Below are 115,373 nucleotides of genomic sequence, written 5' to 3'. Positions count from 1 at the left end.
ACACACAGGAAACACTGTAGGTGAGACCCCCCACCTAGCCCTGGCCTCTTGCCTCTGGCCAAGATAACCAAAGCTGGATTCTAGTTAGAACAGTAGGAAAGATTTTATTTCATAATAATTATTCCAATAGGCAGGAGAGCCCAGTGGGAACTCTCCTCAGCTTCCCAGAGACAAAAGGCAGGAGATGTTTCAAAGGCTCGAGCGTGCTGGTGGAAGGGGCTAGGCCACCTGCTCATCCAGAGGAAACCAGACCTCCTTATATCTATATGATGGGAGATGGTGGAGCCACTTTGAGCATGGGCCCATCCACCAGGTTCAGGCTCTTGCCTCTCATAGGACGGGACTAGGAGGGAAAGTTAGCTCTTGAGTGCTTGCATTTCCAAGAGACCGTTCTGGATGATAAAAGATTTACATCTCAAAGGGCAAAGAAAGGACTCTAATTGTAAGCTTTCTGAAGTAGCTGCTCTAAAAGGAGGGTTCAGGGGCCTATCTGCCTATCACCAAGTTTTGGCTGGAACAAACAGTAAATTCTCCTGGCAGCATGGAGCCTTCTCGGGCAGAAACTTGAAGGTTTGCAGTTGTCATCCTAGAGATGCGACCCAAGGCTATTAGAAAGTCTGCTAGTGTTTGTTCAAGTCTCTTGGTGTGTGGGGAGGGGAGGGAGGGTGAGGAGACAAAATCATTTGCGCTGACAAACAGTTTTTATAGGCCCAGGTGAAGGCCCCGTTGAGAAGTGGGCTCAGTGGAGCTTGGCTAGAGTTTGATCAAGGAGAGTATGTCAATGCTGCCACCACCTTACCTGTACCTGTGGTTTCCTCCCCTCCCGGGGGTGCTGTCTCCACTGCTGGTCATCTCCTGGGCACTGTTGTTCCCATCAACGTCATCGTTGTGATGCACAGGAGCCCATGGGATCAGGGGAAAGCTCAGAGAGCAGCGGCTCAGGCACATGCATCAGACTGAGCTCCCTGGGACTACAGTGTGGGCCCTGCTGCTGGCTCAGGAATTGAGAAAATAGCATTTTCTCCCTTTACCTGTGGCCCTGCCCATGCCCTCAGCTCCCTGGAGGACATGCACATACCTTTCCATGTCCCCTAAGAAGTCCAAGTGCTCTCAGGCCACCATGCTGTGAGGAAGCACAAGCTAACCACCTAGACAGGCAACGCGGAAGACCACCAAGGCACTAGATAAGTGAAGAGAGCCTGCTTGGGCCTTCCAGCTCAGCCTGGCTGCCAATGCCAGCTGAACACAGTTAAGAAAAGCTAACTCAGTCCATTCTATGTGTTTACTGCATGCAGCTCATAGAATTACAAGAAATAATAGGTCACTTTTGGGGTGGTGGACCATGCAGCAATATGCAACAGAAGCATTCAGGGGCTGTCTGGTAGTGTCTTTGGATCTCCTGGGAAGGTGGAAAAGGTGACCAGTCACCTTCCTGAGAATGCTGTTATCAATGAAGAGGAAGCTACAGCTCTTGGGGCCACACAGTGATCTCGATGTTTTCATCAGAAATAAGCTGTGAGGAAGAGGGATGAATTAGGGGATCAGGAGAATAAGTGGGAGAATGGGCATAGGGTTTCCTGGAAACCATGGAAAGGGAATCTCGAGAAGAGAACCAGAACAATGGGAGTGCGTGCCATGTTGAAGTCAGGAGAGCTCTGGGATCCCCAGGAACCCGGAAGGGTATAAATACTGGGGTCTCAGATCCAGAATGACTCCAGGAAGACTGTCACAGAATGTCCCTGAGCATTGCATGTTCCTTCCTCCTGACCAGGGGCCTCCTGAGCTAGGGTGAGTCTGTGATTCCACAGGGGCTGGAGGTGGGCAGGATGAACATGATTCCTACTGGGGTGAGAGGACAAGGCTTGGTCCAGCTCCAGGATTGGACAGGAAACAGGAAAGGCCCGGGCTACGGTGACAGTAGGGGGAGCCGGGAGCCAGCTGGTTTCATGCCCAGATCTGGAAACACCTAATTGGCAAACAGCTCTATTGCCAGTGAATTTCCAGCCAGAAACAGAATCCACTCCAGTTATTTTAGGCAGAGGGGCCTTAGTGCCAGGCATTGGTGATAAAGGTGCTGGAAAGGCTGGAAGAGGAAATAGGGGGAGAAGGTGCTACTTGGAGATCTGGAGCCATTTCTGTTCTGCACCTATACTGGGAGGCGCCAACTCAGCCCTGAGCAGGAGCCATACAGCACCCCCATCCTTCTGTGCTCATGCTGCTGGGGCCACTGTCAGTGGCCCTGCAGGGTGTATCACCCACTTCCACCATGGAAGCTACAGCCAGCAGTAAAGGAGTCTCTTCTTGTTTCCCACCTGTTACCTCCTTCCAGGGCTTCCCAGGGGCAGGACTGCAAGGGAGTGTAGGAAACATAGTTCTCATGCTCCTAGACCTTTGGACTGCTGAGGAGAGCATGAAGGGCAGACATGGAGAGAGAGCATGAAGAGTGGATATGGAGAGAGAGCTAACACACCACTGCTGGGACATTGGGCACCAATTTAACACAATGGCCCTGGTTTTACCTTGAAATTCTCCACCCAGCAGAATAGGTGATGTGTACGCTTGTATTCTCTGGGCATGGGGACTTCACATGGTCAGAATAGGGCAGGAACGCCTTTGAACTCACCAGTTCCACTGGGTGTTGGGACCTTGGCAGAGATTGTCCTCTCCTTTGATGGTACTGTGAAGTTCCTAAGGTGCATATTAATAGACTCACAGGGCAGGGACTTGAATTTGGTGGAGGTAAGAAGCTTGTTTAATCATCCTCAGGAGACACTAAAACCACTTCAGTCTTGGGAATGGATGTTCAGAAATGCAGCCATGTTTACAAACTACCTCAATGGTTCTTAATTCTTGTGATAGCAGGCTGCTGAGAAAATTGGTTTTACAACCTGGCTAAGGCCAAGGGCCTGCTCAGGATGATGGTTTAGTATAGGGGTAAAAGCTGGCTCCCGGAAGCACACAGTGGGCAGGTGTTCTCTGGGCAGGAATGGTGCTGGCACTCAGCCCATGGGGTTGTGGAAGAAAAGCAGGTAAGGAGGTTCTAGGCAGGGCTGGATGCTTCGCTCTTTGTGGCCACATGGGACCCAGAGTTAGGCATGCTCCTCCTGGCAATGATCTGTTGTAAGGATAGTAAAGTACCTACTGTGTACCTGGCTCAGGCATCTGTTGTGTCAAAAGGTGAGGGAGCCCTCTTTGAAAACCTTTACTTTATCCTTTCCCTGGTTCCCTTTGTCTGTGCCATACGGAGGCCTTCAACTCACAGTAGAGTGAAGGAGTGGAGGGCCACAGCCTGGCGGTCTCTGCTTCCCCAAACCCAGCCCAGCTTCTGGTGGGGAGAGACAAACCCAAGCAAATGGACCTCTTTCCAGATTGTAAAGCTTGGTGAGGAGGCCCAAATGTGGCCCAGCTGGCCTGAGAGCAAGGGACAGGATGGGCTATCATTGCTTTGGGCTACCAGGAAGACCCTGGCTGGCTTGGGTTTCGATCCAAGCTCCAACCTACCAGCCGTATGGCTTTGGTTTCAGAAAGCTCAAGTGAAAATGGAGCTAATTATAATGCCAAACCCAGTTTGGAGGATCACATGGCATATTAGTTGTGGTGGGGACCCCACGAGTTGGGGGCATGGCTTGAGAGGCCTGGGATTCATCCATGATTCCCATCTCTCTGAAGGAGCCCAGTACTAATTGGAGCTCTGAGACTCCTGATTAGGAAAGTATGGGAGCAGTGCGGAGACCGGCCCGCACAGGGGGGATGTGGGGACCAGGAGGGAGGTGATAGTTTGGCAGAGCCAGGCAGGCCCAGATGGTAAGAGACTTTGCTGCCAGGCCAAAGTTTTGGGACTTGGAGATGTAAAGGGCAGCCTTCAGGAAGCCTCTGCAGAAGGCTGGCCTATTACTGGCAATTAAAGAGAAAAAAGTAAACCACTATGCTAGGGAAGGGGGTGGCTTTTAGTAGAGGGCTGGACAGGATCCAGGCTGTAAAGGGCACTGACTTGGGTGTGGCTGGGCCACAGGAGTCCCATGCTTCCTGCCCCAGGGCTTCCTCCCTCCTTGGCTCTGGTAGTTTCCAGGGAAGCCCTCTGTCATGGGTCTGCCCCCATGGGAAAAGGAGCTGGGGAGCTGCGTGCCGCAGGAGGAGCTTCACTTTTGTTCAGGAGGTGAGCATGCAGAGAAGCCGCCATGCTGCTCCTGCCCCAAGGGGAGGAGACTCTTTGGGGTTCAGAACTAGGCTGGATTGATTCTGTTTTAAGCTTCTGCTAGCTAGTCTGGCGTTTTATCTTCTGGGAAGCCATGCAGGTCCTGTATGGGCTCCTGACCTCCAAGCTGCAAGCCTCATCAGATGGTCCCTTTAAGCCCAAGTGCTCTTGGCTATTCTGGAGTGGCCTACCCAGGCCTGCACACTCTGACCATGGCCTCCAACTGGGCTTGGAGGCCCTGCCATCCAATTTCTACTACAGCAGCAGAGAACCTTACCTGTATTACTCTGCTTCCTCCTCATGAAACCCTGCGAAGTACATGTGGTTGTATTCTCACTTTCTAAGCCAGAAAACTTCGATTTACAGAAGTTATACCACCCTCCCAGGGGATGAGGCTAGCCTCCTTGGACCAGGGATTGAGACCTGCCCATCCCACCCCAGACACCATGAGATGGACCAGGCTTCCATCCTGAGCTTCCGTGGGGCTGGAACTGCCTCCTACACCTGGTCAGACCATAATACCTTAGAGAAGAAGAGAACAAGATGGTCCCACACCCTGAAGCCTGTGCTCACAGAAAGGGGAGAGGACTCTCGCTCACCACCATTTGCTGGGCCAGGGCCTATATGGACTTCTCTCCTCTGACGCAAGTCTTATCTCCCTTTTGCATCTCTGGGGTCACATTTCTGTCCTTTGTGCAAGTGCAAGACACTGCAACCACTCCCCTCCCCTAAGAAACCCGCTAATTCTGCCCCCCAGCACTCTCCCCTAGAAACCTGGGGTGTGTGACCCTTTCTCCATCACATTAGGCCTCTTCTTTCCAGAGATACTCAGGCCACAAAGGTCTATCTGCTCTAGTGATCTGGTCTCTGCCTAATACAGCCACTTTGAGCCTCAATGTTCTGTCCAGAACATTGCTGAGAAAACAGGTTTGCATAGCCTCCCACATCTTTTAGACCAATGAACTTTCACTGATGTGTAAAAGGGCAAAAGCTAATATTAAGGAAACATAATTTTATTCACTCTCCTAATCTTGACTCAAAATTTGGAAGATCTCCTTGTAAAGCAGACAATGGAAAGGTATATTAGGTGTACAGCATGGTCCAGGGCCTGGAGCCCTCCATTTGCAAGGCAGCTGGTAAGGTTTGCAGACCGGCCCTCTGTCTGCCCCTGCCTGGTCTCTCCTAGCAGGTCTTACCCATCCAGGCCCTGAGATGGGAGACTAGACCCCTCACAGGCCTGGCAGATGATGAGTGGATACTCTCTGCTCCTCACTGCACCTTACTGAATGGGGCATCAGCCAGATGCCTAACAGGAAGCCAGTGGGCACCCTTGGGAGTACCCAAGAGCCCAAGACTCACACCACTCCCAGGGCTGGCAAGTAAGGTGAGTGGATCACAGCCCCTGCCTCCCTCTGTGCCTCAGGTCAGTGAGGAGCATGTTTAGTAGGCTGCACAGCTGGGGGCCAAGGGGCAAGTGGAGGAGCTGCTACATAGTTGACCTCATCACCCCCGTTTCTCCGAGTCACAAGGCTTGGAGGTTGGGGCTGGCCTATTGATTCAGGGAGGTTGCCACATGCTTGCCCCCACCTCCCGATTTGCTCCCAAAGGAGCAAGGTGGAAGCATTTTTATTATCCTAACATCTGGCTTTGGAGTTGCCCTTTGGAAGGAGTGATGGCTAGATGGACCCCAGGGTGGAAGCAGGGTCCCAAGGGCCTGAGTGAAGACAGAATGTTCTGAGGCAACTGCAGAGCAGGGGAGGGCCAGGGCTGGGGCCTTGGGGATGCACACTACCAGTCTCACAGGAACAGGGAGCTGGGAGGCCTGGGGTGGGGGTTGGGACAGGAGTGCACAGTGCACAGCTAGTACCTCAGGTGCAAGCCCCAGCCTGTCTGTACTATACACTGCGTTGGGGATGTCATGTGAGGGTTTGTGGAGCAGAGGGGCTGCAGTTCACATCCGGACATTTACAGGCAGCAGAGTCAAATCTGGGCTGACAGCAGAGGGGGGCCCATGGAACATGAGCCCCAGGGCTTCGTGAATGCCTCAGGGTCAGTAACAGGCTTCCTGCGATCCCAGGCCATTTCTCCAGCTGTCTGGCGTGGGCTCTGGGTGCCGCTGAGCAGGGTGAGTCCTCCCAGAACCCTGCCCACAGGGCCTGTGCTCTGACATGGGGCTCTGGAGCCTGCAGAGGCTGGGCCCCACTTCCTTTGGGCTCAAAATTGTTACCCTGGCTGCTGAGGCTCCACCCAGGAATCACACTCAACACCCCCCACCCAAGCCTGTCTCCCAAAATTCCTGGGGTCTGTCCAGTTGATCTGCAAAGTGAGTCAATCTCCACCAGGCCTGGGATGGTACATGGACTGCTCCTCTGCCAGACCAGGGTCCCCGCCGCTGCCTACCACGGGTGCTCAGACACTCACAGGCTGACTTGCTCTGGCACCTGTTCTTCTCACCAGAGCCTGGTTCTAGTGGGCAGGCCCCACTGGACCCCTTTATCCTCCTTTGGCCCCAGCACGTCTCTCATCTCTGCGGTCTCCCTCGACCACCTTGGCGTCAGTGACTTTATCCCATTTTTTTTTCAGACCAGCCAAAAACTACCAAATCAATGCCAACAAGCCTGGAGGCCAGGCCATTTGTAGGCAGAATTAACTGTACATGAACTATCTGTTCATGAAATGGCCAGACTACACAAGCTGCTTTGGATACATGTGTATTCTCGCCCAACACGAATGCAAACTGCTTCTGATCCCCCTTTCTGCAAGGATGGAAAAGAGGACGTTCTCTGATGGATGCCTGGCGCCACACCCCAAACACTATTAATCGGCTCTACCCCAGAGGCAGCATTCGACACAGCCCACTGCTTGGTGAGGCTTGTAGAGCCTGCTGCATCGCTCTGCTCAGGCTGCCATGACAGGAGGGCGCTAGCTCGTTGACTTACATGACACACTTATTTTCTCACACTCTGAAGACAGGAGCCCGCCAAATCAAGGTGCTGTCGGAATTGGTTTCTGGTGAGATCTCTTTGGGTTGCACATGACTGTCTTCTCACTGTCCTCATGTGCACACAAGTGGAGACAGAGAAATCTCTGCCGTCTCTTCCTCTTCTGAGAAGGACACCAGTTTTATGGGACCAGAGTCCCACCCTCATGACCTCATTTGACCTCTATCTCTTTCCAAAACGGATGTCCAAATACAGTCAGCTTGAGAGTTAGGGCTTTGACCTCAGAAGTTGGGAGCGGGGAGAGCGGGGATGGAGGACACAATTCCATCCATAAACCCACTATAATCTGTCATCATATTTCATTTTTGTAGGATCCAGACTTGTGAACTAAATAAGGATATGATAGAGACCACCGCTCCTGAATTACTGGGTTTTTTTTACTGTGGCACTAATCTCTGCCATCCCTTTGGCGTGGAACTATTTTAATATAGCTTGGCTGGTTGGGTGGGGGCAATTTCAGAGGATTTCACTTAGCCCTCACCACCCTGGTAGTTCTTACCCCATAGGTTAAGGAACCATGTGGGGGTTCTGCTCACTGCCAAGGAGCCTGCATCCCAATGATCCAATCTGGAAGTGGGGAAATGACCCAGTGGGCCACATGGCACCTGTCCTGAGAACTGGTCCTACCTATTTCTCCCCCACCGCCGTGGTGACTCCCTGGTCATCACTCATCAATAACAATTCAGACCCTGTGTTCAAGAATCCTGAAAAGTCCCGAGTGGCCCCCGTTCTCATACACATGATCGCCCAAGTGAAAGGCTAGGATTCTGCTGGGGGAAGCCAAGAGGAGTAACTACTGCACACACCTGCCATGAAGTTCAGGTCCTTCCGCACAGAACTGGCTTCTCTCTCGGTCTGGATTCTGGATCTGATAACTGACTCAGGGGCAGAAAACAGCCAAGACACCATGATTTGGCTGTTGTCCGCCATCTGATCAATCATCATTAGTATTATTTATTGCACAGATTAAGCAGTGCCTTACCATAGTATTGACCATCCAGCTCACCTCAATAGATGCCATGTCCTAGAACCATCTCCTAGGCTATCTGTACAACAGGGCCCCCAGTTGCTGTTCCATCTTGCCACTTACTAAGAAATGCATCCACCTTGCTTCTAATGGTTAAGCCCTGTTATCTGTCCTCTATTCCTTTGTGACCCTGTTGTCCACATTGCTAACATAGCAACCCCCACTGTCAGCCCTGGCCTGCAGAGGTCACCAGCACTGAGCTTCTCAGCAATGCCTCATGTCCCCTCAACAGCACTCTCTTTGTCATGTTGGTAAATGCAGGTGTGTGTGTGTGGGGGGGGGGGGGGGGGTCCTTCCACCCCTCCTGGGTTTTCTGGCCTTATTCTGAGCCTTTGGTTCCATCCACACGGTTCTGGTATATGTCTGCACACACTGTGAGCCATCACATGTTAGCAGTGGTTCCTAGGATTCTTTTCTTTTTTTTTTTCATTTTTATTTATTTATGATAGTCACAGAGAGAGAGAGAGAGAGAGGCAGAGACATAGGCAGAGGGAGAAGCAGGCACCATGCACCGGGAGCCCGACGTGGGATTCGATCCCGGGTCTCCAGGATTGCGCCCTGGGGCGAAGGCAGGCTCCAGACCGCTGCGCCACCCAGGGATCCCGGTTCCTAGGATTCTTGCCAGGGCGGGAAGTTCCATAATCTAGAAATTGATGGGCTCCCCCTCTTCCCATGTTCTGCCTTCCTTGCTCCTGCACCCTCAGAAACCAGTTCCAGGTACCTTCTATTGGCCTGCCAGGTTCAGCCTGGGCCTGCAGCTCCTTTGGCATAAACCCCCTCCTCTCCCATTCTGATCCCTGCTACAATGTGGGTGAAGCCTGAGGGCATGATGCTCAGTGAAATAAACCAGACACAGAAGGGCAAATACAAATAGCCTGATCTCACTTACATGAGGCATTAGAGTAGTCGAATTTATAGAGTCAGAAAGTAGAATGAGGGTTGCCAGGGGCTGGGAAGAGGGGATAATGGGGAGTTAGCATTTAATGGGTGCAGAGTTTCAGCTTTGCAAGCTGAAGAGTGTTCTGGAGGTGACGGGAGTGGTGGTTGTACAACAATATGAATGTACTTATGCCACTGAACTCTGCACTTAAAAATGGTTAAGATGGTAGCTTTTATGTTTTGTGTGTTTTACCATAATAAAAACAAAACAAAACAAAACTCAATAAAAAAATGCTTCTCCTTCACACCTCCCTAGTTGGGCTGTAGTGGGATTTAACCCTGCCAGTCAGGCTGCCCAGAGGGAGTGTGGAAGTGGATTCTGAAGGAGCAAGCACTGTCTTGTTGGACACCTGCCAAGCTTGGGTCCATTGTGTGATCTCCCAGCAGATGGGAGTGGGGGCAGGGCACTTCTGCAGGCTCACGTGTTCACAGGTATCTGAAGTTGCAAGTTCTCATCTGAACCTAACGCAGACCTCCCCACCCCAGGTCTCAGGATCCTGTGGCCATGACCTTGCAAAGGACACCCATCAAGGTCAAGGTTGAGAATTCCACCACTCCTACAAGAAACTTCTGAGCCTCATCTTCTGCACTGTCCATCCCCTCCTCTATCCCTTTGACAGAAGCTAAAGTCCCCCAGATTGCTCCAGGGAGGCCCTCTGGCTTTCACATTTGGGGTAGAATTGGCCCGTCATTGTCTCTTCTACAACCAGTGGTATTCAGAGCAGCCTGCCCCTCCCAGACCCATATTCCTTTATCTTGTCTTTCTTTCTCTCTTTTTTAAAAAATATTTTCTTTGGGGGCACCTGGGTGGCTCAGCAGTTGAGCATCTGCCTTCGGCTCAGGGCGTGATCCCGCATCGGGCTCCCTGGATGGAGCCTGCTTCTCCCTCCGCCTGTGTCTCTGCCTCTCTCTCTGTGTCTCATGAATAAATAAATAAAATCTTTTAAAATATTTTTTCTTTTGCATAAAATATAAATCCAAATTAGATTTTCAACTTCTTGAAGACATAGACTTGGAGAGAGATATAATGTATATACAAGTATATAATTTTAAATAATACATCAGCAGCAAAAATTGTTGGCAATTACTAAGTGCTTAAATACTCAAGTAATCTTCCATGTATGCATTCTCCCTCATGTTTACTGTCATAGCACAACCTGTTACTCCCGGGGGAAAATATTCATCATTTTTCTATAAAATCACATTTTCAGTACTTTCTCATAGTTTTTCTATGTGTTAGAATAATTATTACTGAAGAAATAATTTATATTTATAGATCTATTGTTTCCATAAAATGATAATGTATTGACAACAGGTAGGTCACTGTTCCAAGATTAGTAAGGAAGGACAATTTTTCATAATGTATAGTTATTAGTTTACCAGAGTAAAGGTTTTTTTTAATTCAAGTATAATTAACATACAGTTATATCAGTTTCAAGTGTACAATATAGTGATTCAACACTTCCATACATCACTCGTTACAACAGGTGCCCTCCTTAATCTCCATCACTTATTTCACCCATCTTCCCGCCCACTCCCCTCTGGTGACCATCAGTGCATTCCCTGTAGTTAAAAGTCTGTTTTTTTGTTTGTCTCTATTTTCTTTCTTCATTTTGTTTCTTAAATTCTACATATAAGTGAAATCAGATGATATTTGTGGTTCTCTGACTTTTTTTAAAAAGATGTTATTTATTTATTCATGAGACACAGAGAGAGAGAGAGGCAGAGACACAGGCAGAGGGAGAAGCAGGATCCATTCAGGGAGTCTGACATGGGGCTCGATCCCGGGTCTCCAGGACCATGCCCTGGGCAGAAGGCAGGCACTAAACTGCTGAGCCACCCAGGGATCCCCTCTCTGACTGACTTATTTCACTTAGTATTATACTTCTAGATTCATCCATGTTGTCACAAATGGCAATATTTCATTCTTTTTTTATGACTGAGTAATATTTCATTGTATATCTATATCACATCTTCTTTATCCATTCATCTATTGATGGACACTGGGTTGCTTCCATATCTTGGTTATTGCAAATAATGCTGCAATAAACATAGAGGTGCAAATATCTTTTCGAATTAGTGTTTTCATTTTCTTGGGGTAAATACCCAGCAGTAGAATTGCTGGATCATATGGGAATTCTATTTTTATTTTTTTTTTTATTTTTTTTTTTTTTTTTTTTTTTTTTGGGAATTCTATTTTTAATTTTTTTTAATATTTATTTATTTACTTATGATAGACAGAGAGAGGGAGAGAGAGAGAGAGAGAGAGAGAGAGAGAGAGAGAGAGGAGGAGGGAGAGGCAGGCTCCATGCCAGGAGCCCGACGTGGGACTCGATCCCGGGGTTCCAGGATCGCGCCCTGGGCCAAAGGCAGGCGCCAAACCGCTGAGCCACCCAGGGATCCCCTATTTTTAATTTTTTGTGGAACTTCCATACTGGTTCCCACAGTGGTTGTACCAGTTTGCATTCCCACCAACAGTGCAAGAGGGTTCCTTTTCTCCACATCCTTGCCAACACCTGTTGTTTCTTGTGTTGTTGATTTTAGCCATTCTGACAGGTGTGATGTGATAGCTCACTGTGGTTCTGATTTGTATTTCCCTGATGATGAATGATGTTGAGCACCTTTTCATGTGTCTATTGACCACCTTTATGTCTTGCTTAGAAAAATGTCTGTTCCTGGCTTCATCCATTTTTTAATTGGATCATTTGGGTTTGTTGGGGGGATTTTTGGTGTTGAAATATATAAGAACTTTATATATTTTGGATTATTAACTCCTGATCAGATATAGCATTTGCAAATATCTTCTCCCATTCAATAGATTGTCTTTTTGTTCTGTTGATTGTTTCCTTTGCTGTGCAAAAGCTTTTTATTTTGGTGTAGTCCCAATAGTTTAATTTTGCATTTGTTTCCCTCCCTCAGGAGACATACCTATAAATATGTTTCTATTGTGATATCAAAGAGATTACTATGTTTTCCTACCCTTAGCTCTCTTACACCAGCTGGCAGGTCCTATTCCTTAAAATGCCTCAGCTCCCCACCCCCATGAAAAGGCAAACCCCCCCTTGGCTACAGCATGCTCTATCTACTACTTGTGATCCTTGGTGCCAGCTGTTGGCAAATGATCCCATTTGGGGTCTTCTTCCTCGGAGATATACCAGGTGAGTGTAAGGAAATGAGGAGAGCCGGATTGGGCAGAGGGGGAGAAGGACCCAGGATGCCATTGAGCCCAAGGCCTCAGCAGATCCTGCAGGAGTCCTGCAGCCTCCAGTGCTGTCCCCAATGGAGGATGGGGATTGACCTCTGTACCAGTGGCACAGGTAGTCATTGGCTCCTGAAGGCATCATCTTAGGTAAAGACAATGCCCATGGAAGGGCTTGGCTGTGAACCGTGAGTGGTCTTGTTCCCCCAGCTGGGAGTGGGCTTTGAAGAAGGGATCCGGTCTTCACAGAGCACCTCATCCTCCATTCTGGTTTTCAGTTCAACACTGCTTTCCTTCTGCCTCTCATTCTGATTCTTGGCACTGGTGTGGCAGCTTCAGGCTAGAGGGGTGAAGGCTTGACCCAGACCGTCCAGTTCTGCAATAGTACCGCAGGCAGAATCCCCAGCACTTTATTGGCCTTAGAAAGGTGGGAGAAAGGCCCTTGCAGGCACAGCCAGTTCCAGGTGCAAGCCACAAGTACACAAGCCTGGTGCTCAGAAAGGGGGAATCATGCTTGAGGTTCAAGGTTCTGTGGTCACCACCCAAAATTCTTTTTTTTTTTTTTTAAGATTTTACTTATTTATTTGAGAAAGAGAGAGAGAGAGCACAAGTGGAGGGAGGGGCAGAGGCAGAAGCAGACACTAAGCAGGGAGTTTGATGCAGAACTTAAACCCAGGACCCCGAGATCATGACCTGAGCCAAAGGCAGGCACTTACCCAACTGAGCCACCCAGGTGCCGCCACCACCTAAAATTCTTAACAGTTTTATTCTTGAATGTGTGTTTTGTAAGTAAAGTCAGTAGGACAGTGGAGCGTGTGTAGGAGTGGGGGGGTTTGCCTCCAGCTGCCTCCCCAGAAAGGGTTCTCAACCTCCCGCTCCCCTGCCCAGTGCTCAGTGACCTGAGCCACATGGTAGAGGACACAGGTCAGGCATATGCAGTGATGTGTAGAACAGAGCCCTGGGATTATGTGCGGGTCTGTATTCCCCACACAAGTATCCTGGAGCCCAAGGGAGCGCAGTATTAAATAGAAAATCTCAGAAATTATGACAAGCTAAGAGACAGACTATGGAAGAAAGGAAAGCACTTTCCCCTGCTTTTTTTTTTTTTTTTTTTTTTTTTTTTTTTTTTTTTTTAATGATAGGCACACAGTGAGAGAGAGAGAGAGAGAGAGGCAGAGACACAGAGAAGCAGGCTCCAAGCAGGGAGCCCGACGTGGGATTCGATCCCGGGTCTCCAGGATCATGCCCTGGGCCAAAGGCAGGCACTAAACCGCTGCGCCACCCAGGGATCCCACTTTCCCCTGCTTTTTGAACAAAGGGCCTGCCTTGCACTTTTATTTAGGGCAGGGCCTGTAAATCCTGCTGCCTGCCCTCAGATCTGCCCTCCCAGTCTGCAGGCTTTTTCTCACTACCATAAACCCGAGCATGGTGGCCAGCATGTTCCCGACACTTGGCTAGCGTATCTCACCTTATTAACTTCCACTAAATTATTTCATCAGGATAAGGTGCCCCAACCTACAAATGACTTCAGGACCTGGTCCTGTTCACTTGGAGAGGGTGCTGGGTTAACCTGAGCTAACCAAGGATGTCTGGGATTTTTCCAAGATACCAAGTATGAGTGATTTGGGAAACCTTGCAGGGAATTCAGCTGCATCTCAACCCCCAGCTCTGTTTCTGCAGTTCCAACCGTGACCAGATTGGCACCAATACCCCCATGCAATCCCCACGGTGGTGGCCTAGACATGCTGTCATGGCCTTGGGTGTCAGCTCAGAAGAGGTCTAATTGTCATCTGTTCCCTGCTCACAGAACTGCGTATTTGCAGTTCATATGGTGTGCTTTTTCTCCCCCTCGGGGTGTGACAAATGAGTCCGAGGCCCTGAGCACCAGAAATCTACACAGGGTTGGGCAGTGTCTCCCTTGTGCCTGGAGCTCAGGGAATCTCTAGGATGTCCCCTACTCCTTTCTCCATATACTCACCCACCACAGCACATGGAAGCCTGAAGGTCCCTGGGGACCACTGGCACTGTTTCTTTGGGTGAGAGCTTTATATTTATAGAGACCTTGCACCAGCTCTCAGCAGAGAGAAGGTGGTGCCAAGTGAGTATCCAGCAACAGCTGGGCACTCTCTCCAGATCATGCATGCCAAGGTGGGGGCAGGGAGGCAGCCCTCCTCCGAATCTTGGGGGAGCTACCTCCCCAATAGTCCCTCCCTCGGCTCCCCTGGGGAGGGGTGGGAGAACACAGGACGATTGTCACAGATCATGTGCTGGAGGTTGGGGGAAAGGGGGCGATGAAAACAGCCCTTTGTCCAGAGCCTCATTTGCTACACACTGGGCTTGTGTTTCTTGCTTTATGACAATTGGGTGAAACATTAGACCGCGGCATCAATTATTCAGATTTCACTGCGAGGTCAGAACACAGCAGCCCGTCCTGCCCCCACTCGGAGAACCCAGAAGGAGAGAGCTGAGGTAGCCAGTTCCAGGAGGGAGGCCATGGAGATTGAGACAGATTCTGGGGCTGGGTGTCAGAGTCCCTGCACCTCCAGAACTCAGCTGCCTGTCTCCCCTCAGGTCTCACCTCTCTCTCCCAGAGCCAGCAAACTGCTGTTCAGGATTCTCTGGGCATTTGGGTAGCAGTGAGCATCAGAAAGCATTATTCCATTTTCAGGCAGAAAGTACAGTCGAGGGAATTGTACTGGCGGTGGAGGAGCTCAGGCCTCCAACCCTGCTCTCCCATCAGGCACTGACTTCCTTCTCTGACTCCCTTTGTTTGCTCAGGACCTGATGCCTGATCCCTTACTATGTCCCACTGCCTCCCTCAAATGTGGCCTCAGCGTGCCTCAAACACAGCTCTTACCTACCTTTCTCCTTCCCCTACAAGCACTTAAAGCTGTATATTTCCCCCTGAACTCTAACTGTATCCTGAGGTTTTTGATAGGGTTATGTTTTCACAGTCATGCCATTCGAAAGTCTCTTTAACTCTCCTCATTATTTTTTCTTTGATCCATGGAATTTCTAGGAGGATTTTGTTTGACTTACAAATACTTGGGAAATATCCAGACATCTTTAATTCCACCATGGTCTGAAGATATTCCTTGTAGTATGTCCAACCCTTTTAAATGTATTGAGATCTGTTTTATGATCTAGCATATGCTCTGCTTTGGTGAATGCCCCATGTAAAACTAATGCGCTGCTTGCAGTTGTGGGATTAAATGTCCATTAGGTCAAGTCGGTTGATAGTGTTGTTCAAGTTCTCCGTATCCTTGCTGACTTCCTAGGTATTGTGTGATGAAATGTCCCACTCTAATAATGGGTTTGTCTACCTCTCTTTCCAGTTCTGTTTTTGCCTTGTTTATTTTGAAGCTTTCTTATTATGCACATGTGCATTTAAGATGGTGTCTTAGTCTGTTCTGGCTGCCCTAACAAATAACCATAGACTGGGTGGATTTAGCAATAGAAATTGATTATGAAGTCTAGAAAGTCCAAGATCAAGGTCCAGCAGGGTTTGGTTTCTGGAGAAGCCTCTCTCCTTGACTTGATGGCTGCCTTCTGACTGTGTTCTCCCATAGTCTTCCTCTGCACACAAGAAGAAAGAGAGTGAGAATGCTGCATGGTCTCTTTTTCTTCTTAGAAGATCCTATTGCATTAGGACCCCACCTTTATGGCCTCATTTAAACTTAATTGCCTTTTGAAGATCCTATCCAGATAGATCACCACTGGGTGGGGCCTAGGAGTTCAACATCTGAATTTTGGGGAGACATAATTGAGTTCACGGCAGTTGATTGTCTTTTTGATGAATGGATGCATTTGTTAATATTTAATGCTACTGTGCTTGCTTTGGCAGCATATATAACATGAAGTGCTTCTTCTTACCTCTAGTAAGATTTCTCTATCTGAAGTCTACTTTAGCTGTTATTGATGAATCAATTCATATTATCTATAATTAGTGTTTACATGATACATATTTTTTCCATCCTTTCACTGTTTATCTTTCTGGGGTTTATATTAAAAGTGTACCTTTTATAAATAACATATTATTTGGATGTTTTTAAAATTCAGTACAATGTTGTCTGCCTTTTCATTTAGTTCCTTACTTTTTTAAGATTATTGATAAGGCTGGCTTAAAATTTGCCATCTTGCTATTTATCTTCTTTTTATCTATTTGTTCCTTTTTTTTCCTTTCCTGCATTTTTTAGGGTTGTATATTTTTAAATATTCCGTTTTTATCTTCTCTTTTAGCTTACAAGCTATTATCTGTTATCTTTACCCTTTTACTACTAGTTGCTTTAGATTCACAAATCCATCATTAACTCAACAAATAATTACTTGCTTACATAAATGTAAACCTTACAACTGCATATTTTTATTTTCTCCTCTATTCCTTGTCATCTTGTTATTTTTCCACTCTATTGTAATGAGATATATGACTTTCACGTAAGTTGCAAATCCGTTTATACACCGATACTGTTGTTGTAAACAGCCAATTTTCTTCTGAGGAAATATTTTGAATGCCTAAATGTGAAAAGCTCCCTTTTTCCAGCACTTTAAGGACACCTTTTAGTTGTCTTCTGCCCTGCATTGTTTCCAACGGTCATTATTATCTTTGTTCTTCATATAGAATATGTCTTTTATTGCTTGCTGATTTTAAGATGTTCTCTTCAACACCAATTTTTAGTGATTTGAATAAAATGATCTTTGCTGTGATTGTCTTTGTGCTGATTCTTCTTAGGTCTCATTAAACTCTTCAGATTTATGTGTTTATGTTTTTCATGATATTTGAAATGCTTTTAGCCTTTCTTCATATATTTTATCTGCCTATGCCCTTTTTGAGGACTTCAGTTAGAGCTAAGTTTCACCCCCGAGATATTGTTCCACAGGTGAGGGAGGGCATGTATTCATTTTCTTCAGTCATTTTCCTCTCTGTGCCTTAGTCTGGATCCTTCGAGTACCTTCTGTTCATGTTAACTGCCTTTACTTCTGCTGTATCTCATCTTCTGTTAAGCCCATCCAGTATTTATTTTTCAGATTTATAGTGTTTTTTAAAATTAACACACACTAAAAAGGCCTTTTCTTTCTTTGGCGTACAGTCCTATGAGTTTTAATACATGTGTAGGTTCACGTAACCACCACCTCAATCAGAATACAGAACAGTGCCATCTTCCCCCTACCCCCGCCAAACTCCCTTATGCTGTTTTTTGTAGCAATACTCTCCCCCCACCTCAGCCCACCCCACCAACACCTAACTCTGGGAAATCCTTGATCTGTTCTCTTTATCCATAGTTTTGTCATTTCTAGAATGCCATACACATAGAATCAAAATATGTAACATGTCACATTGGTTTCTTTTACCTAGCATAATGTCTTTGAGGTTCAATAATGTTGTTGCATGAATCAGTAATTCTACCTTTTTATTGTTGAGAAGTATTCCATTGTACAGATGCCTACCCATTCATGGACATTGGGTTGCTTCCAGTTTTGGGTAACTATAAAACATGCTACATAAATTTGCATACAGGTGTAAATATAAGTGTTTCTTCTTTAGGGAAAATACCTACAAGTGGGATTGCTGGGTCATATGGTAAATGTAAAAGGCTTACATTTATATAAATATACTAGACTGTTTTTCACAGTGGTTGTCCAATTTTACATTCCCACTAGCAATAAATGAGAGCTTCTGTTGCTCTGCATCCTCTCCAATGCTTGGTATTGCCAATTTTTAAAAACTGAGATATTGGTTTCTTAATGTTGAGTTTTGAGTCTTCTTTATATATTCCAGATATATGTCAGATATATCAATTGCAATATCTTCTATCATTAGGTAGCTTGTCTTTTCATTCTTTTAGTAATGCCTTCTAGTATTCCATTGCATGTCTTCTAAGACCTCCAAAGAAACTGGGACAACTCGAGACTTTCTGCACAGGCATAGCCTGGAGGTGGCAATTGGTTGGAAGTGGACACTGGGGAAATTGTCTTGAAGTTGGTTGAGAATATAAGAACTTATTTTTATTTAGGCTGTGTATTTATCTATGGTGGCTTGGGGAAGTCCTCTCAAGCCACTGTTTGGCTCAGCCACCGAGTGGAGTAGAAAAAAATGACACACAAGTTGGAGAACAAATTGTGAGCTTACAATAAAGTTCTAAATTGAATAGATTCAATGATTGAAATTCCTGATGCAGAAAGGACTGAGGATGGTTTAGAAAGGACAATTTTTTAAGTGCTTTATATAAAGTAAAATTTATAAATTTTGGTGAACTCCAATTTCTGTATTTTTTTTAATGTATTATGTTTTAGTGTCAAGTCTAAGAACGTTCTGCTTAAATGACAGGTCATGCAGATATTCTCCTTTGTTTATACCTAAAATGTTTATAGTACTGTAGTTTACATTTAGATTCATGTTAAATATTCAATACATTTTGATTACATATAAGGATTAGGTTCAGGTTTATTTTTTTGTATATGAATGTCTAGTTGTTACATCACCATTTGTTGAAACAACTATCCTTTCTTCATTGAATTGCCTTTGCACACCTGTCAAAAAAATATTTGGAAGAAAATTTGATAAGATCACAAATATATGGAAACAAAACAAAATACTCCTAAGTATCCAAAGTGTCAGACATCAAAAAGAATATTAAAAAATGCCCAGAGATCAATCAAATGAAAGCAAATGATACCTAAACTTATAGATGCAATGAAACCAGAGTTGAAAGGGAAATTTATAGCTATAAATACTTATATTTAAGAAGAAAGATCTCCAGTTAGAAAACCCAAACTTCCACCTTATGAAAGTAGGAAAAGAAGAGAAAACTAAGGGCAGCGCTGGTGGCGCAGCGGTTTAGTGCCTCCTGCAGCCCAGAGCCTGATCCTGGAGACCCGGGATCGAGTCCCACGTCGGGCTCCCTGCATGGAGCCTGCTTCTCCCTCTGCCTGTGTCTCTGCCTCTCTCTCTCTCTCTCTCTCTCTCTCTCTCTCGGTCTCTATGAATAAATAAATAAAAAATCTTAAAAAAAAAAAAAGAAGAGAAAACTAAACACAAGTCAAGCAGAGGAAGGAAATAATGAACCCTCAGTTACTTGAGGGTCCAACTCTTGGTTTCTGCTCAGGTCATGATCTCATGGGTCATGAGATGGAGCCCCACATTGGGCTTTGTGTTCAGTGGGGAGTCTGCTTGAAGATTCTCTCCCTCTCTTCGTCCCCGCCTCTCAAATAAGTAAGTTAAAAAAAAACCCACAGCTAACATCACAGTTAATGATGAAAGACTGGATGCTTACTTCCTAAGATAAGGAAGAAAACAAGGATATGTACTCTGATCCCTTGTCTTCAACATTATAATCTGGGTTCTAGCCAGGGAAATGAAGCAAGAAAAAGAAACAAAAGACAAGGCATCCAGATTAAAAATAAAAAGTTAAACTATCTCTATTTGCATATGATGTTATATAGAGAAAATCATAAGGAATTCACTAAAGAACTATTACAACTAATAATAAGCTCAGCAAGTTTGTAGGAGACAAGATCAATATACAAAATCAATTGCATTCTTGCACACTACCAAAAAGAAAGTTCATAAAACAATTCAACTTATAATCATATAAAAATACTTAGGAATAAGTTTAATGATAAAAGTGCAATATTTCTTCATTGGAAACTAAAAAACTTCATTGAGAGAAATTAAAGGAGATCTAAATAAGTGGGAAGATATCACACATTCATTGGTTGGAAGACTTGACATTACTAAGATGACCATATTCTCCAGATTGACCTGCAGATTCATCAAAACCTTATCAAAATCCCAGCTAGTCTTTCTGCAAAAAATTGATAAGCTGGTCCTAAAATTCATAGGGAAATACAACAAACCCGAAATAAATAAAATAATCTTCATAAAGAAGAACAAAGTTGAGGGAATTTACAGTTTCCAATTTTAAAACTTACTATAAAGCCAGTAACCAACATTATGTAAGTCTGGAACAGTGATAGATACATAGATTAATGTAATAGAATTGATAGTCAAGAAATAAGCCTACACACTTATGAGCAATTTATTTTAAACAAAGATTCCAAGACAACTTAGTGGGGAAATAATATTTTTTTCAATAAATGTACTGAGGCAGTTGAATACTCATATGCACAAGAATGAATTTGTATCCCTATCTCATACCATTTACAAAAATTAACTTAAAACGTATCAAAGATCTAAATGTCATGGCTTAAATTATAAAGCTCTTGGAAGAAAACATAGTTGTATATCTCTATCACCTTGGATTAGACAATGGTTTCTTCTATACAAAACATGTAAAGCACAAGCAATGAAAGAAAATAGATAAATTGGACCTTATCAAAATTGAGAACTTTTGTGTTTCATATGACAATATCACAAAGTGAAAAGATAGCCCACAGAATTGGAGAAAGGTAAAAAAAAAAAAAAAGAATTGAAGAAAAGTTTGTACATCATATATTTGATAGATGTCAACTATCCAGAATATGTATAGCATATACTCTTACAACGCAATGACAAAAAAAAATCCCAATTAATTAAACTATGGGCAAAGGATTTGAGCATTTTCCCAAATATACAAATATATGAAATAAATGCAAATGATCAATAAAAGCAAGGAAAAAATACTCAACATTATTAGTCAGCAGGGACCTGTAAATCAAAACCACAATGAGATACCACTTCAAGACCACTAGGGTGGCAATAATCAAATATCCCAGACAAATAAGAACAAAAGATGGCAAGGATGTTGAGATATTAGAACATTCATACACTGCTACTGGGAGTGATAAATGGCACAGATGCTTTAGAAAACTATTTGGCAGTTCCTCAAACAGTTAAATATATAGTCACCATATAATCCAGCAATTCCACTTATAAATATAGGCCCCCCAAAAATGAAAACATATGTGCACACAAAAACTTGTACACTGGGCAGCCCGGGGGGCTCAGTGGTTTAGCGCCGCCTTCAGTCCAGGGTATGATCCTGGAGACCCAGGATCGAGTCCCATGTCAGGCTCCCTGCGTGGAGCCTGCTTCTCCCTCTGCCTGTGTCTGTGCCTGTGCCTCTCTCTCTCTCTGTGTCTCTCATGAATAAATAAATAAAATCTTAAAACAAAAAAAAAACTCGTACACTAATGTTTATAGCTGAATTATTCAAATAGCCTAAGTAGAAACAACCCAAATGTCCACCAGCTGATGAATGAATACACAAAATGTGGTATATCTATACAATGGATTATTATTTGACCATAAAAAGGAATTAAGTACTGATACATGTGACAACATGAATGAATCTTTAAAAAAATTTAGCTAAGTGAAAGAAACCAGACTAAAAAAAGTCTAGTTTATGTATTATGTATTATGTTTTCATTTATATGAAATGTCCAGCATAGGCAAATCCATAGAGACATAAAGGAAATTTGTGGTTTCCAGGGACTGGTGGATGGAGGAATGAGGAGTCACTGATAAGGGGTACAGGTTTTTTTAGGGATGATGAAAATATTCTGGAACAAAATAGTGATGATGTTTGCACAACCTTGTTAATATATTTTTAAAATTTTTTAAAATGACACTTTAAAATGGTGGGTGGGGATCCCTGGGTGGCGCAGCGGTTTGGCGCCTGCCTTTGGCCCAGGGCGCGATCCTGGAGACCCGGGATCGAATCCCACATCGGGCTTCCGGTGCATGGAGCCTGCTTCTCCCTCTGCCTATGTCTCTGCCTCTCTCTTTCTTTCTCTGTGACTATCATAAATAAATAAAAATTTAAAAAAATAAAAAATTAAAAAAAAATAAAATGGTGGGTGGCTCAGTTGTTTGAGCATCTGACTATTGATTTCAGGTTAGGTCATGATCTCAGGGTTGTGAAATTGAGCCCTGCATCTGGCTCTGCACTCAGCATGAAGTCTGCCTGTCTCTCCCTCTGCATCTCCTCCCTGCTCACTTGCTCTCACTCAAATAAATAAATAAAATCTTCTAAAAAAAAAAATGATAGATTTTATGGTATATGAATTAAATCTCAATTCAATTGGTCAAGTTTATGTAGGTTTATTTCTAGAGTCCCTAATCTATTCCACTGATCTGTCTATCCCTTCACCAGTAACATGCTGTCTTGACTGCTATATCTATACAGGAAGTCTCAAAACCAAGTAGTGTGGATCCTTGAATTTTATTCTTATTTTTCAAAATTCTTTTGGGTATTCTAGCTTCTTTTACTTTCCATATAAATTTTAGAATTGTCTTGTCTACATATACAAAAATAAAGACTTGCTGAGATTTTTATAGGAATAGTATTGAATCTAAAGGTCAATTCTGGGAAAATTGACATAGAGACTATATTATTGAGTCTTGTAATTCATGAGGATGGTATATCCTTATATATCTATATATAGATATGTTTTATTTCTTTCATCAATATTTTATAGTTATCAGCATATAAATATGAATATATGTTGTTATATTTATAGCACATATATCATTTTTGGAGCTACAATATATGGTTTTTTAAAAAATTGCTTGTTAATTGTTCATTACTACTATGTAAAAAATGCAATTGATTTTTACATGTTGGTCTTTTATCCTGAAACCCTGAAAAACTAATTTATTAATAATTTACTAAATCTAGGATCTTTTCTTGCATATTCCTTAGAATTATGTCTGTAGATAAACATGCTGCCTGTGAAAAGGACAGTTTTATATCTTCTTATGAAATCTGTAAGACTTCATTTCTTTTTCTTGCCTCATTGCACTGGCTACTACTTCCAATACAATGTTGAATAGGAGTGGTAAGAGCAGATATCTTGGTCCTGTTCCTGACGGTAGGAGGATACATTCAGTCTTTTATAATTAAATATGATGTTAACTGTAGTTTTTTTTTTTTAATAAGTGCCCTTTATCAAATTAGGGAAGTTCCTCCTAGTGCTACTTTGTGGAAAAATTTTTAATCATAAATGGCTGTTAGAAATTTTAAAATATTTTCTGCATCAATTGATATGGTCATATAGTGTTTCTTTTTTAATATGTTAGTATGGTAAATTATACGGATTGATTTTCGAGTATTGAACCAGCCTTGTACTCCTGGGACAAACACCTCTTAGGAATGATGTAATTTAAAAAATATACCTCTGAATTCTATTTGTCAATATTTTCTTGAGATTATTTGCATCTATTTTTGTGAGGCATTGCAGTCTGTAGTTTGCTTTTCCTGTATTATTGTTTGGTTTTAGTATCAAGGTAATACTGGCCTTATAAATTGGGTTGAGAAATTTCTCCTCCTATTTTATTCTTTTAGTATAAAGAATTAAAGTATAAAGGGATTGTGTAACACTTGTTGTTATTTCTTCTCTAAATGGTTAGTAGAAGCTATCAATGAAACCTTTTGGATCTGAAGATTACTTTTCCAAAAAAAAATTTTTTTTTAACTGCAAATTAAATTTCTCCAAAAGACTTAGAACTATTCAGGTTGTCTGTTTCTCCTTGGGTGTATTTGATAGTTTATAGCTTTCAAAGAGTTGGTTCATTTTGTATAAACTATCATATTTATTTGCATAGAGCTATTCATAGAATTCCCTCATAATGTCTGTGGGGAGTGTAGTGATACTGCCTTTTTAAGAACTGATATAAGTTATTTGTTCTTTCTCACTCTTTGTGTGTGTGTGTGTGTGTGTGTGTGTGTGTATGAGAAAGAAAGAGAAAGTTTGGCTATAAGCTAATGAATTTTATTGACCTTTTAAAAGGATCATCTTTCTGTTCATTGATTTTCTCTATTACTTTTCTGTTTTCAGTTTCACTGATTTCTTCTCTTTCTTTGCTTCTGCTTGCTTTTCATGTGTTTTCCTCTACTTTGTCATTTTACTAAGGTAGAAACTTAGATTTTTGATGTGAATGTTTTTCTTTTCTAATAAAAGCATTAAGTGCTATAAGATTTCCTCTAACCAGTGCTTTAAGTGTATCTTCCAAATTTGAACATATTGTATTTTCAATTTCTTTAAAAAATATTTTTCTAATTTCCCTTGAGACATTCTCTTGTCACCTGGATTATTTAGAAGTGTTAATTTATAAGTGTTTGTTGATTTTCCAGTTATATTTTTGTTACTGATTTCCATTTTAATTCCATTTTTGTCAGAGAATATGATTTGAATTATTTAAATTCTTTTAAATTTGTTAAGGTTATCTTATGACACAGGACATGCTCTATTTTGGTGAATGTTCCAAGTGCACAGAAAAATAAGAATTTGTGTTCTGGGGATCCCTGGGTGGCGCAGCGGTTTGGCGCCTGCCTTTGGCCCAGGGCGCGATCCTGGAGACCCGGGATCGAATCCCACGTCGGGCTCCCGGTGCATGGAGCCTGCTTCTCCCTCTGCCTGTGTCTCTGTGCCTCTCTCTCTCTCTGTGACTATCATAAATAAATAAAAATTAAAAAAAAAAAAAAAAGAATTTGTGTTCTGATATTGCTGGAGTATTCTATAAATATCATTTAGATATCTTTGCTAAATAGTGGTGTTTAATTCTTCTAAATGCTTACTGATTTTCTGTTCTTCTTGTTCTATTGATTATTGAGAAAGGAGTGTTGAAATCTCAAATTATAATTATGTATGGCCATTTCTTCAGTTTTATCAATTTTCACTTCATTTATTCAAAGTTCTCTTGTTAGATGCATACATAGTTAAGACTCATATTTTCTTGCTGTAATGACCTTTTATCATTGCTATGATGTCTACTTTCCTGATATTTGTATATCCACTCCAATTTTATTATTAGCATTTGCATGGTAGATCATTTTGCATCCATTTACTTTTATCTTACTATAGTATCATATTTAAAAATATAAAAAATAAAATTAAAAATTTATCACATTAAATACATGTAATATGTATTACAATGCGCATTCTTAACTTTTCAACATATACATAGAATTAATATTTTATCAATTGAGTGGAATTTTAAAATCTTACCATCATGTAGGTTCTTTACCTTTCTCCTTAATGCTATAGTTACCATATGTATTACATCTACCTACTTAAAAATCTCATAAGACAGTGTTACATCCTATATGCTCAGTGGTTATGCATGTTTTAAAGAATTTAAAGACATCAAACTAGTTTTTTATATTTACTCAGATATTTGCTGCTTCTGTGTTTTTCCTTAATTCCCGATCCTTCAAGTGTTCCCCAGCATCATTTCTGTCCCATTTAAAATTTTTCCTTCATAATTTTTTCTTTTTTAAAGGCAGGTCTATTGGTAACAAATTATCTTAGTCTTCCTTTACTTTGCAATGTTTTTATTTCACTTTTGTTCTTGAAGGATATTTTCCTTAGATATAGATTCTGGGTGAACAGTTTTTTTTTTTTTTTTTCAGTACTGTACCACATCCTTCTATTCTCTGTGGTTTCTTTTTTTTTTTTTTAAGATTTTATTTATTTATTCATGAGAGAAAGAGAGAGGCAGAGACATAGGCAGAGGGAGAAACAGGCTCCACGCAGAGAGCCTGTAAGAGCTTTTTTAAAATTATTGACTGCTGGGAAGCCTGGATGGCTCAGTCAGTTAAGTATCTGCCTTCAGCTCAGGTCATGATCCCAGGGTCCTGAGATCAAGCCCCACATCGGGCTCCCTGCTCAGTGGAAAGCCTTTTTCTCCCTCTCCCTCTGCTGCTCACCCTAGTTATGCACTTGTGCACTCTCTCTCCGTGTCAAATAAATAAATAAAATCTTTAAAAAAACCTCTGACTGCTAATTCTATCATCTCTGTTATTTCTTAGTCTGTTGCTATTGAATCATTTTTCTTTTGGTTACGGGTTATATTTCCCCACCTTTTTGCATGTCTAATAAATTTTATTTAATGGTAGACTTGAGATTATTATATTGTTTAATGTCTGGATTTTGTTGTCTTCCTTTATAGAGCGTTGCATTTTGTTTTGATAAGCATTTAGTTCCTTTGTATACCAACTTGAATCTTTTAAGACTTGTTTTTAAACTTTGCTAAGCCTTTACCCAGGGTTATTTCTGCTGTATTCTTAAGATGTGGCCTTTCTGGGGTTTCTATTGAATAATTTGGTGTTCAGTTAAAGACTCCCCACTCTTAACTGGACAGAACTGAAGTGCCTCCCAACTCTGTGTGAGCTCTGGCAACTGTACCTGTACTTCTTCTCTGTTAGTCCTATTCACCTTTGCAGGTCATACTGGTGTTCATCCAAAAACTTTCCTGCTTGGATCCCTCCTACCAAGTTTTCTACCCCCACAAAGTCTAGCTTCCTCAGCCTCCAAAACCACAATTTTGTTTCCTCAGCTCAATGAGACTGCTATTCTCTGCTGGGGTTCCCTCTCTGCACTAGGGTCCAGTAAATGTCTGCAGGCAGGAAGCCAGGTAGATTACAGGGCTCATGTTATTTATTTAGCTTCTCTGTGAGATCACATTGCTACATTGCCTGTTGTCCAATATCTGCAAATAGTCATTTCATTTTTTTCCCCTGGTTTTCAACATGCTTACAGCAGGAAGTCTCGGCTACTGCCTGTTGCTCTGTCATATCAGGAAGTGCAAGCCTGCTTATTTCCATTGGGATTATTGAATTATCTGACTGCTTTGACATCATGTAAACAAAGCTTTAGCCAGTTTTTAAAAATGGGACCCGATAAAGGAGACAGTCTCAGAAACTTGACTATAGTAATTTTTGTGTAGTTGGATTGCATTTTAAGATAGATTTCTGGCATATCCATGTGAAAGTGTTTTATGAAGGTACAGCGAAACTTTTGATTAGGAAAAAGCTACCATACGCTAAGAAACTGCTCTATGATAGTATTTGCAAAGGGGATTAAAAGTAAACTTGTATTTCTATTGTTATTACAAAAGTAATACTCATCATGAAAATTTAGAATATAATGACAAGTAAAAAAAAGTCATCCATAATCCTCATCATTTAGCAATTGTCTTCATTATTATTGTAGTAAATAAGCACATGTATTTTATTATGTATATATTTGTACAAATAATTTTATATGAAAATTGACTCCTAATGTATGACTTGTGCAAACATTATTTTTGAGTTTCCCTAGGAGGATGAATCTGATGGGAGTATTCAGGAGAAGCTTGTCAACAATGCAAATCTACAATGAGCTATCTGCTGCACTGATCTGAGGGGGCTGTCCTTGCATCTGGATGGTGGCTGGATGTATGTCAAGAGTGAATGGATTGACTGAGAAGCCACCAAGGATGGAGGTCATCGGGGATGGCAGGGAGGTGTCTGTTGTCTGCCCTGGGCATGTGGTGAGGCATAGAGAGAATCCATAATCATGTCAGCCCCATCCCCATCCATATCCCCTCAGAGGCAGGAAGGCAGACAGGGACATTAGGGACCATCTGTCCCATTAGTCCGCAGAATCCTCTGGATTCACTCATTTGCAATAAATTTATATTCATTTCACCTTAAAAATAATAATGTGAAGCCAGCTAAAATAAAAGACGCAAATTCAAGAAAGCTATATTGCTCAGATAATTTTTTAAGACAAGTTATAAAAGGACAGAATAACTATACTAAGAAATTTTAGACAAAAACTAGTTGCTGTAAATAAGTTTAATTATTTCAATTTGACTTTCTTGGCAGCCAGGGCAAAAAAGGAAAATAAGGTATATTGCAAAGCTCTTGCTTTCTAACACAGTCCCATGATTCCTTATCAGAAGGCCTGAGGGGAGGATGTTTTCCTGAATTCAGAATATTTGAATTTTAGGCCATTAGTAATGTGTATATACTATATATTAAGTAATATTCTAACAGGATCGGCAGCAGCAAACCATTACCAACCATATTCATTTTTTCTGTGGTGAAATATATAAATATTCACTCTGAGATTTTAATTATTCTTATATCTGCCTGGGTCAGGTTTTACCACCAAATGACTTTGTCACTAACTTACAGAAAAAGACTTGGTTTTCAGAAATATTTAGATTTCTGGAATCGTGCATAAGAGACTGTAAGCCTGTAATAGAAGCTGTTAATTAATCTCAAGAGGGAGAGAAATGTTTTCCTAGTTCAGAAATCTAATACCTCATGGACCTTAAGGATATTGCACAACAAAACAGGCAGGTTCACCCATGGATGTTTTATAAGAAATGCATTGTTTCAGCCAACTCTGTTGAACACTCTGGATATATCTGGTCTGCAGCCAGCACATGGGGGCAGGGGGGCAGGGGGAGCATGACACTGGGTAAGAGATAACCCTCACCCTCCAGAGATACATGGTGGGGTGCTGAGTGTAACATGGTGGACTGACCCTGGTAGGGCCTGGGGGGACTCTGCAGGGGGTGAGAGGTACACTTGGCTGTGAGTGGCAAAGACCCAAGGCTCAAGCAGCACGGAGCAGCTGGAACAGAGCAGCTCATGACAGAAAGTGCAGGGAGAAGCAAGGGTCACAGCAAGTGCCATATGCCCTGCACAGCCCTCCCCAGGTTGTGGCTTCACCCTCACCTGGTAAAAGATGTGACATCCTGACATGGCAAAGTTCAGCAAGAGCTGGTGCTAGAGCATTTCTTTCTGTGGGTCTATTTTATCAGGGAGGAAGTCTTACCCAGGGACTCCCAGCAGATTTTTGTTTACCTTTCATTAGCAAGACAGGTCACCAGGCCCTGGCAAGGGAGGTGAGGGTAGAATGGCTGGACTGATCCCTGAGTCCTTGGTGAGAGGAGGAGGAGGACCTAAATCAAAATAGACCTCAAACAGCAAGGAAAGAGCAAATGTCAAGGGGTGAGCAACCTATTCTGCTCTCCAGAGGTGGAGAGAAGGGAGAGGTGGGGACAAAGAGAGGAGGTCCCTTCTCAAACCTGGAGGAAGTGGGAGAGTGTAAGGGCACAAGGTGAGGACCACCAAGAGAAATTGATGTGCCTTGCAAATAAGGGGAACAACACAAGGAGGGTTCAGGAGATGGGAGCCAGTTCCTGAGGTACCTCACTGGAGCTGATCTGTCAGCAGGCACACAGAACCTCAGACAAGCAGCAGGGCTTGACCTCCACGTTAGCACAAGTAGAAGGAGGCAGGGAGACTCATGGCCCCCAGCTCAGGCAGTAATGCCAGTGGAGGGGACAGATCTGAAATCTATGGGGCTAGAGTACCCTTCAGGCCTGCGGGGTGGAACATCAGGAAGCATCTACCCCTCTGCATCCTCATGGGGGAAAGTGATGAGTCAAGCTGGACACTTTGCTGATGAAACACTTCTATCTATTCACTGTGACTCCCTCGCATCTTCAGTCACCCTGGACCCAGGCTCAGATGGAGCACCCTACACTCCCCTGTAAGCCCAAGGAAGTAACCCTGACCCAGGACCCGCCTGCTCCCTTCGCTCCCACTCCCCACCACAGAGAAGAGGCCCAGGAAGGCCCAGGAAGCAGGTGGGGGCATTTGGCAGGGAACTGCCGCATACCTAGTGCCACAAGGCCTAAAAGGGGCAGAGGCTCTGAATGAGTGTGTGAGTGTGTCCCCTGGGCCTACAGACCGCTAGCCTGTGGGGAGGGCCACAGGAGTTTGGGAAGGAGAGGAACACAATGACGGGCATACACACCAGGTCTGGGGCAGAGCCTCTGCTTTCTTGTTTGAATATTTTTTGTTGCTTTGTTTTTTAGTTTGTGAGGGTCTTCTAGCAGGTCTGTGGGCTCCATGTGGACATGGGCAGAGCCTTCTTGCTCTTTTCTGTTTTGTGTAAAAGCCGCACGCTTGATGCTCACCTGTGGGTGGTTAAACTCGGGAGTTCAGGGGCTCCCCTTCCTCCCTGCAGCCAGGCAGGCCCAGACTGGAAGCCTGATGTCAGAACCTTCTTGTGGACTGGGAAGGAAAGGGGAGTGTGTGGGGGCAGGCCCTGGTCGTGGCTCTGCCCCAGTGGGCACCTTAGCTACAGAGAGACAAAGCTCCTCTCTGTGCCTTCAGGCCAAGGCTCTGTGAATGCTGGGCTCAGAGGCCCTCTCGGGGAGAAGAGGCCAGTGACAGGGATAAAAGTTGGGGCCTAGGTGCCAGGCAGACCCCAGAAGGAGCCCAGTTCGAGCATGCTGGGTAGACAAGAGACCTTCGCTTGTTTTACAACTCTGTTTTCTTCTGTTTCCATGATCCCCCAAACCCTGGCTGGCCAGGCTCCAGCTGCATGGAGCCCGATGTGAGGATGCAGAGTCCCGATCAGAAGGAAGGCGTCGGGGCACACCCTCCGCTGTCACGTGCTTGTCTGCCCGGCAGAGGTCCACAAGGCAGCTCTGTGCGGTAGCTGGCTCGGCACACCCGCGTGCATCTGGGGCAGGCCTGGCCAGCCAGCCATGCTGGCCATGGAGGCCAGAGATGCCTGAGACGGACGATGCACCCTGAACAGCCCCCAGAGCCCCGGGGCCAGGGGCTCTCCAAGAGACACCTAGGCTGGCCCGGCTGCTTCTGATGAAACCTGGGACTGGGAACAAGAGACTGGCAGCCAGACCCCCCTCACTAGCAGGGCCTGCAGGGTGCCCTGGCATCACTAGGCCTCTCTGCCGCCTGACCAACCCAGCCTGCCTCTGGGGCCCCTCACAGAGCCCCGATGTCCATAAAATAAGAAGCCAAGGGCAGCCTAGTCAATTTTTATGAAGCTGAATGTATCCGTTTTTTTTAATATAAGGCTTTTTTTCAGACATAAAAACATCCTTTTTTTTTGTTTTTTAAATGAAATGATGATAGTAGATAGAGGTTGTTTGGGGGCAACACCCTCAATTGACAAAATGAAATATGGATGACCCTATTCTCATCCCTTTTCAAAATAAAGTTTGGTTTGTGGAGCCCCAGATCCTGACATTACGGCACTGGCTGGGGCTGGCGGGGGCCTCGCCAAAGAGCAGGTGGTCAGCAGTCAGGCCTTGTCATGTGAGATGCTCCAGAGTTTCCAGAAGCTGGCACTGGAGAAGGGGTTTGCCTTCACCCAGGGCCATCTTCCTTCTGGGCCAGGGAAGCATTGCCCGTGGCGGCTCCTCGCTATGACCGAATCACTGAGCAAGGTACAGATGAAATGTGTGCCCAGAAGGGAAGATGCATGTCCTACCTCTCACCCTTACCCCTGGCAGCCTCCAGAACACAGGCCTTCTGCACAGCCTGCTCCCCTTCAGTCCCTGTGAGGCAGAACATGGGGGTTGGGCCAGAGTTGGGAGCCAGGATTTGTTGCAACCCTGAGCAGGGCGACCCTCCTCAGTTCTTCCCTTGGAGGATGAGGTGCTGGGGGACACCTGTGATCACAGTTGCCTGAGCATCCTCTTCAAGTAGAGCACTGGGGGCGAAGGGAGATGCTTCTCCTCTGAGTAACTTGGCCTGATCAGCGAGAAGCAGAGGCCCCTCAGCCCAAAGGAACCGACCATCCCCTGCCTGGTGGGGGTCGCCACACTGCGTGGACAGGAGGGGACAGCCCATCTGCTGCCACCGCCTAGCTGTACAATTCTTCTGGGACCTTGCAGCCGGAGACCCTGCACTCACATGGTCCGTAGGGACTTGACTGACCTCCAGACCCACCAGGAGATGCTATCAGGCCTTCAGCTGGTCCCTACCAGATGAGGCCATTTGGAGGGAACATCCAGAGCCTGGGGTTATCCATGACAAGGCCTAGTAGGAGCATTGCTTTCATTCACTCAAGTATTCAAGAAACAAATCCTGAGGGATGTCTGTTTTGCTTCTTCTTTTCGATTGACACAGCAATTTAATTAATTAATTTAGGGAAAAATACCCTCAGATAAGTTTGTTTTCTTTTTGAGTTGGATTTACATTAAACTGTTAAAAAAAAAAATGGCAAAGGGCCTTTTTAACCGGGCCTGATCCTCCCAAGACTTTTTTTTTTTTAAGATTTTACTTATTTATTCATGATAGACACACAGAGAGAGGCAGAGACATAGGCAGAGGGAGAAGCAGGCTCCCTGTGGGGAGCCCGATGTGGGACTCAAACCCAGGACCTTGGGATCATGACCTCAGCCAAAGGCAGCCGCTCAATCACTGAGCCACCCAGGTGCCCCCGAATCTCCCAAGATTTTAACCTGTTTCAGTTCTGTGGATAAGTGGGTGGGAATCATGGCTGAGGTGGACTTGCCTAGAGTGCTGCAGAAAGGCCTCCACCCAACTCTGAGGGCTCCTGACACTCAGCCTCTTATCAGGCTCCACAGGAACTCTCAGGGCTACCTCCCTATTCTCAGGGAAAGGTAAGTGAGGAACAGCTTCTGGGCTTGGAAATCATCTCCCCACCCCTACCTCCTCCCCACTGCCCGGTCTGGGTCTTTCTGTGGGCTTGATGGGAGGGTGGGGGGCACCGTGGGGCAGAGGCAGTGGGCAGACCCTCACCAGATGCTGTGAGCTCTCTGCTGGGTCTCTTGTGCCCAGTGTGGCTCCCAAGAAGTCCATAGCCTTAATAGGAAGCTGGTTGGGCAAATGAATAAAAACAGCTCTGTAGGACTGCACAGGTTGCTGGGAGACCAGGAAGGCCAAGCAAGCACCCAGGAAAGAAAAATGATGTCCAGGGAGTGTGTCATGGGCCCAGGCCAGGGAACAGGGTGTGTGAAGGCTGGGAGAAGTGGTACATCATGCCAAGTGTAACATGCAGTCTCACTGGAGGGTCGCTCAATGATCCTGAACCCAGCCTTGAGTCCAGCTCACCAGGAATGAGTTCTGCAGAGCAGGACACCGGGACTCTTTCCCAGAGAAGGGAAGTTATGGTATCAGGTGAGGTCACTTGAGTACCTGGAGGACGGAGGAAAGGTTGGAGTCAACAGCAGGGAAGTGGCCAGGGGAGCCACCTGTCACCTTTCTGGGCCACTGTTCTTTCTCATCTGTCCAGCAGAGGCTGCTGGGGGAGAAAAGCAGGGTCATGCACAAAGCACTCAAGGTGCAGAGCTCCCTATGCCAGTGGAGTCACTGGCTCTTCTCTAGGAGTGTGAGGCAGCCTGGCCACCCACCAGGCGGAGGTGGGTGGTGTCCTGGACACTGAGTGGGCAGGGGAGCAGTGGCAGGACAGGCTCTTGACCAGCCTCGAAGTGGCCGGGCCATGCGTGCCAGGGTGGCCATAGCCTCCACAGCCCAGTTCAGAGTTGGTATTCCGCCTGGTCCCTGGCGCAGAGGTGAGATGGAGCACACTCATTTCTGGGCCCTGTTGCTGTGGGGTCCCAGGGATTTCTCTGTCAGATGCGAGTAGAGAAGCTTCTGGCACCTTGTTCCCTCTACAATGCCCACTGTCAAGGCAAAATCAGAAGGCCTAGAGCATCATTAGCCCTAGGACCCAGGTGAGCGACAGAACCTGGGGGTGGAGGAAAGACATCAAGAAATGGAGGAAATTCTCCAAGGCTAGTTGGGCATATGGAGCTGGAAGCATCTAGCTGAGCAGGGGTCTCAGCCTGTTCCCTTGGATCTCACACAAGGCCACCAAAACCTGGTTGCACATTTGTCCCAGAAGCTTCAAAGTGCCCGCAGGAGAACAGTGAGAGTGGACACTGAGGATGAAAGAAACATAATCCTTAAACAGGTTCAACCTAAAAATAGAATTGATATCTAAATGACAGAGGCTTAATTTCTCACAATATTTCTGTCATTAGGCCAGGCCAGATATTCTTGGTTTGCTCAAGACCACAGGGGATATATTTGGTTATTTACTATACAGCATAGAGAGGCCATACCCCTAACATGACTGTGGGCAGCCCCTAAGTCAGGTCCACAGGAATCACTGTGCCAAGGGCTGGCTTATGCCAGGGCCCCAGGGCCCCGCACCTTGCCCAGACCCATCTGGCTGGAAGAGGGGCTTTAGAGAATAAGTAGGGGACCTCAGGCTCCTTCAGAGCCTCCCCACTCAAAACCACTCTGCCCAACCCTGAAATCCCTTGGCAGAAGACAAAAGTATGTCTGAGGTGACTGGGGATCATGTGCTAGCACAGGTGTTTGTGCTTGGGGATGCCAATTCACACTATGGGGGGGATCTCAGACTTTTCCCCAAACCCACCACCCTCCAAATACCTGAGAACAAATAAGATCCAAGAGGGCATCCTGCCAACCCACCTGCATAAGGTTCATTTACGTAGAATGTCACATGGGTTTTCTATGCTATTCATCATCCTCTTGTACTTAACCATTTTTTAAAGGTGATTTAAAGTAGTGACTGCTGCATTCTGAGTGCAGCTCACCCTCCCTGCCCTCCTGCTCCCAGTCTGAGAACTAAGCTGCTGACCACCGGAGCCGGCTTGTCCTAACTGCAGCCCCTAGCACTTGCAGGAGCGCAGCAAGGCGGAGAGAGTGGGGTCTTGAGGGGAAGTGGGGACAGGCCTGATGAGTAAGTTGAGGGGTATTGGTGAGATTGTGGTAAGGAAGAGGGTGTCGGGGACCACCACCTGGAGTCAGCCTGGCCTGCACCCTGCCAGGCAGCAAATGAGGAGGAAGCATAGACAGAGGCCCTTCTGGGCTCCTCCCCTCCACAAAGCTCACCACCATCCCTGCTTGCTCTTGCTCCCTGTATCCATCTGTAGGCCAGTCTCAACAGGGAAAAAGGAGCCTTGTGCATCCTAGACAGGGGACATGGAGGGGGGACGGGGCGGGGGAGGCCCGCTGGGCTGGGATTGCCACACATAGATGTCAGGGATCACTTGCTGCCCCTCCTGGCATGGTCAAGTCTGGATGGTGCTGAGCCCACCCAGCGTAGCCACAGATGGCCCTTGGGAGCTTGGTTTCACACCCTGAGGCAAGGCCAGTGGTCTGGGCGGTCCCTTCCTGGGGGAGACAGGGGTGGTAGGATGAGTGCAGTTTCTGGAAGGGCTGGGGGAGGGGAGCAGGGGCAAGAAGCTTGGAAAGCAGGGGACTCGCACCTGTGTTCTTTTTTTTTTTTTTTTTATGATAGTCACAGAGAGAGAGAGAGAGGCAGAGACACAGGCAGAGGGAGAAGCAGGCTCCATGCACCGGGAGCCCGACGTGGGATTCGATCCCGGGTCTCCAGGATCGTGCCCCGGGCCAAAGGCAGGCGCCAAACCGCTGCGCCACCCAGGGATCCCTCGCACCTGTGTTCTTAAAGAGGACCCCCTGGGCCGCTTTCCTGCCCAAAGGAAACACAATCTGCCTTCTTCCTCTTCTGTAGTCATTATTTATTTATCTGGAAGATACTTTGGTGGTAGAAATTCAGAGCTGCACACAGCCGACTCTAAGGAGGGCAATGGTGAACAGAGAGGGGACAGAGCTGTCTCTCTGGGCCTGCCGTGGGAGGCTAACAGCCTTTGCATCAGTAGAGCCCTGGGCCCACACTAGAGCGTGCTGTGCTCCTACCCAGCCTTTTACTCTTTCTCTCCTCCCAGGCATAGAGGTGCATGTGTGTCTTCATTTTACAGATGGGGAGACTGAGGCCCAGGACTCAAGGGATGGGGCCAAGGGCACTCCCAGGGCTACAGAGTCCTGGCCCCAAGGCAGCCCTGCAGGGGGCCTGTAGTTTTTCCCTGGTGTGCTAGGTGCAGCCGCCTTCTGCAAATTACAACTGCTGCTTGTTGCTATGGTGACTGGTTGTGTTACTCCAGCACTGCTGAGCTGTGTAAACCACCTCCCTCTAAGCTGGGTTCGTTTTTTTTTTTTTGTTTTTTTTTTTTTGCAAGAGTGAATGTCTGCCTCCAGGTGTGTGTGTATGTGTGCATAACTGCCACCACCTGGGGCCTGCACACCACTCTTCCTGGCACACTTGCCTCTTCCCTGGGCCCAGTGCAGCTGGGGCTCCTGCTCCACTCAACCCCACTCCTTTCCTAGGGTGCTGCTGTGCAGGGTGCCTGGTCCACCCCTCCCAGGCCCTGTGCAGTCCCCAGGGTCGGTACATGGGAGCACCCACATTCGTGTTTAAGCTGAAGAGGACTCTGTTATATGCATGGACCATACAACCAACCCTTGCAAATGGACAGTTGGGCTGTTTCTAACCTCTGGCTGCTACAAACAAATCTTTGAAGAATAAGCTTGAACATATGTCATTTTGCACATGGGAGAATATTTGTAGAATAAATCCCTAGAAATAGCATTATTGGGAAATGAGTGTGTGAGTTTATAAGCTTGGTAAATGTTGCCAAACTGCTGTCCATCATCATTACCCATTGCATGCCTATAATGTGCCGGCCCTGACCTGACATCGTGTCTGGATTATCTTGTTTGTCTCTCCACAACCCTGTGCAGGAGGTTATTACTCTCTTCCTTCTGATGAAGTTTTGGAATAAAGGTGAGGTTTGGTGGCGTGAGGTCCGGAGCCGAGCCGACGACCAAGAAAGAATTCTTGAGACGCATTTGATGCAAAATCATGGTTTTATTAAAGCCCCGGGACAGGACCCATGGGTAGGAAAAGCTGCTGCTCTGGACCTGTGAGGGGTGGCTGATTATATACCTGGGAGTTAGGAGGGGTTTGGGGATAGCTTACTCTCTAAATAATTTTGGAAGCAAGGTTTCCAGGACCTTGAGGGAGCTAGCTATTGTTGGGAAAAGGTCACTTATTACCGGCTAATAAAACCTGAGTCATGAGACCCTTCAGATGTATATTGGTGGGCCATGTGCTTGGGGGATGATTGCCAACATGGATCTTGGTGGGTAGAGATAAAGGAAATTTCTAAAGGAATTTTTATACGTTTAAGTAGGCTTACAGGATCCTGGGGGTGGGGCTAAGACTGCCTTTTGCCCTCAGCAAAGTATTAACATCCAGGCAGTTGAGTCCATAGAGTAATGTCACTGCCTGTTTCAAGGACTTGTCAATGTGCTTTGTCCTCACTAGTCCTCTGTTCCCCCTTCACTTCTATGCACAAGGAAACTGAGGCTTGGAGAAATTTGGAAATCTGCCAAATCACTGTAGCATCTGTCTTTTGGGCAGGCAGGTGCAGCCCCGGAACCCCCTTCAAGCTCTGAGTGCCCGTGAACTCAGGGATGGGCCCTCCTCACACCAGCCAGCCTGCCCCTGGAACCAGGGGACCCACAGTCCCTCTGCCACCAAGTCTGTCAAGTCCAGACACTGTCCCCAGCTTGGCCAGCTCAGCCTGAGTGGCGCCTGCTCAGAGGGGCCTCTCCCAGCTGCCTGGTCTCATTCTTCCCGGCTGGTTGCACAAATTGAGGTAATGTCCTTCTGCCTCTGCTTCTTTTCTTTGGTCCTGTCACCTCCTGGCTGGACTGAGAGTCCCCATGAGAGCTGGGTCCAGGCCCACACAGCCCAGGCAGGCTCACCCGGCCTCACTGGGGAGGTTGGTGGGGAGGAGCAGGACGAGTTCTGGGAGGGCGGGTGGGGGCCTGGAGACCTTACTTCATCTGCATCACAGTTAGCAGTCGAGGGGGGGGCGGGGGAGATTGCTGGGAACCTCCTCCTTTGTTTGCATAACAAAAGCAATTGCCCCGAGCCTCTCTGCAGCAGCTACCGGCTGCTTTGTTGAGCACTCTCAGCCGCGCTCGGCGAGTCCCAGGAATTGTCCCTAGCACCGATCCTTCCCGGGCTCCACTGCCACCCGGGCTGACAAAAGCCACATTGTGGGGCGAGCAGCAGCTGCCGGCATCTGCTCCCCGTGCCGCCGCCCAGGGGCCTTGAGGCTGCTCGGTGCAAATGCTGCCCTTGCTGGGGCCACAGCCAGAGTCACGGTCAGACTCGGATTCCCTGGGGTCTCAAGCGGAGGGAGAGGGCTGACCTTACCTGATGAAAGAGGTCTCCAGGTCACCTGGTGACTAACGGTGACCCCAGATTTGAAGGAGGGAAGATAACTGCCGTGGTATGCGCACCTGCCGCGTGGCAGACGCCATACCCACATGGAAATAGCACATTATCTGATGCTCCGCTCACAGCAGGTGTTTTTGCGCTGTTTAGATGGGGAAGCAGCCTCAGAGAGGTTCATGAGATTCCTAGCATCACACAGCAGAGCCTGGGCTTGAAGGATCCATCCCCTCAAGGTGTGTTTCTCTAGGCCATCCCTGAGGTTCCTCCCACTCCTCACTCCTTTTCCCCTTGCCCTTTCTGAGCATCTCAACCTTCTTTCTCCCTCCTGTGCCCCCTCTGCACCAGGGTCAGCACATCTAGCTGCCTGGGTCAGCACACCGACTCCCCTGGGAGCCTTCCACTCAGGCTCTTGCCTTTGCACCTGTGGCCAGTGTAACAAGACTGTCTGCCCTTGCCCCACTTGGGGCCCATGCCATCAGCAAGCATCAGGTGAGTCCTAGAGCACCGTCCTCCACCTGGGAGCATACCTTGCTGATCTTGGGCTGTCTCTCCTATCACACCTGAATTCCCTCTGTCCCCAAGGGGACCCACAAACTCCCACTAACCCTACAAACTCAGCCTTGCACACACCTCAGCTTCCCTGAATGCCCCTTCATGCTCTTCCAAATTTTGCTGTCTTCTGTCTGCACAGGGTTTGGCATTCCAGCCAGGAGTTCCTTCTGCATTTTGGCCCCCTGGGTACTTAGCCCAGAAGCACAATCAACCAACCTCCATGCCTACAATCAACCAACACTCCTGGACCTAAATTAACTTTATGACTGTACTGCACATGAGAACACTGCAGCTTCTCTGGCTTTCAGGAGAGATGTTCAACTCTGTATGTGTCTCCAGCTAACCTGAAGGGATCTGAGTTACACTGGTCACAAAGGCAAGGGTGCCCACATGCCCACAGGGAGTGGCTGGTGAGGCCTTGATGTGATATGAGCAGCGTAGGGAAACCACAAGGTAAACCAACAGGACAGTAAGAGCACGTGAGGAGCCGGGTGTGCGGGGCTGTGCCTTGAACCAGGAAACAACTATGTACAAAGAACTTCCCTCCAAGTGAATGGTCTGCTTTAGGGTGATCCTATGCAGGACCATTCATCTTAGTGGGATAAGCTAGAAGCATAGGGCATAGCTGGAGGGAGGACCAGAGGGTGTTCTCCCTTTAGATCCAGGGGATCCCTTGTCTGCCTTTATAAGAAGGCTCTGTGGGGTTACAGCTGCCTCATCCAAGCTCATGGTAAACTTGACAATCCCGGGTCCCCAACAGCTCTCTGACGAACAAGCCAGCAACCCTCATCAAGAAAACCCTGGAAATAAGGGAGAAGAAATGGGTAGGAAATATCAGAAAGGGAGACAGAACATGAAGACTCCTAACTCTGGGAAACAAACTAGGAGTGGTGGAAGGGGAGGAGGGCGGGGGGTTGGGTGAATGGGTGTCGGGCACTGAGGAGGGCACTTGATGGGATGAGCACTGGGTGTTATTCTGTATGTGGGCAAATTGAACATCAATAAAAAATAAATTTATTATTAAAAAAAAAAGAAAACCCTGGAAATCTGGAGGAGGGCAGAGGTGGGGATTTGGGAACATTTCATTCTCTACCCCTTCCCACTAGGAAAATAAGCACCCACATATCAGAGCATGCTCATTTGTTAGGTATCCAATTAAACCTCGCAGAGGATGGCAAATTTGAATGAGCTCCCCCGACTGTCCCAAGTTGGCAAACACTCTGAATCAGAAAACAGGATCTGTAACAAGAGGCTGGGGGGGGCTGACGCTGGGCATCCTGGGCCCCTGTCCCAGGCTGCCTCCTGCCACAAGAACAGGGAAGTCAGAGACTTGCTTCCTCAGTCTCCCTTATTGTTGACACGGCTGAGTAAAGTGAAGCAGAAGTCTTCTGGGAAAGTTGCTACACAGAGAAAACGAGTCATGTGCTCCCAACACCCTCCCCCGGCTTCTAGCCCTAACTGGGGACCTGAAGCTGTAGCCATTGTCTCTACAGCAGAACACCAACGTTAAAGGAGGGCAGACGGTCAGGGAGAAGGAGCTGGGCCCTTGTCAGCACCCTTGAGTGGCTTCTCCCAGCCCTGGGAAAGCCAACCTCCTGGCATCTTGTTGTAGGAGACCTCTATTCTATGTGACTGTTGGCTGGGTTTTGTTACTTGCAGCCTAAGGCATTTCTAACTTTATAAACTGGTCTTGGAATCTGAACAGGGCTCTAACCTAGGCCCTGGATGTGGCCTTCGTGTGGCCCACTGTACCTCTCAGAGATGCCTTCCCCCTGTGCGATGGGATAATGATTCCAGCATCACAGGGAATCTCAGGCAGCTCTGACTGCTATAACCAAATACCATCAACTGGGTGGTTCAAACAACAGACATTTATTTCTCACTGTTCTGGAAGCTGGAAGTCCGAGATCTAGGTGTTGGCGTCTCATGAGAATTCTCTTCCTGGCTTATAGATGGCCACCTTCTTGCTGTGGTAGTCAGAGTCAAAAAGAACTCTCTCCGATTTCTTTCTCTTCTTCTAAGGGCACTAATCCAACTATAGTCCTTCCCCAGGACTTGCCCCCCACCCCCACCCAGGCCTCCCAAGGGCTCTGCTTCCTTGCAGACAGGCCGTGCCTGGTCCAGGAATCACACTGGAGTGAGTCTGTGTGTCCCAGAAAACTCAACTCAGACTGCTTCAGGAAGAGAAGAGCTCCATTTCCTCTCATAAAAGCAGCTCAGAAGTAAGTAGATATGGGGGCTCTTCAAGCTTTTGGCAGATTCTAAAGAAGGTGACAAGGGTTCACCTGTCCCTGTGTGGGGTTTCTTGACCATGGTAGTTCTCTCCATGGGTCCTAAGATCCCATTGGTCCCAATGGAGTCATGAGGCATGCCCAGCACCAGGGGAGGCTGGGAAAGTCAGAGATTTTAGGATTCTTCCCCCCTACCTCTGCATCAGAGGCCCTTGGGGGACATTTCCAGGGGGAGCAAGGCTCTGAGTCGGGGTCACTTTCAGCACCTCCCTCGGGAAGGGCCATGCAATCTTAGGAGCTAATTCTTCAACCACAGTAATCCCTCCCCTGATGGGCCCAGTTCCACACAGCCCATGTTCTGTAGGGGAAGCATATCTCACCTTGGCACTTGTAAAATTACAGCTTATCTTGAAAAAGAACAAAAATATCCCTTTTTCAAAAAGAACTTTGGTTTCCTGAAAGGAAGGAAGGGGATTGAGCCATGGCATTCAGGCCTCTCCCATGTCCTGTGAACTGTGTTAGAAGGAGATACCTTCCAATTTTAGCAGTGAAGGGCCTCAGGCACACATACTCTCTGTGGTGGGTTGTACTTCCTAAAGAATGCCATGGTAATGTCTCCCATTCCATGTGTTCTTCTAGAACCTTTCTACTTCCCCATCAATAAGTGGAGTCCATGTCTCCTCCTCTTGAATCTGAGTAGGCCTTCTGATTGCCCCAATCCATGGACTCTGGTTGGGAAGTATTGCTGTCTGACTCCGGATGTCAGGTCATAAAAATGAAGGTGACTTGGCTTGTTGAATGAAGTGAGGGTCCTGTGGGGGCGGACCTGGACCTCTGACATGGTGGCAGATTCAGAGCTCCCCTGGTGCAGCCTCTCTCTCCCACAATGGAGCACAGCCACTTCCCATTCCCCAAAGCCCTCCTCCCTAGGCAGAAATCAGCACATTGTTACCTATTCCCAGAGGCCACAGGTGAGTAGATCAGGAGAGGGCCCAGACTTCAAACTTCTCCATCCTTAGGTGACCTATGGCTTAGTCTGACATGAGAGGCTGTGCCTAAATGGATTATTTTGATTATCTGAATCAATCAGTTCCTTCAGCAACTTAACTTACAGATACCAAGAAGGCCACCCAATTTGCAGAAGAACATGTAAGAGGAGGGTCCAGAAATACAATGATGAGTCCTATGCAAGCCAGGCTTGAAGAAAGAACAATAATGAATTTATTGGTTATGGTCTGTGTTCATCTATTAGTAAACCTGGCATAAATATCAAGAACTGCTAGTTCCCCTCCCTATAAAATAAGTTCAGCATTAGACAATTTGAGTAAATTATGGGAGGTTCCATGATTGTCACTAGGGACTCAAGTTCCATTTAGTTTTCTCTTTGATTTGTAGCATATGCCTTCCAGCATTGGGGTTGGCTCATATTCATAAAATGGCTGCTAGAGCACAAACCATCACATTTACATCCCCAGCAGTCAGCAGGAGGAAGAGGCATAGGGCAAATGCCATCTGTTTCTTCCCATTCTTACAAAACTTCTGGCAAGTCTCACCCAACAACTTCTGCTTCCATATAACTAATCTCCATTCGCTTCAGGGGAGGGTCAGAAATGCCCTCTTTTAGCCAGTTATCTTGCTGCTTAGCATAAAATTGCAGGATGTCCTCAAATTTTTGGACATTTCTCCCTTCAAAAGATAGAGCTTAATCTCCACCACCCCTACCCCTCTCCCTTTGACTCTGGGCCCAACATAGCAAGTCGCAGAAGAGCCAATGATCTGGAGGTGGCAGAAGGGACTTCAGACAAAGGCTAGCTGTCACTTGGCTCTCGCTCTAGACCCCATGCTCCAGGTTGGGGAAGCTGGCTGCCATGTTGTCAGGACACTCTGGAAAGGACCAAGTGGGAAGGAACAGACAACTGTTACCGACGTGCCAGCCATGTGGGCGAACCACTATGAGGCAGATTCTCCAGCCCCAGTCAGGTCTTCAGATGACCGCAGTCCCAACGTTGTGACTACAGTCTCATGAGAGAGACCCCCCGCCAGAACCTCCCAGCTTAGCCACTCCCAAATCCACAGAAACCATGAGTCATAGCAAATGTTCATTGTTATACTGAGCCACCAAGTTTGGGGCTACCTTGTTTCACAGCAAGAGCTGATCAATACAGTAAATAATTAGCAACAGCTGTCACAACAAGTAAATAGAGAAAACCTGTCTGTAGAGGCAAGCATTGGCAGAAGAGCAAAGAAATGGTTCTTTTCCTGGAGAGAATATCAATAATCAGCTTTTTGGTGTTTTTCAAATCAAATAATGTTATGAGAGAGAAGCTGTGGAAGCATGGAATTTTGGAGAATGTGTCAGAGAGGCCAGGCCTAGGAAGGTCATACTCATTCAGTCATTCAGGAGGAGGCTGGACTTCAAGGATCCTAAATGACTCAAGTTCCAGATCAAAGGGTGGCATGGAAACAAGCATCCAGAACAATGGCCTGCACCCATTTTGTCAGGGGAGGCTCTGAGGAGGCAAAGAACTCACCACTTGGTGTCCCTGAATGCACCCACTAGGCAGCTGTGAGCACCAGGCAAGTCTCAAGTGAGCCCCTCAAACATGGAGTAAGTCCCCTTTTACCATGGAAAACCCTTTACACTTTACCCTTACCCATAGTCCAGACCTCAGAGCTAAGGCTACCATCATTGGTTTCCTCTTTCCCAGGATTGAAAGAGATCATTTTTCTTTGGGCACTAGGTGAGTCATTTCTTAGGTTAAAGAAACCATGCTTGTTCCAGTTACTATTGCTGTGTGACAAACAACCCCCAACATAATGCTCTAAAGCAACAACCATTGCTTTTGTGGGTAAGAATTTTGATGGGTCCTGGAAGGGATGGTTTCTTTCTGCTTCACCAATGTTTGGGGTCTTGGCTGGAAGGTCTGGAAGGTTAGAGGACCTGGGGGCCAGCTGCCAAGATGCTTCTTCATTGACATGCCTGGCACTGTGGTGGGAATCACCCACAGGTCAGGGCAGATGGATTTCTTCTATGGAAGCTGAGGGCTCTAAGAGGGAGCATAGGAAAGTCTTCTTCAAGAGAGCCAAGGTAGAAGCTGACTGGCTTTTTTTTTTTTTTTTTTTTTTCTGACTGGCTTTTATATCTGGCATCAGAAGACACAAAGCTTCCCTTCCACCCTATTCTATGCATTAAAGTAGTCAAGAGCTGGCCAGATCCAATGAGAGGGGTGTCAAAAACTTTGAGGCCATTAAAAAAAAAAAAACCACAACTACACTCTTGTTGCAACAATATTTAAACAGCTTTGCAATACTGCAACAATTTCTGCTTTCAAGTGTCAGCTGCCTTTAGCTTGGCTCTGTCCTGGAGGCTCAGGGCATCCCTGGTCCCTCCTGGCTGGCACTGTAGGCCTCTGCAAGAGCAGAGGCAGCTCCTGCACCACGTGGACCTTTGCGTCACCAGCATGCAGTACAGGTGCTGTGGGTAGAAGTGTGTGTGCATCTCTGGAATGTGTCTGCAAATGGGCTGCCTCTCCCACTTGGCCAGCCTGGGAGTATGGACTGCAGCGCTAGAGCCCAGATTTCTCAGTCCCACAGTTACTGCCTCCCAATGGCATTGAGGCAGATAAAGGTCATTAAGGGGGGACTTCAAGGCAACAACTAGAATGTGGATGAGGAACCCCTCCATCCCCTGGGCACCTGTTTCCTGAAGGGCTGTACACCTGAGTACTGGGCATAGAGAGGAAGTAAAGTAGACTACTGTTCAAGGCCATCTTCCTCTGCTTGGAAGGGAGCCTTCAAGGGGCCTACCTCATGGTCACCCACCAAACCCAAGGCACACTCCTCAAAAGGGCTTAGGCAGCAGATCCCAGTGGAAACTATTTCTGGATTTCCAGGAAGTGATTTCTGGTCAGAGATGGCAGCCTCTTGGCTGCTCTCAAGTTACCTTAATGAGATTAAAACAAATTCATCTTCAACTTCTCCTTTCCTTTTCTGCGGGGCGAGGGGGCGCTGGGGTAAGAGCGGGGAGAAACATTTCTTTCTTCCTGAAAGAGCAATAGCCCAAGTTGCACAGCTAGCTGTTTTACCTGAAAGAAGTTACATACCAAATACCAAATTAGGAAGCTCAAAGAGGCTCACACAGAAAGAACCAACTCATGCTACAGTTGGAAGACATTTAAAATCAACTAATTTAACTCTAAAACCAGGTATAAAAGCTACCGACCTTCTTGATATACTATCCTACCTAGGAAACCCAAAGCCTAGAAAAAAACCAGTAGAACATATGGCAGGTGTGGATGATGGATGGATATTCCCTGTCCCCTCAGAAGGGGACCCATGTGTCCCAAAAGCTCACCTGTGAATCAGGTGGGCATGACTCAGCAGATTGTCTCCAGCCCCCTTTTCTGTGATTTTATGATGCCTAAGCAATATCATCTAGAGTACTAGCATAAAAGAATACTGCTTCATTTTGTATACTGTCAGCTAAACCTTACCACCCTTCTGTTCTTCACTAAGTCCTACATGCAGACAGCCAAGAATTAAAGAAAGCCTTATCCTATATTGTCTATTGCAAATCCTCCCAATCCCATTAACGAGAATACTCATTAGACAGGATTTCCATGAGAGCCTAGAATGGACCAGCCCTGCTCTAATTTAATTGATTTGATAAATCCCCACATTAATTAGCTAGCTTCCCATAGGCTGGGAGCACCAACTTGTGCTGACACTCTAGGCTGTGCATCTTGCTACACATGTCCTGGAGGATGTCTCTCAAGCTGACAGAGGCTCAGTTTTCTCCCCTGTGAAATAGGAAGGAATGACACCTTCCTTGTAGCATTTCCATGTGTGTCAACGTGTCAGGGGAGTTCTGAAGTGTTCCCAAAGTTTGGGGCTTCTTGTTACTGGCCGGGGCTTGGAAGAAACATCAGACTCATGTCCAAAGGATGAAATGAAGCATTTGACCCTGAACACCCACCCAGGGAGAGGATCACAGATTATGAACAGTAGACGACCAAGGGGCAAGACTGGGAGGTGACATACAGAATAGGCAATTATCATGGCAACAGAGATCCTCCCAGATTATCAGGAAGGAAAGTGGAATCCCATGTCGGTTGCCACGTTTACGAGTGGGAGCCATCTGTTCCAGCAAGCCTGGAAGGGACCATCCATCATTTTAACATGCTTTCCTCCTACATTTGTTGCAGACACTAAATATCTCTTCGGTCTTTCGATGGCTGGTCTCAGAAGCATTTCTGGTTTTAATCTTCTGCTGTGTAAGCATGCACCAGATGTGAAGCCAGCTTTCATCATTTAGGACCTGATGAATTATTTTGTACTCAAGGACCACTGGGAGATGGGACATGAAAACAGCTTTCTACCCCACCCCCATGTCATACAACAGAGAATGGCTTGTTCTCCTTTTCATGAAACAAGCCATCAACGACTATGATGAGGTTTGGGTCAGAAGTTTCTCATCCATCCAACCATCCGATTCTGAAATGGTCAAACTTGAGTACTGCAATGGCTCAGGGTGAAAGTCTCTCTGGAGCAAGAATTCTTTATGATACTGTGGCTAAGTCAGGCGATAGGAGCAGGTGGGAGTCTACGAGTGACCCCTGGGCTGCATGAAGAGGATACTGCTTGCTTTCTATGGGTGGAGGGCCTTAGCATCAGGAAATCACGAGGGGATCCTGGATAAATCCCAGCCACCCTCAGCCCAACTCTGGGCCATGGCTTGTGAGTAGATGCAGGACTTAGAGGCAGTGGCTGCCCTGGGAAGAAGTAGGGAAGATGATGGATGCCCAGACTTGGCAACCCACAGCCTGGCTACCACCAAGAAACCAATCCTAGAGAATAACACTGCAGAACAAAGCACAGCCCTCGCTTTGCCTGGCATCAAACCCCTTCTTCCTATACCTTGTTTTCTTGTTTTTGTTTCACTTCCCTCCTCTCACTTCCACTTTTATATTAGTTAGGGCAAGCTCAGCCCCAGTAATAGGTAGGCCCCAAACTGTGGCTCAAATTCAGTCACCATTCAGGAGAGCACTGCTGGTCAGGTTTCTAGGTCCCAATCTCTTCTCTTTGGTGGCTCCATCATCCCCAAGGGCTTTGTTGTCATAATCACCCAGTTGGCAGAAGGGGAAAGAGAACATGCAGGACAGAACCCATCCTCTTAAAGGCCCCAGTGCAGAAGCAGCTCACTGCCCCTCCACTTCTATTCCCTCACTCAGAACTTGGTCACGGGGTCACATGTAACTGTGCAGGAGTGTGAGGACTGTGGTCAGTCACTGCTGTAGAAATTGGGGATAGATTTTATGGGTGTTTTAGTCCATCTGGGCTGCTGTAACAGAATACCATAGACTCGGTGGTTTATAACAACAGACATTTATTTCTCAAAGTTTTGGAGGCTGGAAGTCCCAGATCAAAGTGCCAAGGATTTTGTGTCTTGTGATAACCCACTTCCTGGTTCATAGATACGAAGCTCACATAGCACTGGGTCTTCACAACACAGAAGGGGCAAAGGAGCTCTCTGGGGTCTCTTCTATGAGGGTACTAGGCCCATTTATGGGGAGGGGGCCTCCACCCTCATAACCCAATCACCTCCCCAAAGCCCCAACCCTTAATACCTTCACCTGAGGGGTTAGGTTTCAACCTATGAATTTGGTGCGGAGAGACACAAGCATTCAGTCTACAGCAACTGGTAGCTGAGTGCTCGTAGTCTAACACATCTTTTAATTGGGATTATTCCTTAAAGTTATATATGCAGATACCTTATAGGCTCAAGGTTTGTTATGAAACAGTAACCCCTCAACTTCCCTTTCTTCCCCTTCCCCAGAAATAATCCCTCTTGCCTCTTTCCCCAATTTCTGTAACTCAAACAGGGCATGCATAAATTTTCTATTGTGTAGCAGATTACCACAGGTTTAGCAGCTTGAATCATCCATTTATGATCTGGCAGTTCTGTAGGTCAGAAGTCCAGGAATGGGGCAGCTGGGTTTTCCGCTCAGCTTCTAATGAGGCCAAAATCAAAGTACCACCCAGGTCATGTTCTGTACTAGAGCCCAGGGCCCTCTTCCAACCCAATGACTGTGGTTGAAGTTTGTTCTCTGCAGTCATAAGGCTGAGGTCCCAGTTTCAATTGGCCGTCATCTGGAGGCCATTCTGAGACACCCATGTTTCCGGCCATGTAGTCTCTCCTCCATCTTCAAAGCCAGCAATGTAAAACTTCTCCCACCTCAAATCCCAATTTGAATCCCGTGCTTCCAATCTCTTTGATCTCCCATCTCTGACCCCTAGACCCAGATAAATCGGCTCATGTAATTGGGTCAGGCCTACTAGATAACCTCCCCGTCTTGAGGTCAACTGATTTGGGCTTTAATCGTATCTGTAAAATGCCTTTACAGAAATACCTGCATTAGCATTTGATTATGGGGAGAAGTATATGTAGACTGGGGACTAGAATGTTGGGGCCATCTTAGAACTTTGTCTGTCACAGCATGATCATATTGCTACCTCTTGGGCTTTCAGTTTGGGGTGCTGTCAGTTATCGCCCCATATGTAGTTGTGGACTTAGTTTCCTTTCCTCTTGCCTCCTCTGCCCGTGTGTACTCCTCAAAAATCTCCATTAGAGGGACACCCGGGTGGCTCAGTGGCTGAGTGTCTGCCTTTGGCTCAGGGAGTGATCCGGGATCAAGTCCCGCACTGGGCTGCTTGCTTCTCCCTCTGTCTATTGTCTCTGCCTCTGTGTGTAAAAAAAAAAAAAAAAAAAAAAAAAAAAAAAAAAAAGGGCCATTAAAGTGACATAGAACAGTTCATTAGAGCAATGCTCCATGTTTTTAAATCTCATGAAAATACCCTCTGTAACTGAGCCAAGTGGTCAACTACAATGGACTCCTTTTGTTTTCTTTGGAGCTCTTGATTGCTTTCTTTTTTGTTTCTATGTACTTACCATTAATTCAACCCCCAAACTCTTTGCCAGTTTTCTTAGTATCCTCAGAAGTCACATTTTGTGGAAGTCACAGGTTTGTGGCAACTGTTAATGCTTCACTGAATAGCTCTCAGCTCCTTGTCTTCTGGGGACATCTTGGGTCTGCACCTGGCTCCCTGTGGGCCAGCAGTCCTTGTGACCATTATTAACACAAACTGTCAGTATTCCAGGGCATGGTTGTCCCATTGATCTGGATGCTGGGGTGAGACTGATCATAACCCAGAGCAGTCCCCCAGATAACTCTTGATGTGCTGAGAATTAAACGTTTGTTATTTGAAGCCACAGAGTTTTTGGAATCATTTGTTACTATACCATAACTTAGCTGCTCTGGACTGAGAGAATAGTAACCACGTGTGGGGTGTTGCTGCAAAGAAAATAAGATTTGTGGCATTCGCTTAAGTTTTAATGAGTAGGCAGTGAGAAACCTGACAGTGGAGGCTAGAAGGATGGCCATCATGTGTCCAGGGGTAGAATGTTTGGGAAATCATCACCTGGGAGGACCTGGGAGAACTTGGAAGAATCAGAGAAAAGAGACTTAAGGATATTACTATACCATCAAAGATCAAGAGGCTCAAAGAACTTGCAATTAAGTTTAGAGAGAATAGCATTTACCAAAATGCACCAGAAAGTGGCTATTGACAATGTAGCTGACCAGAATCAAACAGATTAGGTAAGAAGTCAATTATATTTTAATTTAATCAGTTAGTAATATTTAAAATGAGAATACTTTATCTTAAAAAAAAAATCAATGAGTTTCAGCCTTTTGATGTGGGTCAGAACGGTATACCATCAGTGGCAAAGCCCTAGCAGTCAGGCCACTAAATGTATCCAAGTGTTGACCCAGGGTGTCTAAATAGCAGAGGAAAGCTACCAAAAGGATTGTCCAGAAGAGTCATGAGATACACCACAGATAAGGAGGACACAGAAGGAAGAAATACAAATTAAAATATGCACAAGTTAGTGAACTGACATTTGCAGACCTGTGACTTTGTGAGTTGATATTGTCCCTCTGTATGTTTGGTGTTCTCAAGTTTGAAGGCATTAAAAACCCTTTAAGTATATATCTAATGCTGTATAAATACACTATAGCTACTGTTTTACTGTCATTGCAGAATATTTTATAATTCTTCCTTGGTTATGATATTTTCACCAAAGGGTCATGTAGCAGTGAACATCGAAATGTGCATTTCATTGTGTTCTTATATGGTTGGAAATGGTTGAAACTTACTGTTTGCTCTAGAGCCTATGTATCTTAAGGAATCTTATTTATTTATTTATTTATTTATTTATTTTTATTTATTATTTATTTTTTATTTTATTTTTTTTTAGGAATCACATTTAAAATGCCTCTCATATCTGTCCTGGTTTTAAATGAGAGGCATGGACTGTATTTATTGTCTTGCCTGTGTTTATATCAATGTTCTTTTTTTTTTAAGATTTTATTTATTCATGAGAGACACATAAAGAGAGGCAGATATAGGCAGAGGGAGAAGCAGGCTCCCCATGGAGAGCCTGATGTGGGACTTGACCTGGAACCCCAGGATCACACCTTGAGCCCAAGGCAGATGCTCAACCACTGAGCCACCCAGGTGCCCCTGTGTGTGTGTGTTTTAAGATTTTATTTGAGAGAAAGAGAGAGAGAGAGAGCACAAATGAGGAGGAGAAGGAGACAGGGAAGATGAAGGTGAAGAACCCCTTAGGGTGAAGTGAGAGTCCAAAGAAAAATGCACTGGCCAGGCCTTCCTCGATTGCATGGACTCAAATGACTCCAGGAATATCCTCACTTCTGGGTGGGGGAAAATACCTGTCTGGCACAATTTTAGGTTTGCTATAGACACTGTTTACAGGGACTCTTCCACTCCTCCACTTTCTGAATCAGAGTGTTTGTTGTGTTTTTCTGTCCCTTTCTACCCCCTGTGCATTTGGATTGTGTATTGGGGCTAGGAGTGCTACGCGGGAGTGCGGAACAGACAATTTATCTTTAGGTCATAGGTTTCTAGACTAAAAAGAACTGTATGAGCCAGCCACACATGAACCACACACATGCAAGGACCACTGAGCCTCCTCCAGAGGTCCTGGACCTGAAACTGGACACTGCAGAATCCCCCTCACCTCAAATCCCTGCCACCCTTCAGGCTCAGATTTCCATGTCCCTGGCCTCTAGGTCCAGATTTAAAAGGCTCCTGAAAGTGGGTCAGGCCCACTTGGCGAGGGGGAAGGTAGATTTTATGTGAGTGACACCTCTGGGTCAGTGCTCTCACTGTCCCTCTGCCATGATGACCAGCATGTTCTAGACAGTGGCTGCCCCATCAACCTCCCTGTCCCTGGGTGCCTCACTATGGACTCGTAGCATGGCCAGAAATAAACCTCTGAGATTTGCAAGTTGTTTGTACTGCAGCATGCCCCAGCCTCTCCTGAGTGATACAGGGATTCTACCTTTTCACCTGGTGGAGAGGTGTCCCCAGGGCGTCTGACTTACCCCAGCTTGGTCTGTTCGCCCTCTGTGCTTCTCTCCTTCCTGTGTGGAAGACTTCCTGGACCACATGCCTCCCTCTTTGTTGACTGAATTCTTCATTTTGGAAGCATTATCTCTGGTAGCTTCCTACTACGAGAAAGGATGTATGGAAGGCATTTTTTATTTATTTATTTATTTATTTTGGAAGGCAAATTTTGTGAGACCTCCTGCATCTAAAAATATTTGGTTTGTACTGTCTGGGTAAACACGGGAAAGTAATTTTACTTTAGATTTCCCAAGGCTTTGCCCCTTGCCTGGTCTACTTGTTGCTGTGGAGAAGCCCACAACCATTCTGACTCCTGACAATCTCTATGTGACCTGCTTCTATTGTCAGGACGCTTCTTGTCTCCATTATTTTGAACTTCAACAGCAATCTCCTTGAGGATAGGACTATTTTTTTCCAATGAGCTGGGCTCCCTGAGGGCCCTTTCAACACACATTCTTCAGTAGTGGAGACTTTTCTTGGATTAATTCATTGATGACTCCACCCACCCCCTGTGTTTTCTCTGATCATTCATTCCGGGTTCCTGTTATTTCATCAATGGACTTCCTGGATGCTCCTCTAATTTTTTCTCTATTTCCCATTTCTGGCATTCTTTTTTGTTCTACTTTCTTTGTTTTTTGTTTTTTGTTTTTTTTTTTTTTTTTTTTTTTTTGAGATTTTATCTATTTTAGAGAGAGAAAAAGAATACCAACAGGGGACGGGTAGAGAGAAAGGGACAAAAAGACTCCGTCCTGAGCATGGACCAAGATCACGACCTCAGCTGAAATCAGGAGCCAGGTGCTCAACTGACTGAGCCACTCAGGCACCCCTTGTTCTACTTTCATAGGGATTTCCTCAACTTTATCTTGTTCCCCCTTCCTGAATCCTTTCTGCTATCTTATGTTAAATTTTGTTTGTTCTCTGAATGTTTCTTTATAGGTGTCCTGCCTTCATGGGTGGCAGTATCTTAATTTCTCTGATGACATTATTAGTAGTTTATGTTGACATATACTTCTCTCTATATAGTCTCTGTTTCTTCCAAGTTGCTTTTTAAAAAGCCATTGGGGCTCTAGATTTCATGCCCCCGCCCCCCCTGGTTTCCTGAGATGCTAGGTCAGCTGTGGCTTCCTGTGAAAGACTGATTAGAAGCTCTGTACACATGTGTGGGGCTCATTATCAGTGGCCTCTCCTTGGGGTGATCCGACTTAGCTGGGTAACCACAGATGCCAGAAAGTTGAGGTATTTTCCTTGGCCCGGTCTGATGCTCCAGAAAACACCCTTTGTCTCCTGGCCCCTGCGATCTGAAATGCCAAGAGGGGTGCAGGGGCTGGTCTCAGTATCCAATATCTTTAAGTTCATTTAATCCCCCTGTTCCTGTTATGGCAATAACAGGAATTATTATGGTCATTTATTATGACCACAATTATGGTCAATTGTGCCTGGTATCTCCCAACCCAAGATGCTTCCTTTTACTTTCTTTAGGCTCCAGAAGTTTCAGGAGGCTCCAGAAGTTCACCACCTTTACCAGAAACCCTAGCTACCTTTTCAGTCTTGAACCTCTTACTACCCAGACACATCTCCATCTACTTGTTCTCATCTGATCTTCCCTACTCTGTTTTTGTATATTCTGTTCCTTCCATCTGACACTTGATCCCCACCCACCCTCGTTTATACATAAGCTACCTCTGCCAGAATACCACATAAAAAGAAAAACGCGGACTACTCACAGCTCTGGGGAGGAGAAATGCATCTCTGGATACTGGAACATACTTCTACGTGGTAAAGGCTGCAGGGTCTGAGGCTTTCAGTGAACGATCATCAAACGCTTGAGAAACCAACCAGGGAACTGAGTTTTGCATCCAGAATGCCACAGGGCACAGCTGAAACCCTTAGGGAGACTGCACTCAGCACCCCCAGAGAGGCCTAAGGACAGCTTTGGGCTGTGGATGGGGTGGGGTGCGTGGCAGTGCAGAGGACCTCGACCCAGGCCAGCCTGCCCTCACCCAGGGCAGGTGTCTTGCCCATGGCTGTGGCCCAGTGCCTAGAATAGTGCATGCTTGTGGGAGGACGGCCAGTGTGCGTGTGCAGGCTGGGGTACTGCAGCAGGAGAGGAACAGGCAGGGGATGGATGCCGGTAAGTCCGGGAAGGGCCAGCTCCAACTTTAACCAAGTGACTGTGGCATGTGGCAGGACTACGGGAACACTCTGAATCATTATTTGGTCAGGACACAAACCTCTTAAACGTCATCAACACAATCTGCCGGGCAGAACGACTCCTTCCTGTCAGGAGACCCTCCTGGAGGGATCTGACCCAGATGGCCCTTACGGAGCCCACCCCAGGGAAGCACTCCTGCGGACTTCCCAGAGGGCACCGGCTTGATCAGGGAGAGGTAAGCGTAGGGTGTCAGTTACCAACACCGAGGGCGCTCGCTCTTCACCGTGACACGCCACAGAGAACACCTCTCTCAGTTCCTTCTTCGTTACCTGGAAAAACGTTTTTTTTTCTCACCAGGCCTCAAATTAATTCGGTGGGAAATGGCGGCTCCTAATTTTGCGCGCAGGATAACGCTGCCTACCCTCCACCCCACCCAGGTCCACGCGGTTCCAGCGTCTCGAGCGTCTCGGCTGCTGCCACCCAGCAGGTTCCCCGCGCGGTCCGTCGGCTGACACGTGCGATCCGTCCACGAAGGCAAACCGCCCAGGGGCTGCAGTCCCAGGCGCTGCCTTCCAGTCCTGGGGCTGCCGGCGAGGGTCCGGAAAGGAGCTTGCTGCGCCCATCCCGAGGCAGTGGGAAGCTGTACACTGGTTCCTCCCACGAGGGCTAGGCCTGTAGAAGGATGGTGGGGCCGAGGGGGTGAAGGCGGGGGCGCCGGTGGCGGTCGGGGCCAGTGGAAGGGCCAGGGCCATGAGGACGCGGACTGGACGGCCCGGGGTATTCGCTCCGCGAGGCCCAGACGGCGGGTGGGTGGGGCGCGGTGGGCGGGGGCCTCGCAGCTGGTGGCGTTTGAAGCCTTCCCACCGCGGCGGGAGGAGGCAGCCGAGAGGAATTGGCAGCAGGCCTGGGGCGAGAAGGAAGGGGCCCCGCGTTCCCTGAACAGCGGCGCCGGCTGCACCGGCACGTAGTTCACTCCTGCAAGCACGAGAGGCGGTGGGCACGTCACCCACGTTGCCAGGTTATCCACCAGCCCGGGGCCGGTCGTCAGGCTCCGCCGGAGCCCGGCTCCCCACCAGCGCGATCCCCTCCGGGTCCCCGGCCGCCCGGGACCAGACGGGGACGCTGTCAGTCCTTCCTGCGGGAGCGGCCCCGCCCCAGCCGTGACCTCGCTCCCAGCCGGGCCGCCCCGAGGCCGGGAGCTCAGCAGAGGAAGAGCAAGGAGAGGGCGAGCGCCCGCGTCTCGAGGCGCGGCCACCTAGAAACCCTGCGGCGGCGGGGGGGGACACGAGGCGTGGTTCCGCCCCCGGGCCAGGCCGGCAGCCCCGCGCCCAGCGGAGCGGACACGCCTCCTCGCCGCGCCCACGTCGCGGTGGTAGGAAAGAGAGAAGGGGAGGCGAGCCCCGCCGAGGCGCGCCCGTCCCTGGCGCCCCTCACAGGCGGGGATGGAGGGACAAAGGGGCGCCCTCCCGAGCGCTCGCTTCCACTCCCGGGCTCGAGGATGTCACCGTATGGCAGCCCGGCAGGAAAACGTCCCGCGGTCTCCCCGCCGTTGGGAGGAGGGGTGGGCGGCAGGGTGAGAGCGGTCCCTGCGCAGCCACGCCCCGGCCCGCCGCCCTCGGACGTCCTGCGTCCGCGTGCCCGGCTCCCGGCTCAAATTTCCGCTCCTCCTCCCGCGGGCCACGAGGGCACGCCCATTGGCGCGCGCAGGCCCCGGGGCGGGTCGGCCCCTCTCGCCGCTCGGGTTGGTCCGGCCGCCCACCGACGAGCCAATGGCGTCCGCCCGTGCTGCCCTAGGCCACGCCCCCTCCCCGGGCGTGGGCGCGCGGCCGCTCGCTCCCGACGACGCGCGCTCTGGGGTTCCCGCCCCCTCCGCGCGCGCGCGCGGGCCCCGCGGCCGCCGCCGCCTGTAACCTGCGCCGCCAGGATGTGGCTGGGGGCTGACGTCGGGTCCAGATGTGGCCCCGGCCCCGCCCACCCCCGGGGCCGGGCCGCCCACACCGAGCCGCGGCGCGCACGGCGGCTGTCCCGCCTGCCACAATGCGCGGCGAGGCTGCGGCCGCGGCTCGGCGAGGGAGTCCCTAACGTCGCCGCTCGGCATCCTTAGGACAGGCCGCCCCTGACGCCGCGCGGGGATCCCACTGGCCCGCGCCCCCCATGCGCTCACTCCTCGGTGCCCGGCCGGGCCGGCGCCTCGCGGACGCGGAGCCGCGCGGGTGACGGCAGAGGCGGCTGCGCGCCCAGCCCAGCCCGCGGAGAGGGCGCGCCGCGCCCCCGCCCCCCGCCCCCCGCCCGCTCTCCCGAGGCCGTGGGTGCGGATGCGCCGCTGACGACTCGCCGCGACCAGCAGTGCCGCCGGGCCGCCGGCCGGATCCCGCAGCATGGCAGCCGCCGCCTATGTGGACCACTTCGCCGCCGAGTGCCTCGTGTCCATGTCGAGCCGCGCGGTCGTGCACGGGCCGCGGGAGGGGCCGCAGTCCGGACCCGAGGGCGCGGCCGCCGCTGTCGCCGCCACGCTGCCCCGCGTCGAGGAGCGCCGCGACGGCAAGGACAGCGCCTCGCTCTTCGTGGTGGCGCGGATCCTGGCGGACCTCAACCAGCAGGCGCCGGCGCCCTCCCCGGCGGAGCGCAGAGAGGGCGCCGCGGCCCGGAAGGCGAGGACCCCCTGCCGCCTGCCGCCGGCGCCGCCGCCCGCCCCCGAGCCCGCCTCCCCCGGCGGCGGCGGTGCGGCGGCCGCGCCCCTCAGCCCCGCGTGGAGCGAGCCCGAGGCCGAGCTCGAGGCGGGGCTGGAGCCCGAGCGGGAGCCGGGGCCCGCGGGGAGCGGCGAGCCCGGCCTCAGACAAAGAGGCCGGCGGGGCCGAAGTCGCGCCGACCTCGAGTCCCCGCAGAGAAAGCACAAGTGCCACTACGCGGGCTGCGAGAAAGTTTACGGCAAGTCCTCGCACCTCAAGGCGCACCTGAGAACTCACACAGGTCAGTAGGGCCGCCCGGGCGCCCCGAGCGCGCGGACGGGGACGGCGCCGGCCTCCGGGCCACCGCGCCACCGGGCCACCGCGCCACCGGGCCACCGCGCCACGCCCCCGGGCCGCCGGCGGGGCTCGAGGGACGGTCGGGCCCGGGGTGGCCGCGGCCTCGCCCCTTCTCCCGCCACGGGGTCCTGCCGGCTGCCCCGCGCGCCGGGCGAGGCGGCTCCGGGAGCTGGGAGCCGGGAGCCGGGAGCCGGGAGCCGGGAGCCGGCGCCCGCCGGGCGACCGCGCCCCCGCCGGGCACGCCCCCTCCCCGGGCGCTCTCGGGCGGGGCCGCGGGGGCGGATGTCGTCATCCGGGCTGCGGGCGTGGACCCCGCGGGGGCTGGGGGACGGCGCGGGCAGGTGTGGGCGCGCCGAGTGGGGGCCGCACGTGCTGCTCTGGGGAGGCGGGCGGCGGGGGCGCCTGGGGGCCGCGCGGGCGGGGGTGCCCTGGCCCCGGCCCCTCCCCCGCGGGCGGCGGGCGCGCGCGCGCTCGGGAGGGGAGGGGAGGGGAGGGGAGGGGAGGGGAGGGGAGGGGAGGGGAGGGGAGGGGAGGGGCCCGCCCGCCCGGCCCGGCCCGGCTCGGCCCGGGCGAGCGGCGGGCGAAGTTCACGCGGGGACAGGGCTCCCTCCAGCCACTCGGCACATTCTTCGCTCTCCTCTTCCTGTAATTTTTCCAGCGCTCTGAGGTTTAACTTGTCGAAGCCAGAGCCAGCGGGGGCCGGTCCGGGTTCTCCGCCCGAGGCTCTTTGTGGGAGCCCCGCCCATCCGGCCGGCGGGGGCGCGCCCAACCAAGGGGGCTCCTCGGCCTCGGGGCGCTGGCCCCCTCGCCTGCCCGGTCCTGCGCACCGCCCTCTTCTCCGCCCTGCTCTCACCCACCGGCGTCGGGGGCGCGCGGGCGGCACCTGCGCGGGAGCGGCGGCCTCAGCGCACCGTCGCCGGCCTGCGACCCCGGGGCAGACCTCCCCTTCGCACGGGCCCGGAACCTCGTTTTTGGTGGTTTTTCGTATATATATATATATATATATATATATATATATATATTTTTTTTTTTTAAGCACAAACGTGGGAGCTGTGTTTTAATGGATGGCACACCTTTCTCTCCTAGTTTGGTTTGAAAGAAATGTGTCTTTCCTCAGGGCTCGCGCTAACTCTTGTTACACTTAATTTTTCCACCTTTGGACCAGGTTAAAAACCCGAATACAGTTACTTTGTTACCAATGACTTAGATTTTACATTTATAAAACAGTAAAGAAGCTGACTAAAAGACTGACTCAAAAACCGCAGTCCTAAGACCCTGGAGCTGAAAGACCCCCTTCTTTTGGCGAATTTGGAACGGAGCTGTCCCGAGGTCTGCAAGTGTCAAGGCCGGCGGATTTCAGACCAACCTTGACCTCGGAGGCTGCCCCCGCGGTTCTGGTCCTTGCCGTGGCCGCCCCGAATCGCGTGGCTGGTGGGGGTGGGGGCGTCGAGGGTGAATGGCGGGGCCTTTTCTGCTCTTTGTGAGTACGAATTAAGGGTGTGTGGACCGAGATAGGGGGTGGGGTGAGTGTAGGCATATTGGTTCTGCTTGGGAACTGTAGTGCAAGGGTGGGTGTGGCGGTGAAGGAGGGGCCAAGCTAGGCAAGGATCCTGGAGCTGCCAGATTACGGAGGCGGGGGCAGTGCGTGGGGCGTGGCTTGAGGGCCGCCCTGGGGGCCGAGGCCAGTATTGGACGGGTAATTGAATGATTGGACGCCCCTCCAGCCTGTTTCCCAGTGGATCCTCCGCCCCGCTGCGGTGTTGGAGAACCGCGGAGGGGCTGGCCGAGGGCGGGGCTCGCTGTCGAGGGCGGGGCAGGCTTGGATGGGGCCTGAGCTGGAGGGTAGCCTCTGGCTTGGCTCGCCCCCTGGTTCAGGCTCTAGTGTTCCTGAGCAGGTCTAGGCCAGAGGATTGGGCAGAGGCAATGGGAACCCGGGCCTCCCCCAGTGGGGTGGAACCCAGTCTCTCTGGGGTGCTTTGAAACCTGAAGCAACAGGAGAGGATGGAAACCAACACCGACTGCAGTGTGCTGTGTCTAAGAGCAAGGAGCCGGCCTCACCCTCCGGGTGTGCAGAAACTCGAGGCCCTACCTCCAGAGCAGATGTAGACCTCCGAGTCAGGAGCGTACAGGTTTCTTTGGGAGCCCTTGCAGATGTAGATTTCCAGTTCCAGATACTGACCATCCGCCCAACATACAGTTTAAATGGTGCCCCAGGTAAATCTGATTATGAACCACGAACCTGCCTCTGGGGGGTGTCTGGTTCAGCTTCTGCTGGAGGGCTCTTCTAGGGAGCCTGTGCCAGGTGTGCAGAACATAATTAGCTGGTGGTCATAGAGGATACAAGGGTAGCCCACAGGCCACAGTGGGGGACTGAGAGGCCAGGCTACCCTGGGAGAACCTGAGCAGCAGACTTTGGTTCTGAGGTAGCCCTGGTTTGGTTTGTGGGCTCCCAGCAGCTTTTTTTTGGGGGGGAGGGTCTCATGCGAGGCCTTCTACTCCACTGGGAACCGCCACCACCACCATCCCACCCACCCATACTGATCTCATGGCAGGGGGGTGAATATCAAAACCACTTTAGTCAAAAAGGCAATTCACAGCCTGCTCTGTCTAGCACTGTGGCCAAGGACGGGTCCCCAGACCTCCCTGCAGCTTGGTGATGTCTCCCCTGGCCACTTGGAAGATCTGTGGGAAATGAGGCTGTGAGTTTGAGAACGCTTTGGGAAGTACAAAACTCAACCTTGACTCTGGGGGAGACTTGGCCTTCCCTGACTCTGCTGCAATCTCCCACACCCACTCCCTGAATGCAAAAGAGTGCCAGTGACTTGGGGACTGATTGCCCTGTCACATTTAGGTAATTGTTGATGTTATAGAAAACTCGATGAAACAAAGACTTAACATTTTTGCATTTCAACCCACTATTTTTTTATTTTTTTAAGCCACTTATTATTTGGCTAATCAGAACTTCCCAACCCAGATCTGGAAATTTGCTAAGTCTTGCCTTGGGGAGTCATAAGACCAGGAACCTATTTCCTTGGTGGCTGAAGGGCTTTGATGTGAACATTCAGAACTTTCAGAAAGAAAGGCGTAGGGCCTTCTGAGGGCAGATCATTCACGTAGAGATTCCTGCTTGTTGTCTGGTGTGGTGGCGCTTGGCGGGCCTCCAGCAGAATGGCCCACTCAGTCTTTCTTGGCAGAGATGCCTTGAATACATTCCTACCTATTTGTTCCCACAAAGAATTGTTTTCAGAATGCCTCTGTGCTCTATTTTCCCTGTAGCCCCTCAAGCTAAAACATCCAATTGTGTGCTTCCTGGGCTGGGCCCATTTTAGCAGCTCTGGGGGGCCTGACTGGATAGAGAGCCACTGTGCTGTCTGTGCACGGCCCCTCCTTCCTGCAGGCCTCGAAAGAGACATATCCCTGGTCACCTAGCCCTCTTTGGGGTTGGGGTGGAAGTCGAGTAACATTGCATTCAGCCATTTCCTGTAATAATTCGGGTGGGGTTAGTGAAGTTTATCTTGAGCCACAGAACAAGGGATTTGATCATCAGTGAGATATTGGGGCCCGGTATTTAGGCTTCCTCCCCCAACACAGACTCTGACTGTAGAGCCTGGTTTCAACCACACTGCTTGCCACCTGGACCCTTCCCAGGTGCTCCCCAGTGCAGCTGCCTTGGACCAGCAGCCTGTCGAGTGAAGAGTGAGCTGAGCGACTGGGATCTCCTTTACCCAGGGCAAAGCCAGGTTGGCAGGGAGCCAGCACTTTGTTCAGGATACATTCAGCCCTGCTCCCTGCCCCTTCACAGCCCCAGGCTGCCAGTAGGGCCTAGTGAAACTCTTCAAGTAGTGCACAAATATGTAGACAGAATGTGCCAGCCTTCCCTTCCTCTGGCGAACCACTGTCACCTCAAGTTGGCACGTCTCTTCCCAGACCCTCTTAATGGACTTGCATGTATGCTTGCATGTGCATCTTCACAGACATGTGAAAAATACAAATGTAGGATCATAGCAAATACATTCTACCACAGGCTTTTGTTCCAGGCAGGGGTTTAATTGAGGCACCTTCATTCTTTCTCCTGGCTGTGTGGTACTCTAAGGTGTGGCTGTGTGGCTGTAGCATACACAACTTGTTGAGCCTCTGATCTGTCTGTGATGAGAGCTACGTTGCCTTCCCCCCCCCCCTTTTTTTATTATTTAATGCCTGCAGCAGTGCACTCTGGTGTGTGTCTTGGTGCAGAGCAGCTGGCATTTCCATAAGCTCAAGACCTGGCAGTGTTACTGATGGTCCTGTAGACAGCGTTTAAATGCCCTGGGAAGTTACTGTATTGACTTAAAAGGCATGTTACGTTTTTTTGTTTGTTTGTTTTTATTATGGCATGTTACGTTTTTAAAGGAAATAGGTGGAGGCCTTGGTCTCCCCAGTACTGAGGTTCCTGCTGTGTTGCTGTTTTTTTTTTTTTTTAAACTTCTCCCAGTTCTCCTTTTATACATGTGGGATCATCATATTGGGAACATTTAAAACAACACTAAGAAAATCACAAGTACTCTCACACGTCATGCCTGGCTCTCCTGCTAGCCTTCCATGGCTTACCCTCTACCCTAGCCTGGGTGAGGGCTCAGCCCCTGCAGCAGTTAGGTGTGCCCACCCTGCCTGCTACCCCTGTGCCTCATGGCTGTTGGCCCTGGGAGGGAAGCTGGTATGATGCCATTTGAAACCCTCCCTCCCCTGGCTAAAAGAGGGCTGGAGACCCCTCTGTGTGGATAGGCTGATAAGGACCACACTTCTCAGCCAGAGGTTCTGTATGTAGGGGTTCAAATCTGAAACTCAGAGGAGGTGCTGTGAGAGTCCTCTCACTGAAACCAGCTCACGACAGCCCAGACACTGTGAGGGCCTGTCTGCCCTGACCTCACTCTGAATCAAGTTGGTCGTTGGGTTCCTAGATGTAGCAAATCGAAAGGGGAAGGGAGAGATGTGTTGATAGTGGCTTACAGGCAAGGAAGGAAAGAAACCAACAAGTTATTAATACTGTATGCATGTGTATATGCCTGTGTATTTAAATATATAACTCAAGAAACCCAACAAAACCAAACAGCACTGAAACAAATGTGGGACTGTTTGTGGATGGGTGTGTCGTTCCCCCCCCCCCCCCCCCCCCCCCCGCCCGCAATAGTCCTTGAGGCCTGCATTCTGTAACTGCCCTTTATACCAGCGATCTTGAGGTATCACGGCACTGTTAAAGTATGTCTGGTTTATGCTTTAAGAAAGCACTTAAACTGCTTTTCAAAGTGAAAACTTCTAGAATGATACACTCAGCTCTCATTGTTGTATCTAATACTTGCAGACTGCTAGGGACAGGCATTGTTCTGTTTGCATTAATTTCCAGTAAGCTGTTTAATCTTCACAGGACCCGATGAGATAGGCACTATTATTATTACTAGTCTTTAAAAAAGGATGCCAGGATTCAGATGGGTTAAGAAATATGCCTAAGGTCACACCGCACATGAGAGGGAAGCTGAAGTTTAGTGCCTGGGCAGCCCCACTTCTGAGTTCAGGTATACCCACTGCTGCTGGTCTGACTGCTACTCCTGTCTGGACCTGTGTTCTAGGGCATGACAGGTGAGCAGTGCCTCATGGTATTAGAAATATGTGTGTCCCAGCACACAAATTCTTATTAGCTCTTCCCCCCCCCCCCCCAAACACAGAGATTCTTATTCTGAAATACAGTGAATGCTCATACATTCTCCTAGACTCATCAGTTAAATATTCTGTCAGTTTTTTTTATCCTTTTTTCCCTTCCTCCTTTTTTTTTAAGTACCGTATTTTCTCCCTTCCCTTTCTCTCCTCCTTTAAATAGCATGTATTATGTATGTGTACAGTCCATAATCAGTTTCCCTAATGATCCACAAAAGGTCCCTTATAGGATGCAGGGCCCAGTTAATGACACATTGCAGTGGGTTGGCCTGTCCCTTTAGTTTCCTTTAGTCTGGAATATCTTGTGGCCTTTTGTTGCATTAGCATTTTAGAGATCCAGACCAGTTGTCTTGTAGAGCATCACACAATCTGGGATTTGTCTGGTTGCTTCCCCCTGATTAGGTCCAACTGAAACATTTTGGTGACACAGGGAATGTTGGTCATTTCCATACACGATAGTGGGAGCACCTGATGTCAGGTTGTCTGGTTGCTGGATCACGTATGTGGTTAAGGCGATGTCTGCCAGGTTTCTTCACTATAAAGATAGGACATTCTCCTCTTGATAATAAGTAACCAATAGGGTGACACTTTGAGGCTGGGTTTTTGGAGGGCTAGGGTGCTGCTGGTCCTGTATGTATAGCCAGGTGCCTGGCTGGTGCAGGTGTGGTGTCTGTTCACCTTTATTCAACCCCCTTTGATCTGGTCCACCTGATATGTTTCCGTTTCATCTTCCATTGACTGGACAAGCACTGGGATTTCTGGATCCTGCTTTAAAGTCCTTTTAAAGTCCAAGGATAGCTCAGCCAAGTCTTAGGTGCGCCTTTCCCAAACAAACGACATACCCTAATTTTACTTTGAATGAAAATGTTTCCAGATGGTATTTATAGCCTGGTTTTGTTTGTTTTAGTTAGCCCACTGGCCTCCACCCTGGGTGTATGGCCCCAGATGACCCATCCTCCAGACTTGGGTGGGGCCTGCAGCCAGTGATACCCTCAAGGACCTGGTGCGTCTCTGCTTGCTTTCCAGAAAAAAACCAATACTGATCCAAGCCCACACACCTGAGCCTGTTTTACTTCCCTTTCATAGCCCCAAGTGGGATTATTTTCTTGATAAGTCGGCTTCCCATTAAAATGGAAAGAAACTTTGGAATGCTGTCTCCAGCCTTAGCAATTTTGAAGAAGCTGCTGTGGTGGGTCTGGGATGGGAGGGTGTTGGGAGTTTGGCTGCCAAGGCCTGCAGGGTGGGACCCTGAGCTCAGGAGGCCCTCTCCCCTGCTCTAAGTCAATCTAACGGAGACCCAGATGCTAACTTTCTACTCTTTTGGCAGTGATTTGGTGCTAGGCACAGGATGTAACACAGAAATCCTCACGCAACCAGAAGCTCTGCCAATTGGCTGCACATAAACACATGCATACATGCAAACGTGCTCTCCTGTTTGTTTTGTGTCTAAATCTGGAACATGTTTATGTGAGACCTGTGATTCTGGTTCATTTATTCAGTTTGATCTTAGAGTCCACCCTCTACCCCATCTTCCAGCATTTGTGGATCAGCTGGGTGCAAGTCAGGCTTCTTGGAGACATGGAGTCCCTCAGCTGTAGCTAGGCCACGGCAAAGAGACTGGTCATCTCCCTTGCCACCTGCCTTGCCCCTGTTAATGCCCTAGCACACGTGCGCCTTCTACCCAGTTCCCGTTCCCCTCCTGACCCATGACCTGGGTGTTGGCACTGTTTGCTGTTGGGCGTTGTGTGCATGGTGGGAGCAAGCAGCCTTGACCAGTCCATGGTTTTGACTAACATTCTACACAAACAGAATGTTTGGTTTTTTGGGGGGTTGTGGGGGAGGCTATGTTGGGGGGTTATCTGTTTATTGTTCTTCTTTTTTGAAGTTCATCACACAAAAACACTTGCTAACCAGGAACTTGGCCACACTCCATGGCGATTGGCCAGTCTGTCCCAAGGTGACCTGTTTGGAAGAGTGCTGAGGCCTGATGCCTCAGATTAAATGTCCCTGTGCTGCTGCCACAGGGGTGTGGCTTTCCCTGAATGGGTGAGTGACCCATGGTCTCTGAGCACAGGGTACAAGCTCGTCTCCTTGGAACTAGAGCCCAGGGTACATCATGAAAGAGCTTTGCAGGGAATGGGGGGGGGGGGGTGGCAAATTAAAAATCATTCACCAGGGAGCACGTGGCTCAGTGTCTGCCTTGGGCTCCTATCCCAGGAGCTTCTGAGAGTGGAGTTCTGGCACATGCCTGTCTCCTGCAAACATGGGCCAATTGGAAGGAAGCTTGGGAATGGGGAGAGGAGGGAGTGGGCTCAGAGGAGCTCAGGAGGCTTCTTGCCCCCCACCCAGGACCACCGTAGAGGCATCATCAGCAAGGCGATGGCCAGGCATCTTGGCTGGTGGTCAAGGACCCCTTTGTGGCCTCCTGACGCTTTTGCATTAAGTCAACCTGAGGTCATTATCCTCAAGTATGTGTAGCCTATATTTGTGATATAGCCAGGAATTTCCACCCCTGTAAACTCCTGAGCTTTTACTGTCTTTTATGGTATAAATACCCACACACAAAGGATAAAGGGAACTTGGTTTGAGGCTAGAGATAGAAGTTAGTAAATGGCAGATCAAGAATAGAGGTTTCTGCAAGGAAGTGTTGGGAAAGAGAGGAAACAGAAGAGGCGTAAGTGAGCTTGGAGCTCCGCTCTTAGGGGAAAGGAGCAGGGCCCAGGTACCCCGGAGTATCCTTAGCACCCCATGATATTCTGCTTGGGCCATCGCCTGGGCTGCTTGTTCAAAACCGTGTCTGGGATCAGGGGAAGGCTCTGGAAACAAGGCATTGGCACCATGGGTGCACCTTGAATATCTTATCAGTATCAAACTCCAGCATGTTCTCCTTGGAAGAGAAATAATACATGTGAGCTAATTACATAGTTGCCATTGTAACAAGTGATGGGAAGTCCTGCTACTTCGCAGTCACTCTGTTGTCTTGGTTTACACTCTGCACTGCCTGTTGTCCTCGTTCCCCGGACCGACCCGCCACCTTTGGTCTGTCTGCTGGTCATTGGTTACCCCATGTCTCCATCTGTGGTCATCTCTGGCAGGTGTGCCAACTGGCCTTGGTAGGGTAGGGCCCCTCGACCTATCACAGAGATCTTGCCTGGTTCTCCTGAGGACCTCACTCCCTGGTGCTTGTTCGTCAGTTGCCATCTGAATGGTGTGGTGTGGTGGGGGGAGACGGCCCCTCACAGCAGTGCAGGGACCCACCAGGGACTTCTGGCTCCTTGCAGCCCTGTGTGCTAAGTAAGGGCAGTTTCCTAAGGCTTCCTTGTCTTTTCCAGAGTGCTCCTTTTTGGCTGCTTGCATGGCGTGTCCTGCTTTCTAAGATTACCTTGCTGCTTGGCCTTATGCATCAGGGGATTATCAGGAAGGTTCGAGGGGCTTTGCAGGATGCTGTCTTTTATCATGATATGTATTCTTAGTATTTTATGCCATGCCTTCCTTGTGGGCGGTCAGTGGTCCAACTGACCAGCATCTACTGTCACAGCTATTCTGTTGCCCTGTTGGTGAGCACAAAAGTGGTTGTGCTGAGTTACTGTCAGGCCTTTGGGTCTTGCAAGAAATTCAGCTTCCTCGGCTTCTTCTAGGTTCTGATTTGAAGCTGTCCTTCCCTATTGATTAGTGGGTGTTACGTGTTAGCATTTTGCTTTGGACAGGTTGTCTCATTTTAAAGTATGCTAACTTTAAACTTTGAAAAACTTCCACTTTCATTTTCCTTTCCCTGATCTCACTTGTCTCCCTGAATCTGAGCTGAGCATTTAAACTCCTTCCCATACTCAAGCCCTCCCGTCCTACATTCAGCACTGCATGTGGCCTCGGAAGACAGATACTTGTGTGTGTGTGTATGTGTGTGTGTGTGTGTGTGTACACGCACGCATGAGCGTGTGCATTGTCAGCCATCTGCCAAAGCTCAAGAGATTGTTCGTTTGGAAGTAAGCCAGTCACAAGGCATCTGGCCAGGTGGCACAAAAGCCATCCCAGGTGTAGCAGGGATGGATTTTTCTCCATGACCCACAGTGGGGCTGTTTCACATTGAGGCCAGTGTCTTGCAAGAGCATAGAAGAAAGGAGCAGTGTGTGCCGGGCAGGTCTGTCTTTTAGGTAGAGTGGGGACTCTGGTGCCAGGCTGGAGGGTGTGCATTCCTGGTGGAGTCTTCCTTCTCAAGCCATTGTGCCCTTGACCTTTTCCACGGGGGCAGATAGCCTGGGATGGCCGCCTGGCTAAAGCCAGGGGAATGGAAGCCATTTAGCTAGCCAGCGAAGTGTGCAGCCTGGTGTGCCCTCACTTCTCATACTCTCCTCCTCCTCCCCTCTTCCTCCTCCCCCGCCCTCCCTGCTCCTCCTCCTTTCCCTCTCCTTCTTTCCCTTTCTCCCCTCCTTTCCTCCCCATTCTCTTGCCCCTCCCCCTTCCCTAGTCTTCCTCTCCCCATCCCCCTTCTGCTCTTTTCCCCTTCCTTTTCTCCCTTCCCTTCTCCTCCTCCGCCTGTCCCTCCTTCCCCTTCTCCTGTCCTCCTCCCCCTCCCTTTCCCCTTCTCCTTTTCCCTACTTCTCTCCTTTCCCCTCTCCTCCTGTCCCTCCTCCCCTTCTCTTGTCCTCCTCCCCACTCCCTTTCCCCTACTTCTCTCCTTTCCTCTCTGCTCCTCTCCTTCCTCCCCTTCCCCCTCCTCTGTCTCTCCTTTCTTTCCCCTTCTACTTCCTTTCCCCTCCCTCCCCTCCCCCTCCTCTTCTCCCTGTTCCCCCTTTTCCTCTCCCTTCTGGATCCTAGGATCTAAGCATATCTTTCACCTGTCCTCAGGGGTTTCTAGCCCCCAGGACTAAGGCAAGAGGTGTGCTGGGGGTAGGGCCGCAGGGGCTAGAGAGCCGGTGAAGATACCTCTCCCTGGTGTTCTAGCCCTGGCTCAGCCCTGGAGAGCCCGTGGGGTGGCCTTGGCTTCCTCCTCACACCCCTGGGGATGCCCTGGCAGCCTTTCACAGCAAGATTGCCTGCTGGGCTGTTCTGCTCAGTCAGCCGCCTCCTACAGGATGGGAGGTAAACACTGGGTCACCTTGGCAACTGGCAGAGCTGGGGCAGTGCTTGTGGCAAGAAAAGTTCTCAAGGTCTCAAGTTTCTGGGATGCTGTTCTGTTTTGATTTTTTTTCTTTAATTAGCTGGAGTGACTAAGATACCAAAATGCCTGACCCGGTTCCTATAATTTCTTAATAAACATTTATATTCCATTTACAGGAGGAATGTTTCTTCCAGTGTGATTCATTGACTTTTTCTTTTAAGCTGCAGAGAGGCAGGGCGGGGGTGGCACAGAGGGCCCCCACCGCAGACAGCTGGTCTGCCCTGGGGGACAGGGAGGGGAGCACTGGCACTGGTCCAGGAAGGGGAGCTCTTATGTAAATGCCACATGGGGATATCCTGTTGGCTTTGAAGTTGATTGAATTGTATGGAAAATTTGGGGGAGATGCTTGTCTTATCTCCGGGTGTTCAGATCCCCATAACTGGATCTCTGGAAGTTATCTGACAGTCCTGTAAGTCTTTCTGAGCCCAAGCACGGCTCTCTCTGCCCAGTGCCAGATTCTCCTGGGAGGCCAAGGTGTGAACTAGTTTTATGCCTTGGTACAAGGTAACACTTTGGTGTTTGCTGTTAAACAGTAACTGCCATGTAGGTTGGGCTGGATGTGCTAGGTCAGGGCCTCCTGCCACCCTGCTGGCTGTCTCCACGAATGCTGGCCAGGCAGGCCCCTGGGGGGTGGTATGTCCTTTAAGCCGCCCCACAGTTAGCACCCAGTCCTGTATCCAGGGTCCCTTTTTCATTGTGAGTGCATAGGGCCACTTGGTTCCCCTCTCTCTACATAGGCTGAATTCTTGCTGGGTTGGGCAAGGCTGCCCTGCAGCCCCTCCCTCCTCTGGCTTCCATGTCAACACCTGTTGCTATCACCACGGGGCGGGGCGGGGTGGGGGGGAGTCCCCCAACCCCAAACTGAAGGGAATATCTTTATTTGTTGCACTTATTTTGTGGTGAGCTTCTGGTGTTACTTGTTCATGCACTGTGCCTTTCAGCTTTTCCAGATTCTCAGTGAGGTGCTGGAGAGCCTTCCTCCCTGGGCACCAAGAAGCCTTCTTGTCATCCTTTCTTCCTTTGTAAGGAACCATTTTCAAGGATGCAGAATTTGATTTTTGTGTGTGTGAAGAATTTACTTTTTTTTATAATGTTGGAGAAAAGACACAAATTAAAGGTATTAAAATGCATCAAAATGCATCAAATGCAATGTTGGAAGTCCAGAGCCCTAATCTGTTTGGGAGTTCTGTCAAAAACCCAGTGCCTCTGTGCCCTCTGTAAGCTGTAACTAACAATTTGGGCTTTGGCCCCGGAGCCCCACCCCATGGTCCTTCTCTCCTCCCAGGCCTGTTGAAGTTTATGCTGTGTTCCAAGCAGCTCCTTCTGGGGCCTCTCAGTGTTTTTAGCAGACAAAGTCCTTTTTGCCTGATACGCTTTGTGTGTCATTCAGACAGAGAGACAAAATGGAATGTTGTTGAGGAGTGAGGGCTTTGGAGTGAGAACAGATTGAGCCAGTCACTGTTCTGCCTAGAGCAGGTTGGGGCGTGCTTGACCTTGGAGGAGAGGAGGCAAGTGAGTGCATGGGGTGGGGTAGGAGGTGCGGGAGTGGTGTGGTCTGTGCAGCGTGTGAATGTGTCCTGTGCTGTATACATCTGGGTTGTATGGGGGTGGGCTTTGTACGCGTATGCGCGCGTGCGTGTGTGTATGTATGTGTGTGTGTGTGTGTGTGTGGTGTGTGTCTGCGTGTTGAACCTACCAGAGCAAAGCTTCACCCACTGCGGTGATGCTCACGGGGACCTGAATGAACATTTTTGTTGCCTTCTCTTTTGGGGAAGAAAAAAAAAACCAACAACAGATCGTTTAGAGCTACTTTTTTTTTTTTAAGATTTTATTTATTTATTCATGAGAGACACAGAGAGGCAGAGATACAGGCAGAGGGAGAAGCAGGCTCCCTGCAGGGAGCCCAATGTGGGACTCATCCCAGGACTCCGGGATTACACCCTGAGCCAAAGGCAGACTCTCAACTGCTGAGCTACCCAGGCATCCCTAGAACTACTTTTTTGAAGCAGGTGCCAGCTCATGCTCCCATGCTCTGGCACCACATGTGGGGTGAGCCTCCCCAACAGCATGGCCCCAGCCGTGCCCCAGCCTCCACTCCCCTGTCCCTAAACTGTCCGTGTTGGGTTGTGGGAGGAAGAAGTGGAGCTGCAGAACTGGTCGCTGCAGAAGGTGAGGTTCCTGGAGCATCTTGTTGCTATGGAGATCTGTAGCTTGGGATAGCTGTGCTCAGCCTGGGGAGTGGTGGCCCCATTGCAGGTGAGCCTCCTCTGTTACCAGGTAACGGAGCCTTCCCGGGTCCCAGCCAGCTGTACCTGGCCTAATGGTTTTTTTTAAAGTGCAGAAGCAGCTGAACTAGAACCTTGAGGTGAAAGACCTTATCCCTGGGCACCAGAGCAGGTCTGGATGGCACAGGGCTAGCAGCTTCTCCCCTCCACAGTGTCAGACAGTATCACGGTGACCAGGGCTATGCCAGTTCTGCCGCGTGACTCCACCTCAAGGGAAGGACTTTCTGAGTGCAGGTGTGTGCTCTCGGTGAGACTTCCAGAAGCCTGAAGTCTTTGGGGAGGCCCTAGTGCCATGACGTGAGGAGTTGGGTAGCTGACAGCCTGGGTGTACAGCCCGAAGACAGCAGAAATCCTGCTTGCAAGGAGACTATCTTCACCCCATGTTCCTGGCAGCTCCTTTGAGTAGAGGGTGCTGGGCTCTGGTGTCACAGTGGCTTAGGCGCACACAGCCTGGGAATCCCACTCAGGACTCATATTTGCTATTTTTGTAACTTTCCTGGGCTTCTCTGGTTTCAGCATTCTGCTTCTTGTTTGCAGGAGTAATTGCTTTCATGAGCTTTGGGCAATCTGTGGATTTTTCCCCCCTTTCTTTCTTTTTTTCTGGGGGGGAGGCAGCAATCCTATGTTTGCAGATATTAGAATTGTTTCCTAGAGGAAAGCATGAAAGCATTCTTGAGGCTGGCTTTTCAGCTGTTGGACCACAGTTTCATACCCCTTTCCTGCTTGCTTTTCATCTTGTGTGAGTGTGTTTGGCATCAAGATGCTTCCTGTGTGGTCTGAGGTGAATATTTTGAATGAATATAAGGGCCGAGGGCATCTATTCTGAGATAACACTTGGACACCAGCATGGCCTGCCTTACTCTCTTCTGGCATCTCCTTGTTCTAGAGGGTATTTGTGAATGGTGTGGGGGGCGGGGAGGCTCCTGGGTCTCCCATGGACCAGGGCCTCTGCTCAGACAGGAGAGGCCACTGGGGGCTCTTCCTGTGCTGTTTCTGTGCTCTGCTCATGTGGTAGGCTGTGGTGAGACCCCTCGCAGGACCTGCTGGCTCAGGTGTATCAGGTGTAGCTGCTATAGGTGTCCACTCGATGTCACCCTGCGAAACCGTGCCAGGTCTGTGGTGGCCACGTTCAGATGTCCTTCAAAGTGCAGAGACAGGCTGGCGCCCTGCCCTTCTCACAGGGGTGGAGGGGAAAAAGCCAGGGCTGTCTGTGCAGAAAGTCTGGACAGGCTCTGCCTCTAGAAGAGATTCCTGCAGACCTGGTGTTGGTAACCTGTGCTATCCCAAACAGCATCCTGAATGGGAGGGTGGGGGGTGCCTGTAGGCTGCTCCCTGGTGTGGAAAGGCATCCAGCCTTCTTTGGGGTCCAGAATGGGGAGGCACTTGGGCCACTGGGTGACCTGAGCACCCATGAGCTCTCGCAGGGCTGCTTGCCCACCTGTGCTAGCTGCATCCTGGACCACAGTAGGATGAACGAGGTTTCATGGGTTAAGGAAATTTCCAACCACGAGGAAATGACCTGGGTAACTTTCCTGCTTACACTGCCCCTGATGGAGACTGGCCAGCCTTGGGTGCCGAGTGTGCCCTCTGGGTTTTAGATGTTCTGACTCTTGACTGCAGTGACTCCATGGAAGACAGAGCCTTGCAAAGGACTGACAAAAAACCCAAGGGCACCTTGGGCTCCCAAGCACAGAATTGGTGTCTTCTGGTTCCTGAATCAGCTTGGGAAGGGCCTTAGGATCTGCCTTCTCAGTTTTTCTGGATGGCAGAGTCGCCCCTGGGGGCCCTGGGCCCTCCGGGGTGCTCCGGGCAGTTATCCTGCTTTAATGTCTCTTCGTTGGGGAGATACCTTGCACTATACTCTCTGCACCTCCTTTTCTTCTGGCTGCATTTTTGTGTAATAATGTCTCCCTCCTCTTAGTGAAACAGGTCACACTAGGCAGACCAATTGGCTCATTCCTGGTTCAGTAACTTGTGGCACAAATGACTGGCTCTCAGGGATGACATTGACCGTTGGAGATTCTCCCTGCTATTGTTTGAATGTTTGTGTCTCCCAGGATTCTCAGGTTGAAACTCTGATGCCCTATGTGTTGATATTTGGAGGTGGGTCTTTGGGGAGGTGATTAGGTCATGAGCCCTCATGACTTTATAAGTGCCCTTATAAAAGAGGCTCTGGAGAGCTCCCTTGTCCCTTACTCCTTGTAAGGACACAGTGAGAAGGCACTAGCTAGGAACCAAGGAGAGGGCCTTCCCAGAACCTGACCATGCTGGAGCCTTGATCTTGGACTTCCTGTCCTAGAACTGTGAGAAATACATTTCTGCTCTTTGTAAGATACCCTGCTGGTGTTATTTGGTGACAGAATGAACAAAGACGCTCCCCAAGCCTTTTGGGCAAATACCCAGCTATACTTCCTGACTACCTCAGGTTACCACTTGGGGCCCTTGCGGTCCAGAGCCCTCCCTTTGGCTCCAAGGCAGGACTTACCCTCCAGCCCTGCTCATGCAGATGGGAGCACCTCCAAATTGGTCCTGCTGGCAGCCTATACCTGGCGGCCAGCTGGCACCTGGTCTCACCCCTCAGTTAAGGGCTGGGGTGTCAGCGGAATGGTCTCCTGAGTGTCTTTATCATTGCCTTCACCTGAATTCTCAGGCCATTGCCACCTGAGATGGGCCATGACTCAGAATTTTCCATGCATCCAGTCCATGGAGGGGGTTGGGGATGTTGGGAACAAGCAGGCCAGGAACTAGCAGCAGCCCAGGTACTCACCAGACATGGTTCCTTAGTGCCCTAGCTGGTGACCTTTGCCTCTTAGGGTAGGATGCTGTCGCCCCACCATCATGAGCTGGATCCATGGTAGGGTGATGAGGTTGCCCCCTTCTCAGGAGCCTGGTCTGAGGGGTCTGTTGCCACTAGTAAGAAGGGAAAGTCTTGGAGGACTGGGCTTTCATTCCACATTCTTCCCCAGGGCCAAACTTGGTGGTCACAGGATTTGTCCTAAGAATGTGGGGAATGAGTCCTGGTCCTTGAGTTTACAGGGTTTTTTTTTTTTTTTTGGTTTGTTTTTTGTTTTTTCCCTGAAAGCAGTAGAATCTTTCCTTCATCCTAATCCCATGGATTCCAGTGCAGAACAGAGCTGGGGAGGATTGCTGGTAGGGGTTGGAGGGGTTTGGGCTATGGCACCTTTTATCACTGAGCCCTCCTGGGTACAGTCCACACACCCTGAAGACAGCCCCCAGTGAGATTGGCTGTGTTGTCCCCATCCCCTCACAGGCTGGCATAGGTCCTGCCTCTGTACTTCAGTGACTTGGAGGGGGAAGGAAGCATCATGAATGGGGTTAAGCCCCCAAGGCAGAGGCTGGGGGCAGGTTAACCCTTGGGGCTGGGCCAGGGAGTTGGGGCCTCTGGGGTCTGTAGTCAGAGTCCTTTTGCCTTTCAGAGGGGTGCCACCCTACCTGCCCAGGCTTTAATCGAGGGTGATTGGGTGAGGGCTCCATGAGTCCAGCAAGCAGAGGTAGTAATGAGACCCTGGCCAGAGCAAGGGGCAGAGTGGGGGGGCAGATAAGAGGCACATAAGGTCACAAGACAGTGGGCAGCAGGGTCTTAACCCACCCTTCAGACTGGCTGAGAAGCACTGGGCTATCAAGAGGGGAGAGAGAAGGTGGCCAGGGGTCAAAGCAATGGGTTGGCAGGTATGGGAGTCGGGTTGGCCCAGCCAGTGGCACACACTGGACTGGTGTGTAAAGCTGTATTTGTGGGGTGTCAGAGGATAGTGTTGGGGTGGAGGATGTGGGGCGTGGGGTTTTGTCACTCATTCCCTGAGTGCCACATGAGTCCTGCTCTGGCTGGTCCTTCTGCCCCTTGAAGGGAAAACTTGGGAATCTGTAAGGCCAGTGCCACGTGGCCCCATCCATATGCTTCTCTTGGCCTGGGTTGGGGAGATCTGCTTTCCTCACTCCAACCTCCTCTTCACCCTTGGTCCACCCACCCCACTCGACCAGGTCTTTCCCTCCTTCAGACACCTTCTCAGAAAGTACTGGGGGTGGGGGCAGATCCAGGCCCAGGTGACCACTGTGTGCCTAGCAATGTGTGACGAGGGGGCACACAGGAAGTGAAAGGAAACACTTTAGTGAGTGTGAGGAGAGTCAGAGAGGTGAGCTGCTTCTGTGGCTGCCTTTCACCAGTGACTGGCTGTACCCCGATGTCCCCAGATGGGCAGCACCCCATTTGGCTGGTGTGTTGGGCCACCCACAGCCCGAGGCAGCTGTGCTCAGATGTGCCAGCACCCTATCTCTGTGACTGGGGGTGGGTGGGAATGTCTCTGTCACAGGACTGACCACAGCAGTACTGGACCAGAGCCCAGTTCCACCCCAGGATGTCTGCTCAGCCAACCTGGTGGAAGGTCTTCAAATGTTTTTAGCCACATGAAATTCTACTCACACCACCCATTTATAATGGGCCAGCCTCCTTGGGGTCTCCAGCTCTCCCCACCCTGCTCCCACCAGCTCATCACTTGGGCTGCCCTATGGGTAAAGTTTTCCTCCGCTGACAGTACTAACACTCTGATAAACATGCTCTGATCCCAGTTCTAAAGGGAATAACAGAGGGCAGACATTTCTCATGACATCCCCAGAGCTCAGATGGAGCTTGTGTGCAGAGAGGATATGACACCAGAGTGCCCGTGTGCGCCCAGCATGAGCCCCAACCCTGACCCATGTCCCCACTGCCCAGTGCCCCTCATGGGTCTCCAGTCTGTCCCCATGGGAATCCAGACCTGTTCTGCACAGAACAGCGAGTCGATGATCTTGACTGTTGTTTCTGGGAAGATCACCCATCTGTGGTTCTGGTAAGCTCCCTGTTCCTTTTTCTGACACTTGGAACTTTCCCTCCCCACCCCAAGTTAAGAGCCGAGCTGTCCTCCCTCCCTTAGTGGGCCTGGCCTATCTCTCGAGGCTGTGGGAGACCTGCACACCTGGCCCTGCTCTGGCCTTCCCCAAGTCACAGTGTGGCTCTGTGTGGTGTCCCCCAGGCTGTGCTGGGTGTTCCCATACCTCTGTCCTGCTGCTGCTGTTGCCACAGCTACCTTTCCTTTCTCTTCTTTTTCCTCATGTCCTACCTGGTTCCCTGGCCTCTCAGGGTCTTGGCGGCTTCCAGGATGGGGGCTCAAAGCCTCCCATGGCCTCCCCCACAACCACAGCCTCTGCTCTGGGATAGGCCTCCCATGAGGCAGTGGCCTGCTCTGTCACAGTGGTTTACTTCCATACCTCCTTTTCTCTTTCAAAGACATCATCTTCAACTGGAAGAAGAAATGAAAACACCACCTGCGCCTCAAAACCATTCAGTTTCTAGACAGGGACATGCCAAGCATTCGGTAGTTGGGCTGGCTCACCTTTGCCCCCTGCTCTGCACCCCGGCCCCATGCAGTCAGAGTTGGGAGTCAGCAGCCAGGTCAGGGAGGTGCAGATTGGATTGGTGGTCTGGGTGGGTGACCTGGGGTGGGGGGCAGGCACAGGAGGAGGGGCTCTGGGTAGGAATCTCATGTCCCCTGCCATTGGCCTTTAGCTGGGGCTGTGGTGGGGTCAGGTCTGTGTCAGGTTGCCAGGCTCAGTAGGTAGGAGTATTTGTGGGCGTAAGAAACTAGGTTAGTTAGGCAAGGAGGTGGGGCTTGAACACCCTTCTGGGTATCAGCAGGTGTCCCTGGGGGGCAGAGCTATGCTGTGCTGGCAGCACAAAGGCTTCCAAGGAGAAGGCTTTGCAGCTGAGTCTGGGAACCACCTGGGAGTCCAGGGCCACCAGGGAACTGGTTTCTATGATACCAGGCTAGACTGACTGGTGGTCTGGGAAGTGTCCCTGCTGCTTATGGGTTGGGGGGGGGGGGTTGTTTCAAGGCTCTGAGCAAGGCTTGTGTAGTGGAGGGGCTAGTGTGGAGGGGGACCATGGGTGGTGTGGGAGCAGGGAAGATCTGCCCCATCATTAGGGTAGGGGTGGGGAGCAAAGGTGGAGTCTGAGGGAGGGCTGGGGGCCTTGTCACAGGGAAGGGGAGTGGCCTTGGCAAGGAGAGCCTTGGAATCTGAATTAGGGTGGGGAGCACCAGAAAAGGAGAGGGAGGGAGAGGGGGAGGCCATGTGATTGGGAAATGAAGGGGAGAAGAAAAATTGGTGTCATGGTGGCTGGCACCTTCTGCTCTCTATGTCCCCTAGCCTCTGGGGTGCTGTGGTTGCTGCATGTCCCCTCACAGGTGGCTTTGGCGGAACATGCAGGCATTTAGTTGGCTTCTCCCAGATGGTACATTCCTGGGGCCGGCACCTGCCTGCCTTCTCTGAGGGTGATGCTGGTCCTCATGCGTTTCCACGTATGGTGCCTCCTGCTTGGTTATTCCCACCCCTGGAGGATCTGGCTCGACTTTGGCAGCTTCTTCTCATCCTGGGCTCCTGTCGTCTATTGAGGAAAGCAGGACCCAGCCCAGGTTTTCCTGCTTGTGGAAGAAAGTGGAAGATGCACAGGACTGGCATGTGGGACATGTGGCTTAGCTCTTGTTGAGATGACCACAGAAGCGGTCAAGTGTAAGAAGAGAAAGCCCGCAGCAGAAGCAAACGTGACAGGCAGCCCCTCCTACTACCTTTAACTTGCTCTTGTGTTGAAATAACAGTGGGACTCAAGGGTCTGGATGTGTCAGCCTAACCTGAGTGCTTTCTGGGAAGAAAAATGTCACATGTGGCACATGCACGCACATTTTTACTGAAAGTGATACGTTAACTGCAAACAATTCAGAAAATATAGAGAAACTCAAGGAAAGATTAAGTGGTATTCGTGGTTTTTACCTCCAAGAGAGCACTGTTGCTGTGGCCCTGTTCTCACCTCCAGTGAACCACTGACACTCAGCCCCAGGAAGCCCCTCCTGGCGTCCATGATATGGCAGACCATGAAGGCAGCACATGGCCTGCTGCCCCGGGGCCCTGACAGCTTTGTTCTTGGGAGCTGGAGACTGAAGCCACATGCCAGGTTCTGTGCCTGGGGCTCTGGGGTGCAGCCTAAGCTACTGATGTCAGTGCTAGCATCATCCAGGGCTGTTTGTGGAGGGCTAATGCTGTCTTGGGAAGCGGTGAGTGCAGATGTGGGTGGGGTGGGATGCTGTATTCCCTGTGGGCCCACTGTCCCTGCTTGCTGGGGCTTTCTGATGCCTGAGTTTGGAGAGTCATGGTCCGTGACTGTAATTCTTTCTGGGGGATGCCTGGGACCCACGGAGATGCTGCCCAATGCTTTCCTTACTTGGGCAGGTCCTGTCTTTGACACTGTTTTCCCAGAGCTGGGATGGGCTGACAGCAGCTGGGCTGCCCACTGGCGTGGCCCATGTGGAAAGCATGTGCCTTGCTGGGCTGTAGTGGGAGTAGCGGCTCTCTTGTGGGTTGACTGGTAAATGGTCGGGGAGCCAGGGATCAAAAGTACACTTGATTCATCCCGGGCCTGAGTCTCCAGGCCCCTGACCTGGTGCCAGCAGTGCCCAGCCTCTGCTCAGCTGCATCATATCTGATACTTCCACAGGTTTCTTGCTATGTGAGTGTACAAGGGGTGCCTACTTTGTGGGGCCTAGCAAGTGGTGAGGAGGAACTGGGTGCTTGCCAGGCCCCTGAGGGGTGGGGGTGGGCTGGGCCTGTACAACTGTCTCTGAACCAGGAGGATGAGAGTCAGGAGCAGGGGTGCTTGAGGTAGCCTCAGATCTCTCTCTCCTGGGGTGCTGGAGGACTCCAGGGGCGGCGGGCGGGGAGTGGTGTCACAGCTTCCAGCACCCCTCCTTCCAGTGCAAAGTTGGGGTGAATTAACAAAAAGCAGGTGAGTTCAGATGTCCCTGGAATTCCACATGAAGCTAGACAGTAGAACAAGTGATCCACCATGTGTCCTTGGCTGAACCAGAAGCACTTGGAGGGTTGCTGAAACTGCCAAATTCTCTGCGGACCTCTTGCAGAACTTGTGAACATTTCTGTGGATGATGTGGCTCTTTTCCACCAAGCAAAGCCCCTACAGAGAATTCCCCTGACCTCCTAGAACTTGGAGGGTGGTGTGGTATGTGGTCTTTGTTTTTAAGCCATTATGCAAATTATAAGCTAGGAAGGGAAAGAGTCTGCCCAAGTCACAGTGGGGAAGTAGGCATACCAGTTTGGAGATCCTGACTCCGGGGATCCTGGCTCAGGGAGGGGAGAGCAGGGCTAGAACCAGGTCCCTGGACAGGCCCCCGCCCCCCATCTCATCCCACAAGTCACATGGGCCCACTGTTCAGAACCTGTCCTGGGCGCCTCCATCTGGGTCACAGGGAACTGACCCTGAGAACTTCATCTCATTAAAGATCCCTGTGTGAAGTGTGTGAGATTCTGGGTACGGATGCTCCTCTTAGGTTCTGTTTTTGTCAGATGCTTAAACTTGAGGTGTCGGGAACTGTGTCCCCCAGGAAGTGGGGTAAAAGAAATGAGGCCTAGGGCTTGGTGCTTTGCACCTGTTTCACCCACACAGTGTTTAGAGAATGCGGTTTGGTGTGTCAGCCACCCCCCCCCCCCAGGTCTGACATCAAAGGATCCACAGAGTGACTTTGGTCTGGGCACAGCCCCCTCAACAGGCTTCAGAGGAGGCCCTGTGGCCAGGCCAGAACCCTGGCTGACACCCAGGGCCCAGGGTACTTTGGGGCTATAGCAGTTTGGAATAGATGAGGAGCCTAGCTTTTTCTGGCCTTTCTGTGAGAACATGGTAGTGACGGTGAGAATCAGGATGCTGACCAGAGACATTGGTGGCCATCCAAGTGGAGAATCCCACAGCATCTCCAGGGATGACTTGGCTTTCCAGATGACCCAATCTGCCATCCCTGGACTGGTGGCAGCTTCTGAGTTGGGCCTAGTCAACAGTCAGAAAATGTGTACTCCACCAGTAGTGTGGCCTGGGTTCAGGTGCTTGGGGACGGGTAGATGTGTGTTTCTGTTTCTCACCAGAAGTTGGCTTGCCCAAGGACTGATTTGGGTGTACCACATTCATTTTCATTTCTGATTATAAAAGCTGAGCATGTTCATAAAGAGGATTTGGGAAACAAGTATTAAGAGAAAGAGTAAAAAGAAGGAATAGCATTAACTTTCATCTCACCCACCCACAAATACCACGGTTATCATTTTTGTCTCTGTGTTTTAGTATAAAACTCAGGATTGCCTCATGGAAGTCATTTTATGTCCTTTATTTTTCCCACTGTAACATTCTGTCACAATCATATCCGTGAGTTGCTGACTGGCTTTTTGACCTGGCCTTTCCCGGTGGTCTCTGGTGTCCTAAATAGGCCCTGGGGTTGGTGGCTGTCCTAGCTCCAGTGACTTGCTCTTCTGGAATATCCCAGGACTGGTGGCCATCTGCAGTGGACTCATCTTTATTACTATCATAGCATGAACTCCTGGGAGCAAGTAGGGGCACGTGCAGTTAAGGTCACATTGCCTTCTAGAAAGGGAGAATGAACCCAACATCCACAGCCACTCCTGAGCGCAGCGAGTCTGGCACCCTGGCAGGGACAGGGTTAGGAGATCCCCAAAAGGGTTTCATCCTGAACCGAGGTAGCTGGTTGTATAGAGTAGACATAACCCAAGCACCAGACCCGCTCATTACCCCGGGACCTTCAAACGGTTTTTTTTTTTTTTTTTTTAAACCCTCAGACTGTCCTGAGCCTCCGGGCTCTCAGGGCTATAGGGTGTGTGATGTGGCCTTAGACAGCAAGGGTCTTGAGATCTTCAGGTCAGGGAAAGGTGAGTTTTTCTGTAGCAGCACCTGGCCTGGAAAGGCAGCTGTGGGAGCTCTTCTCATCTTTAGGGCTCCAGCTGGGCCCAGGGGTTCCCATCCCTCTTGTCAGCCCCAGAGTCCACCTGGGGCCCTCCACCTGCCCTAAGGGCCAAGGACAAGAAAAGACAGCCCTGGACTTCACAGTGCTGCCCCCTAAATTCCTATGCTTCCCAGCATCCTCAGTCCCGCTCAGTGCATAGACCTGATGGCCAGGGTGGTGGCCAGCTGGGCTCTGGCCTGAGCTCGCTGGAGATAAAAATGCAGCCAAGGCCAGTCCCCACAGTAGAGTGTCATTCTGAACCTGACAATGAGGAGAGCCTGGTCAGGCTCATGCTGTGCGAATCCTGCTTGGCCTAGGTGTGGCTTGGGGACAGGTCTTGTAGCAGCTTTGGTGACTGTTGAGATTAGCGCATATGTGCAGGTTGGTGTCACTTACTGTGGCTCCAGTCCCTGGTCCGGCCAGCCCCGTGGAAAAGCCTCTGGGTACCTGCTGTGTCCGGAGACAGGAGTCCCATCCTTAGGGCTTGGGCTCTGGCTCCCCAGGCTCTCTGGGCTCCTGTGTGCTTGAGTAAAAGGTTGTATTAAGTCCTGTGTATCACAAGGCCAAGCTGAACACCCTTAGGAATAGAGGGAGGACGTTGTTTCCAGGTCCCAGGCTATGAGCATCAAGACAGAATCCCAAGACCACTGGGCAGTGGGACCTCCTGAGTGGCTGCTTGGAGTTCTTGGGGGCAGGTGGCCCCCAGACCATGGAGTGGTGTTGTGGCAGGGCCATCCTCCCCTGCCCTATCTGCAGCTGGCCCACCTCGGGGCAGGAAGGAGTCACAACTGTTGTCTCGTCTGACCTGGGGCCCAGGGCCCTACCTTCGTAGCCACGCCCTGCTGTCGTGTAGTGTCTCCTGGGGAGTGTGTAGATGGGCCTTCCAGAGGAGGAAGGATTGTAGATGGAGGGACTAGATTGGCTGGCTTGTCTTGTCACTTGGGGGGTTTTCCTGGGTTATGTTAAAAGGCAAGAGCCTGCAGAACCAGAGCAGAGTCTTGTAGCCCTGGTTATATGGCACAGTTTCTGGGTTTTCATGACTGCTAATGCTGGCCCTCCCAGGAGTGGAATTCAAAACCAGACTAGTGCCTGGGGAACCCTTTGGAGCCTTCTGTAGCTCGCAGTTGTAGATGTCCTCCTGGCTGGGGAAGGTGAGCTCAAAGGCCAACAGCCGGAAGTCCTGTGGGGGGAGGGGAGCCCTGGAAGGGTCTCTCGGCTGAGCAAAGTCCCTGCCATCTGGCCTGGTCTACCCCCGCTGACCCAGTGTCTGCCTTGGTCCCAGCAGGGGTTGGGCTGCTTCCAGATTTGTTTTCATTTTCAATTCCCTTTATTGCTCAAACAACCTCAGGGCCACAAAAAAACAAACCGTTATCCTCAGCTGACCTCAGATTCCTGGCCTCAATTGTTTGCCATTTGCTAATTTTAGCTTCTGATCATTTCCACCCTTATCCTCCCCCCAAAGGGAGACACAGACCAAGAATAGCTGCCAGGAAGGGGGGCTGCGGTGTTTGTGGCCAGAGTTCCCACAGTGATCTGGCAGGAGGTGTGGGGCAGCTCAAGTCCTGCCCCGCCCCAGGTGGGGGACCTAGGAGGGCCCTTGGCCAGCAGCAGACCCCCTCTCCCCCTCCCCTTTCTTGCCAAAGGCCCAGCACCCACAGGGTGCTAACATGCAGCAGAGAAGAAGGACTCTTCTCTGAAGCTCTTTCTCCTTTCAAACAGAAACCAGGCTGCTGCTTAGAAACACCCTAGCAGCCTTGCCTAGTTCACAGCCCCCTGGGAGCCAGGAACTCCCCAGAGCTCCCGGACTTCAGGATCAAGTGGACATGCACAGTCTGGGATCAGACGTGGTGCTTGGCCACAGGGAGGCCCAGGAGACAGAGTCAGACTGGAAGGCCCTGGCCAGGCCCGATCCCTGCCCTGTGCACTCTGCTCCCCAAGCTGTGGGAGCGAGCACAGGGCCCGTGTAGACAAGTTACAGTGGGGAGTCTAGGGCCCTGGCCAGGCCTGCAGGGTGTCAGCCTGCCCATGAGAGGGCAGGCAGAGAGTAGCCTGTGGTATGTTGAGCTGGCTTTGGGAGAGCCAAAAGAGGGATGAGATCCAGTGAGCAGAGGAGCCCTCAGGCTGGGCTACAGCATATGGTGGCACCCCACATCTGTACAGTCAGAAGAGCGTTGGGCTGACACCCCACTTGAGCAGAGCATGTAATAGATGCCCACATCTCCAACATCCCCTGCATCCCCCTCAATGTTTTCAAGGAAATCCCAGACATCATAACATTTTATCCATTAATATTTCAGTGCCACACATTTTAAAATGAAAGTCCAGTGTATCTAATGGCAGAATAACACTAATTAAATACGGAATAAAGAAAGCCAGCCTCAAGTCACCCCAGAGGACTAGTTAGACTTGGGAAGTGGTGTGGGCCACCCCCCACTCCCAGCCCCCGTGGCAGTACTTCATTGAGGTGAAAGAAGGTACCCAGTGCCTGACTATTCTGGACACAAGTTCTTATCAGAATCAAAAGCAGCAGTAACAAAGACAGTCCCAACTGGTACTGGGGCAACAGGAGGCAAGGGAGGAGGCCCAGCTGCCCAGTAAAGGCTTTCCTCTGGTCCACGGGACCAGGGAGGAGCAAAGCGGGTGCTACACCCATACCCCTTGGATGCTGGCAGGGCCCACACCCTCACACAGCTCTAAAGGGGCGGTGGGCATAGCAAAGTGGTTCTGCATGGAAGGGCTTGGCTACCACAAATGTCTGTCCCATTTTGCAGATTGTTTTTGAAAATGTAGTAGAGTAATGCACCACATAGCACATGTAGCCTAAGGACCAAGCCTCATGCACATTTTGTGATAAACAGGTGCCTGGCTGTGCCCTTCCGTCCCGTGCCCTCTGCCAGAGGCAGGTGCTGTTGGCTTTACCCACCTCTTTTGGGATTTACCATCCTAGCTCTCAACTGCATGCTCCTGGGGGCTCTGCTTGCATTTCAGCTTTGAACATCCTGTGTTGACTTCCCATGGTGGCAGATGAGAAGTGAGCTCCCTGTCACCCCCGCCACACTAGGATGGTGGGGTATTTTGCATTAGGTCAGCGTTCAATGTTGACAGATGGCCAGGACTAACTGGATGCTAGTTGGTGGTGACCCTGGTGTCCCATTTTTAATTTCCGTTGAATTAATAGTTGTTCCTTTTGCCTGGTTTTCTTAGTGCTGTTGTCCTTCACTTGTCACCATGTGGCTCTCACTGGTGTGGAGGACTGTGCTCCAGACCCCTGGTAGCTTCCTCGACTGCCCATTCCTACTGTCCTGAGACCCCCCCCCCTCCCCCCAACCTTCAGGCCCTGTGTCCTGGAATGCATGCCTCTGCTTTCTGGTGAAGGTGTGGAGGCCGTATCTTGGAGACATAGGTGTCTGGAAGTGTCTTGCTTCTCATCTGATTAGTTGGGGTGGAAGTGCTGGACCCAAGGCTCTGTTTCCTGCAGTGTGCCCTTTGGTGTGGCCACTGGTACCCTTGGCTTCTGGGACTCATTCTTGCACATCCTCTGGTTCATGGCCCACTTTCTGTGTTCTGGGTGCTCTCTGGGTTCCTTTTATTTATTTATTTAATTTTTATTTATTCATGAGAGACGTGTGGGGGGGGTGTGGAGTGGGCAGAGACACAGGCAGAGGGAGAAGCAGGCTCCATGCAGGGAGCCTGACATGGGACTCGATCCAGGGTCTCCAGGATCATACCCTGGGCCAAAGGCAGGGCGCTAAACCGCTGAGCCACCCAGGGATTCCCCCCCCCCCCCCCCCGGTTCCTTTTATATGGACTTGGAATTCTTGGCTGATCCTTCCATTATCTTACCTTCTCCTTCCCATCATCCACTTACTTGTCTTTTGCTCAGTTTTCTGTGAGACTTTCTCCATTTTCTCTTACACTCCCGAAATGGAGATTTTAACCTCTGCCATATCCCCCACTGTGTCTTTACTTTCAGACTCAGGTTTCTGAATTGCTGTTTTTTTTTTTTTTTTTTTTTTTTTTAAGGTATTATGTATTTGAGAGAGAGAAAGTGGGAAAGATAATCTGAAGCAAACCCCACGCTGAGCACAGAGCCTGATGTGGGCCTCAGTCCCACTACCACAGGATCGTGATCTGAGCTGAAACGAAGGGTCAGACTCTTAACCAACTGAGCCTCTCAGGAGCCCCCGAATTGCGGTTTTTCAAGGAGCAGTCTTTGGTTCGTGGGTGCCATGTCTTACCTCTGGGGATGACAGATAGCTCTGGAAGTTTTCTTCTCCTGACATCGGATGGCCTCTGCAACCTCTGGATCGCCTTTTTCTGCTTGCTGGTTTGGATCTCTCACCCCACAGCCCTGGTCAGAGGCTGTCCTCTGTCTGATTGTCCCTGGTTTCTGGGGATACCGCCCAAAGGCCAGGACTGGTGCACAGACAGGCTCTGTGACTTTCGGTCCCTGCCTGTGGGGTGTAGTTTTGGCTGCAGCACTCGGATGGCCGGGTGGAGAGAGGTGGGGAGAGGGCTGGGAGTGGCAGCATGGAGCGGGCAAGCTGGTCCTTGGGCCGCCATCTGAGAGGCTGCCCTGCCTGCCATGAGCCATATCTGGGGTCTCCAGCCCAGAGCCTCCACCGCTCTGACCCACCCAATAGTAAGTTATTCTTTGGCAGGTATGGAAAAGGCAGGCAGCTGTCTGTGCAGTATACAGAAGGCTGTGGTATGTCTGTTGCTTCTTTAGTTTGGGTGCTCCCTCTCCTGGCCCCACTGGACCCTCATGAGCCTTTTGGGAGGTCACATCCTCCATAGTAACATGCTTCTTTGTTTTCTCAGCCATCCCTTTAATTTCCAGCTTCCAAATTACTATTGTTCTCTCTTTTCCCTTTCACTTAGTCCTTTAAAATCCCTTTCCTTTCATTTTAGAGGGATCTGGGGATGGGAAGGTAGTGATCTGCTGTTTATCCAGAGTTCCTGTTTGGCATGTGGGCCAGTGCAGGGAGGTTCAGGGAGAGACGAGAGGGTAAGATGAGTACGTCCCTCCTCAGCAGGAGATTCCCTTCCCATGTAGGCTCCTACCTCTGCACGGACTCAATTGTCCAGCCCCCAGGCTTCCAGCAGCCTCCTTTGGTTTTTGTCCAATGATGTAACCCAGGAATTGGCACTGTAGCCAGTGTTACAGTGAGGAATAATCTGGAAGCAACTGAAACCGTGGGAAGGAAGAAGGTCTAAACCTAAGGTTGGTAGGTTTAGGTTTCTTACTCTGGTCACGGGTCCCAAAGTAGATATCCAGGGCTGGTGTAGCAGCTCCAGGATGCCACCAGAAAGGCTCATCATCTCTTTCTCTTTAGTTATTGTAGACATGTGAATTAGACTGTGCTTTCCACCCAGGATCACATGACAGCTGCTGCTCCTACAACCTGGGAGCACTCTCCAGGCAGGAAGAAGGGCACCAGGCACATGGTCCTCTTTATCATAACAAGGTTTATCCCTTGACATATCCAGAACTCATTGGACATAGTCAGTTCACAAAGCCAATCCTAGCTGCAAGGGAGTCGGAAAGGAACCGTCTTTACCTGGTGCATTGCCACTGCAAACTTAAGTCATGTTGTCTGGGGAAAGAGGACATGAAGAATGATTGCTGGACCAGTTGACACTCTGTTGTCACTGTCACGGTTGCTGAGTGACTCCTGTGCAATTGTCCTGTGCATTGATCAGAGAAGGGTCCAGCTGGCAGAGGTGACCACCACATGAGCCAGTGCTCCCAAAGCATTTGAGGAACCTCAGAAATCATGTGCTTTCTCCATCATTTACTTTTTTCCCTAACAAGTGAGGCTGTATCAGCCATTTGTACTAGCTAAGCAGTAACTGACTTACTACTTAGAAATGAGCTGCATGATCCCAGCTGTACTGATCACAAAATGTGAATGAAATGGGTTTTCTGTAATTTTATTACCTGAACTATAGTTGTCATGTCTTCTCAGGCTCCTGTGGTTATGACAGTTTCTTAATATTTCCATGACCTTGATGGTTTTGAAGCGTAGTGGCTAGATATTTTGTAGACTGTCCCTTAGTTTGCATTTCTCTGATGTTTTTCGCATGATGACACTGGGTTTATGGTTTTTGGGGAGAAATAGCACAGAGGTGAAATGCCCTTCTCATGTCATATCAGTGGGAGAACGTTATCCACGTGATTGCCAGTGATACTTCATTTTGCTGCTCAGTTGTTCTAGCACTGGCCAGGAATCCTGGCAGGTTGGCTCCCATGTGCCTTTGACACATCTCAGTCAGATTGGTTTTTTGTGCACTTCCTTGCTTTGTGACATTAAGAAATCAGGTTTATCTTGTATTTTTTCCTGCTCTGGCCCTAGCATCATCCATTTCTCTAAGGAACCCTGATTTCCTTTTGCTTGAGAATGATATCTAGAAACCATGATCTGGGTGCTGGGTGTTCTCCCTGCTCTTGGGATGTCGCTACTTCTGGCCCCTCACGGTGGATGGACCCAGGAGACCTGTGTCCCAGCCCATTTACACACATAACTTTAATACTTTCTCTCTTGGGCCCTCTGTGTGGAGCTATACATGCATTCATTCATTAAGCAAAGCATGCATTCACACAGATGTCTCAGGTTCTGGAGCAGCCCCTGAAGAAGGACTCGTTTCCGCTCCCCACTGATCTATAACCTCCCCTCTCCAGCAGTGAGATGCTGGCTCCCACCATCCACAACGTGGCCACCTGTTCGTTCAGTCCCAGCAAACACGTGAAGCAGTTTCATAGCTATTTATATCTCATGAGAAACTAGAGCAGTGTTTAAGTACAGTTACTTATGTCTGTAGTCTTCCAGTTTCCAATCAAAACATTTTCCCAAGTTACTTAGGTCAGCTGCTTTTGCCCACCCCCTTCCCAGAGGCCACATCATACATTTGTGATGTGGTCAGAGTGTGTGGTCACGGTCTGCATTCCATGCTGGGATCCCCCAACCTCCTTCACATGCTCAAAGTTTGCATACTGTATAGTGCAGTCTGTGATGTATAGTTCTATGGGTTTTGACCAATGCAAAGTCTTGTATTCACCAACCCAGTACCAGGCAGACAGTTCCATAGCCCTAAAAGTTCTCTTTTGAGGTCAGCCACTTCTGTCCTTACAGTTTTTTTTGCCTTTGACAGAATGTCACATGAGTGGAGTCACACAATATATAGACTTTTGGATCTAGCTTCTTTCTTTTTGCAAAATGCACTTAAGATTCAACCATTTTGGTGTCTGTGAATTAGTGGCTCCTTCTTCATCATCATTGAATAGTATTCCATTGTATGGGTATACTGCAATTTGTTTATCCATTTACCTGTAGAAAGAGCTTACTTCTAATTTTCTCTGAGTATGAATAAATCTGCTATAAACATTTGTGGATGGCTCTTCCATTTGGTAGATGCCTAGGGCTGGGGTTGCTGGGTTGTGTTTTTAACTTTGTAAGAAACTGCTGAACTGTCTTACCAAATGACTGCGCCACGTTCTCAGCAGCAGCGAACAAGAGTTCCAGTGGCTCCACCGGCTTTTAGTACTGTTGGTTTTTTGGGAATTTACCTATTCTCCTAAATGTATGGTGCCACCTCATTGCTTTATTTTGCATTTCCTTAATGATGATATTGAGCACCTTTTCATGTAGTTGTTTGCCCTCTGTATATCTTGTTTGGTTGAGTGCAGATCTTTTGCTTGTTTTTAAAAATCAGATGCTTGCTTACTCTTGAGATTTAAGAGTTCTTTATATATTCTGAATATGAGCTTCCTTTACTTGTGATCAGTCTCAAATGAAGAACATTTTTATCGAGTAAATAAACCTGAATCCTTAATTGTAGGTTCCAAACTCATGTCCTTGTCCTTGTTTGAGGAAACTTCAGAAAAAAAACAACTGAAATGTCATTCTTTGGTTGTCTGCAGTTGTCACGGCTGTGTGTGCAGTAGATCACATACTCCCAGAACAGAGCAGGTGACAGCATTCTGGCTCCCAAAGCAGGGGAATGCTCCCTTTGAGATGGCAAAGGAAAGGGAGGGCGGGGATCAGGGAGCTTGACAGGAGTCACTCACTGTTCAGTCCATGGAAAGTGTTCCTGGGTCCCCTTTGGAGACAGTGGTGTGACCATCAGAATAGATGAGAAACCTTTGAGGCACCTCACTTGAGTCCACTCATCACATTTGGTCACCTGGGACTGTTGAGGTACAGGATCTGGAAGTGGGAGTGGGAGCTCATATACCTCTATCCATGTCCCTTCGGGGTGTGTGTGTGTGTGTGTGTGTGTGTGTGAAGGGGGTGGGGGACCTCTAGAGCCTTTGTGTGGGGTGGCTTCTGGCTGCCTGCTGGCAGAAATTACTAGTATTTTATTATTGCTGTTTTAAATGGGACCTTGGGAACGGAAATTTTCAAATGTGTTTTGTAACCCTAAGCAAAAGGGGGGAAAACACCTTTGTGAAATTTCTGGCATGTGCTCTTTTGACCTTTCTAGGCACATGCACTCATGCATGTCAGTTAGTGCTACTCCCTCACCAGAGGCCAGAGGTGCTGAGTCCTATGGAAGCATGTCCAGTTCCTGAGCTGGACCGTGGGTGAGCTGTTACTATTTTGTGACAAAGGTTTATAATATGTCTACTTAAATACACCTGTATAGAGAGACATGTATACATCCCATTTCATGAGATAACATGAAATGCAGCTCAGTTGGAAAGTACAGGAATGCAGAAAGGACTATCACACATGAATCCCATCTTCTCATGATAATAGATGTGTTTCCTTCCTGCCGTTCTGGCTATGTAGCATGTGCATTTCCTGCAGGCATTGGGAACAGTGGGGCTCAGTGGCTCGGCAGTTTGTTTTCTTGATTGGTCTGTGCTAATAGGACTACTTATATGTGGACCCTTGTCTGTGGCTTCTGAGACTTCAGAAAGGGACAGCTAGGCAGCCTCCATGCTAACCCATTCTTTGTCTCCTTACCTTTTGACACCTGAAGCCTGGTTCCGGTGACCTTAGGGGTGACAGCAAGGAGCACCAAGCCACTGACATCCCACCTCAGGATCTCCCTAGCCTGGGCAGCTTGTTCCAGCTTTTGCTGGCCCTCCCTTGGCATCAGGCTAACCCAGGGTAGCCCTGGGTCATAGAGTCCCCTGCAGAGCTGTCACTTGAAGAAGAGGACACTCTGGGAGCCAGTAGGGATTAGAGTACAGAGTGGCATCTGCTTCCCTTCCTGGACGGTACACTCCGGGTCAGCTCCCTTAGTGACCTGTTCAAGGTTAGGCAGAGGAACGGGGTTGAGCATGAGACAGGACGGGTGGGGGAAGGGATCGGCTCAGAGAAGCAATGGGCAGGCCCTGGGATGGGGAAGGGGCTGGACTCTGCCCTGAACCTGAAACAGCCCTGGGAATGTTCTTCTTTCTACACAACAGTGTAGGTTTCTGCAGGTGGGGAGAGGGCTGGCTGGTGAGGATGGCAAGTGGTCACCTCCTTTCTGGCAACATTACTCAGATTTACTGAGGAGCAAGGCCTCTCTTGCTTACTGTGTAGTATCCTGTTCTCTGCAGGTGGTTTTTTGAACAAAACAGTTTTCCTAGAACATACCAGGTATAAATCACTCCAAGTGGCTGAAGCTGTAGTGGATCTAGTGACCTGGGCTACTGATGGAGAGGCCCCAGGAGCTTTCTGGGCTCTTCCCTGAGTGTCTGAAGCAGTTACTTGGCATTTTCAGCTGTTCTAGAAAAGGTAGGTCAGTGACTGGCTTTTTTTGCCTTTTTTTTTTTTTTTTTTTTTTTTGCCTCAGCTCCCTCAAAAGCCAAAAGCATTTTAGGACTAGAGAAAAATGGCTTGTTTTTATTCTGATTTATTTGCTTTATGAAACCAGCTCTGACAAATACCTTGTTTTGCTATGTTCTCTTTGAAACCTTGTGACTTACTTTTTTTCTTTTCCCCCTGAGGGAAACTGGCTGCTGCTTTGGGTACCAGGAGCAGGCCAAGTGTAGGTGCTGGTTTAGGGGAAGAGCCTCTGCTCCCCAGGGCCACTTCTTAGCTCCATTATTTTGAGTCTGCTGCCTCACAGTGCTCAGTCCTTCTCAGGCAGGTAGGCAGGCAAGCAGGGCCTCTTGTAGAAGAGCTACCCGGTTCATCCACATGTTAGGTATGGCCACATGCCACAGAAGGCTGGTGACTACCTGTCAAGGCCCCCAGCAGGTAGAGTGGCCCAGTGCTACTTGACTGGGTGAGGGATGATGCTGGGGAACTCCCTTCCCTGGGAAGCTGGGAGCCTCAGGGTACCGAGGGTGGCACTTCATTCACACCATTGTGTGCTGGGCATCAGGGCCTTCATCTGTGAGATAGGCCCTTGGCCAAGATGCTCCCTCTTCTGCTCCTCCCCACCCCCACCAAGGACCCAAGGACGCTAATTGCTGGGGTCAACCTGAGCAGCTTGCCATAGCAGTTCCTGCTCCACAGCAGGGAGAGGCTGTGGTAATGTCTTCCTTCTAAGTGAAATTTAGACACAGAGGGCCCAGCCATTCTGGGTGTGTGGCCTTGGTGAAGTTATTTTGACATTCCACCCTTAGCCCCCATCTCAGAGACAGGTTTCATCTTGACGCCCTTCTGTCCTTCAGGATAGAGTTACATGAGCTTCCGTCTGTCCAAAGTCAAAACTGCGTACCTGTGAAGCTCTGTGCTTGCAGATGCCTGTGCTGTGCATTTTCCTCGCCTCTGGGGCAGCTGTGGCCAGGCTGGGTCCCTGTGGGCCAGGCCCACCCAGGAGGCAGCGGGGAGAGGCAGAGGGTGAGGAAATGAAGGCTGGGGCAAGGGTGGTGGGGAGACACAGGAAGAGGAAGTGGAACAGAATGGTTGCCCAAGGCTCTCCAGAGAAGGGCCCCTCCCTTGGTTGCCTAGAGAGTCCTGGGTGTGGGCATGGGGCCTTGGGGTGGTGAGTAGGGCAGCAGTTCTCTCTGCCCCGCACCCTCCCCTGGGGCCCTGGCTGACCTTGATGAGTTTCGTTTCTTTGGGGAGGGGGTGGTGTGCGTGGCCTCAGGTTGGATTGTCTGTATCTAGGAGCACCTTGGCTTCTCCACAAGTCCCTGCAGACCTCCCTGGTGCCACCCCAGATGTCACAGCTCCACACAGCCTGCCTGAGGCTTTTTTGCCCCGGCCCCCCACACACACCCAACCCCCCCCCTTCCTTCCTCCCTCCCTCCCTCCCTCCCTTCCGTCCCTTCCGTCCCTTCCGTCCCTTCCCTCCCTTCCCTCCCTTCCTCCCTTCCCTCCTCCTCCTTCCTCCCTTCCTCCCTCCCTCCCTCCCTCCCTCCCTTCCTCCCTCCCTCCCTTCCTTCCTCCTTCCTTCCTTCCTTCCTTCCTTCCTTCCTTCCTTCCTTCTTCTTTCAGTCCAAGAGCAAACCCTTTCCTAGAAGCCCACACCGTCCCCTAGTTCCCACCTCCTTACCAGCCCCTGGCAGAGGGGACCAGGGCACTGGTTCTCCTGCCTTGAATGTATGGCCTGCATCCTGACAGTGGCTAACTCACCTGGCGCACCTGGCACATCCTTGGAGGCCGGTTCTCTGCCCTCCAGTCGTAGGAGGGTGGCCCCGGCACGTGGTATCTAGGAGGCTGGAGGGGCCTCTCACACCTACAGTTACAGATCTGAGTCTGCTGCTGCTCACCTTCTTCCCCCTTGCCTTCTAAGTCACACCAGGTCTGTGAAACTATCAGGGAGCACCCTCCAACAAAACAACTAGCAGTAAAACCCATGGACTTGAGCCCTGGAAGTCCTGCCCCAGAAACCCCTGCCAGCAAGGTAGATTGGGCCTCCTCACCAGTTTTGAGTTTCCCCTCTTCCAGGGAGCTCCCTTGCCCCCTCCCCCATTCCCAGGAGGATCTATTTTAAGGGGAGCTTTCAGGATTGCATTTGGAATATGCTGAGGGATATGCCAGGCCCCATGTGATGTGAGTGTGCCTGGCCAGGAAGGCATAGAATATTGTTCCTTCAACTCCTGTTTGAAATTTTGCATTATTTGTGTCTAGTGTTTCCTAATTTGCTGTGGATTCTTGTTTTTGATTTTTTGAATAGGTAATAAATATGTTAGCGTGTTTTGAAATCCAAGAAATTGAAGCCGTTTTCAAGATTTCCCTCCAGCCTCCCAGCCCTCCGTCACCAGGTCATCTCCGTTCTGACTTTCTTATGTATGTTTCTGCACAAATGCGCAGATACATAGGTGTACACACACCGTTTATTCTATTTTACACATTCTGCTCCAAACCTCACTTTCTTCCCTCAACAGTACCACTTTAGAGATCTCCCCCTGTCAGTTCAGAAGGAATCCATTCCACTTGTTCAGAGTATTCCATTATATGGGCGTTCCAGAATTGACTTATTATTAACAGGCCCCATGGAAGGATGTGAGTTGTTTTGAGGCTTTTGCTGCCTTGAATAATTAGGCACATATTCCATTTTGTAGCTGTGCAGGGATGTGTATAGAATAGGTTCCCAAAAGTTGTTTTGTGGCATCAAAGGTGGTACACATTTGTAACTATGAGTAGTATCGCCAAGTTGTTCCTCCGTAGAAGTTGGGGCAATGTGTACTTCCATTGGTGAGTGTGAGAGTAGTTCGTGTTCCTGCAGCTTCGCTGCCTAATAGGTAAAAAAATAGGGTTTCAGTGGAGTTTAGTTTGCATTGGCATTCTGATGGGTGAGGCTGAGCATCTCTGCAGATGCTGGGAGTCCTTTGTGTTCTTTTTACCAACTACCTTACAGCCTTTGCCCATATTTCTGTTAGGTGTTGGTTTTTCCTCTTCTGCACCCTCTTTATGTATCAGAAAGTAGGGCTTCCTGGTGTGAGCTGCAAATATTTTTTCCTTGGATTGTCATTTATCTTCTACCTTTGCTTCTGGTGGCTTTGTCCTTGGAGAAGTATTTTATACTTTTGTAGTCAAATTTATCAGTCTCTTCATTTATGGCTACTGGAGTTTGATTCATAGAAAGAACTTCTACCTAGCATGGTCCTTACTTTCTTTCCAGATGCTACTTAGCTGTCCTTAAACATTTTTTTAGACCCTCTCCCCTCCACCCATATGAGATGTTCATTTACACTAAATGTTTCCCACTGTTTTAGGGTTTAGTTCTGGCATTTCTCCTGTCCATTGGTCAATTATCACCTTATGTGGCAGTATGTTGAATATCTGATGGTCCACATCATTCTTTATTAGTTTTCCTCACTATTTCTATTTGTTTGTTTCTCTGTAGGAATTTTAGGATCAAATTACCCTACTCCAAAACAAAGCAAGGCAACACCAAAAACACCTACTTTAAAAATACACTTGTATCGATTGTAGAAAGGTAGATTTTGTTTTAACTATGTCCCCAAGGCTATATGTCATAGTCTTCAACCTCTCTTTATATCCTGCCACCTCTGGCTCCTGCAAGAATGAGTGTAAGGCAGCATGTGATTAGCAACACTCCTATACCCCATAACAGCAGCAGGAGACCAGGGTGCCCTGGGGCAGGGGCAAGGCGGGGGGGGGGGGGGGGGGGGGGGGGTTGGTGGTGGTGGTGGTGGTGGCAGTTCCAGCAAAGATGAATACTCACTGGTGTGGGGCTTCAGTGTGTAACCAGTGGTTCCCACCATGGTCATTTGCCAGTGGCTTGCTCATGAGAGCCCCTCTCAGGGGGCTCAGGGGCCCAGGAGCAACCCCCCCCCCTTCCAACCAGTGATAACAGTGTCTCTCATATGGGCAAGTATGTGCCCATTTAAACCTTAGGTAACTGTAAGAAGGAACAGACAGGATGACAGCCCCTGAAGCCATCAATAAATGAGCAGGGATGTGGGGTAGGGCAGGGGCTGACCACTTTAGCGGTGGCTTCCATTCAGAAAGCACCTCTCCTGCTACAGGCAGAGTCCCAGGGAAAGAGGGGTCCCCACTGAGTGGCACCTCTCCCTCCTGCTGGGCCTCACCTCTCTCCTGCTATACCACCGTGGGTAAGGGCTTCCAGCTGGGGCTTCCTAGGAGGTAAAGCATCTTCACGACAGCTCCATGGGGGTCTGTAAACCACGGACATTTTCAGTAATGAGTGGAGTAACCAGTGACCTCTGGATGAAAGGAAAATCTGCTTTCTGCCACAGGGGACAAGCCTTTCTGCTGACCTGGAGTCTGCCTGTGGACCTGGGTTTCCTTGGAGGCTGGCAGCTGATTGGCTCCAGTGGCTGGCCGCCTGCCAAGCTGCCCCAGAGTGGGAGGGTGAGCAGGAGGGATTCCCTGAAGTGAGAAACATGGCAGTGTTGAAGTGGGGAGCTGGAGGTGGCCACATGCCAGTGGCCGCAGATCAGAGCTATCTGTTGATGAATGACAGCTCATTTGCTGGCAGTGAATAGCCAGGACCTGGGTGCTGGGGCCTGGGAGCCTGGGAAAAGCTGTATCTCTGTGGAAACCTCTCTTTGTGCTTCCCTCTGAATCTCTGACCAGCCCTGCCCTTCAGAACCATCAACTCCCCACACACATACCCATGTGGATTCCTTGTGCTCACTGAGGTCCGTTCATGTGATTTCAGTCGATGGATCCATCTGCCCTTCTCTCTGGGGGCCTTCTGTTCAGAGCTGCATCCCCTCCCTTCTTTCTCCCACAGAGGGGAGCTCAGCAAGCCTTCCTAGAGCCCTGGCTGGTATAGCCAGCCTGAGCTGAGAAGAGCCAGCAGGAGGCTGGGGGGCCAACAGGGCAAGGCACTTAACTGCCCACAGGCAGAAAAGGCTTTAGTCTACAGACTTTATTCTGGTCCTGGCTCGATGTGAAGCACTGGGAGGCAATACAAAAGGACCCCCCAGACTGCCCACAAGAGGCCCCCAGATAGAAAAGAACTGCCATGTGCAGGTGCTGTTGGAGCCAAGAGGGACCCACTCACCTGTAGGAGTTGGCAGTTTGGCCAGAACTGGTTGGAGCAATTGAGATAATTGGGAGCATGCCCTTTGGACAGGAGTCAGAGCTGGATGGAGTCTCCCTGTGGCAGGAGCCTGAGCTCAGGGCATGAGCTAAAACATGCACACTTCCCAAGCAGTACCTGCAGGGTGCTGGAAGGGGGCGGGGGCAGGGCCCAGGGCTGGGTGCCCAGTCAGGGGCTCAGGCGGTAGGAAAGCCCCTGTGCTCCCAGTCTGGCCTCTTGTAGCTTCTGGGAGGAACAAGCTGTCCCAGCCCAGGCCTGTGGCTTGGGCAAGAGGAGCATGTGGGACGCAGTGTTCCCTGATAAGATGAGGCAATCACTCTCACAGCCTCACTGCAGCGCCAGAGAACATTTATGTAACCCCTGCCCTGCGCCTATGAGCCCTTGGCCTTGGCGCCCCTGCTGCCCAGCTGCCCCTCCCTTACTATGCACTAACAGCACCATGCCCTGTATAGGTGCCCAGTTATCCCGAGGCCCAGAGTCCTGGCCCTCACAGCCTGGCACCTGCAGGCCCCTCCCCCAGCTCCCCCCCCCTTGACCCCGACCTTCCCCTAGCTTCTCTCCTTCCCTACCTCCCTGTGTACCTAGTACCCTTCATCTCACTCCGCCTTCCCCTCCCAAGGCCCTCTCACCGTTCAGCCCCACAGCCCTAATCCTGGTCCCGTGCAGCCCTCCCTTCATTGTAAAGAGAGGGCCAGGGGATTGGAGAGGGCCCATGCCAGGCTTAGGCTTCAGGCAGGAGGCTGCAGGGGGCTGAGCTCTTATCAGGGTTCTGGAATCCTCCATCAGGTCACTTCTGAGCTAGACTGAGCACTCCCCTTATGATGACCCTGTGGTACTATTGCTGCCTATCTATCACATGCCCAAGAGGAAGCAGATGCAGAATTTAAGCCCAGCAGAAGGGATGCTAGGGTTCATTGAGTCTGGGCCAACTTCTCGTAGGGCCTGGACCTGCTCCAGTCTGGGTGTGCTCCCTGTATACTAACTCAGCCCAGTCACACCAAACTTGAGGTCGGTCCTTAGAAGAGTGAGGCCCAGGGACACCTGTAGGTACCTGAGACCCCTCTAGGAAGCCATAAGGTCAAAACTATTTTCAAAATAATAACATTATTCTTTTTTCTCTAAAAGAATACAGTGGAATATTCCAAAAGCTACATGATGTGTGATGACATCATCCCTCTGACAGCTACTGGAATAGCTGTAGTTTTTAGTTTAAATTGTTTTGTTTAATTTCTAGTATGATAAATATCAATGGATATAGTCCACATAAATAGTCTTTGGATCCCTCTCTACAAATACGAGAAACACCGTCATGGATGACTGTTTGCCTGTCTGGCTTGCTTTCCCCCACCTGTTCTCAATTCTCCTGGCTGTTCCTCATTAGCCTCCTGGGTGCTGCTTGCATGTCACCATGTAGAGGCCAGCCCAGCCAGACCCTGGTGCTGCTCCTTGCCAGCATGAATCATAAGTGTTTTCTCCATCTGTTTGTAGACCAGTTTATTGCCATCTGCCCTCCTGGAATGGGCTGACAGAGGTATAAAGGATGAAACAGGGAGGACCCTGTCTGCATAATGACCCAGTCCCCAAGGCCAGTCATTGGATCCATGTTCAGTAAAAGTGCCAAGCTGCTGATGCCCAGACGGACCAAGAGCCGTGAGTGGCCTAGGGGTGATCCCGAGCTTTCCCTACCTTCTGCTGCTCTAGGCTCCTTGGTACCAGCATCCCATCCTACTGGATGCTGTAGTTCTCTACGGCCCTGACATCATTGTAACTAATCTATAATTACACCCTATAATGCCTCCCAGAGCTGCAAGCATAAGGACCCTAAAAAGGATAAGCCCCCCTGTGAGGGCCCAGAGCTTATTAGAAAGCAAAGGTGACTTTGAATTTGGGTTCATCCTCCCCTACTCCCACCTCAGGCCTAAATTTAAGAAGACACAGATGACAAAAAGAATGGATAAGAGCAAACATAATAACTTAAACATTTCAAGGGTAAGCATTTGGCATATGCCAGGCACAGTGCCACGATCTGGTTGCATGTGACCCCATGGTACAATCACCATGTGTACCCCACTATGGGGATGGGGTAGTATATTCATTTCCTATGGCTGCCATAACATATTACCATAAACTAGGTGACTTTAAACAACAGAAATGCACTTTCTCACTGTTTTAGAGGGCAGAAGTCTAAGATCAAGGTGTTGGCAGCTCACTCCTCTGCTGACCTCTGTTCCTTCTGACAGCTCTCCTGGTGGGGGGGGGGGGCGGGGGGAATCCATTTCATGTCTCTCTCCTAGTTTCTGGAGCTGTCTACAATGCTTGGTGTTCCTTGGCTTTTGATGTATCACTCCAATCTCTTCTGTCATTGCTTGGCCTTCTCTTCTATGTCCTTTCCCCTTCTTTTCTAAGGACAATTGTGATCTCATTAAAGATCCTTACCTTAATTATATCTACAAAGACCCCTTTTCCAAATAAGAAAAAGGATTTGAGGATTCCTTGGTTCAAAGAATTAGGACTTGGATGTCTTTTTAGGGGGGCACTCTTTACCCCACCACAGAGGACAGAGGTACTTACCTGAGGCTGGATCATTAATACACTGTGAAGATAGGTCTACACCTCATCCGTCAGACTTGGCACACCAAACTCTTCAACTCAGCACACAGTCACATAGAAATGAAACCACTGTATTTAATGCTGGACTTTTCAAACATTTAGTGACCATTGTGTATTGTGAAATTCCTAGAGTGGACTTAGCATGCATCATTTCTCAAAACTTTATTGTTGACAAGATTTTTTCCTCTGAGAACCGATTAACAATGTATTTAATTCTAAAAAGACACATAACATAGAAGAGCTTTTAAAACAACAAAAATCCTGTTCCCAGTGCAGCCTCACTCCACAGCACTGCTCTGATTTTAGTTGTCTTGGTGATTACTGACATAAATAACCTATACGATTTTTTTTACTGTTTCTTGATGTATCACATTTAGATTTGATCTGTTATCTCCCTGCCATGAAATTTAAGGATTTAACTCATTCCTACCCCTCCCCTCCTCTCCTCCCGAATTGATGGATATATTATTCAAATTTTTTATTATCCTTATAACTTTAACCTCATTTAGACATTTCCTTTGTTCATATGTGTGTTCCTACCATTTTCTTAAATCTACATTCTCTACTGAGGCCATGAGTCAGTTGTATGGGTTTTGTCTTTAACAGTGATTCTAAACACTGACAACTAACTAGTGTGCTAGGGTTCACATGACCATGACTGTGAAAGGATTGCTTCCATATGCCAGGGCCTGTGCAGGGATTTCATTCCCTCCTGCTGCCTCATGGGGTTGTTGTGAAAGATAAATAACATAACATACAAAAAGCCCCTTAATCAGTGTTTGGCTCAGAGCTCTTCCCTGATTGCTCATAGTCTTGTAGCATTTTAGTTTGCTTCAAATTTAGACCCCAGTTTTTTGCATGTCTTCTATTTTTCCTGGAGTTTCTAATTGCCTCTCTTTTTCCTTTTAACCAAAGAATTGTATGTGCCTTTACTGTGTCCTGAAGTTTATTCAGCCTCTTAATCATACCTCTGATGCATGGAACTCACTTTCTTCTTAGAACTATCCCCCTGTGAATCCTGCCTCGGTGGTCCCCAGGTCTCTGCTTCACTCTCCTGAACGCTCTTCATTTTTCACTCACTTCTTTGACTTCTTGTTTTTGTTTTTTTTTTTTTTTCTCATTTTTGCTGCAGTTTGAGAGCTAAACTTAGAAGACTCTATTTCTTTGTCATCTAGAATCCTGTGTGATTTATGAGAAGTCTAGTGTGTGTCCCAGCCTTATTCCCTTACAGGTAACTTGGTGTTTGTTTCTCACCTCTTTAAGAAGTTTTGTGGTCTCTTTTTACCCAGTGTTCTGACATTGCAGAATTTCTCACAGCAGGAGCCTTTACTCACTACCCTGCCCACCTCTGTGCTAGCCCATTCCATGTTAGTCTCCTGTGTTTTTTTATTCTGACATATACCATTTTGTTTCTTTGGTAATTTGTTCTCTTCCCTCTTTTTCTGTTGTTTTGTTTTTTAAACGAACTGAAATTAGTTAAATATTGTATCGCCGGGATTGGTTCCCTGTAACTCTGAACTATCATTTGTAACTTTTAGATAGGTTTGGGAAATGATGGTTTCCTCTCCTACTTGATTTTGAATCTCCCCCTCCAACAAACACCCTTTCTTCCTCCCCAAAAAAACAGAAACCTGTAAAATGAATGACAACATATACAATCACACATATAGCTCTTAGTTTCAGCATTACTAGGAGACAGAGAACACAGCAACATTCATGTTTTAGAGCTTTTTTGATGTTGTTCCATTTTTCTGGGATATTTACTTGAGTATATTTCTAGCTTTTCTGTGGAATTTTTGTTTGGGTAACAATACTCTCCATTTCTAAATACTATTTTTTGTTCTCTGCACTTCCTTTTGATGGTGTCATGTTTGCTTTATGCATGAATTTTGTCTGAAATTTCTCAGAATACTAATTAGAATTTTTAGGTTGACATCCTCTTCTGTCTCCTGACTTCACTCTTTCCTCTGGAGTAAGCTTGTTTTGTTGCTCATGGACTTTTCCCTTTCATGCTGTTGGTTTTCATTGGCCATCTGGCCATCCTTGGGTGTTTATTTATATTTAAGGTTGATGTGCTCATTTAGGGTGGGTGGTATGGATTTCCTCTTCCAGGTAAAGGTGGGCCAGCTTCAAGGACTGGCTGTCGGCTTTAGGGCCAGAGTTGGGGAGGGAGTGGAAGGTAAAGAGTTGAAAGGGTGTCTGTGTGGCCACCCTCAGTGCCATAAGGGCTGTATTCTGGGATGCCAGGAGCCTCTGCTGGTTCTCTCTGATTAGCTGATGTTTTTTTGGAGGGGTGTGTGTGTGTGTGTGTGTGTGTGTGTGTGGTTTAGAGTTTGCCAAGGTAAATGCTGGCCCTGTTCCTTGCTCTGAGCAAGGGATGGGAGGGAGGTAGGGAGGTCCTGATTGCAGCCTACTTTTGTTACCTCCCTCTCATGGAGTGTTCTAAGTAGCCATCCTTGTCTGTCTCCAAGCTTGGGTCTGCAAGAGCCTGTTGTAGTCTCCTGCTCTGCTGTTGCCTGTTGGCTGCATTGGAACTTCTGTAAGAGAAGGAAATTACCTGGTCTTGGCGCGTCCTGTTACAGATGAGGAAACTGAGGAGGAGTGAGAATGGTGGCAGACCATTTGGGTTTGGGAATTGTCTCTTGGCCGTCGAGGGTGTGGGGCTCTGGAGTGTGGTTCCTGTAGGGCTAGTGTGGGTCCTCTCCCTCCCTTCAACCGTTTAGTCCTGGTTCCCACTCTTTGATTCTGAAGATGGGCCTGAGCTCCCTACAGGCCAGAGCCAGGGGATCTGCACAGGCTGTTGGGTGGCATGCTCCCTGGCTGGCACCATCACCACCAGAGGCCTTGGGCCCCGCCACCACATTACCTGAGATGCTGCCATTTCATCCGCTGCCTTCCTTGGGTGCTGGCTGGAGGGCACTGGCAGGGCATTCCTTTGCCCCATGGGTTTGTCGCAGAGGGAGGGGAGGCAACTGGGGTGGGCATGGGGGAGCGGGCTTGCAGGAGGGCAGGGCCAGGCGGGTACTGACGCTCCGCCCCTGTCGCCCGCAGGTGAGAGGCCCTTCGCCTGCAGCTGGCAGGACTGCAACAAGAAGTTCGCGCGCTCCGACGAGCTGGCCCGGCACTACCGCACACACACCGGCGAGAAGAAGTTCAGCTGTCCCATCTGCGAGAAGCGCTTCATGCGCAGCGACCACCTGACGAAGCACGCGCGCCGCCACGCCAACTTCCACCCGGGCATGCTGCAGCGGCGCAGCGGGAGCTCGAGGACCGGCTCCCTCAGCGACTACAGCCGCTCGGACGCCAGCAGCCCCACCATCAGCCCGGCCAGCTCTCCGTGAGCCCGGCCGCGCCCCGCCCCGGCAGCAGCACAGCCCCGCCCAGGGCCCCGCCCCCTCCCTGGGGCTGCCCGAGGACCCTCCACCCCCACTACAGCCATGAGCAGACGCTCGCCCTTCTGTTCCTGATGCCGTGTCTTTCCCTTTTGTAAGAAGAAAGAAGAGAGAACTTTATGAAGTCAATAACAATAACACAACAATTTCTTCACCTCAGGTGTCAAAGTAAATTTGTAAAAAAAAAACTAAAAATTTTCAAAAAACACCATTCATAAATTGCACAATAGACATACCCACAAAGGTGAGATTCAGTGGTGTTGAACCCCCCCCCTTTCTCAGGGATGGACATGTTCCACAAGGTCAGTGAGGACACCCCCTTCCTGCCGCCTTATTCTGTACATAGATTTGCACTCTGGAGTTTTCTGTTAGGTTCAGGGACACACTGGGGACAGAGACAAGCAGTGCAGGTGCAGCTCAGCATCCAGCCTGTGGGTGAATTGGTCGGTCCGTCCTGCATGGATGTGGTCACTGACACTTGCTTTCAGGCCATGTTCCTAAGCTGAGGGCCTCCCCACCAGCCTCTGCCCCAGCAGCCTGGCTGGGCTCAGGACATAGATGTTCAGAGGGATGCCTTAAGCTGTACCGGGCAGAAGAAGCACTCCACCTGGGGAGCCCATTTCCCTCTCCCTGCCTCCAGGAGCCGCCTTCTGGGCCTCTCAGAGTCCTGGAAGCAGAGATGCAAGCCCTGATTCATCAGCCTGCTGCACCACCTAAAGTCCGTCGTGAGGGGACCTTGGGGCCACGTTCGCCCTGCCCTTGGCCTGCTTGAGGTATGTGCTCCACGGAGGGACACCTCCTATCCTGTGTCCTGCAGAAGACACATGGGGACCTCTCACTATTTCACATTCTCTGACTGGAAAGTAGAGCCTGGGAATCCCAGTCTTCTTCAGAGATGTCTGCAAGTGTCTCCAGTCCCTGTGTTCTCCTGGACTGGCCCTGCTACCAAGATACCTTTGTTTGGAATAGCAGGGAAGGTTGTTGGGCCCCCTGGCCAGAGGCCCAGTGTGTGTGGCCGTGCATGTGGCAGTGCTTGGTGCTTCACAGAGACTGTTCTGTAGCAAGAGACCGGAACATTGTGACTTGGAACTTTTCGGGAGTGGTAAAGCAGATGTAGTGGGAAATGCTGTCGGAGAATGTGCATTGTTTCCTCCCCGGGGAACACCAGACAGAAAGTTGTGGGAAATACTTTGCTCACACCCACCATGTTCCCAGCTCAGAATTAGCAAACCTCCAGCTTCTCCATGAGCTTTGCACCCCCTGGACTTCTCCTGTTCCCTCCCATCATTCTCCTGCCTGGGCGGACCCAGCCCATACCTGTCTGTGGCGCCTCAGGGCTGTGGGTGCTCCAACCAGGTTCTGCCGGGGAAAGGAGGAGCAGAGAGCTAAGCACTTTGTCTTGGAGCCCCAGCCTGAGCCCAGCTGGGGTCTGAGCCCTGGCAGAGCAATCAGGCTGGGCTCCAGCGTGCTGCTCCTCTGCAGACATTTGGAGGTTCCTCCTCAGTGCTGCTGTCCAGGCACTGCCCTTCCCTTCCTCCTCAGAGTTCGGGCCTGTAAATACAAGCCTCCAGGACAGTGTGTGTGTGTGTGTGTGTGTGTGTGTGCGCGTGGGGGGGAGGGGGGTTTGGGGTGGACTCGGGGTATTTTGCAGAGACCTCTGCTCTTTTTGGTGAGGAGGAATGACCCTTGGGACCTCAGAGGGCTGTAGATGGGCTTCCTGGGCCCAGAGTGCCTTGGTTGTGGCCATCCTGCTTGCACCCTGACCTACAGGGCATGGGGTGCAGCACAGAGAAGCCCAAGGGACCCCGGCCTGGCTGGTGCTAATCGCCCTTGGCTGCAGCTTTAGGCCAGCACCCTCTGTCCATAGTGACCACAAGGATGGCAATCTGCTGTCTGTAACACTTGGATGCCCCTTTCTAACTCTACTGTGTGTCACCTAAGATTAGCCAGTGGCATGGTGGTGGCTTCTGAGTAGCATGTTAGGTACCAAGTTGGGCAGTAGCATTGTTATTGCTGTGGGTGGAAGCCCACAGGGATGGGGGTCAGATGCAGGGCTGACTGCCCTGGCTGCTGTGCCCCATTTGGGCTGCATGACAGTCCTGCTTGCGTTTGGTCTGGGAGAGAGGGTAGAATATCCTATAGAGACCTGGACAGAAGAGCACCCTGAGTGCTTGGGGTGAAAGATCTTCATGCCCAGTTCCAAAGTGAGGCCTGGAAGGCCCTCGGAGGCCCCTCCCAAAGTTGTTTCTGTGTGAGGCATAGAAAGCCACACTGAATACATTTCACGTCTCAGGAACTCACATTCCAGGTTCAGGAATTTTATTCCAAAGTCCTTTGGTGTGCTCACCGTCCATGGGTCCCCGAAGGCAGGGAGAGGGAGCTGTGTGTCTCTGGGAGGCCACACAGTGCTATCCCCTGTAGGAGCCAGGTTTCTCCTTGTGATCTGCCCACTGGCATCTCAGAAGGAGGGTTTCTAACCCCACATCTGTCTACACATAGGAAGGGGAGTAAGGACTCTAAACCCAGTCATCTTGGAATAAAAGAAGAGCTGGTTTGTTTTAGCGGCGGGGTGGGGGGTGGGGGAGGGAACACGGGTGTTTGCTGTTTCCAAAGAGAGCACTTAATTTAATTTTTCCTCTGAATGACCCAGGGCTGTTCCGTCTGCTAGATGGAAAGGTAACATTGCCTTAAAACAGAAATATGCAGGCATTGGCTATTTTTGGCAAATGAGTGTGTCTTCATTCCCAAAGTGGTTCTGATCTAATAGCAGGGTGCAGTCTTTCCACTCTGGGCCTGGCTTGGGAGGTGGGGCACCTGGAGGGAATTCCCTTCTGGCATCCCTGGGCACTTGGCTTGGAGCTTCCATCAGACCATCCTGACTCATCTGGGGCTGATATTCATCTCACTTGAAGGGTGGGAAAAATCCATGAGCCTCCGGCGAAGTTTACATGGGCTCTCACTGGCATCTGATCATCATGAAATGAGTGCTCGTGGAGGGGGGCGGTGGGCCGCGGAAAGCCACCTCCCTTGGGCCCTCACTGAAAGCAGTTATGTGGGGCAGACCTTCCTGAAACAGCCTGCATTTTCTTCTAAGATGTAGAATGTTTTCCCAGCCTGGGTCTATTTCAGGGTCTTTCATTTTTCTGGTTAATGGCCATGCTTGCTGGCTTCAATGTGATTGAAGAACCCATAGGACTCCTAGACATAATAGAGAAAACTCAAACCTTTATTTTGTAGCAGACTTGTTCTCACAGGCCAAGGGGGCAGAAATCTCAAAATGAAGGTTGCCTGAACAAAGGGAGAGTTTTCTCCAAAAAGTCCTAAAACCATCCCTGGACTCAAGCATCAGGGGCTGCTGTTTAACTCACGTCCCAAAAAAGAAAGCCCCTTTTTGTGTCAGCCACATTTGGGGACCAGTTGTCGGCTCCCCCATAGGCCCACTGAATCCTACAGCCATCCAGAAAGAAACATGAACACAGATGTTTCCATGAAGGACCCCGGGGTCCTCTTCTGTAGGGTGCTATGTAGGACCAGGCAGTGATGCCCTTGATGGGAATGTAGTCCTGGAGGTACCCTACCTGCATCCCACCACACCCCCACAAATGGCACTGGAGGTGCAGGACACCACCCACCCTTTATTCTGAGGCCATGCAACCTGGTAGGTGCAGCCACCAGGTGCAAACGTCAGTGGGACTGGGTCCCCAGATCTCACCTACGCCCTGGGTCACATCTTAGACCAGTGGAAAGTGACTTGGTGGTAGGGACAGGCAGGCCACAGGTGGCCCCCAGCCCATTTGTTGGGACATGAAGAGAGGGTTGGTGGCTTTCTGTGGTCCCAAGTGAAGTGTGGCAGAACTGGGGTCTCCAGTCAAGCTTTCTGCCGTCCAGCCCAGAGTCTACAGAAGACCCAGCCTCCTTTCTTGCCAGAAGCAGGTGCTAAGATGGACTGCACAGGGTCATAGCACACTCCCTAGGGACTTCATCCATAGTCTCAGTGAGCAGGAGGGCCACCTAACAAGAAAGTGTGATCTGAGCAATAGCCTCCCCTTGTTATTTTGACTCCTGGTTTGGGCTGTTTACAAGGATCCTTGATTATTTTGACTTCTGGCAGGTATCACTGATTTTTTTGTTGTTTTTAAACCCTTTTGCAAAAACTCAGTCAAAAATAGTGCTGGACGATATAAAGGGTCTGATGTAGCGGTCACATTGAAAACAGAGATGCTTCGTTGGTCACCCACATCTTCTGCTACCCAAAGATTCCATATGTGAGTCTAGTGACCATATTTTCCAAACCTAAAATCAAGGATGTGGGTTGATGCTTTCTGAATGCAGGATTGCTCTGGGAGGAGCCAGCTCCTCCAGCTGACATTCCCAGTTCTGAGGCTCGGTTTCAAAGGTTTGTCCTAGACACATTCCAGAGAATTTTGTACCAGAATTTGGATGCACAATCCAGCTTACTACTACTGATAAATGCCTGAACGTCATTTAGGGCAATGCCCTTTCCCCACACACTGTCATGTCCCTTGTTGGTTTGAAGATTGGATTTGGTGGGAACTGTGAGCCCCGAATCCGTGAGGGCAGAGGAGTGTACCTGTATGGCCTGCACTGACCCCCTGGAGCAATGTTGGCCTTGTGGTGTGGCCAGCTGGCCCTGCCAACCTCTCCACTTCTTATGCAGCTTTAAAACCTTACTACTTTTATTTAAAGATGAACAAGAGGAGAGTGGACCACATGTACAGCTTGCTCCAGGGGTGCGAGGGCATTTTCCTAGTGACGTTGACAGGATGCTGTACATGCTCATTTAGAAACCCAAGGATGTGAGCTGAATGCCTGCAGGACAACCACAGGTCTGGCAGGAGATCATCCCTCCCACTCAGAGCACAAGGCCTGGGTGTACTAGCTGGATCTGTCCCCAGCCCGCCCTGTGTGGGAGGTGATGGGGCCACTTCCCAGTGTGGGGAGCGGTGTGGCAGCTGTACCCACTCAGGGTGCCGGTGTGCAGGCAGGCGGCTTCACTCCCTAGCCTCACCCTGGAGAGTCCTTGTGCCTGGTGCTGAGGATCTCAAGGGCTCAATGGTATCAGTGTGAGCTATGCATTGTGGGGTGTGGGGCTTGCTGTGTTTCCACATGATGGGGAATAGCTTGTGGGGGTGTGCCAGGTGCATGAGTCAGATACTCTCAAACCCACACAAATGACCCCTTCCTCATCCAAAGTCACTGATGGAGCTTCTCTGGAATCGTTTGCCAAAATCCCAAGGCAGACTCCAAGGGTCCAAGACCATTTCCATGGAGCATACGTTTTCCTTTTCTGTAGGAACTTTTTTTTTTCTTTTTAACCAGCACCACACCATGCTTCCAAAGGCCACGTTTCATCTTTCCTGGATCACTACAGTGAAGTATTACAGTTGTACAGTTCCCAATCTGGCCTTGGCTTGCTCGGATAAAACTTTGTATGTATTTTGTATGGCATAGATTCTATATTGTAATGATGTCCTATGCAAAAAAAAAAAAAACTAAAAACTAAATTGTAAATTTTATTGTTTTAACGTGTATGCATGTTTAGTGACGTTTACATTTTGAAATAAAATTTATGATTCATTATTTTATTTGCCAGAGTTGGTTCCTTAGAGAGGCCCAGGGTGGGGGAGGGGAGTGACCAAAATGGACCACATCAAGCACCTATATATGTATTTGGCTGAGGGGGCAGAAACCAGCCTGGAACTCTGCAGGTCTTCTACAGAAGAGGCTTTGCAGAGAGTGGCTATCCCCTCCCACTTACTCGGCCTATTTCGGCTTGTCACAGTCCCATTCCTCAACTCTACTCCCTCCCCCCACCCTAAGAAAGCTCAACCTGACAGTTGCATCCCCAAGAGCATCAAGGAGAAAGGTAGACCCTCAGGGAGGCAGTGATGGTGAGTTTCTGAGCAGGGCATAGTGACTGTCCTTGGAAGTCCCAATAAACACCTGAGCTTCTCTCCCCGAGCAGTAGCCCCATTTGTCAACCCCAGTCACCCTAGGAAGTTCTGAAAGTCTGTCAGGTGCCTACCAGAGGTTGGCCTGCTCCCCTTACCCCTCTGCACAAAGTCCAAAGAATGGCCTGTATGCAGCCATTGCAGTCCCTGAGGGTGGCTCTGGGAACTGACCCCAAAGCACGCTGCCACAAGTGCCAGCCCAGAGCTGTGGGGACAGGTCTGGGGGCCCCGGGGACTGGCATGGTGTGTGTTGGTGCCAGAGCTTGTTTACATCTCCTGTGATCATTAACCATCCCTGGCTGCTCCCCCCAAAGGGCATTTCTGCAGCAGGCAGTGTAAAGCCTGCAGCTAGTGGGAAGAGATGGGAGATGGGGTCCGAGCATGGAGAGAAGGTACAGGTGCTGCCTGGCCCTCGCAGCCCCAGCCAGGTGCAGATGAGGGCTCCATCTGGGGATAGTGCAGATTCTTACATTGTCACCTGTCGTTTAGAGAGCACATGAAAACACGGAGAAATGTAAAATAGTAGTAAGAGACTGGCATTGGAGTTGATCAAAGGTGATTTTTCCTAAAGCTACATCTACCCTGGCAGGCATTTCCTGATAAAATCTCTTCTGTATCATAGACTAGGAGGAGGGGATGCAAAGTGAATGCACTGAAGCACAGTGGAACTGTCAGGAAACTGTCAGGAAAACAAGAACACGTTTTCAAACAAGAGTCTTTTGGTGCTTAAACATTCAGAGCCCAGTCTCGGTTGGAGCAATTTTCCCAGGACAGCTGTCATTCCGCCTTCTCAGAGACCATTTCTTTCTGCTCAGGACCTCCCTGATCGCACGCAGCAAGCCGGATGGATCCACTTCCATAAATAGTTGTGTGTTGAGAGGAACCCAAATGCTTTAGAAATCCTGTTGGGACGGGGGAAATGCAGCCATCACTTGTGACATCGCTACTGAGGTTTGCGAGAAGTTTTGGGTTCCTGCTGGGGTTCCTTTCCAGAAGATGGGGGCCTGGTATTCAAGGAGCCTCCATCTCAGGGCCCAGGAGCCTCCTGAGACCTTGAGAGGCCCTCAGTAGTGTAGAAAGAAGAAAATGGTCAAGCAGTAGGTTTTCCTGTGTTTAAAAAAACATGTATTAGTTTGTGTGGCATAAACATAGCACATCAGCAGTGGGGCGGGGGAGGGTCTGTGCTAATAGGATCTCAGAATTGAGCAGGGACTGGGTGTTGCAGAGTGGGCAGCCAGTCCCCAGACACTCCTTGCCGAACACTCTGCATTTTTATCAGAACCTCGCCTTACAGAGTCAGACTTGGGGCAGTTGTGTGAAGTATGCAGTGTGGGGAGGGTTTGCACAGTGACAGGAATGTAGCAGTTAATGTACTGGAGAACAAAGGATTCAACATGGCATCAAAGGCCAGTAGGATGACAGCAAGCCCCTGACCATAGCCAACGAGATGAAGTTTGCCTGCCCCAGATGAGACGGGCCCATCTTACCACCAATCTGGAAGACACCCAGCCTCTGGCTGGCTGGTGCTGACCTGCAGCAGGTCCCGGAGGGCTCAGGGCCTGGGAGCACCCAGGGAGTGCTGTCTTTGAGCAGGTGGCAGGAGGGGTGGCACCTGGTTGAGAGAGTGTCCAAGGGCAGAGGCTGGCCAAAGCTAACAAACTACAGCAAACTTACCATCGTTTGGCACCAGCCCTGTAAGCAGTGACCACCACACTGCTGGAGGTATTCAAGCAGAGGCTGAAATGCTACCTGTCACACATGCCACCAATCGATTTTGGATGGGAGCCCAGATAGTATGCAGAACTGAGGCCACAGCATCTTCTGGGGGGACCCAATGGGGCATAATCCTCTAAAGCTATCTCTTTGTGGCCTTGTCAGCCATCTTGGGGGTGTGGCTGGTGTGTGGTGGGTTGGGCTGTAGAGGGCCTTGAATGATGGGTTAGGCTGTGTAATTCATTCTGAGGACTTGGTTGGCTCAGTTCCCCCTAATCAAACCTCATGCAGCCCATGATAAAATTCCTGCCATTAGCACCACTCCCAAGGCCTGAGTGCAAAGTGGGTTGGCCCAGTGATAGCACCTGGCTTCTACTGGCAGCACTGCCACCTCCACGCTGACCTCCCACCATCATGGATCAGAGATGCCACAGCAGCGTCCACAGGAGAGGCTGGTTTGGATGGAGCTGATGTTGGGAGCATAGGGCCCATAGTAGTTTCTGATTCCTGCTGTAACAAACCACTGCCAACAGAGCAGCTTAAGGCAGGACATATTTATTCTTCAATAGCTCTGGATGCCAGAAATCTGAAATGAGTCTGATAGGGCTAAATCCAAGCTGTCAGCAGGACTGGTTCCCTCTGAAGCATCTGTTTTTTGCCCTTTCCAGCCTGTAGAGATCACCTACATTCCTTGACTCCTAGCCCCTTCCTCTATCTTCAGAGCAACTTCCCTTTGACTGCCCACCTGCCTCTTGCAAGGAAGGGCCTTTGTGATTCCATTTAGGCCCACCTGGCAAGTCCAAGATCACCTCTCCACCTACCCCAGCCCTGGTGGCCTTCCTGTACCCATTCTGAGCCCTGGGAGAGCATGGTGGCAGCACAGGTGACAGTGGAGAGACGCAGGACTTGACCGACCCCTATGTGGTAGGAGCACCCTGCAGTCACACGGGAAATCAAATCGCACGGAGCTCCTGTCACCTGCATGACCTGGTAGTCCTTCACAGAACTTTCCTTCAGTGGTCAGCTCTGAAACCTAGAAATGACAACCATGCAAATGTTAGTCACCGCACTGTGGTTCTTTTTAAAGAAGTGATGGGTCCTCTAAGAACTGCAGCCCAGCTGACCTGTGGCGCCTGGGGGGGCCTCAGAGGCATCTCTGAGCCTCCACCCCAGGGAGGTCCCTCCCTGAGCCCTGCCTGCCTTGGGGAAACAGGCTTGGCTGGGTTCCAGTCACACTCGTGAAGTTTGCATGGAGTCACCAGATGTCAGGCGCCAATTCAGTGGGAATTGTGTCTGTGCCCAGACACCCGGCTCCCTCGGTCTGGCCTCCGCTCCCACTCGCAGCCTCCAAGGTGACCCGGTTGGTCGCAAAGCAGTGAGGAGGCTCAGTCCTCCTGCAGATCCCTTTTCCGACCGCCCACTCCACACCCTGGATGCAGCTGGCAGAGCAACATTACCCTCATTCGCCAGCAAAGCAGCACTCATGGACTCAGTGTGCAGCTCTACCCCTGTCCCCGTCACAGTGTCTTGCACTCCCAGCCTCACAACAGGGCAGTTAGTCATTTGTTAACTCCCCCGGAGCACTGGGTGAGTATCAACAATAAATAGCAGTATGATTTGCATAATCAATAGGCTTCCTCCTCCGGGGAGTCAGCAGCACCCAGAGCCCCCCAACGAGGTATGCTTATGGATCCATTATTGCTTTTGGGAAAGGGTTACTGACAGCTGGCTCTGATGCACACCAGCTGCACCCTGTCTTCTGTCTGTCTCCCGGCCTTCCTAGCAACAAGCACAGTCTGGAGGTTTCATGGACACCGATCCAGATCCTAGGCTGGTCAGGGCAGGGCGCCCAGAGCAGGCATGGTGGCTCCATCCAGGCCTCTGCAGCTCTTTCCCGGCCCTGGTCCAGGGAATTTCTTACATGAACATTTCACCTTGGGAGGGAAGGTCAGCTGCTAGAGCTTGAGCCTTGACTGTAAGGGAAGCACAAACCCCACATCGAGGAGAGTGGGTGTCTCTAGTGCAGAGGTCCCAGGCTGGGTGAGGCCCACAAGGCCAATGAAAGCAGTGATCAGCTCTGCCTGGGTGGGGGTGGGGAGATCAGAACTCACCATTCCAGGGGCACCTGGGTGGCCTGGTCAGTTGAGCATCCAACTCTTGATTTTGACTCCAGATGTGATCTCCAGGTTGTAGGATCGAGCCCCATAAAGGGCTCCTCACTGGGCATGGAGCTTGCTTAGGATTCTCTCTCTCTGCTCCTCCCTCCTCTGTGCTCTCTCTCCATCTCTTAAAAACAAACAAACAAAAAACACCTCACCCCTCCATTACATATATTCTTGTGAATGCAGAGAATATTAAGTAATGAAACACTTAGGAGTAAAGTGGGTAAAGCGTCTGCCTTTGGCTTAGGGTCATGATCCCAGGGTCCTGGGATCGAACCCCACCTGAGGCTCCCTGCTTAGTGAAGATCCTGCTTCTCCTTCTCCCTCTGCTCCTTCCCACCACCCCCACCCAGCTTGTGGTTTCTCTCTAAAAGAAATTAAAAAAAAAAAAATACTTAAAAGAAAATAATTTGTTGAAAACACCAAAATGTTTAACATGGTGTAAACAGGGATAGGGGATTGGCTAAGTGAACTATGTAACATTAACTATTTCTAGTACCCAATATATTATTAAGTAAAAAAGGTCAGGTAATAAAACAGTTTGCAAAGTATGATCACATGGTATTTAAATTTTTTTTCTCTATAGTTATATAATTGTGTGTATGTATATATGCACAGAAACATTCCTGGTAAAAGACAAGACTCGAGCAGTTTTATCTTTAAGCAGTAGAAATTACAATATATTTTTACTTACTTCTCTTGTATATTTTTAAGTTTTCTTTTTTTAAAATTTTTATTTATTTATTCATGAAAGACAAACAGAGAGAGAGAAAGAGAGGCAGAGACATAGGCAGAGGGAGAAGCAGGCTCCATGCACGGAACCCGAGGTGGGTCTCGATCCCGGGACTCCAGGATCACACCCTAGGCCAAAAGCAGGCGCTAAACCACTGAGCCACCCAGGGATCCCATATTTTTTAAGTTTTCAAAACTACTCAAGTATAACTTTTGTAATTAAAAACCACAATAGCACTTTTGTGAGGCGAGGGTCCATGACTGCCCGAGGGAGAGCAAAACCCAGACACACCTCCAAAGGCTTCTAAACACCCAACCACTGAGGAGGGGCATGCCCAATAGCTTCTTGCCCATCCATGCAAAGGTGCAATGCAGAAATGAGTGCATCAACTTTAGTCCTGAAACAGTGCTGCATAAAGAAGGCGAGCTGCAAACAGGAAGCACTGCCATAGAGCAATGTGCTTGCGAATGCTGGAAAACACAGGGCAATGCCATGTGTTCCTGGCGCATGCATCCCCATAGGCCAAGTGCACAGAACCATGTAAGGGAAGTCAGGGCAGGTAGCTCTGAGGTCTTCACCTGTACCTGCTAGGTGGTGGAAGCTCTGGGTTGTTTTTTCTTTCTCCATATTTGCTCTAGGTGTGAAATGTTCCATAATTTTACGTGGCCCAAGGATTCAGTTCTTGCATCCGGGCTCATCCTGGCAGGCCTGCAACGATCCTCAGACTGCACAGCCTAAAGTGTGCTGTGATGGCTTCGGGCTGCCCTCCACTCTAGGCAAAGCGTGGCACCAGGAGCCTGGCTGCTGGCTGGGACATAAGCAATGCTTCACAAGAAATAAAAATAAAACTGCTCCAGTCGGAGGGAAGTGCCTGGGGGCGGGGCGGGGGTGGAGCAGGCGAGCTCCTTGCTGGGGAGCCTCGGAAAGGAGAGGAGTGTCCATTGATCTGAGAGGATGGAGGCCAGGAGGGGTCCCAGTTACCTGCTCTGGTACCTGGAGATGCCATCTGGGGGTGGAGGTGGGGGACTCATTTTTCCTCACCCCAGCTGGCACTGTACCCTTAGGTAAATGTTTGAATTTTTTTTTTCTTCTTGTATGCAGATACAGCAAGGAAAGCATGCTCTGTATACATTTGGTGATGGTTGTAAAACTAATTGAGAAGGTGCCAGTGAAATGCTTTACAGAGTAAAGCAGCAAAATATGTTGACTTTGCTTTATGGAGTGTTGAGTCATGGTGTTCAAGGACTTTGGGAGTAATCCGATCATTGGTTTCATTTTTAACATTTGCAAATTTTAATCAAAGTAATACATGTGAACAAGGTTAAAAAAAACAAATAGCAGAAAACCTAGTGATAAAATAATCTCTTTCCTCCTGCTCCCCACCCCGACCAAAGTTCCACCACTCCTGGGATAACACTTTTGTTTTTCTCATTTCTCTTTTTAAATATCTTGTTAGTTATTCCCTTAAGCCTCAGTGAAATGCTTGTCTGCCCTCCTGTTTTGCGACTTATAAGCATTTGACAAAATATACTGGCTTCCTGATGTGAAACAGGATTGAGTAATTCCACCTATCCGCCCTGTAGTTACACGACGAGGAATGCTTGAACTTTACAGGAGGAATGCTTGAACTCTGTAGGTTCCCTCTGAAGCTTTACGAACTGCTGTTCCTCTCACATGGATGCAACCTCACCTTTGGCCCGTGTCTTTATTTCCCTTTCTGGAAAGTAAGGATCCCACGGCCCTCGCCATCCACCCTTCTGCCCCCTGCCACCACCACCACGGCCCCTCAGTCATGTACTCTTGCAAATTCTGTACAGTAAAGGTGGATTCAGGTGGTACAGTAGCAAGGGTCTCTGTCTGCTGGGGCTATGAGCATTTTGGTGACATACCTGTTACTCACTGCACAGCCAGGCCCTAGGCTGGGGGACATTTCCTTCTCTGTGAGCCTACAGAAAGATATTCTTAGCATCCAGGGCAAACTGGGTGAACACATTTATTCCACCAGTAGCTTAAAGTCATATCTCATTTTAGTTTGCTTTATATTTGGAACTTAATTTTGTTATATACATTTTTTTCCTCCGTAGCTTTGAATCACCTTTCTTCCTTCTTATTAATAAACCAATAAGGTTCCTCTGCCATAGTCTCAATTTTACTACTGTTTTATTCCCAAGACTTCCTCCTCAACACTGTTCCTGCTCCTGCCCCTCTCTGGCTGCTTGCTCCTTGGCTCTTGCACAGCTGTTACCCTGGGAGGGTCACTCCTTAGCTCCAAAGCCATGTCTTTCTATCTCTTAGTTTTCTTTCTCACTTTGCTGCATATATCCTGTCCCAGAAAGGATATGTGTGAAGTGTATATGTATTTTGGCATCCCTGAAGGTGTGAAGATATCTTTATTCTGTCTCATACTTTGAGTGATAATTTGACCAAGTATAGAAAACTAGGTTCAAAATTACCTCCCAAGTGTCTTATGTCCATTGCTACGAATGGGAAGTCTGAGCCACTGTGATTCTCACTTTGTTGCAGCAAACATTTTACTTTCACCATTTTTGAAATCTTTCCAGCATTTCTTACTCCGTTGTTTCCAGACTTTTAAGCGGGTATTTCTAAGGGCAGGTCATTTTTCCTTCCTCCCCCATCCCATGGATCTCTTGAGAACTGGAAATGTTTTCTTTGATGTTTCATTGCTAATTTTTCTCCCTTCATGGTCTCTCCTTTTTTGTTTCCCAGTAGCGGAAGTTAGACTTACAGAGTCAGCCTTCTGTATCTCTTATCTCTACTTTCACTTTTTCAGTCCTGGATTATCCTCCTATTTACTTTCCTTCTTATCTCCTGGCCAGCTCTTTGAGCTGGATGGAACAGGCTTCTTGACTCAAATCTTATACATCCTCTAAGACCCAGGCCACACCCCTGTCCTTTCCAGCCGGCCCTGGCATCCTTGTCCCCAGGCAGTGCCCATGCCCCCTCAGCTGGAAGCATCCCGTCCTGACCTTACTGGCTGCCCAAGCAGGAGAGATGTCAGAGTCTTGACTTGACTGCATGAGCCTTCTCTGCCAGCTGGAGAGTTGTGGGGGGCTTGGCGGGGGGACTGTGGGCTGGGTCTGTAGGAGGAGCTGTGGGGGACTGTGGACTGGGTCTGTAGGGGCAATTGTGAGGGGCTGTGGGGTGGGGCTATGGATGGGCCTCTGTGGGGGCTGTGGACTAGGTCTGTAGGGGGAGTTGTGGGACTGTGGGGTGGGGTTATAGATAGAGCTGTGGGGGCCAGTGGGATGGGTCCTAGGGGGACCGTGAGATGGGGCTCTGGGTGGGACTGTGACGGACCGCAGGGTGGTGTTATAGGTGGAGCTGTGGGTGGGGCTGTGCACGGGGCTGTGGGTGAGGCCCTGGGGTGACGCTATGGGACACTGCACCGTCCAGACCTTCGGAGGCTCCTAGAAACAGTCAGGGAGAGGGAATAAGAGGAGTAGGAAGGAGGGAGAGAAGGCGGGGCCAGACTGGGAAGCCCTCCTTGCTTCCCAAGGCTCCAGTAAACTCCTGAAATTCAAGAACTGCTTCCAGTGAGAGGGTCTTCTACACAGTGGGACGGCTCGGCTCCCGCGGGGGCGGACAGGTGTGAGCCAGCACGTGGCGCAGCGGGGCTGGAGGCAGGGGGGCTCCTCACCAAGGAGGCGGGGGGCTCAAACCCAGCCTCTGCCTCCGCACCACGTCCCAGGGCTCTGCGCCCGTCCCGCTCCCCTCGGCTCCGCGGGAGCCGCCCTGGCTTCGGCCCCAGGCCCTCCCTCCCACGCCACGCGCCGGTGCGGGCACCCCCAGCGTCTACACCGGGCCGGGTCCTCGGCCGCAGCCGTGTCCTGGGGCGGGGCGGGGCGGGGGGGGGGGGGCAGCCCGCAGCCCTCTGCGCCCCAGGAGGCCCAAGGACACGGAGGCGCTGCCCTGCCTGGGCCCGCCGCAGCCTGTACCCCCGGCCCCGAGGCGGTCGGGCCTCCCTGCGTCGGCCGCGCCGGACCCGCTGGCACACACACTGCTTATGTGACAGGAGAGCGACGCCTAGGCTCAAGGAATAATGACGATAATCATTACTTGCCTTCTTTGCAATTTGTAATTTTAGGGTCCTTCTTACTTTCATAAGCTCATTTAATGCTGCTGCTGATCCCCAGAGAGAGAGAGAGCGAGAGAGAGGAGACTCCATCCTTCTCTACCGAAGGCCCAGGGCTCTGCAGGCCGCACCGGCTCCGGCCACAGCGAGCGAGGGGCTGAGCTGCGCCCTCTCCGGGGCTTGCCATGCTGTATCTGTGAGGCCCGAGGCTCCAGCCTTTTCCCCTGCCCCCCATTCTGTAACCAGAATCCCTAGGTTTCTCTGATCCACAACCACATGTCCTTTGTCCTCTACTACTGGAGAGGTTCCTAGGGGTGTCTCAGCGGCTCTGCCTCTTCAGCCCCCTCT

General features: G+C 49.6%; 2 protein-coding genes and 3 long non-coding RNA genes across 6 annotated transcripts; 2 read left to right on the top strand and 3 right to left on the bottom strand.

Annotated features, from left to right (window-relative positions):
• Positions 1-37,741: 37,741 nt before the first annotated feature.
• LOC125754786 (uncharacterized) lies at positions 37,742-39,437 on the top strand. Its single transcript, XR_007409606.1, has 3 exons — positions 37,742-38,236; positions 38,349-38,492; positions 38,695-39,437. It is a non-coding gene; the product is annotated as an uncharacterized LOC125754786 (long non-coding RNA).
• Positions 39,438-47,154: 7,717 nt separating this feature from the next.
• LOC118354167 (collagen alpha-1(I) chain-like) lies at positions 47,155-55,806 on the bottom strand. Its single transcript, XM_049107631.1, has 4 exons — positions 55,048-55,806; positions 53,848-54,681; positions 48,735-53,755; positions 47,155-48,527 (listed from the first exon to the last, which is right to left on the bottom strand). The coding sequence occupies exons 1-3, from the start codon at positions 55,804-55,806 to the stop codon at positions 53,594-53,596; spliced, it is 1,755 nt and encodes a 584-aa protein (XP_048963588.1). The 3' UTR covers positions 47,155-48,527; positions 48,735-53,593.
• On the top strand, positions 55,699-105,958 carry KLF13 (KLF transcription factor 13). Its single transcript, XM_025437090.3, has 2 exons — positions 55,699-56,396; positions 100,012-105,958. Exons 1-2 carry the CDS (start codon positions 55,805-55,807, stop codon positions 100,299-100,301), a joined length of 882 nt encoding a protein of 293 aa, XP_025292875.1. The 5' UTR covers positions 55,699-55,804; the 3' UTR covers positions 100,302-105,958.
• On the bottom strand, positions 90,807-94,607 carry LOC118354245 (uncharacterized). 2 transcript variants are annotated; one of them, XR_004814387.2, is made up of 5 exons: positions 94,312-94,607; positions 93,560-93,671; positions 93,371-93,457; positions 92,723-92,834; positions 90,807-92,049 (listed from the first exon to the last, which is right to left on the bottom strand). It is a non-coding gene; the product is annotated as an uncharacterized LOC118354245 (long non-coding RNA). The 2 variants fall into 2 exon arrangements; XR_004814386.2 differs by lacking the exon at positions 92,723-92,834.
• On the bottom strand, positions 105,404-111,751 carry LOC118354246 (uncharacterized). The gene is made up of 3 exons (XR_004814388.2): positions 111,517-111,751; positions 110,149-110,323; positions 105,404-109,070 (listed from the first exon to the last, which is right to left on the bottom strand). It is a non-coding gene; the product is annotated as an uncharacterized LOC118354246 (long non-coding RNA).
• Between the last annotated feature and the right edge of the window lie 3,622 nt (positions 111,752-115,373).

The sequence above is a fragment of the Canis lupus genome, chromosome 3 (assembly GCF_003254725.2).
Source record: "Canis lupus dingo isolate Sandy chromosome 3, ASM325472v2, whole genome shotgun sequence".
In the NCBI taxonomy this organism is placed as follows: Eukaryota; Metazoa; Chordata; class Mammalia; order Carnivora; family Canidae; genus Canis; species Canis lupus.
The sequence above is the reverse complement of the archived record's forward strand: the minus strand, read 5'-3'. Positions and strand labels throughout refer to the sequence as shown.

Bases quoted from the DNA above. Each gene is read 5' to 3' on its own strand.
- KLF13 (XM_025437090.3), top strand. From the start codon at position 55,805: ATGGCAGCCGCCGCCTATGTGGACCACTTCGCCGCCGAGTGCCTCGTG. The intron at 56,397-100,011 runs GTCAGTAGGGCC...TGTCGCCCGCAG, and splicing joins GCACCTGAGAACTCACACAG to GTGAGAGGCCCTTCGCCTGC.
- LOC118354167 (XM_049107631.1), bottom strand. From the start codon at position 55,806: ATGCTGCGGGATCCGGCCGGCGGCCCGGCGGCACTGCTGGTCGCGGCG. The intron at 54,682-55,047 runs GTCCGAGGGCGG...CAGGGTTTCTAG, and splicing joins CGGGCACGCGGACGCAGGAC to GTGGCCGCGCCTCGAGACGC. The intron at 53,756-53,847 runs GTAGGCAGCGTT...ACGTTTTTCCAG, and splicing joins GGACCTGGGTGGGGTGGAGG to GTAACGAAGAAGGAACTGAG.